This window comes from Xiphias gladius, chromosome 5, assembly GCF_016859285.1.
Source record: "Xiphias gladius isolate SHS-SW01 ecotype Sanya breed wild chromosome 5, ASM1685928v1, whole genome shotgun sequence".
NCBI classification, from domain to species: domain Eukaryota; kingdom Metazoa; phylum Chordata; class Actinopteri; order Istiophoriformes; family Xiphiidae; genus Xiphias; species Xiphias gladius.
This window is the reverse complement of record NC_053404.1, coordinates 5,436,068-5,546,290: the sequence shown is the minus strand read 5'-3', so window position 1 is coordinate 5,546,290 and position 110,223 is coordinate 5,436,068. Positions and strand designations below refer to the sequence as shown.

Sequence of the window (110,223 nt, the reverse complement as noted above, 5' to 3'; positions counted from 1 at the left end):
TGATAATGGTATTTTTCCCAGTGATACTTTTATTTCATGTTCATGTTTCATTTTGTTTCAAAATGCTACATTTTCATGATAGTGTTGTTAGCTGTAAGGGACTCCTCCACTTTTAGCTCATCAAATGCCCCCTGCCTCATTTCAGAAAAGCTCAACTACTGCTACAAAATTTAGCCAGTCAGCTCCTGTTAGCTAGAGCAACAGCAATACCAAAGTAATCCTGAATAAACTAATCGGTGCTGTAAATAAAGTGCAGAGACCAGACATGGTAAAGACCTCCTCTTCCATGCTAGAAATGTTGGCATAGCACAGTAGACGTATAACAAAGATGTGTTACAATAATGAGACTAATAATAAAACTAATAATTGTAATAATAGGGTGAATAATAGTACTTATAAATCTAAATAATTATAGATATTATAACTGATAATAAATGATGATCATAATATTTGAAGCAGTGGGTGTTGAGCAGGATAATGGGGCAGTAGGTGGTTTTTGTCCGATTTTAAGAATTCCCCTCCATCCAGGTATCTTTCTCCCAGTGCTCCCCTACTTTTCCTAGTAACCAATAATCCTGCTGATGATTGGATTGAAAACAAAACGGCAAATCAGGAATTACCTTCTCCAATTCTACTACTGGCTGAAATAGTGGTGCACTCAAATGTTCTGTCAGTCAGACATATGTCACACTGTCACATTTATGTAGGTGATGTGATTCCATGAAGAATAACCTGATTTGGACCTATAGTGTATTGCCATGTGAGTCTATTGACGCAAGTCTATTTGGGTTTAAATACACCCTGCCTGGAGCAGCCTACAGGATTTGGGGTGGCACCACATTGGTTAACTTGTTAACATTTGTATTGCTCATTCACTTTTCTCCTTGATGCATTCAAGCTTGAATTAATGCTTCTGCTTAAGACATCTGAAGATCTCCCGAAAACGTCCTCCTTCAGTTTACAAGATTTCCATCACACTTAGCTGTGAAGCTAAGTATCTTTATAGGAGAGTTTTTGTGGGAAAAAAGTTGCAGTCGTGTGAAAATGTCAAATCTCCAAATGCTGAAGGTTTTGGTGAATCAGCAACTAACTACCACTGCTGAAGAGATACTTGGACTGTTTGAAAGAACCATAGCAGAGAAACTGACCAACAACACAAACTACTGGAAGTTGTTTTCAACCCAAAAGTTCAGTTACACAGTACAAGTTTGTACATATTTATTGTTATACTCTCACCGTTTACACTAATTTTATGGCATAATGACACATTTTTGTCATTTTTCAACTGTCACTCTAGCTAATTTTAGTCAAACTTTTTCTAAGACTAAATCTGCTTGTAGCCATGCACCTTTTATCTAAATCAGTACTAACAGATGTTAGCAGAACATGTTTTATTGCTTTGTAATATTAGTTTTATATTTAGCAACCAGTTCTATCAAAAACTGTAAAAATAGTAGTTACCCGGATCTATGAGGTTCACTTTTGGTTTAACCTGTTAAAGCTCGTCCTCAGCACCCTGAGACAAATCTTTGCGCTCACCGCCCAATAAGGAGGTAGCAACGGGAATAAAAAAGGGGCCAGCTGGACCTGTAGTTAGACAGCTACTTACATACTCATAAAACTGGAGTTACATCTAGGTAACTACTATTTCAATTTCATATGTGCTACACCCTTTAATGGGCTTCACTATTGATTATCACTGGAGGCAACGACTGTTAGGGATGTGATGTACTCCCAGCTGAGCACATAGCAATCCAAACCCAACTGCTGATTGGGCAAACAGCCTGTAAAAAATAGTTATACAGCATCACAGCCCACTCCAGACCAGGAACTGAAAATGATCAAAAAGACATTAATCTGACCAAGATGGTGCCACCACAGACATGCACAAGGCACAAACTAAGACACAGGGATATCATATCCCTGAGCTATGACTGCACAAAAGTGGATGTGAAAATGTGGGGCTCAGCAGCAGGGGAGAAAAAGCATGAATTACACTGGGCGGCCACACCGGGTGGGCAAATGCATTCAATACCAGAGGGGGGTGCCGGGCGGTTGATATCAGTCCAATCAGAGACATGACTGTCTCCACCCTGACCCTGAGCAGCTGACTCCACTTGCTGTAGTAGTTGCAGAAGAGCCATCCTGCAATCATCTGACTAACATGCATTCATAGTGCATGAATCCAAGCAGAGAACAAGACTGAATTCACTGGCTGAGCTGGAAAGCACTCTCAGTGTGATCGCAGTGAGGCCCAGGCATGTGACATTAGATCACCAGAGACGTGTAGGCTTAGCTTCATGAAGTGATAGGGCAAAAATCAGTCAGTTGTCTACGGTATGCAGGGTAGAACTCTTGCCCTCGTCTCTGAGAGGGTTAGGCGCAGATTTCACATGCCTGAAAAATATTCACGAGAATAGTTAAAAAGGGAGGTGGAGAGCTGGAACCTCCTCGGACACAATCTAGCATTTCTTGGGGTGCGCAGTAGATGTGGAGATATGTGTCTGTCACATCTGTGGCAATCATCGAGTTGCATGGTGGGTGTATCAGCAGATGATGAAGCATGCAAAAAGCCATTTAATGACATAGTGGTCCAAATCAAGGGCAGATCCTCTGTCAGTCCCATATGTCTGCTGACTTCCATGAACCAGAAAATTAGAGGGATAAAATCCCCTGAGAGATATCGTAAAAGCAAAATGGTGTAGTAATGGCTCCTTTCATCATTTCCTCCCGACATTTCACTCTGCATTGCTTCTCAGTAGAGGGGGCACATGAATGAGCTGAAAGGAAAGGAACGTTGTCATAGCTTGATTCCCACAATCAGCTGCCAATCCATCCTATGAAAAATGAAATACTCACCCATAGTATGTGAAGAATAATTTTCACAAGGAAATGAGAGTGTACGACACGCTTTGGTCATGAAACTTCTGTGACCCTGGACCTGGGCAGAATCATCAGTGACGATCTGTGCAGCAGCCCTGTGTGCTCCTGTGCACCTGGAATGGTTAGGGTGCAAGAGAAGGTGGAAGATGATAATGGAAAATGGGAGGTGAAATTACTGACACTGTTCCAATCAGGAGGATGAGCAGCTTCAACGGTTGGAAGAGGCTGATAATACCAATTTCCTGTTCACTCCTGTCCCTGTGAAGAGTGAGGACAATGAAAAGAGACCTAAGTCCTCGCAGCTTCATCGAAGACAAACTGAGGAGAGCAGAGAGGCAGAGCCTCCAGCCAGCAGCTCAGCTGATAGAAACAGAAGCTGATGGAGAGGCATGTGGAGGATCAGAACTAGCCAAGAACTTAGATCCACAGTCATCTGCAAGCGGGTACAGATGACAAGGCCTCAGAGCCTTCTGAGACTCAAGTCAGTGTCAATGATTGGCAGAAACCTCTGTCAGGTTCTGAACCTGAGACTTAAAACAGTGACAATAGTTGGAAGGAGACCAGAGAACCTGAGTCAGGTTTAAACACATTACAACACAAAATGTAATACTGCCAAGAGATCTTCAAGCTGCTCTAAATGTGGTAGAAGATTTTTTAAAAAGTGCCATGTGCAGATACATGAGACAATCTTTACTGGTGAGAAACCTTTCGCTTGTGGTGTTTGTGGGAAAAAAATTACACAACAGTGTAATCTCAAGAAACGCATCAGAGTGGACAGCAGAGAAACTGTGCAGCTACAGTGTTTAGTGGAAATTATTCATGAATTGGTCAAACTGCAGACAAGTGTGTTGTTGAGAACAGTAGCAGTAACTGAAGCAAAACTACGACAAAAAGATGCAAAACAACCACAGAGACACAAAAAGAAAACAGAGACACAAATGACCACAAAGAAAAACAATCACAAAGAGAAAACATCCAAAAAGAGATGAATAAAAACAAATAAAGAGATGAAAAACAACCACAAAGAGAAGCAACAAAACAGACAGAAAATGACCACTAAGAAGCAAAACTACAGAGACAAAAAATGACTACAAACAGTAATTATTTGGTCGCTTTTAAGAATTTACTTTCTACTACTAAACTACAAATACTTTGCACAACTTCATGATCTAGTTGTAAAATTAGCATAGATCTGATCTGAGCCAGTGAATAAAAATGTAATATTACACAATTATATAGATATTTTCATTATTCCATATAAGACTTTAATTTATCATTCCACAAATGATTGTAGTTCATTTAAGAAGGGGGAAGATATGGCATGTGCTACGACATGACGGCAACAGCTGGATGTTGGCATTGCCATGCGTTGTTCCATCTCTTCCATACTCTTCATGGTTGCCTTCGAGATCATCCTGATTGGGGTCAGGCAAGTAGTCAGAGGCCTGAAATTACCTTCTGGCAACAGACTGCCTCCTCTGAGGAGCTACATAGACGATGTCATAAGCATCCTACAGACGACACCGATGCACAGCAAGCCTCCTCAAGCGCCTTGATGAGCTCACTCTATGGGCAAGGGTGAAGATCACGCTGTCAAAGTCACGGAGCCTTTCGATTAGGAAAGGAGTGAGAAGTGACAGCATAGTGTTTGTGCAGAGGGAGAGGAGATTCTACGACTGGCGGAGCAACCTATCCAAAGTCTCAGGAGACAGTACACATCAGAGCTCTTGGACAGACAGACCAAATGCCATCAGCGTAAGAAGACCATAAAATGTGGCTCAAAAGTAAGAGTGGAAGCTCATCTACAGTGGATCACAGCTCAATAACCTTGTGATGAGAACTTTTTGTTAAACAGCTATTTCCAATGTCAAGAAGGAACCTTGAGATCTGATTTGATTGTCAATTTTTAATCCTCATGTCCGTTTTAGTTTTAGTCTGTACAATATATCCACACAATGTCAGCAAAGTAACAAAGTGACCCTTTTATTGAGATTCATACAGTTGTATGGTATGGTCGAGTGTTAGCACAGCCTGAGTATTTAGCAACTCGTTCTCAGACAAAACAGAGCTGTACCTTTCAACTTTATGTACATATGTGTATAATACACAAACAAAAAAAAATGCATGCTCCAGTGTCACCTCTCAGCAAAGTTGCCACCATCCATCCACTCACATATTCCCTTTGTTAAATTCCCTTTTTTAAAATGAAAATGAACAAATAGCTTGAAAAGACACAAATACCAAACTGCTGCTACGATTTGCCACCACCTTACCTTTCTGTAGACATCCCGTGATTTTTTACTTCTCCAAAAGTTTTTTTTCTAGAATATGTAAATATCGGTGTTTAAGATCTACAATGTACTGTATGTATTCACCATATCAACCCAAGAAAAGCAAGACTTCTGTACACTGTCTTTGCATTTTCAACAAATTACATACAAAAATCTCTTATTTTTATGCATGTAATTTGTTGTCAAAAACTGCTCAAAGCACAGTTTACTTGCTGAATACATGTGGCTCGGAAATTTATGACACAGTAAGACACCTATGACATGGAAGAAAAACTCCTGAAAACATTGACAGAACCTAAAAAATTAAACTGACTATGCCACCAGAGACAGTGGTGAATAGTTTGAGAGAAACTGTGAGCTGAATGGAGAAAAAAACAAACACCATGGTAGCACATTTCCTGCACTGAGCGACAGACCAGCTAGCTTAATAGATAATAGAAAAGATACATGTGAAGGCAAACTCTTTGCTTAATGTTTCTTTTCAAATCATCAAAAAAACCGCAAACAAATAGAACATTCAAGGAAAGCTTTAGGACTTCCCTTTACTTATAATTATAATTCAGTATAAATAACAGTACAAAAGATTGTAGAAAAAAAGAGACATGGAATGCAACATAATCACAGCCTTGTCCTCTCGGTTGTAGGGATGCTTAGATAAGGCCTCGCCACTGCCAAGTATGACTGCAGTAGTAACGATCTGACTGCCCAATAAAGTGAGCTTACCACAAAACAGTTATATCTGATTCTGATCAAATTCATTCCTAAATTTCCTTTGCCTAATATTCAAATATATTGTGGTCTATACTCCACCAACAATTAAACAGGAAAATCCTGTGTTCCCTGTTGCTTTTGTAGTGCTCCATTATCCCATATTGATAATTCCTGTGGCCAATGAGCAAATAAAGCACAATTTAGGTGATTTCACACATCATTTGACATGTTTATCTCAGTAGTCCTTCAAGTGAGAATGATAAAAAAAAATTTGAACCTGTGTATTCAACTGCTGTCTAAGAAAATAGTATCACATCATGTGGGGAACAAAGAAGCATGAGATCCGACAGGCTGCTAATGGTTAATTAAAGTTCAGTTGTGGCCACATTCTCTCAGTTGACAAACATCACTGTGTGTGAAAACCTTCAGAGGCATTATCTATCTGTTCCTGACACCCGCCTAGTCCTATTAAGGGTCAGGGGGTGGGGGGCTGGAGCCTATCCTAGCATGCCTTGGGTGGACGACAGGGAGGCAAGCCATACAGGTTGCTAATCTCTTTCAGGGCAAACAAATGCTTTTACCGTTGTTTAATTTAGGCCCTAAGTACCCTTGCCAGACAGCAATGTAGATCTATTGGAGGATTCTGTGAAACCCCAGATAACTTTCACTGACATTTTCTACACCTATTGTCAACAATTAAAAAATCTGAGCTTTATACAATATCTGCGCATGGCATATATAGTGTGGTTAAGGTTAGGGAAAGACTGTTGTCATGGCAATGAACTACGGTTAAGGTGCGGTTAGAGTTAGGCACCTACAGAACTAGGTTAAGTTTTAGGATGATTGGGGTCTCCTGCATTAAAGTTCCACTCCAACCTCCATACCCTTTCCTTTTTGGCTCGCTACTTACAGAGCGCACTACTTCCTACAGTGGCACTCAACATCGGCATTGGACTTAAACTGTGAGGTACTGAATCATCAAGTCCCAGGGGCCATTGGGCTGTATTTCTGGATCAACTCCAGCTGTCATTTAATACATTTTCATTTTTACTCATATACATTCAGGATATGCAACTGTTTTGCTTTTCCTGTACTAGATGCAAAGGGGAGTAGGCCCCAGTCAGATCCAGAAGGGGGATGGTAATCCACTTGAAGATGTTAGGTGACAGCTGGGATTAGACTGCACCAGCTCTTCATAAACCATTACTAAGTTAGATTGTAAAGTCCCTCCTAAGTTCTTAGTAGCTACTAGCCAGTTTCTTACTAGTGATTTACTAAATTAGGTTGCACCACTACATCAACTTCAGTCTTAGCTAGTACATACTTTAATGTGTAAACTTGTTGCTAGGAAACAACTGTAGCGCTGTGCAGTCAAGAGCCATCAACTATGTAAACAGGAAGTAGCTGTAGCAATACAAGATAGCATAACTTACAAAAATTTAATTTAATTTTAGAGATGCAAAACATATCTTTCTGCATAAATTGAGAGATATATGGTTCAGGATACAAAGATTTCATACAATTTATAGTGAGTGGGACACATCCAAGTGAGCTAACCTAATTGATGTCATTTACTAATTTAGTCAAATATTATTGATAAAAGGTTTAGTAATTAGAGGTACATTGTGTTATTTTTGTGAAATGTAATTTAAAATCTTCAAGAACAACATTATAAAACAGCATTTAAGTGTCAGGTTGGTTATGTCGACCATACTCTATTACCTCTTTTACTTTTCAATTTAAATGGCTCAGATATTAGCTAGTCATTTGGTCATTTGGTTCGGCTCACTACACAACAGTTACGCCTGGCAGTTAGTGGGTGTATACATTTGGTAACAACTAATCTCTAAGGATGAACTAATATTTGTGGTGGAATCCGTTTTAATTTACTCCACTTTGTGAACACTTATGTTACAGTTAGGTTAAGTTTGAGCTTACGAACAGCTGGTGCAACCGCCTACAGGGGAGGAATAACTTATAATAGTTTATCTAGCTAGTTTAAAAACTTTACACCAACTAGCACAAACACACAGACGACTTGCATGAATTGACTACAAAAGACCAGAACTAGAAATATTGTCTTATTTATTCCCCACATTCTTCATCCTTGTCCTTCCTTTTTTCCTTATGCTAATAGAGGCTAATGTAGCCTTGTGTCTCTATCCTCAAGCAGAGATGGGGAGCAGGCAACAGAGGTCTGGTAAGCTCACTTCTTTCTAACTTCACACCCCCTAGATTTTTTTTTCATTTTCAAACAGGTAGTTTTCAGACCCAACTGACACTGACTTAACTTGAAGACATTTATCAGACGTTACACAGCTCCCTCTGGAGATACAAAAGGCTTTATACAACTTTTTTCCTATATGCAGTAGTGCACCGCAACACCTGGAAACACAGAAGTGTAAAAATCAGTGGAGTTTCACTTTAGTCTTACAGATCATTCTATGGTTGCAATGACAAACTGCGTAATTACACTTGGGAGGAGTACAGATAATGTATGTGGCTTTGAGCATTTATACTTGGCTTTTTTGATATAAGAGCGATATCTGCCAATGAAGACGGATGAAGTGGCATAATGTAAATGGGGTATCAGAGTTTCCAATAAACCTGACTTGCATTTGGAGTGTAAAAAGAAACCCAGACCAACACGAGGAGAACATGCAAACTATTTTTAAAAAAAACCAATGCAGAGATCTGAACTCAGGAGTTTTCTTGTATGAGGCTCAAGGACAAATCACCAAGCCTCACAAAACCACAGGCCACATACAAGGCAGTAAGTAACTGAGGCACAGTTTCATTACTGGACTAGAGATGTAGACAAAGGGCTGGGAATGCTGAGGGAACACTGCAGTCACTGTCTTAAAGAACATGGCAGACTGTGAGCAGATTTAAGTTAAGGTCTTGACCATTGCATATATTACACTGGTTCATCCAAGGGCCCCTGTCCACATCATAACTTTATACCAGCAGGGCTGGGTTTGCTCAAGAGAAAGATCCAATGAAGCCCTTGAAGACCCATTGGCTGCTTTGTCCCAGTCACGTTGTTTGAGACAGAGGTTCAAATACAGGACTCCATGGTGATGGTACACAGACAGAGAGAATTAGTTCTTTAGCGGAAGACTTGAATAAGAGTACAAGAAGCTCCCATTCAAACAGCATGACCAGGGATGCTGACAGGTGAAGCACCACTCTGGCCAAGAGGATTCATTGAAAGTGCCCTTTAGCCAGTTGGAGTGTCCACATGCCTTCTTTAGTGTCAAGGAATCATGCACTACCTGTTTTCTTGGTCAATGTGATCACAATACAAGAAGCCCTTGTGTTGGAATTGATGGCTACTTTGTTAGAGGAGACATGACATCATTGTCTCTGCTTTTTAAAGCTTTGCAGAACTTGGAGAGACTGTTGGATTTGTTTGTCATTAACATTGCTGTCCATTCAGCGAAGAACATACCGATTTAGGCTTACCTGGACCATATCAATACTTCTTGAGTATCACAACTGGATAAAGTATTGCAGTAGTTACAAAGTCTGTAACTACCCATTAGACCCACGTATTTAAGGGAGTGTACTACACTCTTTACCTGGATTTGCTGACAGTGTACTGTATCTGAATTAGACTAAATGTCAATTGTTTGTGAAATATTCCTATGAAGTTTTCAGTGTGCGAGACCACTCCTATTTCTAAGCACATTCGCAAATTCCTTTAAGACTTTCAGCACTTCTCTATTGTCTCTGTCATTACTGGGGAACTCGCTGAAGAACAGCACTGGCTTTCACGTAATTGACATTGAATTGCTTTAGTTAACTGAGAGCATAATGAGAATATTTATGGATGGCTTAACTATTAAAGACACTGACCTATCCCTTCACTTGTCTAGGTCTCACTAGTAGATCTCACTAGTCATCTTATCAAAATCCTCACCAGTTTTCGGTTCTATTTTCTTATCAATTTACAAGCTTCATCCTTGACTCATTGAATTATCTTCAGACATACTGTATCTATCTGTATTTTGCCTTCACATTTGTCTGATCTGTATCTATCGGCTCTCCTTAAGCACCTTGGAAAGTGCAGGATTCCTTAATCTTTTCCCACAGTTTCTTCACCTTAAATCCAGATGTTAAGTGGTCTGGAAAAAGTAATCCATGCTTCTGTCTCCTCTTTCTTAGACTTCTTCAGCTCTCAAAACTTTTATTTCCCAAATGCCCTCTCCCATCGCTAATGTGCTGCGACTATGGCTCTCACTGGTGCAAACAGACAAGATCTATATAACTTAAGTATCTTTACACTGGTTCTAATTTTAGATGTGATTGTAAGGTTCTACTGATCACCCCTAAGTCATTGAAATGTCTGGTGTCTAACACCAAAGTACATTGCATTTCTTTAATTCCTCACTGCTTTAGATCCCACTTTGAGATCCTCAGGCAGGATCACCAAATTCCAGATAGAATACATAATGATCCTTGTTCTCGGTCCAGTTTAAAAAAGAGACATGATCGTTCCTTTTGCCTCAGGGCTACTAGACTTTTGCATCATATTTTGAACCACTTCTTGAAAGCCACATTTATAGATTATCTGTGTAAGAATAAATAATCTATTATTTTCTGAATGTATAAGAGCAGCAAACCACTTGAGAATCTGTATGCAGGACTTTGCACACATCATTAGCATTCAAGTTTGAATTCACAGAAAAGATTTACAAATTCATAAATTATTTTCTATTAAGAAGACAATATTTTTCAAGTATAATTGTAACTAACTTTGTAACTTTTCCAAATCTCATTTGGTATGTCAAACATGCTTTTATTAATGCTTCTTGTCTCTTATTTTATTTTTGTCTCTGATCCTGTTTCATTTTACTTTATCCATTTCTCTGTTTTTACCGTATATAAGCACGCTGTAGGTTTTATAATTTATTACTTTATTAAATCTTTTCTGTCAATTCAAATTTTACACCCAGGTGTGAGGATAAGTCTAAAGATAAATTCCAACGAATTCTCAAGTATTTAGCTGTCATACTAATGTCTTACTTTTCATGTAAAAGTCTTGTTTTCAGTGCCATTTCGTTTTTTCTTACTGTCTGTATATTTCACTTTATTTGTTGCTGTTAGTTTTTGTTAGCATTTTTATTACTGCAAGTGTTTTTAATCAATGGAATGATGTTGCATTTTGGTAGATGCAGGTGATCTTGATTTCATTTTACTTGCCCTTTCTTTGGGTATGCGTATACCATATATATAATTTTCTTTTTTATAAAGCCAGTGTAGTGTTTCATATTTTTCAGTTTTAATCATAAATATAAAAGTAATTGCAGTCCTGCTGTGGTCTACTAAGTGCTGGGGGCTGTCAGAGTTCTGCATAGCCAACTGAAAGACTTCACGACATAGTACCATAAAAGTGATGTACATATATCCAAATGACCAAAAACTTTGTTGAGTACAATCCTGGTATTTCTTTGACATAAGCCCAGAAGAGCAGCTTTTTTTGCATTTTGGTCCAGCCAGTGTTACACTGAGAGGGATGCAGTGTTGATTTGTCGGTTTTGTCTCTCTCACTCCAGGCCAAACGTGCTCGTTTCCTCCACCGCGATCAGCAGTTTCTCATACAGCATGGTGTATGAAGGGTATGGAGGCAGGTCAAGGCGGTTAAAACAGGTATGAGCCCTGAGAGACAGAGGGACAGGGAGAGAGAAGGAGAAACAGGCAGTCTGTTAGACATTACAGAGTGTTATGGCTAGAAGGAAATACCTGAAGCTCACATCATATTTTCCTTTTTTTATTTTTTATTTTTTTAAATTCACTTTGAAAAAACATTTAGGAGGATCAAGGACACCAGCACAAGATTTTTCAGTATTCATGGTTGCTTTTATTGTCTACTGCATAAAAACATGTCATAAAAAGACACTTAAAAAGGAACAGCTTGATTTTGGGAAATACACTTGATTGTTTTCTTGTGAAAACTGGATGAGAAGATCGATGCCACTCATGTCTGTACAGCAGGGTATGTTTAGGCAGTAAATTGTTGTCTTTTAAACCAAAAACAAAACAAAAGAAAACAAAAAAAAGGAAAAAGAGCCGTTTTTCCTTTTTTAATTTCTTTGTGTTGAATTGAAAAATGAAGAAAGGTAGACAGGTGACATAGAAGTAAAATTAAATATATCGAAATAAAAGCCAAGAGGATTGAACGGCCACTATTAAAGTGTAACATTATGCAATGTTGGAAGATGGATAGATAGATAGATAGATGCTGTAAATGCATACACAGGCTACATAAAAAAAGATCTATTTTGTTTTGTTCTTTTAACTTAGACATGAAATATGTTTTATCCAAAAAAGTGTATGATATATTAAAAAGTTATGCAGAGTGAATTAGTAGCCTTATTAATTATGGTGCATATGGAAATAGCCTGTCTGGAATTTATCAGTCCTAAACTGACAGTACAGATAAGACTATGATCATGGGCGCCTAGTTATAGTTAAAATAGGGGGTGCAGGATTAGGGACGGGTGAGGGGAGGTATGGCAGGAAATTTTTCATTTTTTAAAACCAGAGGGTGCCATTTTCATGCAATATAGAGCCTTCAATCATGACCAATAAAGCTGCTCTTTCAATATTACGCTCAGCTTCTATTGCACTTTTATATAATAAAAACTAGTTTTTCATTGTGGTCTGTACTTTCAGCAGTGAGTGACAGATAAACTGTTGTCTTAGCGTGTACATAATACATATATTGACCAAGTTTGTTTGGATGAATTGTAAAACTATGTAACTCATATGCCTAAATTAATTTTCAAAATGACACACCCGATCGGAAACGGATCAAAGGACAATTAGAGCCTTGCTAACCTGGATCTTGTCTAGGCCGAGAGAGACTCCAGCGGCAGGGTGCCACAACACAAACGGCTATAGTAAACAAGTGATAATGTAACCTCATGTTAGATTGGATATTGGATACAAAAATGGTAATAAGTGACACTCAATAAGAACTGTCTGACATGCTGCTTTTGTGACCATAATTTCTTTATATTCAATTTGAAGGCTAAATTAAATAAATTAAACAACGGACGGTAAAACAGATAAGTGTTATAGAGTAGCCTACTCTCAGTGGGCAGATAACAGTGAAGAGTGTAAAATCTATGAACAGATTAGTCAGTCTTATAAAAAGGTACATTCTCCCATTGGGCCAACTTCTAGTCCATGAAATAATAGTGAAATTAAAATATTCCCAATCATTCTGGGGACCCCCTGGAAGTCCCTCAAGGACCCCTGGGTCCCCGGACCCAACTTTGAGAAACACTGTTATAGACTTTTAGCCTATTATTCAGGACCAGTATTGGGCAGTAGCCTAATGGATTACAACAAATTACTAATTACATCTCTCTCTCTCTATTTTTTGCAAACACCAAAACTGTACTGTTTCTTTGAATTTGGTTTTGTCATGTTTTTTTTTTTTGTTTCAAATGAAAAAAACACGACCCGCCTGAGCCCACGTGGACCCGGCAGCCAGTTAGCTTAGCCTAGTATAAAGTTAACAGGACATAAAAAACTTGCCTGGCTCTGTCTAATGGTAAGAAAATCCACCTACTGCACCTATAAAGCTCACTAATTAACATGTTGTATCTCGTTGGTTTAATCCGTAAAAAAACCAATCTACCTATAGTTTGCTAACATTTGTCACCGTAAGCTACTGGTCTCACTAGACCAAATAAGGCTTTAGCAGCAAAGCCACTGCATGTAATGAACAAAGCAAGTTTTGTTTTAACCTTTATTGCTGACAAATTAATTTTTTAATTTGCGAGTAGAAGAACATGTTATTTCTTCTTTCAAAAGTTATAGTTCCCCTTAACACCACCTCCACTGTGTCAACACAAACACACACAGGGACAAACTCCACTATCTCTAAAACAATTATTATTAGTAGACCTATAGTATACTATAATGGTTGATGCTAAAATTTCCAATGTCCACAAAGTCAAACTCTGGCACATCTGTTTCTGCTGAGCGGGCTCACATATGAACTGCCGTTTAATGCCCTACTGTAAGGTCAGAGGAACACACGCTATTACAATATCACATCTACTTACACTGCAGAGGAGGAAAATACTAAAATAGCTCTTCTGCTGAGTTGGTGCCTTGTTGTGAGCTGATGTGGGCAATATCAGAGCATTTATATAAAGCTCCAAGTGCCAGTACTGAAATAATACAAAAGCATAGCTTTGCACAAAATACACAAGGTGACATTTTGTGGTTTGAGCACTTACTGCTGTTTACATCTCTAATTCAATTTCAGTGGCTGTTATGACTTTTAAACTGAATGTTTCAGTGATCTGAGTGACCTTCACTGCCTGCTGAATATTATAAAAAATGCAGTCAAAAATGTTGAAAATAGCTTTTGTTTAATCCCAAATAGTTTTATTTTACAAGATAAAAGGCGGTTGTGAAAGCTGAGTTATGCTGAATTTGACAATTTATGGATTAGCTGATTTAAAGAAAAGTATTGGCTACTGTTCTTATGATTGATTAATTGTAATTTTTAAGTGATATTTTAAATAGAAATCCGATTCATTCAAGCTCTCAAATGGGAGAGTTTGTCTTTCATCACAGTAAATGGAATATTTTTGGGTTTTGGACTGTTGGTTGAAAAAAAACAAGACATTTGATTAGGTCACCTTCTGCTCTAGGACACTGCAATGGACATTTTGCAATGTATTTGATGTTTTATAGACCAAACAATGACAATTGAGAAAATAAATGGCAGATTGATCGATAACAAAAAAGACTTAGTTGCAGCAGTGATACATTATTCATTTTCCTGATGACACCGTCACACAGGTAGAGATTACATTAGGTAGTTCACATACTGTATTTCATATCATACTAAAATAATATGCTGAGATTGTATTGTGAGGTAGAATTACATAGTTTTAATGTTTCAACAAAGTCATCACATGACTGATAATTTAAATGAGGTATTCCCAAATTTCAGAATTACGCTTTGGAATCAAAAGAAAACACATCCACACTCCAGTATTTGCATTATTTAATTATTAAAGTAAGCTTCGGTCAGGGATCTTCATGCATCCTCTTTGATTTAAAAGTTTGACAATAAAGATACTTGTTTCAGATTTTCTTCAGTAGCTCATATGTTTCTGTATGTCCACCCCAGAGGACTGCTGCTATGTCTGGTCTAGACGCAATTCTAGTTTTCGAAGGCCAGATATACTGCACATGGACCCTGGTGGACAATGGCAGTTGACTAAATTTATCTAACCCGGACTCTTGTGGCTACCAAACACAGCCTTTATTAGTCTTTCAAAACTAGAGATTCAGCTGTCCTGTAGAAAAATGCTGCCTCAGTTGTATTTGGTTCAGATAAGAACAAAATGTACTTTTATAAACAGCTAGTTTCTACAATAAATCAGTTAAGAGCAATAATGGTCAACTGTAAGACAACTAAAAAACTGTCAGGTGTTGAAAGGATAAAGCTGGTGTGATTCTGTGTTTTTTTATGTCCACAAATCCCATGAAAAGAACAAAACCTAGTTGTTAGTTCATCTCTCAATACTTTTTGACTTCCCTGTCTTGCCTGTAGCTCTCAGCTCCAAGCCCATTGAAAGCATTCAGAAATGGGTCACAAAGCCATACTTTCACTTTTTAAAAACCTTCAGCCAGACACTGCAGTTTTTAGAAAACGTGACTCAAACAGGAGAAAATTGTGCATTTATTGTTTGTGACTTTAAGCAGCAGATTATTCCACATTTGGTGCTCTAGCAAGTATTTCCTGTAGCTTTGAGGTGTATCTGGGATTGAGTCACAATAAACTACAGTTTGTGTTATCATGGTAATAAAAGGAACATATCACCCAGTGCAACGGTGAGGCTCACTGATGTCTTTAATAGTTTTTTTGACAACAATGGATCAGTTTATTATTGTTTTTTTTTTAAGGATTTGTTGACAATATGTCAAATATAGGGTATCACTAGCCTTATCCTTTAAGAACAGCAAAACGTTACCTTCTTATCCTTGTGATTGGTTTATTCAAACATACATACACAAAACACTCCAGGTCATGTGGACTGAACTTGAGTTTTGTGCTGTGAGCGTGCCAAGATAATGAGTGAAGGCAGAAAAAGGTTAGATACCTGGGTAGTGATGTGACTTTACCCCACTTCTCGATGCAGAAGCGTCGGAGGCCATTGGAACCCCGCAGGGCGGCGAAGCCTTCGTAGGGCACGCTGGATGTCCCTGTGACAAACTGCAGCAGGCGTAGGCGCTGCTCATTGTTGAACCGCTCCACGGCGGCCCAGAACCACCGCATCACTATGTGACCGTCGTGGTAACCTTAGAGTCAGGGAGTTAACACGTGACATCAGAATCAACTCAGGTAAAGGGCTTTACATAGACAAGTGTAGCATCTCCATTTCTATATACATTTGTAATAAAACAATTGTATGTAATTTGTAATTAAATGTAACTATAAAAGCTTATAACCTTTACCTCACTCACTACTACTGAAGCATCCAATCAGTATAGTTTGTAATATCTAAACTGGAAAAACTCAATTCAGACATTTTATTAATTTGAATTAAAAAGAAGTTGCTGTTGTTGATCTATCAGGGTCCAGTATTGTGTAGATTAGTTCACAATACTGGAGACCAGTACTTAATTATTTTGTTTTCTATAATTTTTATGGTCAATTTCCATCTTTACTAGAAAGCTGAAAGGAAACTCTCAATGAATAGGTGACTTTTTTCTGAAAGAACAGTTCAACATTTTGGGAAATGTGCTTATTTGCATTCTTATCAAGAGTTCATACCATTCACATATATGTACAGTGAAGCTTTGTATAATGATTGTATTAAAGTTTGACATACACACACAAATTTATACTTCTTTGTATTTCTGTCTTTTATCTTTCTTCCTAGCCTCTTACTCCTAATCTTAACCATCACAACTGAATGCCTAACCCTAAAACCAAGTCTTAACCTTCAAACAGCCATTTAAACATTTTAATGTAAACAAAGCTGTCGGACTCCAGAAGTATAGTAGGCTTCTGGTTTATAGTAAAAAATAAACCCACACAAACACACACGCATACACACGCAAACACAGACACCAACACAAACACACCTCCTCTGTACTCTGTGTTGCTCCTCCAATCACTCAGGTCGATCTCAACTGTCCCGGCGATAACCAGCTCCAGCTCCCGTGCATCGAACACGGACACCAGCCTGGAGTCTACCACCTCGGATGGAGAAAAACAAAGACAGGTAAATGTTTCAGTTGCCTTAAGTGTGTGGTTGCCTTCATGTGTACGCATGTGTGTATTATGATGTTTTCACAGTCATATCGCAGCCTAAATGAACTAAGTTACCTCACAGTTCAAAGCAGTTACTCTGGAGGTGTTGACATAATCTTTAAGGGTTTCACTGTGAATTATAACTTAGCACTTGTGTCTTATTTTGTAGGGTTTTGTTTAAAATACTGCTTCCTCCAGCTGGATACAGTAGGCCTATGATCTTATTGTTGTATTACTGAATGAGAAAAAAAATGTTTTCCCATTACCTTCCAATGTTTTTGTTGTATTTTTTAAACTTTTTAGCTTTCTTCTGTCAGATTGTTAAATTTTTTACTTGTAACTTTTTTTAAACTGTGCCCTCTCTAAACATGCTAGTAAGAGTTTTTTTTCCCTCAAGGAGAAGCTTTGTAGTAAGTGTAGTGTTATGTGTTTTCATTCAGCAACGCTATTATTGCACAGCAACTGCAAGGTCCCATTGTAAGCTGGTAAGCACAGTAAGCTGGTAGGGACCAGCTTACTGTGCTGAAGCCAGCCGGCATGGTAACCAGAACAAAGGACATCCCCACAGAAATCAAGAAGGACACACAGAGGATGCAGAGGAGGAATGAAGAGATGAAAGAGCTGGGTCCAGACAGCAGATGTACTGATTCAGAAGAGGAGATTCAAGCTCCATCTCCCTTCATGTCATCATGGGCAATTTGAGATCACTGGACAATAAGTGGACGAGCCAGCGGCTCTTGTGAGGAATCGGAGGGACTTCCGTGAGTATAGTGTTGTGTTTCTCAGACATGGTTACAGGAAGATACTCTGGATCTCATCCTTACCATTGACGGCAGCCATGAATAAATCTGAGAGCGGAAAGAAAAGAGGAGTCGGGCGTGCTGTTTTTATTCACAACAGATGGTGCCACCATGGTCACTTTACTGTAAAAGGAACGTTTCTGCAGCTCAGACACTGAACTGTTAGCCGTGGCCATACTACATACCCAGGGAGTTCTCACATGCCACCTTGGTTTTTGTTTAAAACCCCCCCCAATAACCTGGCAACTGGTTGTGATATCGTCCACTCTGCTGCCACCTGTGTTTTTTTCACATTTGCATTTGTACATTTTTCTATTCACTTACTGTGAATTTATTATTGTTACTTTTTATATAGCTGTTTTTACTTTTATACTTCCTCTTTTCTAACTGCATGTTGAGCAACTGTAACAAAACAATTTCCATGCGGGGATCAACAAAGTTTTTCTGATTATGATTTTGAAAATCACTTCATGGTGTTTTCACCATCTCAGAGTTGTTTACCTCGTAAAAGCCTCTGACCAGTGCCTCAGTCTGCTGCACCACTCCTCTCTCCACCCTCCATTTGGCCATTCGCTCTATATAATCCTTCTTGTTCTTCTCAGTCACCTGCAGGTGGGAACCACCTGACTTCAACTCCCGCTCCGTCACCTAGCAACACAGGAAGGGTCTAGTTAAAGGTAAGTTATTAAATTAGTAAAGTGAATGTTTGCTATTGATGGAATACACACACATACACAAGCTGACCTGGCCAAAGACTTCCTCATTGACGGTGAAGGTGAGGTCCAGGATGTCTGTGATGTCGTTGTCTTTCATCCACTGCAGAGACTGGTGGAACTCCTCGTCCAGATACTCCAGATCAGACAGGTCTGTTGGCCTATAAGACACACAGGGCTCACACATGCAACCAACCAAGCTACTGTATATATAACACACTGGTATAAAATGCTTTTCTACTAATCTGTTAGCTGGAGCCCTTTCATGTCAGACTTATTAAAAATAACTCAGAAAAGAGGAACCGTAAGTTATAGCCTGTGCAGTGGAATCTACGTGTTTGACCAAGATAATTTCATGTTGAAAAACGAATTCAATCTTGGTATGGCAAATGTCGAAATACTACAATACCCATGAACCCCGTCCACTGTTACTGTGCAGAAAGGCGAGTCAGAGGCTAAATTCAAAAAGCTTCAGCATTGCAATTGGCGCAAACACAAACAAATCATGCCTGCATAGTTATCGGATTCATCCAAACTTGTTCCGGAATCCGAAAAGGTAAATGATTCAAGTTGCAGATGTATGATCAGTCTTTTTTTTTTTTTTAAAAACGGTGTTATCTAGGACTTCTGCTTGCTGTGAACAAATAATAGAATTTTAAGCATGTGTTTTACTAATATACCACTTCAAAACTATACACTAAGATTAAGATTTCAGCAGAGTTTTCATGTGAATACTGTGTATATGCACCTCTTTGTGCAAGAATGTCTATAGGAAAACAAAGTCTACACACACAGCAATTACATTTAGTGTTTCGGAATTCATACGTTTTCTTCTATTGTGTTTACCTCTGAAATGAAAGTGAAGAAGTAAATGACACATGATAAATGTTGGGGTGTGTGTGTACTGACAGTCTGAGCAAGGCCTTGTAGAATGGTCTGGTGAAGAAAGCATCCAGCAGGTACTGGTGGATCAAAGCCAGGCCCAGGATACGACCACTGAAACGGAACCTGGACACACAAACACACGAAAATTTGCAAGAAATCAGTAAACTAAAACTTAGACACTAACATGTCCATTTTGCCTCTCTCTCACAGACCAATATCAGTCTGTCCAACAAAACGCATCAACATTCAACCCTAAGGAAAAATAACTTTAATGGGACTTTAATCCGTCTAACACAACATATATTAAAGGCTTAATCTGCAATCAGTACAGTTCCATCATCCATTACATTTATATATTAAGTAATAAATATTCCAATCTCGCTTGTAATTGAGGGTACACTGTAATAAATAAGAATCTGCAATTCTTCAAATGGTAGGATCATCAAGTGGTTTAATCTCTTTAACAGAGAGCAAGCAGCTACACAAAACTCATTCTATCACATAAAAGTAATGATATTGTCACCTCCAATCAATAAGGAATTTCAACTCTATCATGGCATGTACAGAGTACAGTTTGATTGGTTTTTCACCTGTGACATACAACCAATCCGATAATGCTGCAGACGGGACTCTGAGCCAGACTACAAGCAGTTACCTTTCCAAACCTTTCAGAGAGGGGTGGCTGAATCAGAGCCAAAAGGAGCACATTTTTAATTTACTGACTTAATTGGCAATCAGATCAGACAAAATAATGATTCTGATAACTGGAAAAATGGTTAATATCAGATCAGAAGCAAATCCCTATAATTTATTCACTATGAACTTTCATATTTTTCAAAGATTCATTTGTTTATTTTAATTGCATTTTTGCTTTTTGGATAGCGTGACAGTGAATGTACAGGTGAGAAACATGGGGTAACAGGATACAACAAAGGTCACCGGGCCAATAATTGAAATGGGTATGGATCTTTGTTTTGTGCAAAAAAATTAGACAACCGGGATACACAGTTTTTTTATCATCATCATCAACATCAATACACTGGTCAGTAATTTTATTGTTTCATATAACACTGATTCATTGTGTGTGAGTGTGTGTGGGTATTGTGCAGCCTACCATTCCAGATGGTTCTCAACAAATGCTGACATGGGGCTGATTTGAACGGTGTAAGTGTCGTTGGCTGAGTATTCAAACAGACCGTAGTACGGATTAAACAATTCCTGAGACAAGAGGAAAAAGAACTCTCTGGATGGACCACTGTAATCCAACCTGAAGAGACAAGAGGAGGACATAGAGGGGAAGGATTTTTACATATTACGTACATGGTATATTTGGTCAATTAAACTGATACTATAACCTTCTCTTGGCTTATTAAAAAAAAAAAAAAAAAAGTGGTCTATTTGACCATCTCTGCCAAAAGTTGACAAAATAGTTTCATTAATTGAACATAATATTTTGGATACACAAAATTTAAAGCAGCAACTTTCAGCCACTTGGGCACAGCAGACAAGCTGTAACACAACAGTCACATGAATGTAAGTCCAACATTCACTCTACTTTTCAGCTCTGTTTTGTTCATTGATTTTATAAGAACCTTTTCACTGAAAAACAAAACAATGAGCTGAATCAGTCCAAATAGCTGAGTGGAACTACAGTGTTGAGTAAGTTGAGTTTTTCTTTGTTTGTTCATCACTAAAAGTGAACTCACCGTTGCTTTATGGACACAAAAAATCTGAAATACTATTACACCTACAGCATATAAATCATGCATACTGGTAAAAGACCAAACATGTGCCCACATACACATAACATCACTGGTCATGTGTATGTGTGCACGCATTTGCTGGTGTGTCTGTGTGTGTATCTCACCCCTCCTCCCCCAGGAAGGTGACGTAGAGTTTGTTCCTCTGCAGCTCTTTGCGGGAGTACGCCATCACCTGGTTAAAGGTTCCTTCCAGCAGATGTTCTCTCCTGATCAGCAACCTACAACACCCATGACAGATCACACATTACACCGGAACTACTTGTTTTTTAGAAATACTTAAATAACTTACTATTATATCTGCTGTAACTGCTGTAATCGAATGAGAGCATATAATAATACAATATTAGGGCTACTGATCATTCAGTTTTATTTTGATGGTACAATAAGTTGTTTCATTTATGTAATTTGCAACCAGTCTTACTTGATCTTCCCTGGTCCTTGGCCATAGCCCTTGGCTTCTAATTTCCTGTAGAAGTTTCTTAGTTTGGCTTCAAAGTCTCTGCGGTAAGGAGCTGGAGCCCTGGACCTCTGCAAGCCTACACACACAGACAGAACAGAAAAGAACACATAAAGAAAGGACAAGAAAATATAAAACAGAAGAAGAAAAATTAAAAGAGAAGTTAATATAAAAACACTGCAGGTTTAATATGAGACAAAATATTTCAAATGTTAAATGTTAATAAAACTTTGCTGACAAGGATCACCAATGTGTGCAATACGTTGATGAGTTTTTAATTTTGCTATAAGTTTAGCAGCTGCATTACAGCTAGACACAGAAATTATGAAGCCCAAATGTGTTCATTATATAAATAAAAAATATGTTATGAAATAAACAATCACATGAATAAATAGACAAATTATACATTATAACCATGGTAAATTTGTAAAGCAATAAAATAAACTTTTATAAATAAACTGATAAAAAATTTTAAACTACTAACATTTTTTCTTCTTTTTCATAATGCCGTATTTCATCACAAAGCTTTTGTCCATCGATCAAGAGCACGACTGTGCTATTTGTGATAGGCAGTTTAATAATTCTGACTAATTTTGAAATAATAACCAGTCAAAAGAACAAGCAAAGTTGTTGATCGCTTCAAAAAAATAAAAGCAGGATGAAACATTTCATACCAATGAGGTGAGTGACATTTTTAAAAATTTTAAAATTTTATGACACTATACTATAAAATTTGTTCATATTTATTCATATATTTATTTCATAATATCTAATTTATTTCATATTGAACACTTTGGGAAAATCCTTTTCTAACTGAACTCTGAGGACAAGGAGTTACAGCAGGTTAGCTGAGTTTAAATAAAAGTGCGGGCCACATTTACAAGATCTGCAAGGGAGGAGATTACGTAATTCGGTCTATGTCTATATTCTCCAGCAACAAGTCAGGAAAAATGGAGGTAATCCAAATTGAAAAACACCAAAAAGAATCACCTTATTAATTGATTTTTTTTTACGTGAATATATTTACAATCTATAGGATGACAAATCTGCTGAAACATTTTGGCATAAGGCCTTCCTCAGAGTAATTTTACCTAATCCATCTTTGGATATAGCATGATTACACACTGTTAGACCCTCAGACAGTTGAATGAAAGTTCAAAGTCCAAATTATAGACCACATATTTCATATTAATTACAATCCTAATGAATGAATTTGAGATAATTTCAGCTTTAACTAATGCGTTTTCCTTGCATATAAGTCAAACCCCGGATGGTATCGTTCTAACATAGAAGAAAGACCCTCTGGGTCAAAGACTCATTCAATCTGCTTTGTACAAGGATGGGATTGTCTTTTTCTGAGTGTTCTGGAAAAAATAATCCTCCTTAGGTGTCCTGATTGCCAAGAGTCTTAAGACTCTGACCATGTAGTCATGATGCCCTTGGTTTGAGTCTAGTCAGGGTCTATTGTTGCATGCCATTCCCCCAGCTCTTTCATATTCCAAAAGGCAATTAAAAACTGGACTGACCTATGATGGATCTTTCTTACAGTGAGACAGAGTGATGCGGATCAGTTCAGCTGAGCTCACAACATCTCACTCTGTTTTTCCAGGTCAGGTTTCCACAAAGACAATAGCTCAACTAATGAATGAAGCACAATTACAAGCCAGGCTTCCCTGCTGTGACCCAATTTCCCTTTATAGAACCTTCCATCAATAACTTCTATACCCCAACACACACACACACACACACACACACACCCCCCACTCTGTCAAACAGCAATGATTACTGTTATGGGGTTTCTATGTGCGTGTACATTAGTGTATATGTATTTCTAACAGAATCCAGATAGCATGCTAGATTAGTGTGCATCTTTAATGCCAACAGGGCTGGAAAGTATATCGAATGGCTGTCCCACTTCACTTTTATATGTGGGTAACTATCTGCCCACTGGTTCCTGTGACTGCAAACACTGTGGCTTCAATTACAGGGAGATAAAACACATATGTAGCCGAAGGATGTGTCTGGAACCAGGGGCTGAAAACTTCAAAAATCTCTAAATCTGCAATCCAGGAAAATTCAAAATCACTAACTTGTATTACTACCACCATTAAGTTCTGCTGTCCCAGCTACCCACTGACTGAATCTGTTATGAACATGTAATGAATTATGAAGTAACCTACTGTTCTCTGCATGCATAGTATACATTATTCTACGATGTAACCAAAATGTGATTCTCAACAAGGTAAATTGTAGTGACATTAGAGGATGGTGACAGTAGACAACACTGCTACAACTGGCAGCTGCGATACAGACAGCATTGCCAAATATTATGGCTATTATAGCGTAAACTAAGGGGTTTCTGCAGGTTCACTAAGTTATTTTTAATATAACTAATATAAATTGACTGTTAAAGACCTTTTTAATATCACATAGAATACAAATTAAAACCTGTTTCACAATCATACAAGCCAAAGTATGAACATATGATGTAAAACAAGTATGGGCAATACAGTCTAGAATTATTTTTCATTATATCACATTTTTCAGTGTATAACAATAATTTTTAATATCATTTATCGAATTAATGCAAACTGGACCTAGATAAGTGGTAGGAAATGGATGGATGGATTAATCACTTAAAATGATTCATTCTTTTATGTTTTTTTATAAAATTAACAGTAGCTTCCTAGTTCCTGTAGTTAGCAGAGGTGACAGTGTTACAACTTGACAAAAACATTGATTGAATTCCTATAGCCCTGTTATAAGATGTTTTCATTCACTCTCTGGCTATTTAAAGAAAATGGTTTAGCTTTAATGGAACTATGTGCTTGACATCTGTCACCTCTCTGTAATAACAAGTAATAACTATTACATTAATAACAAGTACAGGAATATTTCATGCTTCATGTCAGGCAAAGTGAAATCCAGACGCCTGTAATTGGCAGGCTGGAGGACCTACCAGGAGAGTTCTGTGGTGAGGAGGCGGGTGAACAGCGAGGAGAGAAGTTGAAGCCGGGGTGGATGGGGTGAGGTGGAATATAAGACATGATTTCCTCTTCAAATAAACTGCAGGAACAGGAGACGGAAAAGCAGAGAAGACATTATTTCACTGCATTACAAAGAGTCCAAGCATAAGTCAGAGGTATGATTTCAGTCATTTGTGAGGACATTGCCGTAAAGAAACTAGATGCTGGGTTGGTACTGGGTTTAGTTTCGAAGTCAACGATGTTCTTTACCTTAACAAGATGACCAGGTCTGCATCACATGACAGCTTTTCCACCCCCTGGGTACCTTCTGTTCGGATGTAGTGGATCTTCTCCCTGAACAGTCAGCAAAACAAGAGTCCAATTCAATCACGTGTACATACAAGTAAATATCTGGGGTACTGAGACCCGCTCTGTCTGAATTTTTGAGCTCTGTCACCAAGAAAGATGTAACCGTACTCATGAAAGTAAATTTAAAGTTATTTCATGGTCAGAATTCCCAAAATTGAACATTCCAATCAATCATCCTCACAGCCTCTATTACCAGTAGACTGGAAGGCACAAGCACTCTATTGTGGGTGTGAATTGTCAAATCATACTGGTGATTATTCTTCCATGTTATAATGCAGCATAACCCTTCTAGACTGGCACTAATCATTTGCAACAGCATTTTGGAAAACCCCCTTAAGTGTGCTTAAGAAATGAAATGCTGGTGACTTCAGTGCTTCCTATTTATTTATTTATTTTGGCAATGGTGACCCAAAGGCTAGAGAAGCGGGACCAGAAGGTTGCTGGTTTGATCCGAGAGTGGCAGGATAAATCAGGCAGGAAGTTGCTCCAGTGAAAATGCTCAGTGGCTAACAGATCAGACTGTAGTTCTACTGAGCGACCTCCAGGTCTGAATGTGTGTTTTAGTGTGAAAAATGCATTCCTGAGAAAGAGTGATGTGATGCACTTCAAGTTTCTTGATTTTTTTTCAGACCCATAGGGAAAATGCAATAAGATTACCAACCCATCCACCGATTTGGACTAGAGCAAACCAACTGTCCAGTAGGTCTCACAATACCTTAAAAGCTCCTTAAGGGCATCGCCAGACTCAGTATGTTGGTAGGTCTTAATCTGTTTCCAATCAGACTCTGGTGTGGATCATTTGTGGTTTGAAAGCAAGACTGATGATGCAGGATAACACCATCAAAGCTGTCAGATAAATTAGTTATTTTTCAGTCCATATGATGTCATATTTACCACATCTTGATTCTTTCATATTTAGTCAGTGTGGAAAAAGAAACAGTTTACAACTAAAAGATGACAATGGATAATTCTTTCCTTGAGCTAGACCAAAATGAACCAAACTACAGGTATAAATGGGACGTATCACACAGCATACAAAGTCTTACAACACTTAGTAAATCCATTTAGGTTGCTGCAGCCAAGCTGCAGCCATTTGATTAGGTGCGTATAGATTCATGATTACTGCACTGGCTGACAGAGAGGAGTAGGAATAATAATGCACGTCACATATATAACACTTTTTAAAACCATACGGCAATAAACACAGTCCCAGCAAACACAAGGTGGAAATTAAGTAGTGAGAAAAGTGAATTTTTTATTGTCTAAACTGGACTGGAAGAATCACATTAGCTTCAGTTAAATGTGTTTTTCTATGGAACAAGCAATCAATCTTTTAAAAAGAAGGATACCTCAGTGCATGGTTTCTGCTCAGGCTGGGCTGTCGCTCCTGCAACATATCAAATATGTTCGACTGCCGAAGGAATGCTACTATCTTGTCATTGTAAGCTGGTGAGAGACAGACAGACATTAACACAGCCAGAGTCTAATAAGTTATCAGAAAGACTAGTTAAAACAATGTACTGAACTTGGTGGATTAATAATTAATAATTAATTAGGAGATGTTGTGACAGTGCCTACATGGAGCGGTCAGTTGTTGTGAGTCAGCGTGATGCTGGCTTCGTATGGCGGCTACCAGACTGTTTCCTGGCCTGGCCATCAGTGAGGCCCCACGACTCCTGGACACATCAGAGGCCTGAGAACAAACATGAACAGGACACACTTTTCACTGAGAGAGAGCTGTTTTTCAAAGAAAATCACAGTCTAAACCGGGGATTTTCAAAGTGATACTGTATTCTCCCTCTCCTCTACCCCCATAATGATTTTGGTGATGTAAACAGGAAGTATAAGGTAGCCATGTATTCAGTGAGTTACTCTGTGGGATATAATGTGAGCCTTTTTTTAATTTAAGTTTATATTTGCTGGATTACTTTGATACTGAAGAACACTTAAAAATCTTCTGATTCTCAGGTAGGTTCTAGGAGTTATAGTTTTAGATTTACATGATTTCTAAGTGGAATTATGGATGTTTGTTATGGACATCAGAGATAGTGACATCCTCTGAAAGTGTAAGTAACACTGGATCTAATGTGTGTATAATGTATTTATGTTCAGATTTGACTGAGTTACGAGTCCAAGAAAAAACAGCTTAAGTGCCTTAAATAATGGCTGTTAAAAACTACAGCGTCCAACTGGTTTAGGATATTACTGAGCCTTTCCAAAAATGAAACTATGTATTTGTGAGCTGTTTTTAAAGAGTAGGAACCAGAGTGGCACAGAGCCAAAGACAGGGTAGGGAAGTCTGAAATTATTGAAAGATAGACTAACACGTTGTTGGTTTTGGTCTTTTCACTTTTGTCTTCAATAACAATTGAGACAACAAACAATTGAGAATAGCGGCAGCCTTATTGTTTAAAATGTTTTAGGGGCTTGCAAAACTCAAACATTGAGTAAAATGTGCACCAGCAAATATTTTTTAAAAATAATTTTTCAAGTTGCATCTCTAACTACATTAACTGTGCTGCTTTTTTATATACTTTGTACACTCCAAAAAGTAAGGGAGTACAGGATATATGCAGAAACCCTAGTCATGCTAGACTTTTCTTTTAGGAAGGGAAATCTATGTGGAATCAAATTGTGACTACTGAAAGTATTGAATTGATTTTTATGTACCTCCCCAGCGCTGTAGCTGCGTAGTCTCTGTAGGTGTTGTCTGTGGGCGAGGTGGCCAGGTAGCGGGCCATTCTGCAGTGGGATCCGAGGGTCGATGAAGGTTGTTGCTCGACTGTTGTGGTCCACAAAGAAAGACTAGGCGAAATATGAATTGAAATGACATCCTGTAATTACAGTATGTAAGGCAAAATATTGATTTTAAAAATACCTTTCCACATTAAAAAGATAACTTTCTGGTTCATATTTGAGAAAACATGTCTAAAAAGGATAGCACAAAACCTACATTATTGTACCTAAAATATGACAGACCATATGCAGTACATTGCATTTGAGAGTGTGTGTGGATTTACTGGTTTCATACTGTTGTAGACTATGGGCCTTATTGCAGCTGACCTTCTCCACTCGTTATGCAGCTTAAAACAACACCAACAGCTGAACATGAGTATCAGTCAAGTATTCTGTCCTTGGTTCATTTTACTTTGTTAGCCTTCCAAGTACGATGCACTGCTGACTCTCAGGTATCAACATCCATCCCCTCCAATAGATCCATTACAAGGTCATTCTCCACATGTAAAGTGTGATACCTTGCCCTGGGGGTCAGTTTTGATCTCCCAGCCCCTTGGCAGCTCCAGCTGTGTGTCTGCGAACTTGTTGAGGAAAACCACTAGGTCCCGGTTATGTTGGTAGCGCTCAAAGTTCCTGGCATCGCGACGCACCTTCAGGATCATGTGTTTCACACAGCTGCTGCTGGTGAACATCCGGTAGGCTGCCTGGAGAACATGTACAAGTTTACTTTTACATTTATAAAAGTTAATTAAGTACTGTACCACTGACAGTAAATGCTTTTTGATCTCATTTTGGTATTTGTTTGGTGCATTTGTGAGCATGTGAATGGGAAGGTGTATCTAAAACAGACGCTTTCCTCAATGTTACATTGAATATAAAATTTGCTATCTTATCAAGGTCTTTTTGCAGAACAAATTTCTGTATTTAACCAGAGTAAATACTCTTGATATGGCTGTAACTATTTATTGCATGCTAGTTCAGCACAGTATCAAACTGCTGCATTTTTTAACCAACCAACAGAAACAGAAAATCAAGTGCTTCCATCATCCCTTACATTGCATCATTTTATTATTATTTTATTCTATCATGATAGACTTTATTTTAGTTCTGTAAATGTTGTCTCTTATTGTCTAGCCTGCATTTACTTTAAGCATCTATCAGTTGTAAAAGGTTATATTATCATATGGTACTGTATTTGCAAGCAGGACTATTTGGACTCTTCTATTTGGATTTCGTTTTTGATACTGTGACATCTGAGATTTCACTACTTCAACTCTTTCAATGAAACACTAATAAATTCATGTTTAAGGATACGGCTGGCAGTATTCTATATCTTTCATATTCTAACAAATCCCATAAAAAGACAGGTCTCAATATTTTGACTTCCCTACCCTGCCTGTTTTGTCAGCGCCGGGCCCGTTGGCTCCTAGTGAAGAGATAAACCTTTACAAGCACCACACGAATAGTTTCATTTTAAAAAAGACTCAGTAATCTCCTGCAAAAGCTGGTCACTGTAGTTTTTCTGAAATGTTACTCAAACAGGAGGAAATAGTGCCTTTGTTGGGAACTACTTTCAGCGGCGGATTGATTCCAAATTTGGTGCTTTAGTAAGTATTTGGCGCAGCAGGACAGTCTACCTGGGACTGAGTCACAATAAACTTCAGTGTGTGTGTTCATGGTAATAGAGAAACATGTCACCCAGAACAACAGTGTGACTTATTGATTTGTGTTTAAATGTTTTTGGACAACAATGGTGCACAATGACACAGAGGAATGAGAAATATATTTGTGTCTTTTCATGGGATTTGTTGTTAATAGATAAATATAGAATATCACCAGATGTATCCATTAACTTTTCATGACTTCAGTGTCCACTTACGATCTACATCATCCATACGGTACTTTCAGCAGATGACTATTTGTTCTCACGGATCTAATTCAGCGCAACATACAGTACATAGGTTCTCTGTGTGTGTGTACAATATCTTTGCGTGTGTGCGCGTAGTACTTACATAGTTACTGTGCAACACAGTGAAGAATTCTGGGTGTGTGATGAACTTGACAGCAGGCGATTGGAGGAGATGGCTGATCTTCTGGTGATTGACAGGGGAGGCGGGGCCTGCAGACAGAACAGATTAGTTACTCTCTCTGTGTACAAATAATAATTCTAATATTTAATTTTTTCTAAATTACACTACAGTGAGAAAAAGTAATGTTCAGAAAATAGAGTTGTAAATGATAGGGATGAGAAAATTGAAGCAGTATTTATGCCTTAAATAGTTAAAACAAGTCAGCAGTCCCACAAATGAGCAAGAACAAAATCTATAACACTACGGGAATTCTCTCTTGTGTGTTCATTAGTTGGCATGAAAAGTACAGATGATGTGACTTTAAAGTGTGAGGAGGATCAGTACTGTACCTGTCTGAGCAGAATCCGACTCCGTCTCTGTACTGCTGCTCCGCTCTAACCTCTGACTGCCTCCTTCCTCCTCTGTGGCCATGGTCCTCTGGATGTTCTGGTATCTGCAGAAACAATAAGTCATCCTCTTAAAGGAAAATGAAGGATTAAACATGTATATTTCTTTGGCTTGGGAAGCACTACTGCGTTCTTGTAGGGTACCTGCACCTTTCACAGACAAATTCCACTGCTTTTGTACTCAAATGACCATTTAATATATTGAACAGCTTAGTTTTTGGATTTGCATTGCATTTACAATATTTACACATGACATGCTACACAAACAAAAGGCTGTTGGATTGTATTCCATCTCCAGTCACCAGGTGTCAGCCTAACTCCACTATAGTACCTGTATCAGACTAATACTGTACTGGATGACTAGTCACTTCCATCCACTGTCTCTTATACAATATTTCCTCCTTCCTCATTGCCTTTTTTCAGCACTTTTAAAGTTCAAAAAGATTTCTACGTTGAAAAAACACAACCAAAACCAATACCCTACACGTGTGTCTATGTGTTTATACACAGACACACACACAGTATTTAGATGAACACTGAATGATATAATAAGGCATTTTGATATGTCATTCTGAAATAGAACATTCACAATCAACATTCAACAGTTTAGCATTTTAAAAGCAAAAATAGTTGGTGATTTATTTTATTTTATGTTATTTTTAAAGCAGGCGTATTGCTGATACCATTAAGGAATATTTGGAGAAACAATATCCTATTCATGTTATAACAATATTTATCATGATAGAAATTAATGCTACTAAATTATACTTTATAACTAACTTCTCATTAAAACAAGATGTCATTTTTTATTATGAAACGTCCTTGTTATTTCACTAAATCTATGCTTCTCATTTACACGAGATGAAGAATCGGTACGTTGTGATTCATGCTCCAGTAAATTTTCTCTGTTATAATTTGATGAGAATATAGGTGTTACACAAACGTCTGATATTCATTACAGTTGGAGATCTCTCTCTAGCCTCAGTCTGACCTCCTGTTGAGTTGTTCCATCTGCTGATTGGATCCTGAGCGGGGAATGCCGTTGTTACACTTGCCGCTGTGGCTCGGTCTCTGCCAGGTTGTTGTCCGGTTGACATGATCCACATAGAAAACTCTGCCGTGGCTGTCGATACGAGCTTCCCAGTCTGTGGCAACAGAGCGGTGGGGGAGAAATAGAGAAAAGTTATTAGCTACCTTTCTGTGCCACTGTTGAGAATGTGCTTTGTGTGAATTACATTTCAGTTAGCTGGATGTAAACAAAACTTCTCCTAAATGTCATTAACCTTAAGTGACAAATGAAAAGAAGCTCAGAACAATTTCGAACTTGTTGGTATTGGCCAAAACCTATTTTCCTTGTTGTCAGTCAATATTCACTTTGCCTTCTACTCGTCAATGTCCTTTTTTTTTTCAGCTGATTAGTGAAAATAAAATTCCTAACAAGAATTAAAACTCTTTTTGATAATACACACAACGAAACACATTGCATTACTTTTGTTAACATATGTGATAAAAAAAAATGAGTGGATAACTAATCCCTACATGCATGGTCTGATGCTTGCCTTGGAGATCACCAGGACTTTCAGATCTTTTCTGACAAGTTGATTGGTAGTAGGATTCAAGCCTACAGAGCAAATGACTGATGAATATGTAGTAATATGCAGTTAACAAACAAACCAAAAAGACAAAAACAAAACACTGTTTTCCACCACTTGTTAAAACTGCACATTGATATTGAAAGACTTCTCCTTGAGAAGAAAAAGATAAAAATCAGAATACAAAAAAAACCTTTAGTCATTTTTGTTTGTAACTGAGTCCTTTAACTGAATTATCTGATTTTTTTGGCCACTTGGAGGCATTGAAACAAGTTATAAACACAACACTGACAACTTAGAGTTGATTTGGCAAACTTTTAGCTAAGAGTTGCCTTTTTCGGCATCAGACACAGACAAACATTAGCATTCATTCTGAGTTAAGTTTGTGTCCATCTGATGAGCCTAAATCCAATATTCATACCCTTTTGGAACATACATGGCTCCACCAACTCCTGAGAAAAATATCTGGCTCTTTAGCTGCTAGATTCTCAACTATGTTCACCAGTAAGCCTGTGTCTGTCTGCTGTTTGGTGCTGAGTAGGTAGTCCACAGTGGGTTTATCAAAGTTTTTTCATTGAAAACAGCTGCCTGCTGGTGTTGGAAACCAGGTTGATGAGAGATGGAAATAAACAGTAAAGTTGTGGGCTGTCAAATAAAACAATGAAGCTAAAGACACTAATATCTATAGAGCTGAGAGGAACTGCAGTTGATTCTCTAGGGTTTCATCACTATGACAATCACCATTTCATCATTATTTCACATTAGACATAGTAGTTTGACCTAATCTTATTTTAAAATGTCGATTACAGCAGCTTTAAAATGTTTATTTCTTAATAAAACAGGTGAAAATATTTTCCAATTACAAAAAACAATTCAAACTGTTTCTTAAGAAAATAAACTCAATTCACGAGATGCCCACACTAATTACTTCAATATTCATAGGGACTGTATGAATATTATTAGGGTGGAGAGGGGGGCTGAGCATTGTGTTTCACTTATAAAAAGTAACATTATTGTGTGGTTCAACCCAGTAATTTTCATACAGACTCTTACAACAAACTGACTTCTACAAGAAACAGTTGTACTATTACTAAAAGCAGCACTAAAAAAAAAATAAATAAATAAATTAATTAATAATAATAATAATAATAATAATAAATAATAATAATACTTCTAGTAGTAATAGCACTGAGTTAGTATGAGTCCTAGCACTAATACTATAATAGTAGTACTGTTTACATTTGTATTTTCATGTAAAATCAACGCTTGTTTATGCCTTATAACTTGTCATAACTTATAACTAGATTATATTTATCAGTTTTGAAGGATTCTACACTGACAACAATTTTTGCCTAACTTTTATACCCCGTTTTATCCTTTGTTGCCTGAGTGGTTTGCGGAGATTTGAATTCTTTTAATGTTTCTAGAGGGCAGAAACAGGTTTAAAGAACCCCTCTGAATTTGGAACGCTGTTGTTGTGGCTGTCTGATATCCTGCAATTAGGATGTCATTTGGCTTGTAAATGGCCATAGTATGAATGTGTGAGACAAGGGCTGTAGCAGCTTTTCTCAGCTCTAACTCGGGAGGAGGAGGAAGATGAAGACTGCCCACTGAGGACAAAAAAACCCTCTACTGGCTGTCACGACTGCCCTGCCCACACATGAACACACACACACACACACACACACACACACACACACACACAGAAAAACCTCTTATTGCAAATCCTTTCCATATTTAGGAACTTAGTATTCCTATCTTGGCTTTGTAACCCTGCTCCATTTCATCAGGCTAAAGGTGGTTTGGTCAGGTTTTAGGTGATGTGTGATCTAATAATGACACTCACCTTCTAAAGAAATTAGGCTGATTATGATCAAGCTTTGTTCTCCTGCTCAAACACAAGTGCAGTTGAGTGTCACTAGATGTAAATGGAATTGTGTGCGTTTATGTGTTGTAAGTGGATCCAATCCACGGTATCGGATGCTTGAAGAGTGTCTACACATAGCTTATCTACTGGAGTGTACTTTACCAAATCATACTGCAACTGGGCTCCACATAGCGAAGGTCAAGGAACAATGAACTTCACAATGGTTATATTCTGTAGATTATTTTGCGATGAATTATCGTTTTTTCAACCTGTATTTGTTTACATTTTGGAAAATTGGCAACATTAAGAGAATGCATTTTTCTATTAGTGTTCCTGTTTGCAACTATCTCTGAATTACTTGAATACTGAAGAAAAACTTTTTTTTAATAATACCTTAATTGCCTCCATGAGCTGTGTGTCACAGCCTCTGTTGCTGCTGCTACTAAATGTGTTGGTCCCCCCCTCTTGAAACTCTCCTGCACCTCCCTGGGGAGGTGTGCCTCACAGTCTGAAAATCTCTGAAAAGCTTGAAAATCTCTGGGGAGTAGATCAGGTCTGAATAATCTCTGGCCAGCAAAAGAATATTTTCCTCTACTTCATATGCCGCATAAACAAAGAAACATTCAAGAAAATTAGAATATTATTCATGTTAAGATCACGGCAGCAGAACGGGCAGCAGGATCAAGCTCTTAGTTTTCCACTGTTGTTGCTGTCGTTTGTTTAGAGTCTGCTGCTGACCTCACTGCACATCCTGATATACTGCCTCCAAATATTCAACACAAGTGTTAATTTCTAAGGATACACAAAACAAACGCTGCAAAAGAATGCAGGTTAATGCATAGTCGAGACAGAGCAGAGATGTCCTGTGCCGATCCTAAGGATTGGCAACGTGCCTGATCCAGACACATTTTAATGGATTGGTATTGGCTGAAATAAAGCCAATCACATGCCGATCTTCTCGTTATTGAACTTTCATTAGTGAACGCACTGTGTGAGTGACTGAGTTCTGAAACCTGGATTAGCAAAATAATATTACATGGTTTAGCCAGGCTCTCTCTAAGTGCACAAAGTGGGGCATACAAAACATTCAAGTAGCAGCTTCTCATTTTTAGCCAGAGTTTACCGATGCTTTCACCAATAAAACTGACGGATGTCGCTGGCGGCAGGTCATATCAGGTGTCACTAATTAACGTTAATTCCAATCATGTCTTTTGGTTAAAGTGCTCTCTGCAGCCAGTGTCACAACTGTCTGAGCCAAAAATAATTTTTAAGGGAAGAAGCTTCACTCTGTAACATCACTGTATAACCACCAGTTGGCTGTGTTTCTGTAGTTCCAGCAAATCCAAATCCTTCTTCTGTCAGGCAGATTGCATCACATCAGTTTCCCAGTTAAACTTTCATTCTTATCAATAATTTAAGCTTATAACCTTTGGCATTTGGGGCAAGTAACCCATGAAAAATAAAGTTTGCCAAATTTATTAGTCTACAGCTGTTATTTCAGTTAGACAGATACACATTTAAATCAACATTCAGCTAAATTTAAGAATCAAATAGGCCTCAATATTGGCAGATAGCCAGTATTAAAGAACTTGGATAGGTACTGGCACCAAAAAAAATTGATGGTAAATGGACTGCACATATATAGCACTTTTCTAGTCTTATCAACCACTCAAAGCGCTTTACACTACATGCCATTCTCACCCATTCACACACACATTACAGCACTTTTTTTCCCATACATACAGCCCTTTCCACACACACACACACACACACACACACACACACACACACACACACACACACACACACACACACACACACACACACACACACACACACACACACACACACACACACACACACACTATCTTGCCCAAGGACACTTTGACATGCAGTCTGGAGGCGATGGCGACCAAAACACCGACCTTCCGGTTAGTGAACGACCTGCTCTACCTCCTGAGCCACAGTCACCTTAAATGTGGATGGGGACATCCACAGTTAAGTGCTAGGAAATATACATTTTAACCAATTGTCAGTGTCATGAGTGTGTTTATCAACCTACAGTTGGGAAATGTACTTATTTGTTTTATTTCCAAGAATAAGATGGGAGAGTGGATACCACTCTCACGTCTGTATGTTATGCACACTGCTTGAGTCAGGACCTGGGTAGCCTAGCTTAGTGTGTCCACAGCACAAAAATACACCTATCAACAACTCTAAAGTTTAGTAATTAACCCTTTGTATCACATTTGTTTCATTGTACACAAACAGAAATGTAAGAAGGATAATACGTGCTGCCATCCACACACTACTGGGCTAATGGGCACACTACTGGACTACTCGGCTAATGGCTGGTTAGCTGGTAGCCAGTATACCCTGGTTTTGGTTTTGGTCCCTATACAAGCATGGCATTACCAAACCTATATTCCTAACCTATATAAACCTAAACCAGTATTCTCACTGTGATGTCAAGATTTCAGGCCAGGCCATTTCAGTCTCTACACCCTGGTGTTGTTCACCAAGAATAATTTCCACAGTTCCACTTGCATGGATTAAACAGATAGAAGTGTTGATAGGTGTATTTTTGAGGGTTATAAACTGCTGACGTATAAATCTAGAGAACCAGACACAACATCTACATTACTGAGTCGATGAGGACCAGCAATCTCTCCAGCCATCGAATACTGAGTGCAAAACCAACCATTAACAGAGCAGTATAAAGCTGTACATCTAAAACCAAAGGAGTACGCAAGGGGGGTCAATGACATGATGATGGCAAACAAAGAGGAGATGGAATATGTTTGGAAAGTAACATCACATGGCAGTATGCCATGTACACACAGCAAACCAAGGTGTTGGGATGAGACTCCAGAGTAAGACTGGGAGCTGTTGGTTCTTACTTGGAGGTAAGGCTTGGTCAGTGGCAGCAGGAAAATGATTTAGGTCATGGCTGGGTCGCAGGACTGGAAGATGGCCAACAGGAGGGGAGAAGCCTGAGCCTACAGGACATTAGAGAGACAGTAGGGGATAGATTACCATGAGGCTGGGGATACACTATACCACCTGTCAGACTAGGAAATCGCACACTTAAGCTGCAGAATTTCCACATTTTATCACAGTTCCAGTAACTATTTAAGGCCCATTATCCCTAGGAATTATGTTTATACTGATCAATACTGCAGTGTATGATTTTCAATGTCAACATCATTGCAAATGCAGGAAGTAGTATGCCCACCATGTACGTAGTTTCCACAATCTTTCCCTAACCTTAAAGTGGTATTAACGATTTTTTGGCCACTTGATGGCAGTGGAACAAGCTCTAAACATTGACATATTAAGTTATTAAGTTATTATCTAAGTCCAATATTCACTCTCCTATTAGCTCTGCTTTTGTCTCCACCAACTCCTGAGGGGAACATCTAGTTCTTCAGTTACAAAATACTCCTCTATGTTTGGTGTTAGGTATTTGGCAGGTAGTGTACAGTGGGTTTATTAAAACTTTGGGAACCAAACCATTAAAGTTGTAAAACCAAATTAGTTTTATTAGTATTATTTTCACCCAATTATTATAGTTATTAGTTTTATTAGTCTCATTATTAATGCCTTAATTTACTAAGGTTAAAAGATATATTTAAATCCTAACCTTACACTATTATAATATAATCCTTATTATTGACAAATTATTGAGAAAGCCCTATTATTGAAAATTACTGAGTGAATAGGTTTACTGACTTCAGCATGGAGCTTTCAGCAGTCTTACTTTCTACGAGAGCTGCTGTCCAGTACACACCCACAGGTCAAACACAAACTTCAACAATTCTATCCAAAAAAACAAACAAACAAAAAAAAACATTTAGAGTGATAACTTAATTCGGAAGATATCCTTCAATAGCTACAAATCAACACTTATCACAGCATTACTCACTCACTTTCGTGTTTAATTCTGCTGCATGTTGGTCTTCTACCATGTTTACTTCATGCTAGTCGCGGCAGAAGACCCACATTGTCTTCCTAACACCCAAATCCAAAATCATTTCCACTTATGGTTTCAAAAGAAATCTACTCAGCACATCATAAACTCACCACAGAAGCTAGTATTCACACATAACATACATTACTTCAATCAGTGTGAATGCATTGGTTACTGTGTTACAATAGAGAGATCTAGAGATACTCCAGGGTTTAATCAACCTCAAATTATGCAGCTGATGAAATTTGGAACAGAATCAACTCTCAAAATACCAAAATATAAGTACTGGCCCAGGTTTAAAGTGCCGAATATACATTAAGGGCTTCCCATAAACACACTGTAGTGATCTAAACTATGTATTAATGAGAAATTAATACCAATGACTGGACCAGGTTTGATTTTTGAAGGCCTACACTGGCTAAAAAAATGTAAAGAAATTCTTAGAACAAAAATTTTATTTCAAAATTAAAAAAATTCTTTAGATGCAGTATGTGCTGGTGTGTTTTGATGGGTACAGAAGGATAAAAAGAAAAAACTATTTGAAAGAAAAAACATGGCAGGGAGTCTGCACTGTGATGACCGCATTTCAGAGGAAGTTAATTTCATTTTGTTTCTGCAAGACTGTGTGTGTGTGTGTGTGTGTGTGTGTGTGTGTGTGTGAGAGAGACTTTTGTATCACAGTCTATAACAGCCATTATGTAAAATGCACAAGTATAGTGTAAAAAATATTGAAATAATAGGTTAATAGGAAAGTCTTCCTTAAATAAAATATCTTTTATTTAAGGAAGATCTAAGACTTAACCGGAAAATCTGTACAAATGCTACTGGTATTCCATAAGTAATTTGCTGTGTGTAAATTAAATCCACATCAAATGTTTCAATATAAATATGATCATAGCTTTGTCAGTATTACCTTAATTCCTTATAAGCCCCGTGAATGTCTTTTTTGTACCAGAATTGTTTATTCACTAACAATTTCTAAGTGATACTTCTAGTCCAAACTTTTCCACAATTTTTTTCGATCAATGTTAGGTTACTGTAATTGTAGACAAAACTACCTGCAGATTTTTGCAAAAAATATAAATAAAAAATAAAAAGCCATCAAGAAAGACAGCAATTTCTCACATGGAGCCGCTGGAAGGCTATTGCTGTGACTGATGATCTGATAAGCCCAATACCATGTGGAAAGAAAGAAAGAAAAAATAAATAAATAAATAAATAAATAAAAACACACACAACAAAACAAAACCAAAATTATATAATAAAACTGAAGAAGAAAAGCATCTCCTCCACAATTTAACCGAGCTCATGCACAGTATTTGATAAATACGTGAAAGTTTTTACAGTGCTCTACCGAGGTGGAGGGAGGTGAACCCCATTGTAAGAGATAATATCCCACAATTTGTATGCTCTGTATAAGTAATGAAATAGGGGCTGAGAACCACCTAAATCCATTAGAATTAAGGAACAAGTAGGGTGTTATATCCTGCTTATATTGCAGGCACTTGACAACAAATACAATGCGTGATAAAATTAAAAATGTCATCACAATAAATAACAAATTTTATATCTTGCTTTTCTGTTTTAATTATCATAAAATATAGTTCCTGGGCTCCACAATGCCTGCCGTTTGCATTGCTGGGCAACAGGAAGGGGTTCACAAAGAGTTTTGAAAATCAATAGAGAAATTTATTGATTGCTTTAAAGCCTACAACCTACCATATTGCAGCATTTTGCTACATGATATCAGTAAAACTGTCTGTCCAGTGGACATAACATTACATTATAGCTGTCCCTCACACCTGCAGGCTCAAACGAGCTTCCCCACAGCTAATGTTATGTTATGTTTTGACCTTTACAAGAAAATGTGACTTGGATGTTTATTCATTCTTTCAAAAAAAAAAAAAAAAACTGCCAGCAACTGCAGGTTAGACAGGCGCTTTACAAAACACACAACACCAAGCATCTTATGTGACAACATAGCCTGGTGCTCTGTGCCATGAGAGCAAATAATGACCCCCCCCCCGTAAGGTTGTGTGTGTTGTTTGCCTGACCTCTGACCTTCCAAATATCTATTCTCTTCACTTTCATTATATTCTGCTATATTCCTAAGATCTCATTTAAAGTCATGGCAGTACATTTTAACACAGAATGAAGCTGAGAATGCAGACAACCAATAAGGTGGTCATGTTTTATCTCACCGATGTTGTTCCTATTGCTCGGCCCAGCCACAGCTGGTTCCCCCTGCTCTCCTCTCCTGGCCTCCTTCCACCTCCCTGTCCTCCTCTCTCCTCCTGTCCCGCCCACCTCCTGGCCCTCTGGCGTGTCGCCGGTATGAGGAACCAACTCAAAGGCGCTCTCATCTTCATCTTCATCTTGGGAGGAGAACACGGTGCTGCTGGAGAGTCTGTTGCTGTCCACTGAGGAGAGGCGGGTATGGCTGCAGAAGCGGCTCCTCCCCTCATAACCTGAGTTACTGTAGCCTGACGTGCTATAACAGGAGGTGCTGTAACAGGAGGTGCTGTAGCAGGACGTGTCACAAAACTCACACTCGTTTTCACCTGGAGGTCTGTGTGTGCTCCCACCAACTCTTCTTCCTCCTCCGTTACTGGAGTCCCCCTCTTCGCTTTCCAAGCAGGAGGGAGAGATCCTCCTGACAGCTGCATGTCCTCCTCCTTCACCTTCCAGGAGCTGGTTAAGCTCAGACAGCCGTTCAATGGAGAGGCTGCGGGGTAGAGACCGACGGCAGCAGGGACCTGGACACTCCGGGACCTACAGATATATACAGACAAACAAAGGGCCAATAACTGTCTTTCAGTGCAAACATGAGTTGGTCACATTTTTTCCTTTCAAAACCATAGTAAAAATATGGATTTAAATTCTGTATCATCATGTACAGGTTTTGTAAGATGCCATTTTGAAGTTTAGACTTAAGGTGGTTTACTTCCATCTTAGTAAGTTTGAGACACCTGTCCATCATAAATACATGTGCCATTACCAACAAACTAGAATGCATTCATAAACAACAGTTTATTGGACTGCAAAAAGAACTAAAGGTCTATAAAAAAAATGCCCACCACAGTTACCAGACCTCACAATGATGTTTTAACTGTGTTGTCCCGATAATACATCATGAAACTTTTTCACTTTAGAAATGAAGTGAAGCTCATTTAGCCCATTACCTGAATTTTTGATATTAACAATTAATCATTGATCAAATGAATCCCTGTATTGTGAATGGCTACTCATACTGCAGATCCTTGTGAGAATTTGTGGAGGTTTTCTGCCCACTATTGCCCAATAAATCAGAGATCATTTAAATTATTTAAACAATAACAGCTATCAAAACATTTCTGTCCATTAACATATCAGATCATGAACTAATCATTTCAGTGCTAATAGTCTATCACATGCCAGTGCCTATGTGTGGTTTTAATATATTTACTATTCCACGCTGTTCTTTAGAAGTGGGTCAAAAAAAAAAAAAAAAAAAAAAAAAAAGTCTATTAGGCTCTGTTCTAAAAATATGACCTAAATAATTTAGTCAGTTTTAGGTCACTGTAGCTTTAAGGGATCAGGAGTGTGGGGGTAACGTAGGACTGCAACAAGGTTTGCCAAATTCTGAATGCCCATGTGAATTTTATTTAGAAGTCCATCACTGGCTGTACCTGGGAAGGAGACTGGGTTGTATCCTCTTCTTCATCCTCCTGCCCCTCGTCCTCCTCTCTGACTTTGGGGGTTTTGAGTGTTGGTGATGTGGAGGTTGTTTCTTCAGTGGTACTTGTATTCTCTCCCTCCCCGGCCTCTTCCTCCTCCTGGCTGGGAGGTCTGTGTTGGGCCGAAGGGAGGCTGTGAAGGAGGTGATGAATCCGGATGTAGTGGGATCGCGGGGTCTCTGGCTCGCCGCAGGCTGAAGCAATCACCGTCTCCAGCTCCGACACTGGAAGGGAGCAGGGGCGGTTTTTACGGCGTAATGGAGCAATGGAGTTGTAGTTCGAGAAGAGGGACTGGCAAGTGCAGGGGGCACAGCTTCTCTCTTCTCCCTCTGTCACCTCCTGTGGGGCACCTTCAGCTGGTTCTACAGGAGCCTCCTGCAATGTGCTTTTTCCTTCTGTGGGAGCCCCCGCAGTAGTGGCCCCATCATTTGTAGTTAATGCTACAGGATTGTCAGAATCTGGCTTTGGCTGTGTTTCCTCCCCAACCTCCTTTTCTTCTGCTGCTGCTGCTGCTGCTACTACCTCCTCAACCAGGGGCGCAGACTCTTCTCTTTGCTCCTCCTCTCCTTCCTCCTGCTGCCTTTCCTCCTTTACTCCCTCTTTTTCCCCCACTTCATTGCTCTCCTCCTGCTGTTGAGCTGAGGCCCCCTCCTGCTGCTCCATCTGAGGTTCAGCAGATGGGGGTTCCTCCCTCACTGTGCTCTCCTCCTCCATTGTTCCATGCCCCACCCCTGCTGACACTCCGGGCTCCTCCCTCTCAGCAGCAGGTTGGACCTCCTCAGGTGTGGAAAATTCAGCTGTGGAGGCTGGAGGCGCAGAGTTCTCAGGGTACGGAGGGGCATCCAGGGGAAGGTCAGGCATGTCAGGTCCCACACTTAGTGTGTCATCATCAGGTGCATCAGCAGCATGGTTGATATCTGCTGCATTTCCCCCCTCAGGACAGGCTGGCTCTATGACCAGGGATACCTCCTCATCATCTAAAAAGAACAAACATCATCAATGTCCACCAAACTCACTTTTGACAGTTGGTGCTTTCAAATTTGGTTGTGTTCACTATATTGTTGACAACTGTGGCATTCACAGCTTTGGAAGTGGGAATTCCAGTTCATGAGTTGTGTACACTGATGTTTTTAATCGAGGACTCCAATGTACAGTTAAAGGAATCAAAACCTGGTTCCTAAATTAGAAGCTAACAACTCTCCACCAACTAACACAAACACACGGATGACTCACAATTATGGAGTACAAACAAGCAGATTTGGGTGTGTTACACTTGTTGCCGCTAATGTAACCTGGAACCTCTGATCTGGCAAGCTCACTACTTTTTAACTCCATATCCCTGTTTTTTTTTTTCATTTTCCAACACACTTCGATGTGTAAAATCAGTGGTGTTCCTCTAAATAATGGAAGAGAAGAAAAAAAAACCTCCGCTAATTTCTCATTCGTACTTTTCTTTTTTCTCAACATTTCACAGATCCTAACAGGTGGTCTAATTTGCTTGACAAATTAATAAATCATGTGCACAAATTAAAAATTTATTCTCTTGAATAAATAACTTGAGTCCTCTGTTGACACAGAGCATTTATTACAGTTTTGCTGTTAATTTACTTGGATATATTCGGATATACTTTTGATTTTGCCTGTTATTATGTTTCATGCTATTTTCTACTAATGTGTGTGCTAATGTGAATCACTAATTTGAGCACAATTCCTTAATTGATGCACACAAATTATTCTTGCTGGACTCAAATGCAGCATTGAATAACCAAACAAGACAAAACAAAGCAAAACCTATGGTCGGCTAACAACCAACAATGTTCTCACAAGTTAATCATCTGAGCTTCCAGCTTTTCACAACACATATTTAACTGCCCCTGTGAGAACACAAACTTCTAAGTTCTAATTGATGGGCACGACTAGAAATTTTCACATTTGTGTTAGTAGATCATCAAGCAAAAGGGACAGGCACCTGCAGTACTTTTGAGCTCATCTTATAGAACCTAAATCTAGCATCAAATCCACTTAACAATCCAAGTACTTTTGAATCCAATTAGGTTCAGCTTTAATGTACAGTAGGTAACTAAAGTTAGAAATATCCTCTACATTATAGCACAGAAAATGAGAAATCTGCTACCAATCTTGACATCTTATGCTGTTTACACTGCATGGTCATATTGAAGAGATATTTCATTACTGGACACCAAATACTTCAGGAATTTGTTATGTTGCAGCCTTATGCTAAAATTGTTTAAAATTCATTTTTTCCCCCTCATCAATCTACAATCAATAGCCCAAAATGACAAAGCCAGAACAGAATTTTAGAAATTTTTCACGTTTTAAAAAGGAAAAACTGAAATATGACATTGACATAAGAATTCAGACCCTTTTCTCAGTACTTAGTTGAAGCACCTTTGGCAGCGATTATAGCCTTTTGTCTTCTTGGGTATGATGCAACAAGCTTTGGATAACTTGGATGGGGACCATCAGTGGACAACCATTTTCAGGTCTCTCCAGAGATGTTCGATTAGGTTCAAGTCAGGGCTCTGGCTGGGCCACTCAGACATTTAAGAAGTTGTCCCTAAGCCACTCCTGCATTGTCTTGTCTTTGTGCTTAGGGGCCTTTGGGCCAGTCTTCTGAGCACTCTGGACCAGGTTTTCATTAAGGATATTTTTTTTTGTAGCCTTCCCCAGATCAGTGCCTCGACACAATCCTGTCTTCGAGCTCTGCTGGCAGTTCTTTCAACGTCATGACTTGGTTTTTGCTCTGATATGCATTGCCAGCTGTGAGACCTTATATAGACAGGTGTGTGCCTCTCCTAATCATGTCCAATCAACTGAATTTACCACAGGTGGACTCCAATCAAGGTATGAAAACATAGATGATCAAGACAAATGAGAGGCACCTGAGCTAAATTTCAAGTACCATAGCAAAGGGTCTGAATACTTATGTGAATGTGATATATAAGTTTTTCCTTTTTAATAAATTTGCAAAAATTTCAAAATTCTGTTTTCGCTTTGTCATTATGGGGTACTCAGTGTAGACTGATGCAGAAAAATGAATTTAAACTACTTTAACCTAAGGCTGCAAGATAACAACATCTGAAAAAAGTGAAGGGGTCTGAATACATTCTGAATGCACTGTATGTCTGCCCATGCTGCTAGATGGCTTGATACCTTATGTACCTGGGTGAATAGAGGAGGTCAGCTCAAAGCGAAATTGCAGCTGGCCACAGACATGATCTGTTGGCAACCTGCGGCCCAGAGAATAACTCACCACCCGATCCCTGCAGACAAAACACAGAGAAAAGGAGTGTGTAAGGGAGGGAAGGACAGGAAGAAAACAGAAGAATTGGAAATGCAGATTTGATTTGATAATAATCGATACTGCATGTTCTTGCTAGTCAGAAAAGACAATGCACATATGTACAGATAGCTAGTGAAATCATAGCTAATATCAGATAGTCATATGAGATTAAAAGTGCCTACATCCACCTACATCCTTTTTTCATCAACTGTCCATTTGGGCTAGTGTAAACTTTCACAGCACTGAAGGCTTGAATCATCGAGCACAATAATATTACTTGGACTTATGGTAAACACAGTCATGCTGCTTCAAACAACAAAAGCCTTTGGATGAATGTTAAAGGTGTGTATTTCACCCAATGGCATGTTTTTCCAGGAGCCTCTGGACAGGGACAGAGAGCTTCCCCAGGAAGCGCTTGATGATTGGCCGACTCTTGGCAAACTTATCCTTCACCTCAATCTCCAGAACATCAGTAGGCAGAGACACAAAGTTAAACCTCTGGAAACAGACAGAAGCAGAGAACAGGGCATTTTAAGGGAAAGAGTGCCACTTAATGTGACTGGATTAGGATTAGGTTTAAAATTTATGTGCCCTACAAGGTCAACAAAAATCAAATCACTTTTGGCAACTTTGTCTCTTAAAATGTCTTTCAACTATTTATTCAGTAGAATATATGTTTTGTAGGAAGCATATTGCATAACAAAAGGAACAATTTAAAATCAGAATTTTTTTTTTTACTCAATGTATCTGGTAAGCATTCAATCAATGTTTGACAAAATAATGTAATGTATTTGGGGGCATGGATATTTGCACCAAATTTCATGGCAATTCATCTCGTTGTTTTTGATATATTTCAGTCTGGACCAAAGTACCATTGCCATCCCTATAGTTATGCCACTAGCATGACTAAAAGGTCAACAACATAAAGAATACATGTCTCCATGTCCTCCGTTTTCAGTTTATCTGCACTGCAGGTTTCAAGCCACCACATAACACTTGTATAAGTTGCATATTGGACCACATCTACTCTAAACTAGCTGTGATATTACAAAATCTTGCTTGTATGTCCAGGTGTTAAACTGAGATTTAAGGTGAGCACAGATAAACTACCTCCTTCAGAAGATGAATGTGAGAACAAACTGCACATACATCATTCTGCACAGTGAATGAAGACTGAAGTGGGACTTTAATGAGAACTATAACCTTCACCTTGCCTTAACCAAGATTGTAGATTGTCTTTAGATTGAAATGACCTAATAGACAGACTTATACACTGCATTGCTACCAAATACAAAACACTACAATAAAACATGTCTTTGTGCAACGTATAATGTTTAGTTTTTGTTGTTACTGTGTCATGAAAAACAAAAATGATCTAAATCTGTTTGGGTTTGGAAATCTTAAATAACTGGAGAATCTCCACAAAGCATTTTTTTGTATAATAAGTCTTATTCTTGTAAAATGTGAACAACGACCTTAACGTCTCTCTTCTCAATCAGATGCCAATTTATGGTCTTTTTTATTGACTTTACAGTGTTATGCTGAATTAAAATATCTTTACAGAGCTTTGCACCCACTTTATTAGATCTTTTTTTTCTCCAAGCTAATTATAGATGTATGAGGTTGTAATTTGAAGGGAATAATTCATCTCCCTCTCGCATTCCCTGTCCCTCTCTGTCTCTCTCTGTTTCTCTCAGTTGGGGTCTGAACACTGTCCAAGCTTCTTAAATGTTGCTTCAGAGCCTGTGTGCATATGATTGAATTCATGTGGAATCCATCAAGTTATGAATTAGTTGATTTCAACTTTTTCATATTTTGTGGGTATTAAGACAGATCTTGTCTTTTTTCTCAAATACTGATGTACATTTCCAAAATATAGAAGTGGATGTCCTCTGTCTCTGTGTGATGATGAGGCCTATATGATTTAGGAAAAATTTTGAGCCCTATCAAATAATTTGGGGCCGAGTCTAAGTGTGAACAAATAAAAGTGTCAGAATTATTTAATTTTTGAAAGCAATTAATGCCAAAAATATTTTTACTCTGGGTGGACTTATACAGGTGGCCATTGTGAAAACATAAGTAACATAATTAATCATTAGTAACTAGCTGCAAAGCTAAGTTCTGCCACCATTTAATTCTACATTATATAATACTTGGTATAATTCCAGTAAAGAGGCTTTTTGTCAGTAAGAACTGACACTGCTGCCTCTCATTCAACAAAGCAAGTTGCCCTCCTTAAAACCGTTGGCCCCTTTCATCATTTTATACATGTCTCCATGCAGTCCTATCCTCCATCACAGTCAGACACCGAATGACTCTTTAAGGTTCTTTATTTACTGATTCTACACCAAGTCATTATATTTAAAATAACTCCTTAATAAGTATCAAACCATTTCAATGTCTTTCTCTTGAAAAGATTTCTAACAATATTCTGAGCATAGGGCGGCAAGAACCTTTATGAAAATAAAAATACATAAAAATTTTATAGCATCATAAATGTATAAATATCTCAGAATGGTACTTTAGGGAACCTCTGTGAAATAGTTCTTTACAGCACCAGAGGGGCTCTGCTGTGGTACAGAACAAGCCTGAAGCAGGTTCCCAATATGGCCCTGATGTAAAACTACATGATTTTTGCAGAAGAGTGCTTCTCTGAAATAAAAAATATCCTACCCTTAAGGTTCGCATCATTCAATATTTTCTTTAATAACATGTATATAAAACTGAGGCGTATATATATATGTTTTCTTTTGGATAATATTTCTGCCAAGTGCCTGAATTCAGCATGTATTTATATGGTTGGAAGCTAACTGTTGTTAATTCAAACTTTAACTTGCTTTATGCTACATGTTCTCAAATGAAACCTAAAGGACTGACAGTGAAATGTGATTCAACTAGTGTGCGTGTGTGTGTGAGTGTGTGTGTATGTGTGTGGGGTTGTGTGTGTGTGTGTGTGTGTGTGTGTGTGTGTGTGTGTGTGTGTGTGTGTGTGTGTGTGTGTGTGTGTGTCAAAGTGGGTGTATTAGCTGTGGCAGTAGATTTTAGCTGCTCTCCTCTGCTAATCTTGCAGCTGAGCCATACCTTAGCCAGTGTTACAGTCAGTTACTCTTTGGATGTGTATCATTTTGGCTGTGTTTGGTTTTCTCATGTGGTTGATTGTAAATATGTGTCCTTGTGTGTCTTGTGTGCTTTATCTACAGTTGAAGAGCCTGCGATATTTAATTTTCAAGATGAAAAAAATAAGAGGAAACATGAATGGGTACAAAAATGGGGCAAGAAAAAGGAGTGAAATGAAGAAAGGACAGCGAAGTAATGTAAAGAGTGCATCTGTTTGCATGGGATGAAATGAAATGACATTGTGGTGCTCAGAAGGTAGAAAAATAATAAGAGGAGGGTAAGAAAAGCTGGGCTGGGGAAATTGGTGTGCAGGGTGATAAAGGAGGAGGATAAAAAGCAGTCAGAGTGAATAATTTACAAGATGAGCCAGAAGGGAGCAGACAGAGCATAAGTGTGTTCGTGAGTAGAGGATGTGGGACAAACTCATTAAAGAGGTTGAGATTGTGCAGGATAGAAAGAGGAAAGGCTGAGAGGAGGAGAGTGTGTGTTGTCGCAGTAATGTGGAGTGTTAATCTGTAGGAAGAGGAGTGAAATCAAGCTGAGGACCTGATGATGGGGGGATAGGGGGAGAAGAGGTATAAGAAGAGAAAAGAATGGGATGAGTAGAGGAGAAGCAGGAGGATCAAGGGAAGTTGGGCCTGTATTTATCACATGAAAGCTTTAAGATTTAGTCTTAAAAAGTGAGGTAAACAAACAGAGTAACGAATGCTCTTGTTAAATTTTAAAAGCAGCTAATGGGACCATGCAATTAATCTCATGTGTGCTCAAAACCAAAATATCCAACCTGAGACAAGTTTTAAAGGAAAACTCCATCAATAGCACCGACATAAAGTTGGGACACAGACACAGAATGGTCAAAATTGGAGCATCAAAAGTCAAAGCAGCCAAGATATTCTGACATTTACTGCCTAGTATAAATCACGCTCAAAAACCGCTGGATCCTAACCTCCACGCCCCCAGTTTGTAATGCAGGCTTTTGGTTAAAAACAGTTGTTGCTCCGAAGCTCAGTCTCAGATTTGACAAAATATAGCACACTGATACTGTTTTTTGAAGCCAATAATGACATTTGAGAGTTTTAAAAATCTGATAATGATATAGGAGGAATTGTGACCAAAATATGTACTGAGCAAATATTTGACAGTTGAAATATTAACTCTAATGGTACATAATAATAAACTCTATGATCTCAAACATTGAGAAACATTTCCTGTCCGTCTACATACAGTTACACAGACTGAGCTCATATATCAGCCCACCTGATTTATTTATCACTCAGAGCCACAATAGACACAACAATAGATACAATAGATACAACAGTTTGAGAAGAGCTTCTAATGACAAGCAAACTGAACTTGATGTTTAAAACTGGCAGAGTGCCACTTTAAATGACTTTATTCTACATGAAAAAGACAGCTTTTACACAGTTTTTATTATGGACAAAAAAACTTTTTTTAACAACCCAGTCAAAACTAGCCTTGATAAGTCAGCCTAAATCTCACAAGCTCAGCTCTTGCTAAAAATATTTTCTGAGAGACTGAGAATCAGTTCAGCTGTAGGCCAGATCAATCGCCTAGATAGGCCGACTAGAAATCTGCTTAAGTATATTTATGGTCAAGAAATAAACCTCCCAAGAAATCTAGCTGGGAAAATTAAAAATAAACTAATTTCATTTGGACATGCAAGAAGATCACAAAACATTCAAATGAAGTATTACATGCTTTTATCCACGTCCAAATTTAAAGTTACTTAGGGGACTACAGAAGAGTTAAACTTGATCATTTTTATCAACACACGAAAAATTAAACCATATCAGGTACAGCAGCATTAAACAAGGTCAACTTTGATCTAACATACTGGCAAGTGAAGATAAATATAACCCTACATTAATTATTCAAATTAGTATTTTAGTCCATCAAACACACTTTCGAGCACTGTACAGGTTTCCAGGGATCAATTCTTGTCATGGCATTTTTTGTTGGTGCTATAATTTGTCTCTCAAATCTGCAGTTAGCATGCTGACTGAGCTAGCAATGAAATCACTGTATGGAGATACATGCACTGTAGTCAGACTGAAAACAGCTCAACATAATGCACAAAGCACTGAGTCATTTCCAGTGTTCTTATGATCTAACCTGTAATGGAAATGAAACATTGTTTAGAACGTCCTAGGGCTCTAGTCAACCAAAGAAAATCTTGGTTGACTAAAATTGTACCTACTCTTCACCTATAAAATGGTCACAGGAAGAAAAAAATCTGCACTACATCAACTCTTTATAATAACTAAATCTGCCACAGTGCACTGGCTGCACCCTACCTGGTAGCCTTATTAGCCTAAATGTATTATAAATAAACATTAAAGGCTAGTTTTTGCAGCATATTATTATTTTAACCTAAATATTTTTTACTGAAATGATAACAACAGACTCAGAGCTTACCAGCGTGCACATGCCAAATTGGGCTACTCTTAATTAAATGATGATTTGATAATCAAACTAGTTGCTAATTAATTTTCTGCCAGTTACCTAATTCATTAATCTACTAATTGCTTAAACTCCATTCCAAACATGACCATAGTTATAGGACAATGCCACCATCATATCATCTTCCTGTTATATTTTATCTTTAGCCTGTAATGTTCATTGCATTTTGGGACATATTTTTTCACACATAATATAGCTTGCAATAAAAATCTTTTTTGCTATTATTAATCTGTTGAGAGCTCAGTGGTGAAGGGAGGTCTTGGAGCAATTAATTTTAAATGCAGATTTTAAATAATATGGATATTTTGCCCATATAAGCTGACAAAGTTACAAAATTATGTCCAAAACAGGACTGACTAGTGATGAATTTGCCAGAAACGTATGGTTTTCCAAGAAAAATTTCTAAATTAGAAAATCAATTGGCTGATCTTGTTTTGTACAAAGCCAACATGATTTTCATGGATTACACTGATCCTCCTAACAATTCAATAATGAGAGAAATTAACCTGGACTGAATTCCTAATGTTTTTAAGATCCCTTGTTTGCTTTCCATCCATGCTCATAAAAAACATCTATACCAAGATTTCTAACATGCTTTTGGTTCTTAACCTAAATTTCCCATCCATTAAACCTCATGGACTCACAAACAACAAAATACCAGTGTTAATTTTATCAGTGGAAACTATGTTGAAAATGATTTGTTTAAACTATTTTTCCACAACAAAAAATGAGATAATATAAATATAAATAATGCATTATAATTTACTGTTTTAATTCCAAGTCGATCCAAGTTGATTTAGCTGCTTAACCTGCTGCACTAGTAAGTAGCGTCTTTTATTTCAGTAACATTATGTCTCTGCCAGTAATGTTAGCTAATATTACCAGTTCCTGTAGGATAAACGTAACTGATTTTTGTATTAAATTCATCTACAGTCCCACTGATAATTAAACCAGAAGCAACAACAAACCAAGAAAACATGCATTTATCAAAAGGTAAGCATTAACGTTAACATAATATTATCAATGGCCCTAGATGTGATGGTAATGTGAATTTTCCTTTAATGTAGGCTCTTAACCATTTAAATCTTCCTGGATGTTAGCTAAAGGAATATTACTGCATTTATGTTATCTAACATTTTAGTCGTCTCAAACTAAACCCAGACCTTCACTGAGGAAGGTCAGTCTGTTGTATTGTTGCAGATCAGAGTGACATGGACACTGTTTGTGTGAAAACTATAACAGTCTGGTACAAACAGGTAAAATATGCCTTTCTTCTAACTTTGAGCTAGATGAGAACAACACCTGTAACAATGCTAACTTTACACATCAAACATGGTGACTGCTGTTACTGAAAGTAAAAATAATCAAATAACTAAAGGCTAAAACTGATCTAACTAAATCAGGTGCCAAAATTACCACTGTGTGAGTCTGTGAAACAAAAAAAACAGCAGGTATCCTGAGTTCAAGCTCCTTTTAATGTCAGACACAATCAATGTCTGAAGACTAAAGAACACACATACATCCTAGTTATGATTCCTAACCGTCACTTTTTTCTCCTCGGTATTTTGTCCAAAGTCAAACTATTCTCTACTTGCTCAATAACAGCAGGCTTTAAACCATCTGAAGCCTGAACTCTTTCAGGCTTCAGATGGTTTAAAGCCTTGGCAAATGACACAGGAACCAATATGGATACAGATAATGTAGTTTACACAATTTAAATGTCTAAGTATAGCACAGAAATCTTTCAAGACGTGTACGAGACAAAGTGTATGGTTGTTTATGCGTGGGTGTTTGTCTGTTTGTGTGTGTGTGTGTGTGTGTGTGTGTGTGTGTGTGTGTGTGTGTACCTCTGTGTTCCACTGTGGGTTGACTGTGTTGCAGACCACTCCAGAACGTTTCTCCTGGCCATGGTGTGGCAGCGAGGGGAAGATGCTGTGCTTTCCAGGCTGGATGGAGAGCTTCAGGTAGGGGTCAGGATTGAAAAACATCCCCTTCTTCAAACCAACTGCCTGGAGATCTGAAGGACATGAAATTATACAAGGATGGGTTTATTTGAAATAGGAATGAAGAAGTCAAGTGTTCCATCTGTAGAAAATCAAATAAAACTTGGGGCACTCTTGAATATGAAATAAAAGCTCAAACAGAGAAAAAGTTCTTCAGTCACTTTTAGATAGACTAAAGAGAAAAGGGTTAATTGGTTACTGAAATCAGTGGATGTGCTCTGGGCTGTACCTACCACTGTCCTTTGTATTTTTTCTGAGGAAAGGGGGATTTTAGTGGGGGAGTTGACATTTTACAGTTAGAATCTGAATATCTGTATATTTTATTTTGTTTCAGTATCTTTATACCTAATATTTAAATATGTCAAAATACATAAAGCATTCAGTAAATCTCTACCATAATCTGATTCCCAGCAATGTTGAATGAGTTTTGTAACTGCATTTTAGTTTATGTTTGGAAGTAAAATATTACAACCATTTATTGTAATTTCCTGGCAAGTTTCCTAGAAAGAAATATGTAACCATAAATTAGTTGTCCATTTGACAAAAAGTAACACAGTTCTGAGCTCTTTGTAGATCTGTCCAAGGCTTTTGATACTGTTGATCACAACATTTGGTTAAACAGGCTCATAATGCTGCTTACAACTGATTCAAATCATATCTCTGTGGTTGAGGTCAAATTGTTGCAGATGGTTTCAAATCAAGTTCACTTAGTTGATAAAGTTGTCCCTCAAGGATCAATATTAGGCACACTGCTATTTATGCGGTACATAATTAATATCAACTTTCCAAATCAGCAGTGTCATGTCCATTTTTATGCTGATGATATCATCTTGTATGTCTTGACCCCACTGCAAACCTACCAGGCCTGCTTTTGATGACCTCTAGACCTTGCTGTTTAACTTAAAACTTGTTCTAAACTCCAAAAAGACAAAAATTTCACAAGAACATGAACTCTTGATGTTACCAATTCTATCCATGCTCTAAACTGAGAGCTACAGTAGAGCAAAACAGCATTTAAAACATACTTTTAACATCTTGCTCAGAAATTAAAAATTCAAATTGCCTTGTTATACCAAAAGAGCTTGTTTCTCCTTTGAAAACAGAAAAAACATTATACAATCCACCATACTGTCTACATTGGATTATGTAGATATCCTGTATGCTCATGCTACTGCCGCTACCCATAAATCACTGAATGCTTTGTACCACAGTGCAATTTGATTCATTACACAAGACAGCTATCACACTCACCACTCTGAGTTATATGAAAAGGCTGAATGCTTATTACTGGCATCTAGAATGCATCAGTAAACCTGGGTTTTCATTTATAAGGCCTTGCTATCTAAGCTGCCAATCCTCAGTTGAGTTCAAAGCTAATGACCATGACACCAGATCACAGGATAGGTTGGTTTTAAAAATATAACAATTCTGAACTGGGACAAACGGAATGAGCTGCACTACAGCTTGCAGTTAGCTAGAGACACTCATTCCTTTGACAGACTTTAAAGCTTCACTATCTTATCAGTTCCTCTAGGATTTCACAGGCTTTTTTTTGGGTCGTTGTGGCCTAAAATGCCTGATTTCACGACAGCTTATCTAAAACTTGTAATGCATGTTTTTTTTGCAATGAAATTGCGAGAGTAAGTGAAATTTGCAAGATAGTTGTAAGTTTCTCTTTGTATAATTCATTAATACTGGCATGTTGTGTTGCCACTGAGATCTGTGTGTCATTGTTAATGAGAACAATATTGCAGAAAAGAGGTGTGTGTAAAGGTCGTTGAAATTGCTGCAATATGCATTTATTATTTTTTTTTAAAACCTGTCAAGTTTGTTTGGGAGAGAAATTGACTTTTAGATGGTATGTGCATAATTTTAGTTATAAAGGCAGATAGAGGGGGATTGTCTCACCCAATCCAATGTAATATGTGATGTAAGACTAAATGATAAATGATGTAAGACATGCAGTGTGTGCAGCAGATTCTCATAGGAAAGACTGTACACACTACACAAATATTTGATTTGGTCATGTATGGTTAGTTGGTTGATTCTAAATGTCTATAAGGTGACTTTTCATCATGTCTTTAAAGTGTGGTTATGTGTTTGATCCTTGCTGTGCATATATGGAATGCTGTTTTGCCATTGCAAATAAACTTTTATAAATCTGCTTAGAAATCATGGAAAAATTATATCTCTAATATAATTGCTTGAGAATGATCACATTTTTTAATTTTTCTTCAGTATTAAAGTAATCCAGTGATAGTTGTCTGTACATCCATGGGTGTAATCACAAACTGCTAATAGCTAATTCAGCATACTTATAATGGTGCCAGATTTCCAAAATGTAAAAAAATATAAGTACCGAGTTTTAGCCAACAGCTAACTCGCTAAATCCATGGCAACATTATAATTACTGTTTACATCCCCTAAAGAAGCATAATTATCTCCTTAATATACTGTAAGTAATATTAAGATTAATATCAAGAAGCAATTGCCTCGATTTTGTCTGAGGGGAAGTCTACAGCGTCAGACTTAGAAAACGATTTAAAGGCTAGAATTAATAAATTTTCTCTTGTAAAAGACAAGAACTGCTGCTGCAATGGACACTGTAGACCAACGTTTTCGTTATCCGGTAAATAACGGATATTGACCAGGAAAATCTGAAGTAACACAAATTTAAATCTCTCCGGTCATAATGTGCGGTCAAAATAATTTTCTCTAAGCACAATTTGAACTGTATTAAAATAGTTTTAATTAAATTTCCACATATCCTTCGATTTAAAATAATGAATCTTAATTTTTTAAGAATGTGTCGGCTATAGACTTACCTATATGCGGAACGAAACAACCATTACATTTTTTTCATTATCTCTAATTAAGCGGGCTCACATAACAACAAACAGTAACAAGTGAGAGAGATCAGACATGGCCAAACCCTTAAAAGTTTTTTCTGAAATCAAGCATGTCTAATGACACTGACAACAATGAGTCAGACATACAGTCTGAAGTCACGGAGACCACTGATGTCGTGACTCCAACCAAAGAGAAACAAAATGTCGAGCGTTCAGGCTCAAATTTCCCTGGCTGAGGTGCGAAATTACAGATGAGGAAGACAAAATGTTTTGCTCACACTCTGAGCGAAGTCGCCGTGGGGAGAAAAAGGTCACAAGGCTTATGCGCAGTGCATGTTGTGGAGATACACTTTGCACCTTTAATTTTAAGTCGGCAGCTACACGCTTCACTGCTGCTAAAAAGCGTAAAAAGTAAAATGTCGTGAGCCAGCAATGGGTGATGGTTATTTTTGCATTTATTTTGAAGGAGTTTTTATTTTATTTTATTTTAAATGCCTATCGTGAATGGAAATTTTTCGATTTCAAGTTGGCAGCAGCACAACGTAATTAAGATGTTATGAACCAGATAGGCCTACATGTATTTTTTGGTTTGTTTTATTTATCTGAGAATATCTAGGCCTAAAACTGAAGGAATTTCTTTGTGTTCATGTCTTACAATGTAGGCTTGCATAATATTTATTTATTTATTTTTGCATTATGCTGGTGAGTCTATTGATGGGACTTATTTAATTTGAAATAGCGTACTTTTCAATAAAAAATATCATAAATCTATAAGCCTTGATGATGTCATTCTTTATATAGCCTGCCTATCAATTGTTTTTAAGCTCAACAACAAACACAGATTTAACCGTAATTTCTCCCAATTGTCCGGGACATTGAAATCTCCCAGGACACATTCACCGGCACCAATTTTTTGGAAACGGAAACGCTGCTGTAGACCGCGATAAGAATCAATTGATAGTAGAGTGACTGTACATACTGTATAATTTACTAAGTCAAAAAAGTGGATTTAGTATTATGTTACTCTTTAGTTTCAGTGTTGCCACAGTATGGAAATAGTAAATGTCAAAGTTGATCATGTTCATGTCAACTATACCGTACATCTGCTTTTACATAAACATGGGCTGGCTCTAATTTGAACCTACCAATGCTTTTAGACAGCTACATGAAAATGACATTGCTAGAGAGAACTGCAGGTCAAGAGAAGGGCCCAGATGAGGACAGAGTGCGTAAACACATCGATTGAAGGGTACTGAGTGTTGGAGTAAAGCAATACAAGAATACATGGAAAGATAAAGATAGATGTGTGTAGCATACCTGACAGAGAAAAGTTAATGAGTCTCCTGTTGCCCAGTCCATGGTTGACTTCAGGACTAACCACTGGCTTTAACACCTGAAGGCAGAGACAGACATGAGCAGTTAAGAACTGTCTATGGCCCTGTTCATACCAGGCATTAACATGCTTCTTGGGTGATCCGATCACAAATGGACAGCTCTTAGTACAGGCGTGAAAACACCAAAGATGCATTGAGGATTCCTTCAGATCCGATCATTCAGACCATATTCAGAGGTGTTCTGGGCCCAATATGGCCACATTTTGTTAGCAGTGTGTATACAAATGTGTCCTGGGCAACACTCATTTACAACAAATACAAGACGTACAAATCGCGTAAACTGGCTTTGTTCACGACATCTGAAAATTTAGAAAAGCCCACAGAGATATATTACGAGTGCTTCAAACATCTTGGGTGATTTGGTTTGCCTAGAACATCCAAAGGAATACAACCAGTCTATTGTGTTTTGATTTCTTCTTCTTTTAATTTAATAGAAAGAAAATTACATTTTTATTTGGAGCAGGGAGGTGAGATCTGATTAGTGGCCACTTGAGATGCATTATAATGCCAAGAGTGAACTGACATACTTAGAGCTACCTACTTGTGATCAGATCACCCAAGACGAATGTAATGCCAGGTATGAACAGGGCCTATGAACAAAAGGAACACGGAAACACACTCAACGGTTCCTTCTCTTCTAGACCAGCATCTTCCTTCCTTTCCTGTAAGATTAAACTTTAATGATGCCCATGAAGAAAGTGGGTCACTTCAGCCAAATAACACTATTCAAGTAAAAAATAACAGCATACAAGTAAAGAAATGATATGGTAAAGTAAATGTAAGTAAAAACTGAATAGATAAAATTAATTGCAATTAAATAAACTATGAATAAATTCCTTCAAATCCCAAAGATTTCTGACATGATTTCAAATACATGTAATTTTAGGTAGGAACAAACCATCCAATCTCTATTCAACACAGTGCTTTTTTAAAGCTTCTATTTTCCGCCTGACAGCGTCCTGCAATCAATACTCTGTCTTCATTATCCGGGCATTGATTCTTCAGCCAGGAAGAGGAGGAGCATGGGGGATGGAAGGAGATACAGAGCAGCTGATGGAGAGTGGAGAAAGTGGAGGAGACTGCAAATACTCTCTTTTATCAGCTCCCGCTTACAGTGGAAATGTTTTACTTGACATCCTTACTAAACCCAGCCAAACAACAGGAAAAAAACACTACTACTATTACTAACAATAATAATGATGACAATTTAGTCAAATTGTGTAATATAGTAATTAAACACCGGAGGTCTCACATGACCAAGCTGGCCTGAGAGTGTATGAAGATCTCCCAAGGGAAGCTGGTGAATGTTGCTGGGAAAAAGTTTTTATCTGCTGCTTTGAAACTGTATGTCACATGGTTGGGAGTGAAAATATAAGCCGTTTGATTTAAAATGAGTAATATTAAGATCACAGGAGCAGGACAGTGGGGCATAATAACTGAGATGGATGTGTTCTGGGGATATAGAACTCATCGAGTTCTCAGGAGTCTGACTTGCAGATACCTGCTCTGCCAGTACAACGGAATGTCCTACTGAGGATAACAGGCATCAAGGTCTTTGCAAATCATTAATATCTATACAGTATGTGTTCGATAGCACATTATTCAGTTATGCCAAAAATTATTTAATGCCACGCAGGATCAAGTAATATCAAGCAAATTTACAGGCTATTTTTAGATATTCCATGTAACATTTCATGGGATTGACTTTTATGGTTTTGAGTAGATGTATCATTTCATGGTTGCCAGAGGTTGAATCCTAATGCCTCAGCCTACAGCCTCACAGAGCCAATAGTGCAGCATTAGTCTCTTAGTCCTGTTCAGATGCCTCGTCTTGGAACGAGAGGCCATTAGCAGGAAGTTCTGACCTGATAGTGGAGCTAGAAAAAAGTCAAGGGGGTCACCAAAAGTATTAGAAATTATGTTCTGGGGACAACTAATACCCATTCCAAATTTCATCATAATCTGGTCAGTGGTTGATGAGGTATTATATGCTGTTGAATGGACAGAGGCTAGTGGGCTGACCAACATAGACACACTCACTCTGGTGATAACTAGGCAAACATTTTGGCATTAATGTGACATATGCATGTAAGTGCTTATTTCATTGTATAGAAAATTTCAAATGAAGTTATGGGATATTTTTGATTTCACAGTGACTCAGAATATAGTGTAATCTCACAAATTTGGTTAACCATGAATTCAAAAGCAATGAGACAAAGAAAGTTAAGCACGGAAATAGGGACATTATGGGAATATAAAAAGCTATTGTGTCAGAGTCTTCAAAAGTACTGCAGGATTTCCTTACAAAATTATGTCAGGTCTGAATGCTTATGCAATGGGCTGTAAACAAAAAACAGGCTGTGAAAACAACAAGATAAAGGGATAAAGAAAATGACAGATGTTTGGACCAATTCATTTTAATGAGATGCTAATCTGCCTTGCTGAGTACAGTCAGAGAGAAGTGCCAGCATGGTTCTCCTAAATGATTCTAATCTCACAGATAAACCAAATGACAACTTCATCCATCCGCAGCACACTTTATATAATCTACCATCGTACTGCAGAATACAGAAAAAGACCAAATACTCAGGCACTTCCAAAATATAAAAGGAAAAGAATGTATAATTTATGAGAATCCTTTAGGTGTTGCAACAATCTTAAATAATGTAAGAGGAAAGAGATTTTACACAATAAAATCACCCTTCCCCCAACCATGATGAGTTTAGAGCAAGCCTACATTTACGAAATGGACCCACATCTGATTATAATTGGGATACATCACGGCTCTAACCTCTGTGTGAGTGTGTGTAAGATATTTTAATAAACTCCAGTGCCTTAGGACAAAGATTCTGGGTGATATAACTCAGTTAGTGTGGTTGAACATTGACACAATGTAGTGTAGAGGAGGTTATGTCAGCTCAGTGTTGAGAGCAGGTCTTTGGGGGGTGGTTTGTCAAATGCCATCATCTAACGTCGATCACTCAGCAGTAGTCATGAACCTGGGGCTACATGACATTTGGAAAATTCTGAATGAAAGAACAGCACTTGCCTCTCCTTCATATCCATTCTTGAACAAGGAGCTTAACCCCCTAATGCCAGTTTATGGTCTTACAGAACTATTTTATAAGTAGAACCCGATTTTATTGATTTATTGAGCTATCGCAGCTATATCAGTATCGGCGTATATGTTGTCCGATATGCACCAATATGAAAACTTTTTTTACAGAGTATAATGCATGAAAATATGCTTTGGGCAATTTAGAAATTGTGTCATAACGTAATTTGTCCAGCAGTTTGTCCGCCCTCCAACTCCATCGTTTACAATACTCTCAGCACTGTCTGCAGCACAAGCAGCAGAGTAAGCGTCACAGCTGAGCAGACGATAGTGCAGAGTCAGACAGTGTCTTCATGGAAGTTGCTAACTAGTTTGTGAAAAACATTGCTGGAAAGTTAATAAACAACGACTCCATCATTTTCCCTTTCAAAATAACTCTAACATAACCCCATCCCTGACAACCATCATATCACTCATGCTTATCACATCTGTGTGCTACGTTAGCAAGGCAGCTAGCCAGCTACAGTTTGTCAGACAGTCAGTAATTTAGATGCTTGAAAGGTAAGGATGAGAGCATCCCTTCCCATTCATTCTGCAGCTTAGCAGATGACACTGCAGTGGTGAGTTGAGTGAAGTGTTGACTTCACACTAAGTTGTAACCTAGTTGGTGAGATGCAGTGCTGGAAAGTAAATAAACAACTTCCCCATCTTTTACTCTCCTGTGAAAACCGTCATGTCGCTCATGCTTTTCACACCCGTTTGCTACATTAGCTAGCTAGCTAAGCACGTAGCTGCTTACATAGCTTGTCAGTTGAGTGGAATCTAATGTGTGAGCATCTTAGGCCATTCAGCGGTGAACAGCGAGTTACTGTTTCTGACCGTTATACATTACCAGTGAAATAATGCAAAAGATGACATGTTTTGATAAGCAAACAAATAGCTTTTCTAAATGGAGTTAAATCCATTGAAATAATGGTTTGGACAAAGCTGTAGCATGAATTTAATTTATTACTATTAGAGACAAAATTCACCACCTCCTGCCCTCTACTGGCACCAACTTATCTTCAAACACAGCCACCTTAGAAACAGCTGTGCAACCTGATCTATACTTAGTAAGATTCTCTCCCATCGACCTTCACCAACTAACTTCAATAATGTGTTCATCTAAACCATCAACTTGTCTCTTAGACCCCATCCCAACTAGGCTGCTTAAGGAAGTTTTACCCTTAGTTAGCATCTCTTTACTAGATATAATCAATACGTCTTTATTAACAGGCTATGTTCTTTAAAACAGCTGTAATTAAACCTCTTCTTAAAAAGCATACTCTTTATCCAGATGTTTTAGCCAAGTATAGACCCATATCTAACCTTCCCTTTCTCTCTAAGATCCTTGAGAAAGTTGTTGCCAACCAGTTGTGTGACTTTTTACATGATGATAGTTTATTTGAGGATTTTCAGTCAGGATTTAGAGTGAATCATAGCACACAGAGAGCACTACAGAAAGTTTCAAATGATCTTTTAATTACATCGGACACAGAACTTGTCCCTGCACTTGTCTTGTGATCTTAGTGCTGCATTTGACACTACTGACCATCGCATACTATTACAGAGACTAGAACATTTAATTGGCATTAAAGGAACCACTCTAAGATGGTTTAGGTCCTATTTATCGGATCAATTTCAGTTTGTGCATATTAACAATAAATTCTCCATATACTCAAAAGTTAGTCACGGAGTTCCACAAGGTTCTGTGCTTGGACCAGTTCTAGTCACCTTCTATACACTTCCTTTAGGCAATATTATTAGGAAACACCCTATAAACACCCTCTCCACATTTAAGAGTAGGCTTAAAACCTTCCTTTTTGATAAAGCTTACTGTTAGTGCTGGCTCAGGCTTGTCTTGGACCATCCCCTAACTGCTATAGGCCTAGACTGCCGGTTGACTTCCAATTATGCACCAAGCTCCTCTCTCCTCCTCTTCCTCTCCACCTGCATGCATTCATATGGCTTTAGTGCTCATTACTAACTTGACTTCTTCTCTCTCCCGTAGTTTTGTGCTCTCTCGTCTCTCTCCTCTTTCTTCCTGTTGCTTTCCGCAGGTATTTCTGCCCCTAGTGCTAGAGAGTCTGGATCTGTGAATGCAAACCACCTACTACCCCAATGATCCTGCTCAACACCCACTGCTTCAAATATTATGATTATCATCTATTATTATATTTAGTTTTATTAGTATTATTTTCACCCAATTATTATAATTATTAGTTTTATTATTAGTCTCATTATTGTTACACATCTTTATGTTACACTCAACCCAGCCGGTTGGAGCAGACAGCCGCCCACCATGAGCCGGGTTCTGTTCAAGGTTTCTACATGTTTTACCTTGGCGTGCTTGATCGTGCTTGCTCATGGGGTAATGTTGGGTCTCTGTAAATATAACTATAAAGAGTACGGTCTAGACGTGCTCTACATGAAAGGTGCCCTGAGATAACCTCTGTTATGATTTGGCGCTATATAAATTAAATTGAATTGAATTGAATTGAATAGCTAGCTTGAAAGAGTAGAGATACATGGTTTTGTAGAGAGGACATCAGACATTTTGCCAGTGACCTCACTCATTAACTTGAGTTATTTTTTTATATACTGTTGTTAAGTATAAGGAAAATTCATCATTAGTAAAGATTAAGCTATTTACAACAGAATGTAGCATAGAACCTATCATCTCCACTATAATGGTCCAACAACTTATAACAATCTATATTATATATATATATATATATATATACACACATATATATACACACACACATATACATATATATAATTACATATACATACACACAAATATATATATATATATATATATATATATATACATATATATATACATATACATATATATGTTCACATATATATAAGTTCAAATGAAAAATGAAAAAATAACACCAATAGTTGTGCAACAAATGAAAAAGAGCAGTGGTTGGCAGATCAGACTGTGGTTTTAGGTGTGAATGTGTGTAACTGTATGAGTGTGGCACTCCTGAAACAGAGCTGCCTCTCAGTTAAGACTCCATGGTTAAATGAAGGTGTAAAACAACAAATGGACACATAATAACCAAGAAATTTGGTTTTCTGAGAATCCCTTCGTCCCAAGATATAATGTATTCAATTTTTTATTAGTTTTGTATTTATATAATATATTACTTTAAATCTATAGTTAAGCATTTGGGAAATATACTAAATTGCTTTTTTTCCTTGATTGAAATGAGAAAATGGATATCAATCTTATATCTGTGTGTTCAATACAAAGCTGAGGTCAGGATGTGGTTAACCTAGCTTAGCGTAAAGATTGGAAGCAGAGGATAGCAGCTAACCTGGCTCTGTCCAAAGTTCAAAAACATTCCCAGCAACATCTCTAAAACTGTATCTTGTTTGTTTAATCTGTGCACAAAAAGAAATGTAAATATGACAATTTGTGGTAGAAGAGGGACTGCAGTTTATCAATCTGCTCAGTACTTCTCTGAAGCCTTTCCTGCTATAGTACTTATTGCCAGAAAGCTAAATAGCCTAATTTGCAAAAATGTTGAACTGTTTCTATAATGTTTGATCTGTTCTTGTGAATTCATTTGATATATTAGCAAACTAGTGTATCAAACACCAACTTTGCTAAAAAAAAACTATTGAATAAACAGTGCAAATGCCACCAGTATGTCATAAGCAAAACATCAGATTTTACAAACAAATATTAACCCACTGTGTTTTATCAAGTGTCGTATCACACATTTTGAAGTTCGGCTAAACAGTTAGCTTAGATTCTAAGAGAGTGTTAGACTGCAAGTCTGTTAAGCTGCTGCAAGAAAACAAAGGAAAAGGCAGATGCCTTAATGAGCTGTCACAGGCATATGTGTAAGAGAATAGAAAGACATGGGCAGAGCAAATATTTATCGTTACCCAGGCTATCCAGTTGAGCCTCGTCCTCCTCCTGCTCCTCCTCTGAGGATGACTGGGAGACAGCAGTCCCAGCTGGACACACATGCCGTCCATCACACACATACATCAAAATATGTTGTGCCTTCACTGTATGCAGTGTCTGAATGTTCTGATTGGCTAGAACAAAAATAAAAGCAGACAATCTCCCTCCAATGCTTCCCTTTCTGTCCATCTCCTTTTTTCTTTTCTTCTTCTCCTCTTCCTCCTTCTGTCTTTGTTGTGTTGGCCTCAAGCACTTTGACCTGGTGCTTTCCACCGCTCCTCTCAAAAATCCTGAATGACTAACCTGAACTGGACTATCTTCTGCTATCTGTACTCTTCCCTCCCCCCCTGTCTCTCTTCCTATGACAGTTATTTTTATTCCTTTGTCCTCTGGAAGCAAGTACATATCAAGTTCTGGGCCCATCAGCATTTCCAGAGGCCCACAGCAGCAGAATGGGAAGGCAAACATGGAAATCCAATTGCCCAGCTGGACACCCTCTTTATAACAGGGTGTGACTGATAGAAGCTTTGGAAGGGCAATGAGAATATTGATACAGTGGCAGTAATATGGGGTAATGCTGCGTGAAAAAAAATAATTTAATGATTTTCCTCTGACAATTTCTCTTGTAACTGCTGTTCAATTCACACAGGACACCTTGCTTTTCCAATGGCTGGGCACTACTGTTTCAGGCAGCATGAGAGTGACTCCTTTAAAGTGACAGATACAGTTGGGTCCAAGAGCCTGAGACCACTTTCCCATCGTCTCAGACTTTTGGACCCCACGGTATAGATATCATAGGTTTGCATATTAGAGGTGGTCAAAGAGTCAGATGCCTTAAGCAGCAAGATGATTTCTGGATCCACAGCCACAAAGCCACATGTCCCATTATTATCCCACACTTTTGCGGCTTTAAGAGATGTAAACAGGAAGTATAAAGTATGAGTAAAGTTGAAATGGACTTAGTGAGTCACAATGTGGGCCACAACTTAAGGCCTTTTTTTTTTTAGCATATATTTTTTTACAATTTGCCAAACTGGCACAAATAAAAACATGCTGAATTAGCTATTAGTAGTCCCTGTTTTAAATGTACCCAAGGATATACAGACAACTATCAACAGATTACTTCGATACTGAAGAAAACCTGAAACTTGATTATTCTCAAGCAAGTTCTGACATTATAAGGAGTGTATTTTTGGAGCTAATGATATCCTCAGAAAGTAAAAAAAAATGTGTATCATGTGTGTATTTAAATTTGAGTGAGTTATGACTCAGAGATGGAGTGTGATGGAGTTTTGATGTAAATTGCAGCAATAGGGCGCTAAGAGTTTAAAAGGACCTTAACTGCATGCATGAGCTGTGAGTCAAAGCCACTGCTGCTAGAAGAACTGCTGACTGTATTGGTGAGTGGGACAAATCAGCAGCCAAACTACAAAAACTCAATACAACAGAACACTGACTGTCCCTATCACCTCATGCAGTATCTTTGCATCACGTCTCTCCCTCATCAGCACTGTGGTGGTACAACTATCTTCAAAACCATTTTATATCTCCAGAAGCAAGCTATTTTTTCCCAATATGTAGTGGGGTAGAATGACCAGGTGGATAATAAGCTCAGAAATGATGGCTCTGCATCACAGTGTTTTGTCCGCCTACATATTTTTTTATAAAAAAAAAAAAAAATATATATATATATATATATATAAATAATAAATATAAATATATAAATTTTACTTAAAACTGTAAAGGTTATTATCATGATGGGCAGTAGTAGGTGAAATAGCCAAAATATTTACAGATGTGCATATCACTGCTCTATGTGAAGCTGATTAAAAACTACTACCCTTCATCACATTACCTGTGGGAGTTCAGGATTCATCTTACATAGATAGAGACATCCCACAGCAGCCAGGATGGTTGTGACCAAAGCCACAATTGTGAAAACAACCCCTATATGCCACAATTTCAGTTTAACAGGTCACTTGTTAGTATTGCTAACTACCTGCACAAATCAGGCTAACTGCTTGAACGGACAAAAATTTTATTTTACCTTTTCTTAACGATCGTTTCCCTAAATATGTATTTTATGTAAAGTGCTGTACAAAAGTTTTAGGCAGGTTTAGATTCTTACTCATCATGCAACACCATCAAGGAGGTGTCTGATTGGTCCCACTTTCAATCTGCAGCATGACAACAACCCCAAATATACAGTCAGAGTCATAAAGAACTATCTTCAGCGCCAAGAACAACGATTCCTGCAACAGATAGCATGGATCTCAACATCATCAAGTCAATCTGGGATTACATGAGGACACATAAGCAACTGAGACAGACTAAATCCACAGAACAACTGTGGATTTAGTTCACTAAGATGCTTGGAGCAACCAACTGCCAAGTAACTTGAAAAACTATGCACAAGTGCACCTAGGAGAATTTCTTGCTGTTTTAAATGCAAAGGGTGGTCACATCAATTACTTATTTGTTTGTATGGTGTTTATTAATAAATAAAAACAATTCCTCCATAATTATTTTTGAAAGCATCCTCGCTTTACTTTTAGTGCTTAGAACGTCTGCATAGTACTGTATGCATTTACTTGTATTAAATATTTTATTTCTTTTCTTTCGCACCTGTGTGTTTTACAATAATACAGACACAAAGTGCTGCATAAAAGGTCAACGTACTGATAGCACCTTTCATGCATCTTGACAGGTGAAAACAAATTTACACCTGTGTGACGTTTCTCGTGCAACACAGTATTTCAGTACAGAGCAAATAGCATACAGTTCCAAACATAGCCCTGTCACATGTTTATACATCTGTCCTTCCCATTTTTGCAGTATCACCACATTATTTAAGTATTTAAGTATTATCTTTGGTGTTGGCCATCTTCAAATAATGAACAATGAATAGTTAAAATGTTTAAACTGCATTGGACTAAAGGGTTATTGCTGCATTATGTTATGTACAAGGCATGCAAGTAAAACCAGAAAGTATCTAAACTAGAAAAGGAGAAAATGGCTCAATGTCACAGTTGATTCACAGGATTTGATGTATATATGTATTTATCAAATATCATCAATGTATATACTCAGTGGCTTCTAAAGTAATATGTACTTTCATCAGAGGTGTATGTGCAGTTTAACTTTAGGAGTAGCTTGTAGCATAGCAAGCAACCATTAGAGAACAAAAATAGAGAAGCTGGACTAACTTTCACACTAGACAAAAGACACAAGATACTGAGTTTACAATGAAGCCTCACATATCTCAGACAGCTGCATATGTCAAAAAAAGCCATGAGGTGTGTGAGACTCACAGGTGCAGAGACCTTCTTGATGGTTACAGTTGGTGTGGTAGCCCGCAGTGCTCCGGTAACACCATGGTAGTATCTGAAGCATACCTGGGTCTCAGCTGAGGAGGATACACAGATGTGTTAGAAAGGAAGGCAGCAATGACAGAGAGAAAATTGAACAAGAATTACTTTCCTTTCACCGACACTGGATCTTTCTCCACACTGTTTTATTTTACCTTGATTTCAAAATATGCCTGTTACACAACAAATCTTTTTCATTTTTATACATTCAGATGGATCACTCCAGCAATGACTTCCTGCTTAATGTACCCATGTGACTGATTACTGCAAAAATATTATGCTCAACACTATTTACAGTGGCTAACACAGGTGTGGTTTAAACACAATGGCATCTTGCTGATGACATTAGTGATCAGCACAAAAGTTTGTGCACATGTTGAATTAAGTATAGTGGTTTAATCAGAGAGAGAGAGAGAATTTCAAATGTTATTCAATACATCTGTCATGTCCTTAGTGGCTTTTAAATGATTTACGGAACTAAATGAAATTTTTATTAGTGATAGTTGATTGTTGACATTTATCAATTCTGGGACTCTACAGTCTATTGGAAAATAGGGGAAGTAGAGCAAAAAAAGAAAATGCTTGGGGGACACAAGCAGATTAAGGTCATAGTAAAGCTCCATGTTTTTCTGCTTGTTTGGCCAGACACACTGAGATGGTTTGACAAGAAGAGGGGAAACACACAGCAACACTGCATGGAAGCTGATTGAATATAATATGCACAAGTGGGCCTGCATTAAAGGTAAAAACATAGCTAGTGAGTTCTATTTGCACAGCCTTAAAATGTTTGAAAACGCTCACATTTTGAAAACAGTTAAAGTCCTCAGTTTAAATACCCTTTAACTATTTACAAAGGACAAGCTCAGACAAAACCTCATTAGGAAATACTCAGCAGTGTTACTCAAACAAGGATCCTACTGCTGTACACACACAGTAATGGTGATCTATAAAAACAGTGTATTTATGTCTTATGGATATTTAATTTAACAATTCAGTCTTCGGGGTAAAGAACATTTTTGGAACAGACAACAAACTGTGTATGATCTCGGTTCAACATTATTTGGATTTACCAAAGAAATGCCCCACAACTCGCAATTTTATAAAATAATGAACAATTTTATAAGTAATAACTCATCTAAAGTGAAATTCTTATCTGTGAGAAAGATCTAGGAAAATAATTTGAAGATGGAATATTTGCTTTGGTTCAGCAATCCCCCTTACTCCCACCTTACATTTACTATGACACAGATCACACAAACCAAATACTGTATATCAAAATATGCATTTCAGTCATTATGTTGAGTATGATTAGGGCATGCAGAATTATTTTGCAGCATTGGTTAATAGCTAAAGCTCCAGGTTTGAAAGACATGGTTGAGACAGCATCCTACGAGTCTAAGGTCAGTATATTAAAAGGTAGTTCTGAAAATGGAACTTCCTCCTGGGACCTTTTTTGCACCTATCTAATAGCTGATGGAGTGCCTGTTTAGATTTCAAGCATAGCCAAATATCTCCTATGACTGTGACAGGTTTTCATTTCATTTTATTGTAAGGTGGGTCATTTCAAATTTAATCTATTTTTTAGCCCTTATTTTTTTTTTCTACATCATGTCTTGTAACTCTGAAATAATATTAAGGATTTCTTGCACCAGACCCATTCTTAAGCATCCATAAAAACGCCAATGTTAGAACAACAATACAACAACTAAAGCATTTCAACAAATGAAAAACAACGAAATCACAAAAGTTATCTGCCAGTCATACTTGAAGGCTTCTTAACCTGAACTGTTTTTTTCAATTTTTTTGCAAGTAGTATTGTGATAGTGATATACTATTGGCGGTGTATTAGTGTTAATATCATATATTTTATATACTGTTCCAGATGCTTCTCCATGCTGACACAATTAAATCAGCTTCAGCCCTATAAAGCCTAAACTTTCTGAAAAAGCCTCCTTCACCTGTGATAGACAGGTTGGTGTTACTAAATGAAAACACCTGGGCAGCTTTATGCTGGTATATTTATTCTGTTTCATGTGTGCATCCATGTAGTTTCTCTCACACATACACACCATTCCCCACACCCCTAATTGCAGCAATTGTGCACCATTTGTGTACCATTTGTGACTGTCTCCCTGCAGCCGTTTTGTCTCTGTTACTCTCTAATGCACTTCTGCAAGGAACCCTGTTACTTTTTCAGAGACTGGTACTTCACATACTGCTGCAGCAATATCTTGGCTTAAAGCCTCAACCAACTTTGTTGTTTAAGACCGAATATACTGTAAAAACCCCAAAATGAAGACCACTTGGCTCAAAGACTGGGATTGGTTGCATCTGTTGCAAAGTAGTGAATGTACTGGAACTACGGCTACTTATATATGACTATACACTCTCTGGTTTGGTTCAGTTTGGCCGGTGTGAGAGCTGTCAGGTGAACTCTGGTGTGGACTAAACAACTGGACAGAGACCGCAGGACAATGTCATAGTTAAGTGGCATTTGTGTAAATTCAAAAGCTTAAATCAGGATCAACTGATTTTTTGGCTACTTGGGGGCAGAGCAACAAGCTGTAAACACAACACTGACATATTACCACCTTATAAAATTGTTGTGGCTAACGTGTTAGCAAAAAGTTTACACATTCAGCAGGGTGGGAACAACATTAGTGTTCATTTGGCGTCACGTTTCCGGCCATCTGGTGAAGGCAAGTCCAACATTCATTCTCTTTAAGATCTGTTTTGGTCTCCATTAACTCCTAAGCGAAATATCTGGCTCTTTAGCTGCTGAATGCTCCACTACGTTCACAAGCTAGTCACTAACCTTATCTGCTGTTTGGTACTGAGCAGATAGAGTAGAGTGGGTTTGTTAGAGCTTTCTTTTACAGAAAACAGCTGCCTGCTACTGCCGGAAATCAGGCTGATGATAGTGATGAGACTGAGCCAAAATAGTAGAGTGGACCGCTCATTACCACTTATTGCATGCTGAGCTCTTTGTGACACCAATGAGGTTATACTGTATAAACAAATCGGGTATAGTAAATTGCTGCATGAATTGCTGTCAGTCTTCAGAATTTTATTTTCTTCTGTGGGTCTATGTAGAGCTGATGATTCAGAATGACACGAATTATCCAATGAATTAGTTACCAGTATGTTTATATGACTTCATGTTTACCTTTCTTGCTTCGAAGACAGTGTGACACATTACACAGTTTTTTTCTGTAATCCTGACAAACTGAACGAAACTACAATATATTTTAGGGGTGGTTTCTTCCTACCACTGTTTTTCAGGTGCACTTTGCCAGTGTCCACTCAGTGTCCATATTTCAGAAGAAACTGAGACTTTAATTTATGGAAGTAATGCACAGATGGTTTGATTTTGATTAAGCCTACACTGATGTGACAGAGTACAGGTGAAGGGAAGTGCCTAACTTAAAACACAGAATTACAAACAGAAATGGGCAAAATTTCATTATGAAACAGCTAACTTGACTTGGATGAAGTGATAAAAATGATTTAACAGTACGATATCTAACATTAACTGTAGGCTGTTCATGGAAGACCTTAACTTGAGTTTATTTGAATGAGAAGCTTGTTTGCCTTGAGGGAAAACTGTTCTCTGCTCAAAATAATCAGAGGAGAGTTTTTATTACTTACAGTCACTGAAGTGGGAGCTGGAGTCAATTTTCCAAACTATCTGTCCCTTGTGAGAGCCGTTGATGCCTCGGTTCTTATAGTCCAGAAAGTTCTCAGACAAAGCCTCATCTGGAAAGAGAGATAAAACTAATTGAACCAAACTTCAATTTCAACCTTCCAGAATCATTTTAAGAAGTATTTTTTTAAATATTTCGTTTCCAATTACACTCAGTAACATAAACTGCATTTGATTCTCCAAGAAGAGTTGTCAATAGAGTGCCCTTTATTTGCTACCAATGCTTTAAGGTGCCTGGACCTCAAATGACTTCTCATTAAACTGAACAATCTCTTACACAACACTACATCAAAAATCTTATCCAACACAAGTGTAGTGATAATTACAAATGAGGTAGCAACACCAGATAATATAATTAAACTAGAGTTATTACCTCTTGGTTGTATGCCTCCACCAACCAGTCAAGTTGCAATTTACATCCATGTATGTGACTCATATGTAGTGAAGACTTTGAAAGAATTTATTAAAAGGTATTGAGTGTATTTTGTCATAATTAGCACATGAAATTTTTGAGTTATGGCCAAAAACATGCATTGTGAGGTCACAGTGACCTTGACTTTAGACCACCAATTTCTTATCAGTTCATCCTTAAGGCTAAGTGGACGTTTTTGCCAGACATAATGAAATTCCCTCAAGGCGTTCCTGATGTATCACGTTCAGAAGAATGGGACAGACATGAGGTCACAGTGACCTTGACCTTTGATCTTTGACAACCAAAATTTAATCATCCTTGAGTCCAAGTGAACATTTGTACCAAATTTGAAGAAATTCCCTCAAGATATCGCATTCACGAGAATGAGATGTGCGGACATACGGACATACGGATGGACAAATGGAAAACATAATGCCTCGGCTATGGCTGTTGCCAATGCGGTGGCATAAAAAGACTAAGAGTCTATAGCCATGCTAGTGACTATGTGAGGCTGTACTTAGGCACAGCGGTGTTTGGAGCAAAATGCTAACATCAGCATCCTAACTTGCACACAATAACAATGCTGACATGTTGATGTTTAGCAGGTATAATGTCTATAATGTCTATAATGTCTCTATGTTCACAGCTGAGGCAGATGGACATTTCATTATTTTTTCTGGTTCAAATGGAAATTTTGACCTGATGATAGTGTTAGATGAAAGGGCAGAGGATCAAAGTTATTAAAATTAATTCCCTGGGGACCATGAATGTCTGTACGGAATTATTGAGATTTTTTTTAAAAATCCAACAATGTCAACCTCAGCTGGCGTTAGAGATAGAGTCAGAGGATCACCAAAGTCGTCACAATTCTTCCACCTTGAATATCTAGCCAAAAGCTATCAAGTTATTTAACACTGAACTGCAAATGTCAACCTCGTGATGTTGCTAGATGAAAACTAGATACAAAGTCAGGATATCACCAAAGTTAATTTGTAAAATTTTATGGCAATCCATTCAGCAGTTGTTAGGACATTTCAATCAGGACCAAAGTGGTGGACTGACCAACCAACCGACACTGCAGTCCTTAGAGCCATGCTGCTAGCATGGCTATACCAAGAAGTATTTTTACTTTTCAATAATGTTGTGAATTGTTTGCATATAATGTGATATGTTATTACATTTAGGATGGTTATTACATTATGATTTAAGTGTCAACGATAAATATATTAGTTTAGTATAGTATAGTATGCAGTATATCAATGAAAACCATGTTACTGTCCATATGGAACCGACACAACTGCTACTTCTGGCGGGTGGGAAGCCAATGAGGAACAATGTCTTTGTTTTCACACTAGAACAAAAGCAAATTGGGTGAACAGGTTCTGGTAAATTGCCACAAATGGGTTACCAGCACAAAAAGGGCTTTAGTGAGGATACACAAGTATGCTGTTGAGGGTGTAAGAAAAAATCAATACACAGTATTATGATATTATGTTTTGTGATACTGTATCGATTCTAAACAACACTGTATTGATTTTTAATTAATAGTTTACGTGCAAAGACTTGTGGCAGACAGTGGTTCATTTTGTCACTTGGTATTGTGTATAAACACCCGACCACTAGATAGCAGTGTTGCAATCTACACACAAATTGAGACAGGAAGTAGCAAGTAGTCCAAGGGTGCACCGCTAACGTTAACATTAGTAAACCTAGCTGACTAGTAACGTTACCACTGATGGCTGAATCCAAAAGAGTTAGACCAGCTTCCACTGTGTCCAGAGCTGAAGGGTGGGCTCATTTTGGCTTCCTCAATAAAGAAGGCACTAAGGAGATCAACAAGAGCATTGTCATTTGCAAAATGTGCCATGCAACAATCAAATACTCGGGGAAGACAATGAATCTCAGAGCACGCCTAGCAAGACAGTATTGTGACGTACATCTCACAGAACAGCAAACAGCTAACGTTAAATGAGTGGATCCCTCTCAACTCACTGTATGAAACACTTTTTATATTTTCTTATTCACTTATTTTTGTTGACCTATAAAATCCTGCAAACACTTCTATTTTTTTATTTTTTTACTGATATAAGCATATGTTAAGTCCTTTGCTCAGATTGCACAAAAAGTAGTGATATGATGCTGGATGTTACAGGAACTGAACTAAATGCTAATATAGATCCCACTTTTCTGATTGAATAAAGAAGGTGACTTTTTTTACTGAGATTTTATGCATTTGGTGGTGTGTTCCTTATGCTATGAGATTTTTCCTAAAATTATATGAAAAAAATCACAATATATCGCCTTGCTGACAGTATTGCAATATATCGTAATACTGTATATTGAATCGTAAGCCCTGTATCATGACACTCATTGTATCGCCAGATTCTTCCCAATATACAGCCCTAATGCTGTATGTAAGTTACAGAATAAAGAACCTCCTTGTAAACTGGTCGATTCACTCAAATTATTTAAGAAAAAAAAAACATTATTTCATATACCATTAATGTTACCCAGCCATGCAGGTAGTTTTTTACAAAGGGTTTTATTTGACAGATTTTGAGGTATCCACCACTGAGATTTCTGCGGCCACATCAATTATTTGAAAAATACCACCAAAATAACAATTTAATAACCATCACACAATGTAATAATTTGTTACATGTTACGATAAAAGTTATTATGTTCTGTGATCAACATTCTATTACATTATAAGCAGGTTAGTACATTATCAGTTGTATAAGTCTTACCTAAATGCAGAATAGAACAAACTGTGGCTAAATATAATTTGAATACTTTAAAAAGAAACAAACATTACTTCTTTTAACTTAGATTGTAGCTTCTAAGTCTACTGTCATTAAAATATACAAAAAGTATTATTCATGTCATTTCAATCAGACTAACATTGAATGTCATCATGTCATATCTCACTTACCAACATGATACATTCCGATCCAGTCTCCGGCATCCACTTCCTCCTTGATGTCCCATGTGATCACCAGGTCTTCAGACTGGCCTATGGTGTAGTGGGAGGAGCTAATGGTGAGTGTGGAGCGGGCATCTGGGGAGACTAGATCAATGTCACTGGTGGAGCGTGACAGCCCCAGCATGAAGGCCTCTTGGTTCAGACCATTGACAGCATAGGTCTCTGGGCCATAGCTGTGACGAACCGCATCCTTACAGCGCTGGCGGGTCTGGCTGCCGCGAGTTGGGGAGGCCATGGCCGCCAGGCCCAGGAACCGATTCTGGTACAAGTTCTGCAACAAAATAAACCGCAAAAAGGTTTTAGCTAAATATAAAGGTAAAAGGTTTTGCTCGGAAGACAAAGAAAATCAGATGAGGAAACAGATTACTTCTGTAATTAGTTAGTTTCGTCCTCTCTGTGATAAACCGTGCCATGTGATTTTAGTCAATCACATGCCACTGTACCTTAAAAGACAGGCTCACAAGTTTCCAAGTCTGTCTTAAAACAATAATCAGGTGCCCATATGAACATCGAAGCATTAAAAAATCCCTTCCTAATGCGCTTCCAATATAGGTGATGGGGGACAAAATCCACAGGTCTAATTCAAGTTTCGAATTCATTTTGATACAGAATGAGAACTATGGATTTTGTCCCCCATCACATACACTTTTTTTTAATTGCCACTATCAACAAGAGAAACGTTTTTAAATGGAGTGTTCAAGGATTCTCTTTAATAATACAAAGTAATAAATTTTTAAAGCAGTTCCCTGTTAGTATGTGTTGTTTAAAATATGTCAGAAAATATACATAATTCACCAATATGATTAGTATGTAATGGTTATAAATTAAAACTTATATTAGCAATTTAAATTTACAAGCCTGTTTGTGTTTATTACAACAATCAATTCAAACATTACTATCTATGTGTAAATTTTCATCCAAAAGCAACTTGTGCTGGGTAATGCTTGACAGTGTTGTCTGTGACTCCACTCACTTGGGGGCTAAGAAGCGCAGACCCAGTGTGTGAATGTAATGATTTAACAGTTTACCTTTTTACCAGTGACAAGCATTTGAAACGAAAGCTGCTAAATCATTGCTAAGTCAGCCCGACTGTTGCTGTATGGATTCACAAATCCCTATTCTCCGAGTACAGATAAAATTGTGTTACTAATACTTATAACCACAGAGGATTGGTCAAACCTGGCTGAGACCCCACCTGGTTATTCAGGTTAGTATCTCTGGTTCAGTTTAAAGGTGGTAACTGCCAATAATGCCAAAAACTGGAACGGACACACAGTTCCTATAGAATTTAATTGATTCTCTGCATGTTGTAAGAGAATAAACCTAATGTTGAGTAGCAACAACATAACATACAACTTATTTTACCATAGGATAAATTAAAATAAAGATAAATGTAGATAAAGTAATGAGGTATAAATACAAAACTGATGACAGGGAACTATCATAGCAATATTTCTATTGCTATGATATTTCTATGTCAGTATAAAGATATTAGAGGAATATTATACACAGTGGTGAGAAGTAAGTAAGTAAGTACATTCACTCAAGTAATTTACTTACTGTAGAATTTCGAGGTACTTGTACTTTAGATAAGCATTACCTTATTATTAAGTAAATACTGTACCGTCTACCTCATTACACTTATTTGGCAACTATGGTTACAAGTCAGTGCAGATTAAGAATTAACATGTAAAACATACAGTATGATCAGTTTTTAAAATATGATATAATTTTATAGATTAAACTAAAGTTAAAATTAAAATGCTGGTTACATATTAATGGATCAGTGATAGTATTCCAATAACACAGCATATACAGTATGTTATGGGTGTTATTTTTCATAATGAGTACTTTTACTTTTGATACTTCAAGTACATTTTGATTCTAATACTTAATACTTTTGAACGTGGGATTTTTACTTGAAATGGAGTATTTTTATATTGTAGTATTGCTACTTTTACTTAAAAAAAAGATCTCAATACTTATTTTACCATTTATTATGCAGGTTCTTACAAAGCAAGTGAAATAGTCCTTATAGTGTCCTGCTGAATAATATAAGACATCTCCAGCTGCCTTCATGAAATATATTAAGCATAAGCCATAAAAAATGTAATATCTATCATTGTTATTTTATGGAAATGAACTTTTAATTAGTTAAAGAAGTCACTCAATGAAATCAAACACTAAGTCAGGGTAATGGACACCTTTCCAGCAGCTGGTTTCATTTATCTCAGGTAAATATTAGTTTGTCTGGAGGCTGATGGATCTCAGTGCTGAACTGAAATTTTACAGAGAAAGTTCAGTGAAACTGGGATGAGGCTCATGATATCAGCTGACATGATGGTAACAGGAACAACACCTGTAAATTATTTTTAATTTGCCCCATCTTTTAAGTCTGTTACTGCCAGTTTTGCACATAGCACGGGTGGTCTTTCCGCCATCACATCTCTGAATCTAGCCAGCACAGATTACAGGTTAAATTGGAAAATGAGAATTGATTTCTGGAACAAAACATCCACTGCCTGAGAGCCAAGCTACAACTATATCAGAAATTTAGAGTAAAGTTAGTGCCTTTGTCCTGCTTTTCACTGAATTTGGGGATGTTTAAACTTTAAAGACATACCTGTTACCCAATGTAGAATTACATTTGCAAAACAGAATGGTTAGTCCTCAAAAAGTAGGGATGGGCTGGTTTAAAAATTTATACTGGTTTGATATTAAGCCAAACTCCAGACAAGCATACTGAAGTTGACTCAGCAGACCCTCCTGAATGGAACATAGTGACACTGTGAGAGCCCATGAATGAGAGTGTAGCAACTCCAGTCCACTTGCTGGCGGTAGTGCACCTCTAAGATGATTTCTTCTTCAAAACATCAAAATAATATATATAAAGAGCAAAAACATCATAATGTTATCTATAAACAATACGCGTAAGTAAATAACAAAATACAAAAGGCATAAATACAATTGACCTCGGCCTAGTACAACTTAAGAGACTGTTTATGAAGAGCAAAAATATCAAAATGTTATTTATAAACCAATAGGCCTCAGTAACTGGCAAAATACAAAATACAAAGGCATAAATCAGTAGCCTAGTCAAACAGTGCAATCAGAATGGAAAATGTAAACAAAATATCAAGTATCAGTCTAAACTAAATGTGCGGCTGCAGCAAAGCAACATGAGAAATGCTTTAGGCTTACAGTTTGTAGCCTACATGTTATGTTCAAATAGAAAACTCTTACACGTGACAAATATAAAAAATAACCTTGCAAACTGTGCAAATATACAAACCAATTCCACTAAAATCCTACATGGCGTAGGTTTAGTCTAGGCTTTCTCAGGGCAATGTTACCACGAATTCTTGGCCATAAACACCAGCATGTCCACTTTTGCTGGCTTCAGAAGAGACTTTTGAGGTGTAAAACTGAACACTCTCTCTGATGGAGTGCTTGTTACACAAATGCATAAGTAACTTGCGCTCTACATTTGATAACAATGGAAAGTGGGACTTGATTCTCCTCTACTCTAAAGGGTCGGATTCTCCGTCAATCACTGCCACCTAGATTTTCGCCTTCACTGCAACTTTTTCCTCTGTGGTTTTGGGGATGGCAGAGGCTGCCAACCTGACACGGAGAAGATTTCCCAAAGTTTTTCTTTTAGGAGGTGGCAGATGGGCTGATTCAACCCCCTCCTCCCCCTTCCTTGGTAATTTGGTGCATTTGCCTCGCCAGAATGACTGCCTACACCTCCACTTTGTGCTCTACGCTACCCAGATCTGCTAGGGGAAAATGAATCCCACTATACCGTGAATCAATGAAAGTGGCCACACACATCAACTGTTGTTGTTGTTGTTGTAATATTACGCCTCCAGTCGTGTAACGATGCCAGCTTTCAAATCCTTGGTGAGGTCTATGTCCTCCTCACCCTTAGCCAAAATCTCATTCTGAATTTGAGCATTGGGAGAACAGATGATCTGGTGACATAGTTCTCCCCTGAGGGAATGTCAGTAAATTCACTCACTGGCTTGAGGGCTTTGTTGATGGAGTCCAAGACATTAACATCTTGCCAGGTGAAAGAGGCATGTGGACGTTGGTCATCATTTTAAACAGTGAATTGCTGTGCTCGGCTCCTGGATTTGCTCCAGCCTCCATGCCTGAGGGCGGAGCTTTCGGAGCCATGCATTTAGTTAGAAGCACACTCGAGAAAAATGCCATTGGTAAATGCACAAAGTAGTGTGTTGTTATCGAGGGACCTGCTGCCATCTGCAACCAGTACCGGGCCATATGAGGGTCTGAAGGGAACGAATGCAGTCCAATGGTGCTTCTACAGCCGTCAAAAAAACAAAGCCAAACGATTTCAAGTAGAGGATTAGCAAAAAATAGCGCAAACTCCTGTGAATGATGAGTCATGATCAGTATATATTTGAAAATGAATGCGGTTTCACAGGCTCCCAATCACAGACGGTTGCTGGGGGAGTTGGGCCCTCCTCTGATTAGAGGGCCTTAACAATCTTTTTTTATAAAAATTTAATGACGTAAAGAAGCCATTTTCAAACCATGAAATGCCAATTTTTATAACTTTAATAAGAAATGTCAATATCAACGCCATCATTGATGTGTTTCATCACAGTACAGACATATCATTTCTTTTACAGCTCAAAAAACATGTTAAAGTGTATAGTAACTCTTTACCACATTTATACATCCCATTCATTCTCAGCCTTATTATTCACACTATTGTTATATATTGGAGTATGATGCACATATTTTTACATATTTATTATTTTTCTATATATATTGTAGAATAATTCACAATATGTACAAGAATCAAGGTCATCAAATGATGTGTGCATTTATTGATGGTTATGAACGTGATAGTTTAGAGAGCACTCCGATTGACCAAGCTCTTGCTGTGCTTTTCTCAGGTCTCTTAGTTTCTGCCAGCTGTGGTAAAATTGGCAGATTATGCTGTGACAGACCCCGACAGCTCTTTCTGTGTGTTGCCTTTCGTGTGAGAATGTGTTGGTCACGGCTAGATTGAGATTATGACCGAAACAATTTAGCCATGGCCAGTCTAATTTCCTAATCACAGCTACAATATTGATTGCATTGTCAGCTGTTATTGCTGACACTTTGATCTGATCCAGTTGCCAGTCACGCAGGGCCTCTTTAAGCACATCAGGCAAGTTTTCTGCCATGTGGCTGACATGGGACTCTGGTAAAAAGATTCTTTGGAGGTACTTTGATGCAATCTTCCATTCTTTGTTAATAAAATGAACCATCAGCGACATATACGTTGTCATATTAATACTTGACTACATGTCAGTCATCAGTGTGAAGTGATGGCCCTCTGAGATCAAAACTTGAACCTCATTTCTCAGTTTATTGTAGATCTCACGGATGGCAACTTGACCAAAATACTTACAACCTGGTGGATGATACTAAGATACCAAGTGTCATGAGCAGTGATTTAAAAGACACTATCTCTTTAGTATGTATGTGTTGAGTTCTTCAGTGCACTCCTTCCGTCTAGCACTGTCTCATTTATATTTCAAGCCCTTGGTAAATTCCCCCTCTATCGACAGTTATAACGAAGACTGTCCCCCTTTCACTGTGGGGCCCATCTGTGCAGCAGTGGAGGCATGATATTGTCGCAGGTGGGCTTGCACATTAGATCCATCACCTCCTTTTGCCATGACTTTTTTCCTGCAGTGTTTACATCTTGCCTCGTCTACGTTTTTCGGCTCACCGCTTTCATCAGTTTAAAATCTGATATGTTGCCATATTGGTACAGTTTTAGATTTCTTTTAGACTATGTCTACTACATCTTCTCTTCGTCACCCCAAAAAATCCTGAACTTTCTAGTAAACAGACACAGCATGTGCCATGCACATCTTCCCCCCTCCCTCTACTGAAATATGATCTCCTTCATGTTGTCAGCCTCGGCTCGGCAGTAAATTGCACACAGCTTGTCAGACACTAATGGCTCTTTTAGTCCATTTATAAACAAACATAATATTGTGTAATCCAAGTTGTCATATTGCTTATTACTAATACAAGTTGGATTTAGCACTGTGACACCGTTGGCACAGGTTGCTGATGTAGGCTACTCTTTAATTTGCCAGAACCTTTAATAATGACAAATGTCATTTTAGCCTGGTCGCATAAAATCAAACTGGTTTAAGCTCCTACACCAGACAGGCAAAACCAGAAATTGACCAAACTCTACTCAGAAGCCTTTGAGGATCTGGAACATGTAGCTTTAGTCTCGTTAATTTTTGCATTATATCACATATGTAGTCATCATTAACATATTTTACACGCTTTTGTGGGATTCCCGTATTAAAAAGTTGCCTGGAGTTTTTAGCCAACTCACTGATTTAGCATTAATTAGGTGGTTAGCTAAAGCTAATAAAATCTGCCAACAACTCCTTATTCAGCTGACATAATCAGTAGCCATCAGCTACAAATGAGGAGCCTACTTTTGTTTACTTCTATGTGAAATTGAATATACACTGTTTCAAAAAAAGAGTTTTGAGTGGTAAATCTACCATCATTATTACTGTAAACTGTATATTTGCTGTGTTAGAGTGGAAAGCTGGACAGGCATTGCAGTAATGAGTAAGCGGGACAGAGCTCAGTGAAGGATCAATTGTGTACCCGCACACAAGGGATTCACAGGAAACAATGCATGCCTGTACTGGACATGATGTTGAAGACAGAAACCAGTTCATGCGCCTTGTTGACATAATTCATACAAGAGTTAACCTTAGATGACATTGTTGGCTGTCTTCTTTAGTCTTCTTAACAAAACACTCTCTCTTATATGATGAATAAAGTCAGGCCACAGTTTGTTTGGCTGCTCTTTAAACAGATATGAGCTGCTGCTCTTGTTCTATTGCATTTCTGAGAGATTAACCACTCCAGACACGTTTGCTGCTCCGAATGGTCAATACATGTGTCAATGAAACCACTAACTGAATGGATGAGGAACCTAAACAGGTGTCGCCATATAAACCAGGAGTGAAATCTTAGAGAATCGTAATTATTTAGGGACAAATATTATTAAACATCTTTGGGTGTGGATTATTACTCAATAGCATGTACATTTTCCTTTTTTAAAAACAGTGGAGCAAAAGCAGGAAGTCTCCCAAAATATAAATTCTCAAATAAAGAACAGTACTATGGGTGGACAGAATAACACAAACACATTAAAAGTGATGCAAAAAATGCAATACAACGTAGCAGCCATGCAACAAACACTACATTTTCTGAAACTTCTATTGCACAAATGTAGGGTTTTTTTTATGTTTTTGCAGCTGTGTCAGAGAGATACTGATTCAGTTCATCTGTCATTTTTGCACCCATAATTACTGTAGTGGTATCTTTGCATTGGATTTTTTTGCCGCGGTGGAAAAAATAACAGAAATAACCTTAAACACAGATCAGAATCAGCTTAAACAAAACATGCTATAATATAATACAATATAAAACACGTATAAATTATCCCCTCTGTTGTTTTAACTTCCCAGTGCTGAGGGTAAAAATATCAGAAACACTCATAAAGTAATGCATGCCAATATTAAAACACAAACTACAGTCTTAAATAATCACCATGATTTTGACTCAACACTTCTCAGATGGCTATTTTATTGGTTTTCATTAGATGTTACAGATGTTTATGTTATTGTTTCCATCCCTTGTATCCACTGGCAATAAAGAGTAGTTCAGTTCAGTTCTTCGTTTTTTTAATTAATATGGCAGAAATTTTTCTTCGTTAAAAATAGTTTGAATTTTGGCATGAACTTGATAACATTTGATGATACTGAATGTCAGAGCAAAATGTATCAAAATATACTGAACATAAAGATATGTTTGTAATGGAACCAGACGTCAAAATCCCCTAATGGTTGAATCTCAGACAAACTGGGTGATTGATGTTGGTAAGAACACAAATGAGAAGGTGGTGGATGATTGTGGTGGTGGGTGGGCGGGGGGTGCACTGACCTTGAAACTACAGAGCTGCATCAGCATAATGACCAGTCAACCCAAAGCAGACCAAAACCTAAGGGAAGTGGGAGGAGAAGGGTGGTGTGTTACAAACCACAGAACAAAAAGCAGAGGCAGTGAATGTAGCAAGTGAAAGTCAAGTATGGTATTTGTGTGCACTCATGTTAGAGGGAAAAAACATCATCATCATACTTTCATACTTCATCTTTGTTAGATAAAAATATGAATAATTGAGAAGGAGCAGAAGCACGGATGGACAAACAGGAAACAGAGAGACAAAGACATTTTGACCTTCACACAGAAACATGGAGAAGAGAGATATACAACAATGAACAGACACAACATCAGCATCTAATGATGTTCAACTTAAAAAATATTCAACACAGAGACACAAACTGCATCTCATCAGTTTTCATGTGCATCGGTGGATGGTCACATTGGTTTACTTTGCTGCAGTGGAGAGGCAAGCCTGCAAAGGAATAAATTATTAGCAGGAATATGGTAGTATCCATTTCTTTAAATGTGATTGGTCCAGTGAATGTGGTTCACCTCCAATATGAAAGATATGATGCAATACGGCTGTTTGTGGGCTGTATTCACTTTATTCATTAAAATTACACTGGTTGTTTATAAGAGGACCTTAACCTTTAGTTGATGTAAAGTGGCTATAATCAATGTTTTCATTATAACAATATTTCATTTGATAAAATGACATTGTGAAAACAATGTGACAATGTGAAAGGGGTCCTTCATAGTGATGAAACTAAACGGATTTTAGAGCACCTGAATCTGCAGTTCTCCTTGGCTTTGTGGTGCTTCATAGTGAGTTTCAGCTCATTGTTTAACTCTACGGACCCCAACTTTATTGTTTTGGTTCACTTTCAATGCTCTTGTAGCATAATTTTCATCAGCAGCAGTCAGCTGTTTTCAGATAGAAAGCTGTAAAAACCTACTGTACACTACCTGCTCAGCACCAAACAGTAGACGGCCAAAATAAGCGACTAGCTGGTGAACATGGTGGAGCATTTAGCACATAAATAGACAGATATTTCACTGAAGAGTTGGAAGCGACAACAACAGAGCTAAAAGAGAGTGAATATTGGACATATATTCATCAGATTGTAAGAAACACAACTGCAAATTAAAGATAATGTTTCTTCATAACTGTTGGATATGTAAATAAGCAACTGTTTGCTAACAAATTTGGCCTATCAACCTAAAAGGTGATGATGTGTCAAAATCGAGTTCACTTACTTTCCTCTGTCCCCAGGAAGCCAAAAAAAATCAGTTATTGCAAGTTTACAGTTAAAATCATTAAGATTTTTTTTAAATCAAAGACCATTTTTAAAACTATTTATGGTTGGCATTTTTTCTGCAGTGGCAATGTATTGTATTCAATAATTATTTCCGCCATATAGCAGTTTTGATAAGCGGCAGGACTCACACTGCTTTTCCAAGCATGAAGGATTTACAGGAAAATGATTCATCCATTAAATCTAGTGTAGTTTTATCACACTCCAGTGTTTCCCCTCCCACTAGATGGGTGTCTCCAGTCTCAGACATGCTCCCACTAACACTCAGCAACAATCGGACAAAATGATAAATCTTCTACGCCTATCAGAAGTGCACTTAGGCTACTATGTAGCCTACAACAACACTAACTTCAGATGCTTCACATTTAAAGCTTTTCACAACACATAAAACGCGAAGGATTTTACTGTTAAACAACCAGCAGGAAATGCAGTCATAGGACTTTTCTACCATACTAACTCGTTGCTCAGTAAAAATGGGCTATATCAACAGCTAATACAGTTTGGGTGAACCTCAAATATGAAGGTGAGCTACACCTTTTCTGTGGTTTCTTTGGAGAAATCAAATAAATGAATAAAACTCGCATTACAGTTGCTCACAGTGCATCAACCAGTGCTGGGTGTATTGTAGAAAAATAAAAAATACATATAAACTGGTTTCCCCCCAAAGCAAATGCAGCACTATATCCCAGTTACAATACTAAGTTTTAATGCAAAGCAAACAGTAGTGTTCTGAGCTCCTACTTATTGTAATAAAATACCCAACTCAAAGTTTTCAGAGAAAGAAAGTTGTCCATTACGCTGTGTTTATTCTACCACTTTGTTCGTGAAAATATGCACAGCACATTATCAGTCTAGTAGTTGTCTTCCCAAAACAACCACTGCCCCAGCTGATAATAAATACCACTAACATCAGAAACTGAAAAGAAAACACTGCTTCTCTTTCTCTTCCCAAAATGCACAGGAGGGACTTTTTTTTAACTCAAGAACACATGATATTCAGATCACCGATCCCATCATGTGCTTGGCCATTCATAAAGAGAAGCATTAAACATGGTGATCACAACTGCAAACAGCAGATGCAATCACTGCCCTGTCCTTCTTTACAGGATGTAAACCTCTTTTGTTGTTGGTGCATTCAAGGATGGTCTGACAATTGAGATTTGAAAATCAGCTGCTGAATACCAATGGTTTCAATCCAAGAAGCAATCAATTTCATGTGATCCTTTTTCTCATGTCCACATCTTCCTATTATACCTTCTATATTATATCAACAAAGTGACTAACAATTATCTATTCTTTTTCAGTTATCTTGTAACAGACTCCAGAAGGTTAGCTGTGCCTGCTGTAGCTGTAACTACCAAAGCAGGTGGGAATACAAATGTATGGACACAACAGTGTGCACGATGTGAAACACATATGTAAATAAGTAAGAGCACTGGCACATACAAAAACTATACAAACTCATCTTTCACATCTATGTTCAAATCCCTGAAGTCTTCATTAGTCATATAGTAGGATATTAGTATGGTGTCATACCAGCTACACTAACACATACGCAAAGTAATCCCCTTGGAAATGTCCCCGGTTGTTCTTCCCACTCGTTCTGACACTCACGTAATTAATTACAATTGATATAATTGCATTGTGTTTCATGAAGGAGGTACTGAAAAAAAATAAACGTGCAATTACTACAGACTGATTTATTGTCAATACTCCACTGGTGACAGTGGTGGTTCTTAATCTAGAATGATTCTTATGAGATATCTGGATCAGACTTTAGTAGTGTTGCCATTTTGTAGAGATTGATGGCATTATACAAATTTTCACAATTCTATAGGAAAATACTAAACATATATGACACTGAATATCTTGAAATTCCTTGTGGAGTCTCCACTTGTTACCTCATAGTGATGACAAGACAGCTGTATGTGTATGTATTAAACAAACCGTATGTGTACATATTAAACAAAAAATATATAACGTGAATTGGCGAGCTTTAGATGTGCTGCTGTGTGTATTTTGTTACCTCTGGAAAGAGCCAGGCTAGCTGTTTGCCGCTGTTTCCAGTCTTAATGCTAACCTAGGCGAACCATCTCCCCCTCTCCGTCTCCCTTTTTAGTTACTTTAACCTGACCATTTGCTAAAATCTCAAATAAGTGGCTGCTCAGTATCGGAGGCAAACAGTGTGTCCAAAATCCATACTGCATACTAATTCTACACAGTATGTACAACATACTAAATCGTCATGGAAACATAGGCATGTATCTGATAAAACATACCATATATGATGTAGTTTTAGGGGTTTGCAAAGTCGAGACAACATTGAGACAATCCCCCTCCCTCCCCACCACATTCAATATACCCTAATTAGTTTTGGAATCATAGTTTCCATGTTTTGGGGAATGTACACAGAACTTATAATGTGGCCATGGATTCACTGAGTCACTCAGTAGGCTAAAACTTGGGCCCCATTTTTTTTAGCCTAATTCGTTTACATTCCAGCAAATTGGCACCATTAAAAGTCTTTAGAAATAGCTATTAGCAGTTCCTGTTTGCACTGTACCCAAGGATGTATAGACATCTATCACTGGATTACTTTGATACTGAAGAAAATTTAAATACCTGATGATTCTCAGGTCAATTCTGGAGACATAAGGAAAATGTTTTTTATATGATTTCTAAGCAGATTTATGGATTTTTATTCATGATGGACATTGGAGATAATGATATTCACAGAACGTGTAAGTTACACTGGACTTAAAAATATGTGTATGATGTCTGTTTATTAGGACTAGACTAAGTTATGACTCCATGAAGAAGAGGTGCCCTAAGGATTTTAAAGTACCGTAACTGCATAAAGATGGTCACATTTAAGAAACGAAATGTGGTCGCATATAAGAACTAAACAACTCCTTGGTTTCTGCTGTTAGTGGGGCAAAAAATAACATCATTCAATAGCCACAAAGCAACTCAATCACCAACAGTTGGGTCAGAGATTGTGGTGTGTTACACTGATAGTGACTATTCTAGCCTAGAGCCTCTAGCCTTAAGCACAGATGAGAAATGGGCTACAGAGGTCTGGTAAACTGACTTCTAACTCAACACCCCGGATTTGTTTCATTTTCAAACTTGGAGGGGGGTGTCTTAAATTAATTATTAAATAATATCATATATAAGGTGCTGTACTGCAAATATTTTAATTGCCTTGTACTTTGTGACAAATTAATAACTGAACATGGAACTGTTGCTTCTTCTCTTGCTGACTCTCCAACAGTAGCATGTTGGCTGCTGTCCTCCTCCACCTATCCTACAACTCACATCTCTCTCTTCACTAGCCACAGCAGCACTGCCTCAAACCTGAAAATATTCTAAACAAATTTATTGGATAGCTAATCACACTAGTCAGACTGTTCAGCTTTCCCATGTGTGTTTTCTTAAGTTTCTAGGTAATATTTTTTGCTGATTCTGGTCCAGACTGTCTTTGTGTCTCCTCAGGAGCAGCCCTTTAGAGTCTTTGAAAATATTTTTCAGTATTTATCTGGATTGAGGGAGCAAACATTCAGCGCCAGACTTAAAGAGTTAACACTAACATTATCCACTTGCATGAGCAGTCGATATTGACTGGCAGCTATGCTTGCCAACAACAATCCTTCCTCCCACGCATTATCATGTTTTGATTCAGAGTGTGCACGGAGAGGAGGGGCTATTCACAGACAGATCTGTTGTCAATGTGTTTGTGAGGAAGAGAGAGAGAGAGAGAGAGAAAATGAGCGCAGGGTAAGGAGGGCTGAGCAAGTCAATGCACTGCGCGCAGCTCTACGGTGAAATTATATTTTACCCATCTGAAATAGTTTAAAAAAAAGAAAATCAATATGTGGCAGTCAGTGCTTATATTGTGGCACGCCGCCACGAATAAATCAATGTATGGGAAACACTGGTGTCATGCCACACAGAAAAAAGAACTGAAGAAGAAGACACCTATTTCTGTGCCACCCCTTGTCTTAGCCTGGCCACCTCTATGAAAACTGCTTGGCTCCACCTGTGACAAAAAAGTAAAATAAAATAAAATAAAAATAAAGTCACCTATGGACCACAGACAATGCCATAACACTAGTGGTCTGCTGTGGATATGGCATTGTCAAAGGCAAAAGGCAAACTGACAGTGTCTGGGTAGAGCTGCTTTTTCACACCTACAACAGCAAAGAACAACAATAAAAGCAGATATACTGTATACTGATGCCAGTCCGCTGGCTGGTGAGTATTTCCTGCTACTGAGACAAAATTATCCACAATGATTCTAATTTGGTAATATGGCAACTGTGCTCCATCTCAGATGAAGTAAATCAAATCTCTGTACAGTTCTTCTAAAAACAACAACTAATATTTCAAGTCTGGCTGCCATGAAGACCAGTTAACACTAAATGAAATGCATTCAAATATAAAACACCTGCTTCCATTTTGTCACTCATTCACTCATCCAACGTATAGGGAGGAGATTCCCCCTCTGTGTTTCATAGTGTCTGCTGTATATCTCAGCACAGGGCAACATAATGTAAATCAATAAAATTCTAAATACAGCACTGTACGAGAAATGTAGCCAGCAGCTTCTGCAAGTACTTATCTGTGCTTTTTCTGTAACATGATTCCCTGTAATATCTTTACAGGACCATAGTGTACCAAGTTTTGGAGAGAGTGTTCTGGTGTTTAGTTTCTGTATTAATAACATATATCATCCTCCTATGCTCCACACTATCACTTTAGCATAGGGCTGCAAATAATGCTTCATTTTCTTTACAATGTCACAGAATATGGGAAAATGTCCACCTCAATTCCAGGGCCTAAGGTGACATATTATAATTTATGGTTTTGTCAACCAAACATTTAAAAACTCAATTATATTGAATTGACTATCATAATAGATGCAGAAAAGCAGCAAATCTTCTCATCAGTAGATGTTTAGCATTTTTGCTTAAAAAATGAATGAGTGGATCAATAAATTATTAATGTAGTTGCAGATCAATTTTCTCTTGAAAGACTAATTACTTAAACTGTTTCAGCACTAGTCCACTGTGATCATGTACTCTACATTTACACTTTGTGATAAACTAGGGGGAACAACATGAGGACAGTATGGCTGCTGCTGACTTTGATTTTGTGTGTTGGAGCTTTAATGCTCCCCCAGACTGCAATTAGCACCTGCAGGGCTTCTTACTCTATAAAATATTGCTCTAGCAAAAAGCAGTGAGAAATGTCTAAATGTAGGTTCAGACCAAATTATAGCCTTGGTTAAAATCCAACTGGTCAAAGTTCTCTAACATACTACAAACTAAACTTTCTGACTCTCTGACATGCTCAGTCTCCTGCTGTGCTTGCTGTTTTTTGTTTGTTTCTTTTTTTCTTTTTCTGCTTTTTTGTATATGACTGAATGCAAACATATTTTGGCCTTCACAATGTGGTATGTGTTACCAAATGCTCATGGTTTAGCGAAATATTTAAATATTAAGGTAATATGAATTGGCAGAAACTTTTCTAAAAAATCAGCAAATTTCCAGCAATGATGAAGACTGTCCATCATTAATCCCCCAAATTATTCATCCAGTATCATAACATTCTACTCTAAGATTACAGTAGTATAAGACTAGCGGTAATTTAATACTGAAAATAGGTTGTATTCCTGTTATATAAACTACGTTTACCATAAGCACACTTTCAGTAGTTGATTAATCAGATTAACTATCAACAAAAAAATAATTGTCAACTGAAATTTCAACAATTTCAGTTTTGGTGAATGTCACAGGTAAATAGATCTTTTCAAATTAACAAGCACTGCACCATACCCTACTGGTATGTCATGCTTCAAACACTATGGTTAATACAGAAAAATAGCATTGTCAGTTGGGTCTACATCTGTCTGATCAGAGCCAGTGTCACAAAACATCATAGTGCTGTATCTTCTGCACAAGAAGATGAGTCACTCAACGAAAATAGTCCTTGTCAATGTCAAATTGCTGCTCTTTTAATTTTCACTCAGAAAGGCACCACCAGCACAAAAATCTAATCTACAGAGCTTGGGACATCATGATTTAGAAAAATGTCTAAGAGATTTACAGGTGCCAAAACTTTCTATTTCACATATAATGTAAACAGTGTCAACGGTCTGCCACTGTTATGGGAGATAAATGGCAGCTTGCTCACAGGGGTAAAATGAAAAGAAGATAGTAATTACAGATGCCCTGGTACAATGCTTTTAGTATTTTTCCAGGGCTAATATTCCTCATGGACTTCCTGAGTTCACCTCTGGGACCTCAGCCAACCACTGCAGAGCTTCATGCAAGTTTCTTCATAAACAAGACCAACTTTAGACCAACAGAAACCCTAAAATCACAGTTTTTCTGCATGTGCTGGACGATATCATACCTAACTGACACTGAACCATTGCTAGAGGAGATATGCGTCAGAAATACCTCGTAGGAAATCACTGTATATTAGTTGTGGTTTGTGATATGATGGTCACCAGCTGTATTTACTCACCATCTTGACCACCATTTTTGTGATATTTAACCAAAAGTCACATCTATAAAAAAAGTTGTTGTTGCTCTATGGAAAAAACACGTTTTTAATTCTAATATTAGCATCTGTTTCCATATCATAGTTCTATCTAGTTTATTATTCTTTTTTGATAGGCTACTGATCTGTATGACAAAACCGGAGGAAAACAAAGGGAGAATACCCGACATGTGTTGCTCCAGTGTTTAAGAGGATTTTGAGGATGGGAATCCTCACATAAAGATGGAAAGGGGAAGCCTCTCCTTGTATTTACAATCGTAGTAGACTCCAAATCAACAGAAACTAGGACGAAGCAGTGGGCCCCTGACATTTATACATCACGCCTAACCCCATTTCGAAAACTGATTAATATCATGTTGCGTTGCTCACTGGGAAATGTGGAATTTTTACATGGAAGATGACTCAAGGTATTCTCAGACTCGTGGCCCCTCGTTGATTCTTCACATGTCCAATAGCTCACAATAAAACCAATTTATTCATTTATAAGATGTTATGCCAACTTTTAGGAATAATGTGGCATGCTAGTACCAGTACAAAATCAGGCTAGAGAAGAGAACCGTGTCTGGCCGTAAACCACCTCTAAAAAACAATTTCACTTCAGTGCTGCTTGGGATATATGGCTGCTTGGATGTATGCTCCATATCGAAGACAATAAGATTCTCAAGTAATTTCCTGTTATGTGCTGCTACCGATAAATCCCACTTAAGCACTCGATGTCTTGAACAGAATTTTGCGTGTCGTTTCCCCCACTGGGATGAGAATGACACATATGCGGGCTACAGAGCGCTTAGCCGCTGGTGGAGACTGATTTGATAGGCTACATCACCTAACGTTACACAGCAACAATGGAGACGACCTACCTGGGATAAAACAACCTGCCGGTGGATCATTCTCCAAAGGTAAGGTTGAGAACTCGAAGAGGTACACGCCTGCTAATTTCCTCCGAGCACCATTTCGACGTTAAAGGGCAGGAGGAACACAAACACACAGCGTAACGAGTAAAAGGCCGATGAGGCATGGCAGAGGGAGAGGTTCCAGTCACATCCTTTCCTCTTTCTCTGGACCAAACTAAAGCTAGCCAAAATACAACTTACAGTTTCCGGCCACAGCCAAACCTGCCCATTACAAAACTGTGACCTCTGAAGGTTTATTACGGTTTTTGGTGAATATTTTTGGTGTAAAAAAATATATATATGCTATTACTAGCATACGATAAATACGTCAGTAAAAATGAGCTTTACCTGAAATGCTGTTTTATAATCAAATTAGGTAATTGCAACTGAAAAGATGCTTTTATTTTGAAGGTTCAATTTCTGGTCATATTGCGAGATAAATATATCGGACTTGACAGAGCTGGGTACCGATGCCTTACAGCCAATCGGAAAACGCGCTACTCTCCTCTCGTGCGCTGCCTCCTCGTCTCCTCGCCCCCACCCTCCTCCACCCTCCAACGCGCACATAGAACATGTAGTTTACGCACGCGCGCGGGTCTGCAAGCGCGCACTCGTCATCCACGTCGCTCCCTCATCTCATGCATTGTTTCTCCTTCAGAAAGCTGCAGCTAATGTGAGGAGGCAAAGCGCTGTGGGTACAAGCTTCCTGCTGGAAAATACCGTTCACTTGTCACTGGAAAAATTATGGAAATAAATACTGTTCACCTCAGCTAGCTTACTAGAGAATACAATTAGCTATTAGGTGGTAAGTGCTACTAGAATATAGTGTTCACCTCAGCTTTGATGTACATACTGGAACATACGGTTAACTCAGTTTTGTGAACACTAGCTATGAGAAAATACTGTTCACTCCAGGTTTAAGATCCTAAATACTAGAAAATATTTTTCAGATAAATCTTGGGGTGGTAAATACAATAAGAATACTGTTCATCTCAGCCTTAAAGTGGTAAATACCTCTATTGTATTTTTGTTTAATTATATGTTTATGTTATTGTATTTTTACATTCAGGCTTAGTTAAACTATTTTGTGATTGCGGTACGGGAATAGTATATGGTTGTATACAGTAAGTAGAAGCACCATGTGAGGCAGTAGATAAGACAGAGAGAAAAGGGGATAGAGGAATAAAAAAGGTATAGAATCAAAGAGGTGAGGGGTCAGAGAAACCAGGAGATATGGAGAAAAAACAAGAGAAGACCATGAAGAGATGGGAAGACACAAAAGACAAAGTAAAGCCCTTTGAACTATGGTACAGTGGCAAAGAAATCCCCAAACGGGCAGAAAGAGTGATCAACAGAAAGCCCCAGCAGAACATCAAAAGTGGTGCTTCTGAGGAAACTGTGGCTCTGTCTGTTGCACTTTCAATTTAAAGATCATTTCCAGAGGAAATCAATGCAAAGACCCTGCTCTCAACATAAATTTACTCAAGTGTATGCTACTCTGTGTGAAGACAAAAGAAAATAGTAAGTATGTTTTCATGCAGCACAGGCTATGTGATTTACCTCTTTTATTTCAGAAAACTGACTCATTTTTGATTTTTTTTGTTTTTGTTTGTTTATTTGTTTGGTTGTTTGCCCATACTTAAAAAATCATGATGAAATATATTGTGTGATATCATGGTACCATATCAAGGTATTACTAACGAATCACAGTTTTAATTGTATGACTGCAACATTTATATAGCTAAATGATGTCCATGGATTATCTACTGTATCTCAAGCAAAAAACAAATCTGCAAACTGATTTTCATTATCAGTTAAAACTAAATGAAACCTAGCTGCTGTCTAAAACTCTACAACATGGTTTAAAAAGTAGAGTAGTAGTAGTGCTAGTTGTAATAGTATCAGAAATGTAAGTACACATGATTTATGTTTTAATTTATTTATTGAGGAATACAAGTTTAACAGACATCATTGTGATCCAACCACATTACCATATTGCTTGACATACTGTGTTTAAAACCAGTCCAATGTATCAGAGAGGAAAAATAGAAGCATAATTCTAATAGTGTGATGCTAAGAATTTTAGGTGAGTTGAAGTAACTTATAGTATAAAAGGTCACCATTTGCCAAACAGTTTCTCACAGCTGCCTGTCCCTCCTGCCTGATCTTTTGTTACTGAGAGATAGTAAAAATGTGAAGGTTATAATGTCTGTTTGGAAGTGTATGGGTTCCAGTCTTCATTGACTCCAAATACAGCAATGAAAGGACAATTATTAATTTAATTTTTGAATATTTTGGACATCTATTACACCAGTCCTCTACATCTGGATATATTTCAGACAGCCAGGCTTTAGCCCTTCAGTGTGTTGGCATGAAATATGAAATAAAATACACTGGGGTCACTGAGTTAACTTTAAGACAAGTTTGCAAATGGCTAGACTCAAACATTCTGCTGATGTTTGATTGTTAAAGCATGCACAAAGCTGTGTTTTGAACATTTGAACACTTGAAACAGTTGAACAGTTTGCAACCAACAGAGAAAGTCTTGCATAATTCAATTCACTTCAATTCAATTTTATCTATATAGCTGCAATTGATAACATACATTATCTCAAGGCACTTTACAAAGTAAGGTCAAGACCTTACGATATTATAGAGAGAAACCCAACAATCCCCACCATGAGCAAGCACTTGGCGACAGACATTGGGGAGGGAAGAAACCTCTGACAGAACCGGACTCAGTGTGGGGGGCTGCCTCAACTGGTTGGGCTGAGAGGAAAGAAAAGGGAGAGAGAGGAGAAAGAGAGAGCAGGAACAGCCGTATATAGTGTTGTATTCAAGCACTGTCAGACTGTTTGTTCTAATGATTATAATAGTAGTGATACGTATAGGTGTAACAATGCTATTAATAATAAGAGCAGCAATGATAGCATCACCAATTAATAATATTAATAATGAAATTAATAATACTGCTTTTGAGTGCTGAGTAGTAGTGGCTGATCTAGATGCTGCAGCTCTGGAGTCAGAGAAACCTGCAGAATGAGGACAGGGAGAGAGAGGACAGAGAGGAAAAACACAAACTATGGGAGAGAGAAGACAAAAAGAAGACATTCAGTAGAGTGATATAAATGCAAGAAGAGAGAGAGAGAGAAAGAAGAGAGAAGAAGTGCTCAGTGTTTCATGGGAGTTCCCCCAGCAGACTCAGCTTATAGCAGCATAGCTATGGGATGGTTCAGGGCTCACCTGAGCCAGCCCAAACTATAAGCTTTATCAAAGAGGAACATTTTAAGCCTAGTCTTAAATGTAGGAGCGGGTGTCTGCCTTCAAAAACCAAAACTGGAAGCTGGTTCCAAAGGACAGAGGCCCAAGAGCTGAGGTCTCTGCCTCCCCTTCTACTCTTGGAAACTCTGGGAACCACAAGTAAGCCTGCATTTTGAGAATGAGAGGGAAGAGTTGTATTGGGATAGTAGGCCACTATAAGGTCTTTAAAATATGATGGAGCAGTTTTCACTGTTTTGCAATTTTTTTGGGCTTTTGGCACCAGGAACTGGTCCCAGTGAGGCCAGTTCAGGACACAAACTGCTCCTTTGGATGTCCTCATCATAAACAATTGTACTTTTCAGAATTTTTTGTGATCACCATTTCCCTTCACTACATTAATGTACAACAATGGTTGTACTCATGGTGAACATGCCATCACTGTTGCAGTTCAGCCTGCCACAGCACCGCTTTTTAGTATTAATAAGCAGTGCAAACCCATTGGTAAATGATTTATAACATACCATAAACTAACTGTAACCAGTAAACAACCAGTAAAGTGTTATGCTGTAGTTTAAAACCACAGTTGGGCTTTGAAGGCTCACAAGAGCAAACATCCTTTTCAGCTCTGAAAAATAAATACCTCTCCCAAATACTGTATGTTTGAAACCAATGTACTGCCTTATTATGGACAAAAGGTAAATGGCCACCTTGCTTTTAGTGGCCATTTATTTTAATGGCATTTATGGAATTTTGTACAGCACAATGGAGAGACAGAAAAGGACAAAAGAGATAGAGATACTTTAGAAAAAATATCATTTCATCTGAACAACAAAAGCCCTGTGCACCCACACCTTCAGCACTGCCCTTTTTATGAGGTTTCAGCTGGGTTTTACACCAGTATGTACAAGGAAGAATAATGTCAGTATTTTGAATTAAAACAAACCTTAGCTGATATTTTACATTGTAAGCTTGAAATAAAAATAACTCCCCATTGCAGCAACTAGACTAGTGAGAACATCATATGTCAGATGCATTTTTAAATGTATTTTATTTTTTCAGAATTGATCCATTGATATCCACTGATATCCACTGATATCCACTGTGGAGTTGATCTATTTAAGTGCGATTCAAAGGAATGACAAATGCGGCCCTCTAGTTGTCCGTTTCAATGACAATTTCAATTTCATTATGATATGACCACACATTGTTTTTTGTCAATGCCTTCTAGAGTTGGAGATGCTGACTTGTTATTTAAAAGAAGGGAAGGTTTTGGATCTTCATTCTTCAGACCCTGGTTCTGAAAGCTTTAATTAAGGATCCAGAATAACATGTTAGGATCAAAACAACTATGTGATCTTGTCAATTGTTTTATTGATTTGCTCTGCAATGACAGCTTGTCTATTTATCCAATGTTAGTATTTGAAAATTTGTTTATTATGACCCTCTTTTCTTGTAGTTTACTTAGTTACAGTGAAAGCATTTTCTTTATCAAGTTTTGTAAGATTTTTCCGATATTGTTTTTTCATTGTGAGAATAAATGATTTCCATAGATATTGCGTGATGTGGTTTCATTGCATAACCTCACTATTTCTTTTTTGTTGTCTTATTCTGAATGTATTTATTTACTTTACTTACTTCTCAGGGAGAAACCACACACAGATCATTTGCCAGTCTTCTGAAGTAAGAAAGTAGAAAGAGTTCAAGATAAGCTAGACTGAAGCACAAGGTTGGTTTAGTGGCTTATTCTTAATCTTAACACAAACATCTACTATCTCTCTGTGACGCAAACTTCAAACTGCATTTAAGTCAATATTGAAGTATGTCTTCATGCACCTTTCTTGTAAATCATACCACAATATCGTAGTGAGGATAAACCACTTTTACCTGTATGTAGTGTCTGATGTTTTTGGTTGTTTATTGTTTATCATATTTTGTTCTTGTCTGGGGTTTGTTGACATTAAACATATATAATTATCTTAAAATTTGAACTGGGGAGTTCACCTGGATAGACCTTAAGAATATTTTTTCCTCATCCACTTGTTCCCAACCTGTGGATCAGGGCACCCATAAGGGGGAATTACATTCATTTTTCAAATTTTACTTTAAAGTTAGCTTTTTCCTCTTTCTGTATAGTGGATTTCAAATTTTCAAATATAGTTTTACCTGTTTAGGGCTGTAAAATTGTTTAAATAAAACGGTCTTACATCAGAAAAGTTCTTTAAACTGCTCACAGCTCATGTAGCAAGTAATTAGACATGACTTTGTATTAAAAAGCACGGTGTCTGACCTACTGTAGTAGGATGTTTTAATCACTCTATGGCACGAGAAACAGAGGAACCCAAAAGCAAGACACTGAACACCAAGAGTCACCAGAAAAACCAGGGAGTTTATTCAGATAACTGAATGTGGAGCGGGACTTGTAGGCTGGGGAGTTGAGGGATGGTGGCAGTGGGCAGGTGGGGTGCGGAGGAAGGAACAAGGAAGGGCAGAGGTCGTGATGGCCGGGAAGAGGGTGGAGGTGGTTGGCTGAGTCAGGGGAAGGCTTGAGGGGTAGCAGGCTGTAGATGGAGGAAGACGCCGAAAGGTGAAGCAGGGAGAGGTGCAGTCTTGTGTGGAGGAGATGAGATGGCGAAGCAGGCAGGCAGGTGGAGTTGGGAATGATGAAGCTGGCAGAGGTACTGGAGCGTGGCACTCGACAGGAAAAAACAAACTGGAAGGGGAGCTTTAATTCTGAGCAAAAGGAAATACAAGTTGGTCACACAAAGAAACACGAGAAAGAAACTTCGACTGATAAGACTAGGCGACCTGAGAAGTCTACCAGTCTAGTGAGAACAACAGTCTGGCTATAGAACCAGGGAATATATGCTACAGTCGTGATGAGAGGATTGGAAGCAGGTGGCCAGTGGCTGAAAGAGAGAGAGCGAAAGAGAGAGAGAGAAGCGCAACACCCCAGACACAGACAAACTGGCATAAACAAGACAGACTGGGGAAAACAAAACAGGAACACAGGGGAAAAGGGGAAACGCAGGGAAACACAGGAAACGCAGGAAACCCGGAGTCATGGCCAAGGCTGTGACACTGTAGTAGTTTACTGCAAAGATCAAAGTGAGTGGATTGTTCCTCTGGTGGCATCTGCTGGACATAAGCTATTGATGCTTTTGTATTACATGACTGAATAATTGATCTTCCATTGACTCTGCAGGAATAATTTATAACCCTGTTTGTGAACTGTAAATATACATGGCGTGTTTCAACAAACAAAAGTATCTTAGATGTACTTTGATATTGTGCCTCAAAATCACTGCAACAGACCACTGTGCAAGGACTCAGTTTTAATCTGCCTGTGCTTTTGTGTAGGAGGGGAAAGAGAGGACAAGGGATGGGAGAGAGTGGGAGAGAGAGAAATTGCCACAATGAATGTAAATAAGTAAGCAGAATGTACATCTTCCTGGGTTGGTGGCGCTATCGGTCCCCCGATATCCCCGTATGTCCCTGTCATTCCACCCCCTCAAATTATCCCTAATTCCCTTTCCTTCCTTTCCACTTCCACGCACTCACTGTTGTTTCCCATCGTGCTCATCCCCAGGCTTACACTGTCACCCCCACCTCCTCCTCATCCTCCTCCGCCTCCTCCACCTCCATCTCCTACTTCCAGTTCTTGGTTTCATTTTCCCGGTCCCTCTGTCAGCTCCTCTCCATTAAGGTTGATTCATTGAATTACAAGGAGCAACAGCTGCCTATTCATCATTCCACTGACTGATACATGATAGGAAGAAGAGGAGTTAGGGGAAGTCAGGATTCATTTTCTTTGTCATTTCCTGTAACCACACAGTAATGCCTTCTACTGTTGCGCAATGCTGTTCTTCACACAAGCCATCTCCTCTAAAGCACCTTCTTAAATACAAAAAAAACCAAAACACCAAAGGTCCCACTTCAGCATCAGAAATAGATGCTGTAAATTAAGCTTTGGTCAGATTTTTTAAAGAGAGCACTGATACAGATATTTTGTTGAATTAGCTCTGAGAGATGTAAAGGATAAGAATAAAAAAAGAAAATTTGGTAAATGTATTACTACTATTTTGTTCTCTCAAGTTTTTTTTGTTCTTTTTGTACAGGAAAAAAAAACATCTGAATGTGTGATTTGTGTTTTAAAATTACTTAAACCAACACTTAACAATCTTTTCATACAATCGATGGATCAAATGACCCAGTTTAATATGAAACAAGTCACTCGTAGAGACAAACCCATGAAGAATTATCATCAGCTCTGTTCACCTTTAGCTGGTAGGCTTTTTAGCTTCTTTTAGCTCATTGTTGGGGTTTTACGGCCCACAGCTTTGCTGTTTTGGTTCACTCTCACCACTCTCATCACCCTTGTTTTCAGCAGCAGCAGGTAGTTGTTCAGATGAAAAGCTCTAAAAAGTCACTGTTCACCACCTGCTCAACACAAAACAGCAGACAGACGTAAAACTTAGTGTAACGACTAAAGTATCAGACTAGTGAAGACCAAAACAGAGCTAAAAGAGGATGGATACTGGACTTACATTATTCAGGTGAAAGGAAACACACCTCCAAATGAATGCAAATATTGCTCTGTATCTGCTGGATGTGTAAATAAGCAACTGTTCGCTAACAAGTTCGCAATGTTGTTCCCCCAAGAAGGCAAAAAACATCAGTTAATGCAGATTTAATTTGATTTGGTTGCACAAATTAGCAATGTGGCAAATTATTTTAACCCATGACATCTGCTGGACTCTGTAAGAAACAGACATCACAAATATCAGAAACAGGGGCAGGACATTGATATCAGACTTTCACCAAATCTTACACAGTGCATGAGTTTATGAAGACAATAGCAGTATAAACTGTCAAGAGACAGGTCATTATGTTTGTAACTGTGAACAATGTCTTTCAATGGGCACGACAGTTTGCAGAACAGTAAATAATCCAAAAACCAAGGACAGATTGAAAAAAAAAAAAATGAAAATTAAATTTTCAGCATGAAAACTTGACCGGTCAAGCTTCCCGCTTTTCCTCAGACGATTTGTTTTTACCAGTGCTCTGGCACCAAAATGTCAAAATTGTTTTTCTAAAAAACTTTCTCTAAAGATTTCATATGGTCAGCCGGGACCTAAGGTTTGTACTAATTTTATTCTAAAAAAAATCATTCTATGCAGGTAGCAGGTAATAGTAGGTAATGTTGTGTTTTCCAGTTCGGTGACACTATAAATTAATGCAGATACAAAAATATTTCCACACTCAGAGACAAGATTTGGCCTCTCTGCCTTCTGTAATAAAGCAATCAAGAGGTGTAGTCGAAATAAAATGCAAGCTAAAATAAACCTACCTATTACTACTCTCACTATTACTGGTAATACCATGGCTTCTGCTGTACCACAACCACCACTAATACTAGTAACCATAAAATATGCATGGTGTAGAATCAGATCAAAATTTCTCATTTATGTTAAAAGCTTCTTGCCGATAACCGGTAAAGTGTTCAAGAAAACTTCGCAAATTCTACCATCCATCACCAATTTATGATACCAAAACGATTCCAAGAGTTACTTTGTGATGAAGTGGGATAATTACTTGGTGTTCCCACTTTTCCTTAACCTGCTTCATTTCGTTTTCTAGAGTGACTTTCAACAGACATTTTTCCATGATGTCTTGGATTAGTGAAACATTTTCTGCTACTAAACTCCACTATAGCTAGAAGTGATGCTATCTTCTTTTTGCCAGTCATCCTGTGGAGGAAGAAAAATAATATATTGTATTGCATAATATACTGTAATACTGCATCCTTAGTATATCATGAGAATTATAAGCACTTCTTTGTTGGAATTAAACATAAACAGTAATGAGAAATACACCGATCAGCCACAACGTTAAAACCCGTTACCGGATTTAATGTTGTGGCTGAATGCAGCGACATATGCACATATGCACTGTACAGTATGATCAGTGACATTAATTTGACTGCAGTTAAAGCAACCAAATAAATAAAGCCCCAAGGCAAAGTAACTACATCAAATTAACCCAACAGTCCACAACACCTTTATAGTGTAGATACAGACATGCCATCCTAGAAAGTCTATACCATCACACCCCATCCAATAATAGAATCATCCCTTTAAAGATGCCACTCTTTGAAACCCATAGAAGATACGATTGGGGAGAGAGAGAAAAAAGGCAGATTAAAAAAAAAAAAAATGCCAGAGAGAAACCACTTGATATCCTGTTGGAGTGGGAGGGATGAAATCATCTGCAGTGTTTCCAGTGTCATACCTTCTGCCAGCACTAGAGGGCAGTGTGGTCACTCTCCACAGCTGATGCACTGCAGCTTTTTTTTCCACACTTTTTTTGAAGTCTTGAAAAGCCTTGCTCTGTGCTCTCTGTGGCATCTTGTGGTTCTATCTATCTCTCTCTCTCACACACCACTGCACAATCTTGTATTTACATAAGAAGGAATGTGTGTGTGCGCCGGTGGCACACGCCTGCGTGTGTGAGTGTGAGAAATCGCAGTATTGGTTTGTCTTGTCTGTACTGGCCAGTGGCAGCAAGTCACGAAATCTGCTGCAATGAACAAAACACGAGCTGTGCCTCTCTTGCCTCCCTTTGCTCTCTCTTCTGTATTTGTCCTGCTCTTTCTCAAATCCTGCATTGCTATGGAGGTGACAAAATCAAACAGGCTTGGCACTGATAGCAGCTTTTCATTGGCTCATACCAATATTTTGTTAGTGATGTTTTGAATAAATGACAACTGATAGTACTGCTGCCTCACACACTATGTCTACAACTGCTGCTACTACTATGACAAGTACTATAATTGTAACTACTATTACTAATACTATACCACTACTAAAACTACTATTAGTATTAGTAATACTGGTGGTACTTATACCAAATCTATTACTGCTACTTACTACTACTATAATCTGTCACTGTTTCTATAACTATTGCTATTACTGCTACTCCTACTACAGCCATAACTATCACTATGGCTCCCATCAATAATGCTATTACTTATACTACTATCAGTACAACTGCAGCTACTACTATTACCTGTTCTACTGCTGTACCTACTATTCCTACTATTAGTACAACTGCTGCTACTACTATTGCTACAACTACCACTTTTAGTATGACTGCTGTTACTTCTACTATACTCCTGCTACTACAGGGATACCTGTTACTACAGCTGGTGCTATCACTACCACTAGTGCTGCTGTAACTACTACTTACACTCTAAGTTGTACTGTTGTAACTACTAAAGCTATCAGTGCTCCTGCTGGTACTATTACTAAATCTACTCCTGCTACCTCTGCTGCTGTTACTACAAGTGCTGCTACTTGGAAGAAAGCTGTCAGCCCATTTCATCATCACACTGAGGCTCCACTTTAAATTTATCATCCAATAATTTCCCTGGGTTCTGTGCACAGGCTTTCCTGTCATCCCTTGATCATCTTAGTTTCATGGCCCTGTTGTGTGCTAGCTAAAACTCAGTTGAGTACTGTATAAAAAGTTTACCTTGCTATAAGCATTGCAGGTAGTGACAGACTGAATCAAGTTTCCTTTCAGGGCTGTAATGGAAAATTGTAATACTATTCACCTTTTATGCTGTAGCTATACTAATCCATGGCATGCAATGATTGCTCGCTGTTCCGTTGACCTTCAGGGGTAAAAAAATGCCAGGCAGACGGCCTTCATCCCTGCAGCTGCCATGAAACAGTTCCTACATTATGTGTCTTATCTCTTTGAATAGTTACACAGCAGTCCCTCCCTTCTGTACTCACTGAAGTGTATAAATGGCTACTAAGTTTTGTGCTCATTGTCATACATCACTCATTGCCATACAGTGCTCATTGCTGTGTGACCTTTGATCTCTGTATGCTTGAGACCATCTGCAGATGATTAATTAAACTTGCTGAAAGACAAGAGTTGACTCCTAGTACTATATGAAACGGAAAGAATTGCCACCACAGGGCTTACCTTAGCTATAAGCATGTACTGCCGAGACTGTTAAGTGCTATAAACATTTATACTTGACCTGACCTGCAGTTTGGTATAGTTACACAACATACTGACAGTTAGTGTTAATAACTCTTTTGCATTTTGATTTTTATCAGCGTTTTACCATTATATTCTACTGCCACGTTACAACATATCGACAAGTTGGCAGAGCTTTGCTTACTTTGCGTAAAATTACACTAAATAAGTCACAGTCTGCTTCCCAGTCCCTCTTGGCCCGTTTCCAGTGCGTGTTAATTTCTCCTATGCCATGTTCTCCCCATTCTTGATCCGCCCACCAGATGTCACCGGACTTTTTTCCTATGTCATCCACCTGTTCACCTTCTTCACTTTTGCAATCACCTTTGATTCCCTGTCCACTCACACACCTGTTCCCAGTTACCTCCTCACCCCAGTCTGTATTTAAACCTGCCTCTGTCACTAGATCTTTGTCGGTTCATCTGCTTTCGTTCCCTAGTATTTTCCTTCATGCCTTTTCCAGAGTTTTGTTACCAGTTGTCTGTTTCTGCCTGTTGCTTGCTTGCCTGCCTGTTGACAGACCTGCTTTTTTGTTCGTCCGTCTGCTTGCAAGCTTGTTATTTTACATTAAAAATTACTTTACTGCATCAGTCTGTCTTGTGAGTCTGCATTTGGATCCTCCCTGCCTGTGCTGTTATCAGCATTCTGTGACAGAATGAACTGACCAAACATGGACCAAGCAGACGAGCTTCTTCTTGGCCTGCCATTTACTGGGAGGACTTTGGAATGTTAAGGACACCTTTCTGAATGTAGAGCCAACCTTCATTAAGTTGTTGATTATCCTTTGGAAGCAGGACCCTGAGTTAGCCCAGGAGGTAGCCAGGTGGAAATTGTTCTCCAGGCCTGTACCCCAGTTGGCTAGCCTCCGTCCAGCTATCCTCCAGCATCTCCCCGTGGCTCACTTCCTGCTTCCTGCTAGCCACCAGCCTGCCTCCCAGTCGGCTTGCGTCTGGCCAGCGAGCCTCCAGCCTGTCTCCCAGTCGGCTAGCCTCTGGCCTGCTAGCCACCTGTCTGTCTCCCAGTCAGCTAGCCTTTGGCGTGCTGGCCCCCTGTATGTTTCCCAGTGGCTAGCCTCCAGCGTGCTGTCTCCAGCCTGCTCCTCAGCCGGCTAGCCTTTAGCCTGCACCCAAGTCGGCTAGCCACCAGTCTGAACCTGTGTCAGCTAGCCTCCTGTCTGTCATTGTCCACAAGCCATCTAGCCCCCTGTCTGATCCTGACCCTTTAAACAGTCTCCTTTACATGGGACTCGCCTTGCTATTTCTGGGAGGTATCAACGGGTCAGAGCCCCTAGAAGGCAGCGTGAGCCACTTCATTGTCCTGTCACTGTTACATTCTGACCAAGATGTTCAGAACAATCAGAACATTAATTTATTCATTTTCAATTTCTATGGGACGACCCAGGTTGCAGTTAGTTGCAGAGGGATTACATCATGATGCTAATACAGTTTGGAATGCAGACTGATGAGCTGCTGATGCAGATGGAATGATAAGACATGTGAAGTTGAATCTCTTTTTTAATACAGCTGGTAGTAGCTTCACAAATTGACAACTTATTGCTACTATAAAGCATATACAGTATATTATATAAAGCACTGATACTTCTGCCTGAAAAACAGTAGCACAGTAAAATGTGACTGCTTTGTTGTTGAGAGAGGAATTATAGACATGATATTTTCCTTTATCCAAACACTGTCGTGAGTATCTATCAATTTATACCTGCAAAAAATGGAGAGTGCTGCTGAGCTCAGCTCCTGAGCTTCTACACAGCTATAGCAGTGTGCACTGCTGTAATTTTTGCCCTGATTGAAGTCTAACAGGAGGATGAAGAAATGATGATCACAGCTTCACAGCTGGCAAGAATAGGGAAGTTAATTTTGTGCAGTAACTCACTCCTCTCTGCCATCTTGTCAGTGAGGTCCCATGAGAACCTCCTTCTATGTTGCCATCAAAAACACTTCAAGGCTCTCTTGAGTGGCTAACTGAATAAACTATCAGGTAAGACACTGAAATTATCCTGAGTCATTGTAACAGAGTACATACTATTGTACTCTGTTACACTCTATTGGGTACATACTATAATAAGCTTTTACAGTTTCTCCTGTATTATGCTTCATAACAATCTTAGTGTCTTGAACACTAATTTAAATTATTTCATAAGTACGGAGGTCTCTTTCTGTTGGAAATTCTGCCAGAATTTAAGACAGTCATTTCTTTCCTCAAGTAAATGATAAAAACAACGCCTTAACAGCCAACAGTCAATGCAGTACCCGCAGCCCTTAACTTCAATTAGGGAGGTATAAAAAAGTGTATCTGTAAATGAATGAATGGAGGTGTGTTTCATTTGTAGATGGGTAAACACTGATGTTTGCTAAGATGATGTGTAATGATGGTGGCAGTCTAGAGAGGGGCCTGCATGCACCTGACATTACTTACTTTGCATATTTGACTGTAACTCTTAGTTACTGCTACAACTACCACTAAAATAATAATTCTACCAGATGTAACATAGCCAACCAAATAAAGTGTATGTGTAATAGTAGGGTTGCAGTGCATAAACTCCAAATTACAAAGACAAATGCACATTTGAGAGTTCAGCGGTGCAAAAACCACAGACACTGGTCTACAGAGATATGGAAAAAAGTGCTATGGTTAGAATGCTTGACCCCTACAGTGAGGGGATCCAGTGGATCTGTTATGCTTTGGGGACCTTTTGCTGGTAAGGTTTGGTTCAACTTGTCCCCTTAGAGGAAAGGGTCACTGGAAATCAATACAAATTTGTTCTGTGTGATCACCTTTATCCTACAATGAAACATTTCTATTTTGATGGGAGTGGTCCCTTCCAGGATGAAAATGCCTCCATCCATAGGGCATGAGGGATCAATGAATGGTTTGATGCGTATGAAAATGATGTTAATTATATGCTATGGCCTTCGTGCTCACCAGTTCTCAACCCAGTTGGAACACCTATGGGATATTTTGGACCGATGTGTTAGACAGTGGTCTCCACTATCATTATCAAAACACCAAATGTGAGAAAATCTTTTGGAAGAATGGTGTTCCATCCCTCCACTAGACTTCCAGAGACTTGTAGAATCAATGACAAGGCATTGAAGCTGTTCCATCAGCATGTGGTGGCCCAACACCTTACCTAGAAACTTAATGTTGTTTTTTTTCTTTAATTTGTGACCCGTCTGTACTTGTAAATGAAGAAAATATTTGAAATTATATTAGCTGAAAAACTTATTTATGGGTTTATATTTTTACAGTGGGGTCCAAAAATCTGAGACCAATTTCCCATTGATTGTAGCAGCCCTATAAATACAAATGCAGCCGAATGCTTTCCGACTGAGTCATGAAGTTATACAATTGGTCATCCAGTTTCTCCATTGGCCATTGCGCTTTTAAAAGGAATTGTCATAAACAGTTTCTAATACATCATCAAGTGGTTGTTTACAGGCAGTGTTGTCAACTTAGTACCTTTGTTGCTTGATTTACTGTATTTAAGACCCCTTTTGTGACTTTTTTTTTTTTCCACAAAAGCACCTAGCAACAAATTTCGTGACTTTTTGGACAAACCTTACTCCTTTCTGTAGAAGAGAGTCCTCCGTATATCCCCAGGAGTGCAAAGTTGGGTTTTCCCACCGCAGGCACACCTCTCTATGCGTCTCACTCAACTGACGGAACAGCAGCTGACACAGACGTGAATGGGCTTCTAACTTTCTCTCTGAGTGATCATTTTACAGGTAAAATAGCCATAATCACAGCACAGTTGTTGTCTTTAACTTATGTGTATGGTGATTTTGTCAGCCCATGTTCCTAGTTCCATTGTCTGACAAGAGAAACAGAAATACATTTAAATGATAAAGGTTTTATTGGGAATTCTGCTATATTAAATGACTGCATATGTGAGCACAGAGAGTAGGAGAGAAGCAAACAGATAAAGGGCGGTACAGGCATAGACTAGGTTTTGATCTAGTCTTGTTCATGATAATGGCTAGGAGCAGATTGTGGTAACAAAACAACAAATGATGTATTTTTTAAATTGTGATTATGTTATTTATGCTGTGCCCTGATGCTCTATTTGGTATTGTGGACAGTTTCAGCCATAATGCAGGTACATGGGTAATACTTTACTTTGAGTCCCTGTATTTAGCATTCTTCACAATATATAAACACTTATTAAATGGATAGATATGAGTATTTATTAATGTATTGTCAACAACTGTAACTCCTACTGTAGACATCCATAAGTGGAGGCTGCTGTATAAACAGATAATGAACTCCAATATAGTAAAACACAGTTGTAATAATATAAAAAATGTTTTCATACATGATGTGTTGTTATGTAAAGGAAACTTTTAAAAATATTATATTTTGTTTTTTGTTACTGATTCACTTGGTCGTTTTCATTGTCTGTAACTTCTTAAAAGGTCATATAATTGAGTTAACCATGTACAGCATCTAGCTCAAGTCAGAACTATGATCAGGTGGTACTTGCAGCCTTAAAGAACATGCAGAAGAACTGAATACGGCTGTAAGGGTCACAGATGCTTCTTCTGCTGCTATTTGTGAGAAAACGTCTTATCTTCTTTGTCAATAAGAGTGACAATATCGGGGTTAACCTCACACCTCATGTCTCTGCAGTGGACCTCTTTTCCACCTGAATTCTATCTAAATTAGTTCAGTTGCTTTAGGCTAATATTACTGCATGCTCTTATGAATATTGAGTCGTACATTAAACCCTCATCCAGTCCCGCTGACATTATCCCCACAAGACTGTCCTGAGAGATAATAGGGGCCATATGCTCCAATGTGCTATCTATTATAAATAGTGCTCTGTCTTCTGGATGTGCACCAGACAGTTTTAAGACACGCTGTTTTCCACTGCTGCTTTGAGAACCTGGCATAAAACCCAGATGCATTTAAAAAAAAAAACTTGGGACCGAACATTCCAAATTTTTCCTAAATATCTTTCACAATCAGCAAGTTGCCCCGGAGGTAGATCCTTTTGCAGTCAGCTAATAGCTAATCCAGGGGGGTATTTTCTGTGTTTACTTTTGGTCAAACTCAGAGTGAAGCATTTGATATGATTTATGCCAAATTTAAGTGTATTTGGAAAGCTTTAGTAGGCTCACACTACTTGCTTTGGTATACTTCATTTTGTCATGTCATGTCTCCAAACTTTGCACCTGCCACTTTTATTTATGATAAAATAATGAAAATAAAACCCAGGTTAAAAAAAAAACAAAACAGAATATCCCTTTTAAAAGCCATATTCACATTGTTTTTAAAGTCATGCACACAGGATCTAGGATTTTCCATTTGACATATTGCTTGTTTGATTAAAATAGTAGCAAGTTGGCCTTGAGTACTTTACTCAGTGTGATATCAATTTAGTGGAACAATCAAAACTTAATAAACTCAAAAACTGCAAATAAAAAACACCATTAACAAAGTAATGCATTTTGTTTTGCAAATACAAAAGGTACCTATCAAACAAATACACAACATATTTCAAAAACATCATGCTTCAGACACAAATACATGCTGTATTTATGTCTTATAAGTACAAAAAAAAAAAAAAATCCTACAAAGACAAAAAAAAAAGACGTGAGTTTGGGCACAATCTTTCCACTATGATCATGCTGAGGATTTTCTCACGAATGTCCTGAGTAATTCGCCTTTCCACAACAGCAGGTGGCAGTGTGAGTCAATTTAAACATGGTGGGAGGTTTAAAAAGTTGATTTTTGAATCAAATTTTTGACAGTTCAGCTGTCATTTGACATCCAGCTTGAGAGAGGTCAAGACAATAGATTAATCACATTTGATTGAATTTCTGGCAGGTCAGGAATGTGGGTCTGCTGTCGGCAGTCTGAGTAGGTCTTTTTCTTTTTTGTCTTACTTTCCATTCATAATGGAATTGCACAAAGTAAAGCTACTTTACTCTCTTTTTGTCAAAATTGTTGAAGATGTGGTCATCTTTTTTGAATAAAATTTATTTCATTTTCTGTGCTTATGTTCAATGTGAGCTTCCCATGGGGGCCAGTCAGCTGATCCATACAATATGAACATAAAAGTCAAAGGTTCTGGCTGTGCAGAAAGTCTGAATAAATTGTGTAGTGTGAGTTAACACAGCATAAAATATTATTTTTAAAAAATGTACAGCAAAGCTTTTTGAATTCAAGGGAAATTAGGGAACATTAGGCTTTAAATGGTTGAATAAATTCATAGATCAAAAATCACAGTATATATTATCACCTGATTATTCACTGCACTGCAGTTTTGTTCATTCTGATGATATAATGTGCATACAATTACTGCAAATATTTGCACTTGGTACTAGCTGAAAAATAGCTGATAATCTCTACCAAACTTACTGTTTGTGAATCTTGTGGGTTTGGACTCTTTGCTGATGTACATGTAAGTTCTGCTGGGCTGAAAACAGGGGGAGAATTGGTCCTTTGCCATTCGGCTCTGTCTCGTCTTAGCAGTACTCCCTAAAGGCCACTATCATTCATATCACTATTTATCAAACATCCACATACTGCAGGATTTATACAGCTGTTTGCTGCATGCCACAGGTTTCTAGCTGACTTTGACTTTAGGCCAAACTTCAAGCAGCATTACCATCCTGAGAGGCCAGAGGCGTCCCCTGCGCACCCTAGGCCTGCTTCTTGATTTTCAGGAGCCAGCAGTGTGACTCCCTAACATTGTCTTTGTGCCTTTCACCAGCCTTTAATGTATTTAAAAGCAGTGAGAAAAAAAGGATGAGATTTTTCCAGTAACTAACCCTCATGTATTATTTCTGAATCCTCCAAGTTATACAGTTTTGCAGAGGGATCCTTATTTAATCACTGGCAAATAGTGGAACACTTTTCCTCAGACAGAAATAAATGACTGAGGATTATTGTCTTACAGTGCTGAACCCCAGTATTTTTTGAACTCATGTCTCTGAATCCACAAAAGCCCCACAGATGTCACAAATGTCACAAGTAGAAAAACAAAAAATATCAAAAGATGCTGTCCAATAAGTTTCCTTTATCTACAGGTATGGCTTATTGTTACACTTTGAGAATGATGACCCCCAAGCATTTTTCTGTGGAGACAACTTTATCTTTCACAAGTGGATATTATAAATAATAACTAGTACTTTTGCTGCTATTTGGTCTGCTGATGAAAAACCTGTCTATAGCTTTATGAATTGTGCTATGCATAGAAAGCCAACTCATATCACTCTGTAATGAAGTAAAGTGTAGCGTAGTAAAGAATAAGGAAGAAATACAGCACAATTCTAAAATATATATATATATTTTTGTTCACTCTTTTTGTCTGTTTGTTTATTTGATGGAAGTGCTATGCTCTAAGTATCTTCCCTCCACTTAAGAAAGAACATTTTGGTTGGGTTATATCCACTCATTAGGGATTAGTCACACAGTTTATTGTTTATTGGCTTGTTCTGGAGCTTTTGACCATATCACACAGTCCTAACTAGCAGACTGAGTTTGCTTTTAAATTATATGGTCAAAAGTTCCACAGAAACTGAATAAGCAGACCCTGAGTTGGTACTGTTTTTAAATAATCTGGTCAAACGTGATGAATTTTGATCTGGAAACAGCTTAACCATCTCTTTCTAAAGAATTAGTTAGAGAGATTAGGGATAGATTGTGGTTTTAGATAAATGTGAATAAACACACTGTGTCTGAAGTCATTGTGAACTTTTTCTGTATTAAACCCAACCAGGACCTTTACCTAACCTTAACAAAGTGCAACAGTTTAACAATACTGTTCTCACTGGAAGTGGATATTGTATTGCAATACAGGATATTCTGTTGGAAAAAACTAAAATATTGTCTGTCAACCTTTTACTGATATGTTCACTATCAATGTATTAGCTACTTGCCAAATATGTAAATTAACATTATATGCTTATTCTGTTTATAGAAAATGAAATCCAGTCACAATTATGGTTCTTACAAAATATAAATAGCAGAGTAAAACA

The 110,223-nt window shown here is 38.1% G+C and overlaps 1 protein-coding gene across 1 annotated transcript; it reads right to left on the bottom strand.

Moving 5' to 3' along the window:
* Positions 1–4,666: 4,666 nt before the first annotated feature.
* Positions 4,667–82,164, bottom strand: LOC120790036 (E3 ubiquitin-protein ligase HECW1). Its single transcript, XM_040127288.1, has 29 exons — positions 82,138–82,164; positions 74,080–74,401; positions 70,681–70,788; positions 66,976–67,070; positions 56,563–56,638; positions 52,241–52,410; positions 45,151–45,293; positions 44,675–44,775; positions 41,444–42,468; positions 39,977–40,547; positions 36,706–36,804; positions 31,338–31,491; positions 30,290–30,393; positions 29,883–29,989; positions 28,389–28,574; positions 27,805–27,939; positions 26,713–26,827; positions 26,484–26,580; positions 25,036–25,119; positions 24,759–24,865; positions 21,764–21,878; positions 21,447–21,560; positions 20,694–20,846; positions 19,604–19,702; positions 18,726–18,855; positions 18,483–18,629; positions 17,013–17,127; positions 16,025–16,223; positions 4,667–11,546 (listed from the first exon to the last, which is right to left on the bottom strand). The coding sequence occupies exons 1-29, from the start codon at positions 82,162–82,164 to the stop codon at positions 11,435–11,437; spliced, it is 5,010 nt and encodes a 1,669-aa protein (XP_039983222.1). The 3' UTR covers positions 4,667–11,434.
* Positions 82,165–110,223: the final 28,059 nt, after the last annotated feature.

Excerpts from the sequence above, each read along its gene's own strand:
- LOC120790036 (XM_040127288.1), bottom strand. The coding sequence starts at position 82,164 with ATGCTGATGCAGCTCTGTAGTTTCAAG. Across the intron at positions 44,776-45,150 it reads CTGGAAAAACATGCCATTGG|GGATCGGGTGGTGAGTTATT; the intron begins GTGAAATACACA and ends TTTTGTCTGCAG. Across the intron at positions 19,703-20,693 it reads GTTGAGAACCATCTGGAATG|GTTCCGTTTCAGTGGTCGTA; the intron begins GTAGGCTGCACA and ends TTGTGTGTCCAG.